The sequence below is a fragment of the Candoia aspera genome, chromosome 13 (assembly GCF_035149785.1).
Source record: "Candoia aspera isolate rCanAsp1 chromosome 13, rCanAsp1.hap2, whole genome shotgun sequence".
Classification (NCBI taxonomy): Eukaryota; Metazoa; Chordata; class Lepidosauria; order Squamata; family Boidae; genus Candoia; species Candoia aspera.
The window spans coordinates 9,455,072-9,576,967 of record NC_086165.1 but is presented as its reverse complement, the minus strand read 5'-3'; the positions used below and the strand labels follow the sequence as shown (position 1 = coordinate 9,576,967).

Here is a 121,896-nt window from a genome sequence, read left to right as displayed (position 1 = left end):
AACCAACTTATGTCAGTTCTGGCTGCAGTCGTTAAAAGAATCACCCAGTCATAAACCACGATGGGTGACTTGCTGCTGGCTTCCCCACTGACTTTGCTTGTTAGAAGCTGTCAGCAGAGGTCACAAATGGCCATCACATGATTGCAGGACACCTTGCAGCTGCAATGTTGGAATTGTGAGCCAGCTGCCAAACACCTGAACTGCGATCATGTGACTGTGGGGATGCCGTGACAGCTGCAGCTACAAAGGCCTGTCACAAGCCCCCCCGTTCAATGCCATTGTAACTTCGAACAGTCGTGGAACGAATGGATGTCAAGCGAAGACCATCTGTAATTGCCTGATTTTGCATGCTTGTTTAAACTGCAGCTTGTTTTTAAATAAGCGATTCATTATAATTCGACTGGAAGACCATGATTGTGAACAAGGGCCTCGGGGGTTGATTTTAAGTAGTCTCTGAAAGTTAGTTGTCTTTGGCAGGTTCCCCTCACTGCAGCAGCACTCAGCACAACCTGTAGTGATCTATGCTCTTTTCATTGCAGTAATGTCTTTAAATCCATCTCTTCCTTATAAGAAGAAAAAAACTCAGAATTTTTCTATCAAAGTTTATTTACATTTTTAAAAGGTGTACAAAAATATATGAAAGAGCTCTTTATTTCTGCCCAGTTGATCCAAAGCCATCTGAACCACGTTCTGTTTCATCCAAAACCTAAAAAATAGAAGTAATTAGCTTTTCTAAAAATTATTTCCTTATAATTTTTGGAAGCATGCAGAAATTACAAGAAACTGCCTGTTCAAGAGCAAGACAGTCCTTCCCTTTTTCCTAGGGCTGAGAGAAAACAACCGGCCCTGCTGCCTTAACCACTACATCAAACTGATTTGTGCGTATGTATATAAGCTTTTATTAACTGAAGAGAAAAAAAAATAATAGAGTTATGAAGGAAAAGAAAACAAAAGGGCATAGAGCTGCTCTGTGAGTGAGATAGGCGGTGACTAAATTTGAAATATAAATAAGTGAATACAGGTAGTCCTCACCAACCGCAGTTGGGACTGGCAACTCTGCCGCTAAGCGACACAGTCATAAAAGGTAACATCAAGTAACCGTGCCTAACTTATGTCAGTTCTGGCTGTGGTAGTTAAGTGAATCATCTGTGGTTGTTAACCACAACATCACATGACCGTGACTTGCTGCCGGCTCCCCGGTTGATTTTGCTTATTGGAACCCGGCTGTGAAATTGCAAATGGTGATCACATGACTGTGGGATGCTGTGACCGGTGTGAATGCGTGCCGCTTGCCAAGCGCCTGAATCTTGATCACATGACTGTGGGGACATTGCAACGGCCACAAGCTCAAGGTCTAGTCATACCCCTCATTTCTCAGTGCCACGTAACTTTGAACGGTCACTGAACAAGCAGCCAGTAAACAAGGACTACCTCTATATTCACACGCAAACATATATTTTAATCCATTCAATCATGTCTGATTCTCAGAGACTGCCTGGACCTGAAGTCCCTGCAGTTTTCTTGGCAAGGTTTTTTGGAAGTGGTTTGCCATTGCCTCCTTCCTAGGGCTGAGAGAGAGGGACTGGCCCAAGGTCACCCAACTGGTTTTGTTCCTAAAGGCAGGACTAGAACTCAGTCTCCCAGTTTCTAGCCTGGTGCCTTAACTACTCCAAGCCGGCTTTTATTCATATACAAACATTCTAAACATGTTAGTAAATGAGCTCTGGTTCATTATAATCATCCATAACTAATCTATATTCAAAAGTAATTTATGTTTGTAATAACTCAACTCTACTGCATAGCAGACCACTGAGTAGGTGGGGCCAAATGTTTACTCTTCCAATGTTGAATAAGTCTTTTAGCTATTCTGAAGTCTGCTTGAAAATTCACATGTGAATTTTCCAGCTAATATCCTCATCACATTCACTAGTTTTCAACTGCAAATTCAGAAAACATAGCTCAATTCTCCTTCAGGCCTGGAACCAAATTGAGATTCCAGAGTAAATGTGTACCAAATAGATTTTTCCCTTATCCTTAATAAAAATAGGAATGAAAAGGATTTACTTAACAGTAAGATACCTGGGTTAGCAGTGACCTTGGGCCAGTCTCTCTCTCTCAGCCCAACTCACCTCACAGGGTTGTTGTGGGGAAAATAGGAGGAGGAAGGAGTATTAGGTATGTTCGCCGCCTTGAGTTATTTATAAAAATAATAAAGGCAGGATAGAAAACAAACAATTCTTTCCCAACGTTTCCAATTTCTTACCTTGACTTCTTCAAGAACCGGATAGTAGACACGCTCACAGATTAGTTGAGCAATCCTGTCACCTTTTTTAACTTCAAAACCAAAATAACAGGGAATTTAAAAACTTCTAATATTGTTAGAGACCACAATATCAATACATTATTGTTATTTTTTTTCTAAGGAAAATTCCAGTGATTAAGGAAAGAATACGCAATGAAAAGAAGCCCAACAGAAAGAAATGGCTTGTTTCCCCTTTTGCGGATTAGATCACTGATGATAAAGTCCAAATGGATATATATTATTTATGCCAGGGTTCCCCAAAGTGGCAAATATCGATCCCCAAGGGTCAATGGGACTCTCCGTTGTTGTTATTCATAGTATTATTAAAGTAGTATTTATTAAATTATTTTCATATAATAAACATTTGGGGGTCAATGAACTATCTGAAACTTCATGAAGGGGTAATAAGCTGAAGAATTTGGGGACCCCTGACTTATGCTGTATTTGCAAGGCAGTATACATGCTTCTATCAGAGGAGATTAAAAAATAACACATCTTTTGGAAATTAGGTAGTTAATTTTTTTGTAAATGCTTTCTAACTTACCTTTATAACATCTTACATTTGATTTATGACTATTTATCAAATGGACTAATCAGTTTGTACTCTTTCTGAGGTTCATATAAGTGAGAATGAGTATCAAAGCTAAAGCTTTCTCCTTTTCCTTATGTGCTGGTTTCAGTGTTTCATGCTTGGCTTAAGTCAGTGGTTTCCAGTACTTCAAAAGTAAGGAATTCTGGTTTAATTTCAGTTAAACTAAGCAGGATGAGCCAGGCTGTCTGCACCATGTCTATTTAGACCTTGGGGGCACTATTTCTGTTGGCCAAGGCTTGGCTACATCTTCATTTCTTTTTTTTCAATTCCTCCTACCGTCTCCTAACAGTGAAAGAGATGAGAAACGCTCAATACTCAATCTCCAAAGATTATTTTTGCTGACCATAAAGTATGGTAGCAAGTGTGCCCCATGACCTTTTCTCTGTCTGATTTATCAAAATGGAAGAGAATGGAAATGTGATGGCAAGTCCCAAGTTAGTCCCCATCTCCCGTTTTCCCATCCCCTGTTCCACAAACATCCCGTAGGTAGATGAAGAATGATGATGAGCCACAGGAAGAAGCAGCAGCTGCCAGTAGACTGGTGAAGGGAAGGCTGTTCACATCTGTCCTGAAACTCCCTCAATAGCTCTGCCAAAACTAGTCAGTACCTCATGCTTTATTAATAATCTTCCTCTTAACAACTTTTACATATATACTCTAACTAAAAAAGCAGGAAGTTTAAAGAAAGTATCAGTCTAATACTTAAATGTCCAATTTAATTTTTTTACCTTTAAATGGCTCCTTTCCAAAGTTAAACAATACAACACCAATGTTTCCTCTGTAGTCCTCATCAATTACCCCAGCTGTTAAAAAAAATGCAACAGTGTAGATGTTTAATTGTACATTAAAGATTCTACCCTCAGTTTGAAAACTAAAAATATTTATATGAGAAACTGTTACTGGGCAAACATAGGCACTCATTTGTCTGGAAGAGGGAGGTAGAACAATGCAGTCAGTTGGGGGAATGGAGACTCCTAACCATTAACAAAAAGCAAAGGCCACCACCCGATCAATCAGCTTAGTTATGCTGTTGAGCCTCAGAAGCAACCAGAATGTGGTCCACTGCTCAAAAGATTATTTCACGTCATCTGCACAGGAAGCCTGTGCAGCATTCATAAATCTAGAGGAACAGAATCACAGCCAAGACCCACAAAAGAAACCAGTTGTGATTGTTAAGCGAGGACTACCTGTATATGATATCTCTAAAAGAGGTATCAAATATGTTGCAGATATATATTGCAAATATGCTTTAAATTCACCACAGCAATGGGTTTCTATGGTATGTTACATCTAAACATATTAATTCAGTAGCAGGGTTTACTCTCCAGTTGTACTTAATTTCAATTAAAATCAATGAGGCAGGAGGCATGACTTAAAATCTACTTCATTTAGTAGAAGCTTAGTCTTATTAGCTTAAGAGCTCTGTAACAAATGAATCTATGTGAGGATTCCTTAAAAATAAAAAGTCTGAAAATGTTTGTTTCCAAACATTGCTTAATTGAAATAAATATAAGCTGCGGATAAATGTATCTAGCCAACCGCTAACATACAGTTCTGCAGAGTTTAGTTCATGGTCAATTGCTTTAACAGATGTGCTTTAATTAACTTACTCTTATTTTAAATTATAGGATGCGCAAAGAACATATGTTCCATCAGTTAGCCTCACTAAAATGACAGGGAGCTTGTTTATGTAATATAAAAAACTCACATTTCATCTTTCAATACTTCTACTCCCAGAATGTAAGAGTACAATACTGCCATCTTATTAAATATGCAAATTAATGTAAATAAGTAAAAGCATATTTTATAACTTTTTGATTCATTTCACTAAGAATTTTTTTCTAAATTAAGAACGATGAAATATGAATTGTAGCATCTAAATGTATATATTGAGGTAATTGTATATATAAGCAAATTACTTACCACCAACATCAATGAAATGATTTACAGCTAATCCAGACCGAGGAGCTTAAAAGAAAAAAAAAAAAAAAGATGCTTTCAGAAATGATGTTATACAGTAAGTTGCACCTTGCAATAATAATTTGTAAAGCTCCACCCACTAACACTCACTAGCAAAATGGCTAAATTTATTAAAGCACCCAGTTTCATAATTACAACAGAATTATTATATCGGTGTTACCAATAGAAATTATATTGCAACAACAGTGATAGGCTTCACCTACATAAACTGAAGACTGACAGCTAAGCTACACAAATTGCACAATTCAAATTGCACAAATTCATTTATTAATGTAAATGTAAGATGAAGCTTTGAAACACTGCTACAAATTCATTGTGGTAAATGATAATAGTTATTTGAATGGACTCTCCAGAAAAAGTGTACTTATGTATTTCTGTAGAAATATACTATGTTTCCAAGAAATAACACAAATGGAGTTTAAATGACTTAAGACTTACTGTCTAGGTTTCATGAACAAAGCTTTAGTAAACAACCTACAAGATTACAATTTTTCTGTTTCCCAACTTACCTACTCGACCATAGCAACCAGTAGGAAGGGCAATCTGAATATCCGTTTTCACTACCGCCTTCCCTAAAGCAGGGATCTCACATTCATATGCACTACAAAAGCAAGCATTTTTTAAAAAACGAACAGCTAAGAAGAAGAAAAACCAGTAAATTCAAGTTCCCTAACAAACTCCCTGGGAAACTGCATGCAAAAAATCCCTTCTTTTTATACACTATTACCTCCTATCAATCTGATCAGTTCTCAATAAACAAAAACATTTTTATTTATTTATTTATCATATTTTTATCACTGCCCATCTCCCCCACTCAGAGGATAAAACATAATATGTACACTAGATATTGAGAAGTGAGCTGTATGGTATACAGGTAGACCTCGCTTAGCCACTGCCCTGTTTAGCGACCATTTGAAGTTATGACGGTGCTGAAAAACTTTAGGGCCAGTCCTCGCATTTACGGCCATCGCAGTGTCCCTGCCGCCATGTGATTGACATTCAGGTGCTTTGCAACAGGCAGGCATTGACAACTGTTGCACTGTTGCAGACTGTTGCATTGACGACTGTTGCAGCAGGCAGGCCATCATTTATTTATTTATATAGCGTGTCTATAGAGCCTATGCACATGATGCAGTCATGCCATGGGGTTGTAACTCCCGATGCACGTGTATGAGCCATACCATTTGCACGATGCCCTGACACCCATTTATTTATTTCATTCCACCTGCACACCCATGTGGTCATCGTTCCCCCCCCTCCACAATTTTCCCGCCCTCGGTGGCTTGCAATTCTCACCTTTAGGCAAATAATGACGGTAACCGGGGGCCCCCATCCCACCGAAATGTAACCCGTTTTGGTCTGAACCCTCGTGCTGTGGCTCGCAAAGCCCAGCCGGGGGCTTCCCACGGTGCTTCTCGCGGCTCATCCAGCCGACCACCGTTAAGGCCCGATTTAGCACGTCTGGCCGAACCAAAGCGAGCCGGCCACGGAACGGCTCTTGGCCTCTTCTCTCCCCTTCCCTTTCTTTCCTACCTGTATAAATCGTAGCCCGCCGCGCGGGAAGATCCTTTAGAAGGCACATAGGCGTTTTCGGTCAGCTTGACGAAGCGCAGACTCTGGCAGGGCTGGTCGGCGCCGGGAATCCTCAGCCTGGCGGGAGAGGAGGCTTCAGGGATTACTGTGGAGGTCGGCATGGCGATCCCGCGAAGAAAGGAGGCCAATTCTGAGGAGAAAGGAACAGCGACAGCTCGGAAGCCCGCGCTTTCTTTAAAGAAACCCGCGCGCCGGACCAACAGCCAATGGGCGCGCGGCAGGGGCGGGGCTTGCCCGGCCCGTCAGAGATAAGAAAAGTGAAGTTCCAACTGAAGTTGCTCAGCGCCTCGCCCGAATCAGGAATTCCGGGTTCGCTTGGAGGGAAAAAAAGAAAGGAAAGAGCCAACCCACTGGGATTTTAACCTCGGATTTAGGCAGCCCGGGAGGTCTTTTCTTCCTTTTCCACGAAACGGTAGACCTAAATACCCGTTTTCATGCTCGCCTTGGTTCGTGTGTGAGTCGGAGCGGATGGGCACTCTCGGCCCTCCTGAGAAAGACTGATTGTTTGGCTGCTAAGCTCAGTGATCCTAAAAATGGCGGCTGCTTGTTTTGCGGGAGGCAAAACCGTACGAACGGTGCTACCCAGCTGAGCCACTGATTCCTCATCGCTATCACCTTGTAGAGCGAACCCAACGCTCTTCCCCACCAGGCCCGGGATGGCGTTCTAGTAAACCCGGAAACAAATTCGCTGGACGAGTCTGAAAAGTAGTCTATGACTGCTGCGCCTCTCACTCTTTGCTCTCCCCCCCCCGCCCCACTTTCCAGAGCCTCCTATACTTTCCCCCAAAGGATCCCGGACAGCTTCTCCCCTCCGTATTGAAATGGTTTTGCCCACTCGGTCTTGGCAAGGCCGAGAGGGCCTCGCAGCTCCTTCTGGAAGAGTCCAACCTCCGCGACGGAGGGGGGGACTAAAACCTTGTCCTTACTGTCTCTGAGCAGGTGCTTGAGGGAGCGCAGGATAGCCATGGCGCCCGAAGGCCCGTTTCGGCCCCGTACGGTCCGTCGTTTAGCCTCCGCGACGGCAAGCAGCGCCTGGGAAGGGAAAAAGCGTCGCGCTCTCTGGTCGCCCGGTTGGACTGGGAGGAGGCTAAGATGGCAGCCTTGGCGCCCCCCCCCCCTCTCTCGGCCCGTGGCGGGAAGGGGCCTCGTCCCCGCCCCGCGTTCACACGCCGCCCTGACCCGGGTCAGGAGAAGACGGGAAGGGTGCATCCACACGGCACGCCTAACCAGGGTCGGCTTCAGAGACCTCGGGGCGGGGAGGTGCCAACGGCCAGGCTGGGTTAGACCGCTGCAGCTGAACGGCCTGGCTTGGCTTTCCGGGGGTGACTTTGTCTTGTGGGAATCCGGAACGGGCTCACTTAGGAAACGGGTTATGTCGGGGCGCGCAGCTGCTCAGGCGGGATTCCCTGCGTGGGGTTAATTAGCCTAATTGGCTTCAGTTCCACGAATGGAGAACTAGGAACAACCACCCAGATTTGTGCCCAGAGTCCTTGGGAATTATTATGTATTTATCAAATTTCTATAGCCGCTCACCTTGGAATGATTATTTCTGTCTGTCTATCTGTCTATCTATCTAATTTATGTAGCTGCCCATCTTGGGATTGATTGATTGATTGATAGGTTTATCAAATTTATATAACTGCCCATCTTGGGAATTATTATTTTTAGTTGTTAAGTTTATATAGCTGCCCATCTTGGGATTGATTGATTGATAGGTTTACCAAATTTATATAACTGCCCATCTTGGGAATTATTAGTTATCAAGTTTATATAGCAGCACATATTGGGATTTATTTATTTATCAAATTTATATAGTCACCCATCTCACAAATGTGACTCTGGGCAGCGTACAATAAAACAAATGGTTAAAAACAGTTAAATGTGAATATAATCCATGGGAGAATGGACCAACATCCCTACACACAATGTAACCATCTTCCGGGCTCTCTATTTCCATGGGATCCCCAAACCTGCTGGAAAAACCTGCTGGAAATCTTTTAAAAGATTTCTGGAAGGCCAATAGGGTCGGTTGATCTCCTCCTCCTCCTGTTCAGAGGTTGCCAGATGAGTATGAGTCTGTTCCAAGTTTGGAGAAGTCTCATCTTTACAAAAACGGAAGTCAGCCTGCCCAAGCAAAAGAAGGCAGGGCCCCGTGACCAAGGCATCATTTGAATTTACACTGTTTAAAAATGCAAATAGCTCACTTGGAAGAGGCTTCCTTTATCTTGAGCCTTGGCTGGTTTAAGAAGGCCTTGGCTGGTTTAAGAAGCTGATCAGGGCTTGCACAGGTTGGGGCTCATCCGGAAAGGCTGTGGGTGTAGGCGAGGGTGGGGAGTCCAACCAACCTAAAGGCATTTCGCGGGAAAAGGCAGGGGGCTTCCATGTCAGGCTGGGAAAATTGCAAGGCTGTGCCCTTGTAAGTCACCTGGAGTAAGTTCAGCTGAAGGAGAGCCCCCGAAAACGGCTCAGGCTAAATGGCGTTCCTGATCATGATAGCCCTTGAGCTGGCTCAGCTTCTGGGGGTCCTGTAAATAAGGCCCCTGAAAAGCACACTGTTGGCAACTTGAACGGTACTCTTGGCATTACAAGGATGTATTGGCCGAGCTATCCTGTATGAATTGGTGTCTGCCTTTTTTGAAGACTGAGCTAGCAGTATGCAGAAACAAACCACGTATTCATGCCAGCAAGCTATTAATTCCTATTTTTACATCTTGTGAAAGGCCATTTCAGTTTCATAATGTTGAATTATGACTGTTGCACGGTAATCCTTGGAACTGTGGTTCCACTGGGTTGAGGAAGGTTCATTCAAAAAACACTGCTTTCCCACGCCCTCTCATTTTATAGTCTGATGTCTGTTCTCAAGTCTCTCTCTCCCTATTGCCCCCAAAACTAGTTAAATGTCTTGATAATTTTGCTTTTTGTATACTTACACCAACAATCCCAGTATATTATGTTGAGCTTTTTTCCCAAGAAATAATAAACAGGTTTATATCTGTTCATCCCATTCTTGTCTAATTTTACAAAGACAATAGTTTCCAGTATCAAGAATGCTTCTACAAAGCAGATATTATTTGGTGATACTGTATCAGTAAAACAAATCAAATCTTGTCTGGTAAAATGTGTTTAATCAGTAAAATGTGAATAAAACTATCACTGTAGATGAAATAAGTAATTAAGACGATTGTGATATTATCAAATGTTGTTGTTATGAATGGTCACAATACCACCTGAATTATGACAAACCACATATTTTTGCATTTTATGACATTTGCTCACATTCTTTATTCCTTTTTTCACCTCTGTCCACCAGCTTATGATGCATTGGGTAATACAAATTCTAGCGTGTCAAAATCTGTGACAAATTGCATGTGTTAGTTTTTCAAATGTTCAGTGCAGCCTGTGTTGCAACAAACTTAATAAAGATGCCCCCTTGAAATTTTTTCACAACATGGAAACAATAAAAATCAGTAAATCAGAACATGCCGTAGGGATACATTTTTATTTATTAATATATTAAATTAATATACAAGTTAAAGTATTTTGTCCAGTCAGAATGGATTGAAACTTACTAAAAAGCATCTCCCAAGTTATGCCAAGGCACTGTGCTAGTGTACTTCAATTTATAATTCTAAAGAAATCAATGTTATGAAATCTTAAAAAAAATTAAGTTAGTACATATAGTTTTGCTTTCAAAGTTGTCTAAAGTGATTGAATATGATTTCAGCTTATCCTGAGGTGATAATTTGAAATTACAAGTTACACATTGTAAATCACATTTTGCTCCCCAGCTACACTGTCATGAATAGAAAAAAGATTATAACTACATTTAGTTATAGAACACAAACGTTATTGAAGTTATGTAGGCAGGTGTAGCATTAAATGCAAAATTATACATTTGGGATTCTTTTGGAGAGAACGGAAGAGAAATAGAATTCTATGTTATTCTGGACCACAGTAGTCAAACCTAATGTGTTTATAATAGGAGTGGAGGATAATATATATTCTGATATCACGGAGTTTTTCTTTTTTGTGATGAAAGCTAGAATTTTAAAGTGAGACATTAAATGTTGACATATGGAATGCAGTTGGTCATTTTTTTCCCCCCAGGTATTCTCTTCCATTTTACCCTGCCCTGCCCATCCTAGTTTTCCATTTCATCTTCCTATAAAGTGGACTGTTAGAGTCATTTGCATACATGATTTGTTTTTCACTCTGAGATGCTAATAGCAAAGTAACCTGTTAAGAGTCCATTTGTTACGTTAAGTCCACTGCTATGTGCAAAATGCATATAATGGACTCCAGGGGGAGCTTGCTATGAGTAAAATGTTAGTACATTTTTGTGGTTGCCTCGAATGAGCAAAACTGGAGGTAGGTTCTTGGAGAGAATTTCTAGCCAAGCCAGATAGAGGTAATCAGATATAATTCCTTTTCTTGCCACTGGTAGGCTCCTGTTGAATTGAATAGGATGAAAGTATTAGTAACGTTCCTCGCTAGTACATTAATATTCTCCCAGACTAGGGTTATCAGATGGAAGCAAAGAGATACAGAAAACTGGTTGTAGTCAACTGTACCTGAACCTGCAATCTTGCCCAAAAGCCCCGGCAGAGACCCCAAATGAAAAATATATAACTTACAGAACAATTAGATTAGCAGCTCGAGAGTGTTCCTGTAGGAGTTCATTCAAATGGACCTGACGGTAACTCTGTTTAAAATCAAAAGCTGATTACATTAGAAAAATAGTAAATTTTTCTACCATGCTTCAAGTTACATTTAAATATATTCCAGGCATTCTTCTTTTGTGAATAACCTTGAAATAAGATCATGCTGTATTACTCTGTCTTTAGATAAATCTGTTGACTGAAATGTGACTTTTGTAAACTGCGAAGTACTTAATACAAATTGGAGACAAACTCAGTCTGATTTGTTGGGTAATTATTTTGTGTTGTTATTAAATCAATATGAATCCATATTTTACCCCTTTAATGAAATACTGATGGCTATAGAATATAGTAACTATGCACATAAATTTATTGAAAGAAATTAAGAGTTGGAAGGAATTATAAATGTACAATTAGTCTTGCATTCAGATCAATGATCCTGCTGAATCCTACTCTGATCCTACTCTGATCAGATCCTACTCTGGCAAGTTTTCCAGACAGTGCTACCCTTAATATTTATAGAATATTCTTAATAAAGTCAGTGTGTGATATATACCGGTCCTACTCAGCTAGCATATATCCCAAATTAACATTCACTGTTGTAGTTCGAGCAGTGCAAGGAACAGTTTTGGTGTCTTAATTTTTGCAAAAGCTTTGATGTTGGATGACAGAAATGGTTGCAGAATTTGGTATTGGATTATGTATCCCTTGTATTAGATGTTGTCCCCACCCACCTCATGAAGACTGAGGCCCGGTTTTGTATAGTGGTGAATGGGCTGGCCTAGAAACCAGGAGGCTGTGTGTTCTAGTCCTGCTTAGGCATGAAAGCCAGCTGGGTGACTGGGCCAGTCACTTTCTCTTGGCCCAACTCCCCTCACAGGGTGGTGGTGGTGGTGGTGGTTGTAGGGAAAAGAGAAGGAAGGAGTATTAGGTATGTTTGTCGTCTTGAGTTATATGTATATCTTTAAAAAATTAAAAAGGGATAAAAATATAATAATAATAATAATTGCTTGGAAAATTGTGTGCTGTTTGTTTCAAAATTTGCTTCTGCCATTGGGAGCTTTCTGTGAGTGTTTTGCTGAGGATGCTCTGAGTGGATGAGAGTTGAGTTTTGTTTTGCTTTGTTTCCCCTTTTTCGTTGAGCCCTTAATGCTGTTTCCTACATTGTTCTGGAGACTCCCCCAAGTATGTGGTACAGATAGTCCTCATTTAACAGCCAGTTGAAGTTATGACGATGCTGAATGAATGGTAGTTACAGCCCGTTCTCAAAGTTACAGCGGTTGCAGCGCCCCCGTGGTCACATGATCAAAATTTGGGTGCTTGGCAGCCTGCCCACATTTATGGCTGTAGCATATATGCTTCAACTCCCCCCGCCCGCCTATCTCCCCCCATCGCTGCCTTTTTGGTCGCCCTGTGCCCCTGTCACCTGCACTCCTCTGCCCCCTCCACCACCAGCCGACCTTCTCTGTCTTCGTCCTCCTGCTGCTGACAAGGCGGCCCAGCCTGGCCCTTTGCGAGGCAGCTGCTGGCTATGCACAGCGTTCCCAATGCAAGGCCTTCTGGAGGCCTCAGGAAGTCCTCACACAGCCAGCAGCTACCTTGCAAAGGGCCAGGCTGGGCCACCTCGTCAGCAGTGAGAGGAAGAAGACAGAGAAGGTCAACTGGGGGCGGTGGGAGCAACCGAGTTCAGGGTGGTGGGGGTACAAGGCGGAGTGTAAGGCGGCCAAAACGGCAGAGATGAAGGGGAGATAGGTAGGTGGGGGGAAGTGAAGTGGAGGTGAGCGCAGCAGAGCAGGAGAAGCATGAGGTCCTCTTTTAACAAGGGTGTGGTCCTGGCCTAACAACTGCAACCAGAACTACCAAAACTGCCATTGCTAAGCAATCCTGACCTAACAACTGCATTGCTTAGTGATGGAAATTCCTGTCCCAATTAAGGCTGTTAAGCAAGGACTACCTGTACAGATTTTGGAAAGCATAGGCTACAGGGCAATTAAATAAACATTGCCTTCTCCTCTAGGGCAGTGTTTCTCAACCATGGCAGCTTGAAGATGGGTGGATTGCAATTCCCAGCATGCTGGCTGGGGAATTCTGGGAGTTGAAATCCACCCATCTTCAAGCTGCCATGGTTGAGAAACGCTGCTCTAAGGTTTGAAGTAAAGTCTCTGCCAAATCAAAAGCCTTCCCCAGATGACTTTTTTCTATTCATAAAATAAATAATCTTGATCTAAGCCATTGTTTCAAAATGATTATGAGTAAAATTTGGGTAGAAAAAGCAGCTGATATAGGCCATGGATATTATGGGGTTTTTTTTCCCCTGGCGGTAATCTATATGCCCTGCTTTCTCTTTCAAATAGCTTCTTCATAGTGTCAAAGGTAACTAAAGGTATGGCTTGTTACCTTCTCCTTGAATGCTTCCAGTTCTGCATCAGTGATTTTCCATGGTGCCTCTCTCTTTAATTTCTCAGCAGTTGTTAAATCTTTGCAGCTTTCATGAAGGCGGTATGGTTCAATCATCTCTTCAAAGAATTTCCAGCTGGAACCGAAATTATAAAGAGGCTTCACAGCAGGACTCTAACTCTTCACTTTACAGATATTCTAAGATCGGACAGGCTCTTGGCTGTAGGAACTATAGCTGAATTCAGTCAAAATCTTTTAAGCTCCATTTATCAGGTTTTAAGCTTGGGTATAGCCATTGCAGTATAGAAACAGTTTGTCAAGTTAGGTCTGTGTTTGTCTCTGCTGTCAATTTATATTTCATATTATATTTATAAAGTAATATATAATAGTTCATTTCACAACATGGCAAAGTATATCCATAATTGTGTACATAAGAAACAAGACTGTTTTTGAAAAAGTCTGCTTGTGTTATAACGCTGGCTTTATTTATCACTGTAGTTGATTATAAGATTAAAACTGAGCTGGAAGTAAATCCCATTGAACATAGAAGAAATTATTTCATATAAAAACAAAGGTGCTACACTATGTTGTCTTTTCCTTGTTGCCACAGACTAACATTGTTATCCCTGTGGAAATTAGTTCCAGTAAATATGACGTTGAAATAAATTGGCTTTATCTAGACGCCTAATTCTGAGTTCTTAGAGACTTTCTAAATAATGGCATTTCAAAGACTTGAACGTAGCACTGTGGATTGTGAACTTGCATTCCACCCTGGTTTCTGGTCAAATTACTTGGGGCTTAATAGCATATCTAACTCCCGCAAAGACCAGGTAGCTCTCAGCAGCATAATTAGGCTGGGTTCAAATTGCATACTTACCCCTGCATTTGGGATAATAAAATACAATTCCAGTGTTCTTTTAATGTTCTTTCACCAAAGTATATTATAACCTCCATAGCCATATGACTAACCACAATTCAAGACAGAATAAAGTATGTTTCAATTCATCAGAATGACCACAAATAACAATTGTGGTTAGAGTTAGTTATGTTGTGTGTGTGTGCAAATGAAATAATATAAATTATAGTTATCTTGTTAGTAATCATGTTACCCTTTAAAAAAAAGTGGATGTCCAAGGCTGCCTGATATTCCCTGCTTCAGGAGTGGCAAACTATTTCAATAATACTTCAAAAATCCATTTTTCTTTGGCAGTTTGCTACCTTCTCTGCAGTAGCAGAATGAATACCCATGATGCAGCTTGATTCCTTTTCCTAAATGGAAGAAATAAGACTGACCAGCAGCAAGAACCAGCTTTGCTTATTCAGGTTTTAGATGTTCTGTTTTTAAAAATTGTACCGCTACTTGGAAAATTGCTGAAATAAAATTTGAAATATTTTCCATTTCAATCGCTGATTTCAAATGCTTACCTCTCTTTATTGGGTTTCATGTTGATGTCACCAATTATATTAATGTCAGCAAATTTGATTCTGAATTTACTTAAAAGTGAAGCCATCCTGAAAAATTAAAAAAGGGCAGCTGTTTTAATTTCAAAATTCAGAAAGTTGAATTTACTCAGAAGTAAATCCTGTTAAACTTGTGAGACTTAAAGTAAGCATGCGTGGAATGCAATACTTTGATAGGTAAACCTTTGCACTGAATTGCAAAGTGCAATTTATACTGAAGTAGGTAAGTGTGCTAAGATGGCAGTTTGATATATAAAATGCAATTCTTTCAAGACCAGTTCTATCTGTCTACATAAAAAGAATCCAGAATCCCTTTTAGCAAGGCATTGAGATGAAACCGTGGACAAAGATGCATGAAACAGTGAAAGCTTCTAAGAAATTGCTGCAACAAAATAAACTACCAAAGTTTTTCTTCTACTGCCCAATATATTGTTATATAGTGCTTTAGATAATTCAAGTAGCTTCAGATACATCATTTTCTTCTTTTTCTCCTATGTGCAAATAATTTCTGGAAACAGTAAAAATAGATTCACTGGGTAAGGGTATGGATATTCTTACATTAACTTTTCTTCTTCAAGACGAGTAACTTTTCCACCAGTAAAGATCCTTAATTTGCAATCCTTCCACTTTTTCCGGAGTGTCAGAATGTATGGAATTAGGAGTATTAGCCCTGGGGGAAGAAATTAGATCAAATTATATGTTCACACAAATGAAGCAAGTCAGAACATTGTATAATTAAGAGAGAAAATATTTTTTCATTGATATTGAAAATGGTCATCGACTTAATTTTTTTAATTACATTTTTTGTTAATTGTTTTGCAAATTTTACATTGGATTATAGCATTGGTCCCAGTTCCTGGTCTGTGTAATGGTCTTTTGCAGGGCTTACCTCCATCATCAAACAGCCACCACACGTCGATGGTGCCCTTCCCTTGCTTCTTTTTAAACTGAACGCTAGCGTCAAGCAGCCGTTGATTGAATTCCCCAACGTGTATTGAAGAGATTGTGCTAATGCTGCAATCTGAAACAGGAGAGACATGCTCGGAGCTCTTCTGCATCATAACTGAAAGTGCTCCATGTACACAATTCAAAAATCATGTTTTGATAGTAGGATGCACACATTTAAGCAGAGGACATTGGAAGGATTGGGGTGAGCCTGGTATAATTTTGTAGTATCTTGTGAATATCTGTTTTTGGGTTACAAGAGTGGTGGTATCAAGCCTGGCTTTGTACAAAGATTTGGATAATAACCTGCCACAATTGTGACTGTGACAGGTTAAAAAAATATCTAAATAAATACAAAACATCTTTTGCCCCTGTCACTAGGTACAGTAAGTTACTAATCTCCGGTAGCTGTTAGTGTAGTGACAAAATTATATATATATATTTTTTACTCTAGGAAGACCTGTGACATTTTCTTTCTCATGTTAATGCACAGCAAAGTTTTGACTGAATTTTGGTAGCAAACAGACTAAAGGTTAGAGTATTAAAAAGTTAATAGATGAAATGGGTAAATAATTCCTAATGAGTGTGTAGTGAGGGGCACCACAGCAAATATGTTGATTCAGCCTGATGGAAAAAAATACAAAAGCTTAGAATATTGTTATTTTTTTTAGAGGAATGTGAATGATAATCACACTTAAAAAATGTGTTATTAGTAATTGAAATCCATCTGGTTAATGTAATTTAGGTTTTTTTAAAGCTTTGCTTTGGCAATTATTAGTGTTAGGTTTACTGTATGTGTGATTTTTACACTGACAAAGCTATTGTGCGCAGTTCAAGGAAGACTCTGCCAACTTGCATGTAGCTGTTCCAGTGCTTTGATGCAATTCCCGGAGCTGCCTCCTTATTTGCCCCTGAAATCTGGCCACAAAGTTTATAACAGTCTTGGTAGCCAACTGCTTTGAAAAGGTCAGGGTATAAAATTTTAATAAATGAAATGTATAAATCACAATTTGGATGTATTCATATGCATCCATATGTGCATGCAGCTGGTTCAGAATGGTTTACCTTCAGTGTTAAGCTAAGCATGAATTGGGCAACGGTGGAAACGTATTTATGATTGTATGCTTTTCTAGGCATGTAGCATATTGAACAATGTACATCCTACCCCTTCTTTTGTTGTTGTTGTTCCTTGTCTAATTTCTTGTTTTGACTCTCCTTTCTTCTGACTGCACCTCCTTTTAAAGTATGAGTTTGGGTAGGCCACACAGGACTGAAAGCCACCCTCAGCCTAAAAGGGGGTAGTCTAATTCTGGTGCAAATATATAAAATATGCATTAAAAAATCACTTATTTATTCAGATAAAAGTTGATGTCACTGAACTAGTTCAGGTTATGTCATCTGTTCTCTTTTTTCCCCTTATTCACTCTTAAATATACTAGTAGGAATGAGCTGCAATCTTGAACTAAGAAGAAATGAAGTTGGTATCTAAATGAACTCCCAAGGATTTGTGCTCTTTAATTCAGTAGTGCTTCCTAGTTTCTAAATTTCAATCTAGATCAAGCTGCTTGGTGCCTGGTGGCCATCTATAAAAAGTTTGTGTCTGTATTTTAGTTTCTCTCATTTAGGTATACGCTACAGTAGCTTTCCCAGTAAATTTTAATTATTGTTACTTCTCTTTTGATATGAACATACTATTGCAGTATTTAATGTTTGTCTTTTTGTTGACCCTTAATAAAAGAAATGTAACTTGGTTGTAATTTTGGTGGGTGATGTTTTACTTAGTCTACTTTTTAATATCACATGCTTTACTTTGGCTTCTGTTCCACCATGCAGACAGAAATTTTTATAAAGTAATTTTACCTGACAAATTACAGGAGAAAGAAAAATGGGTTTTCAGTAGAAATAGGAGATCCTTCTGCCATAGAAACTGTTCTGAGCCTCATTAAATACTCATTTAAAGTACCATAATACCCTGAGATGTGTGTAGAAGAAAAGGGGACTAAAACTGGTTCAGTTCCTATAATATGCTCCTGCTTGGTTAAGCTGCTACTTAGGACATGAAAAACTACTTTCAAATAAAGGTACACCATTATTTGGCATTGTGACCATCAAACGGTATTAGAATGTGGTTAGGATGGAATCTGGTAGGTCCACCACAGCTTTAATTGCTTTAGACATTTTTATTTTGGTTAGGTAAATACTAAAAGCAAACTTCCAGGTTTTACAACATCACTCAAAAGATGATGAAAATCAATCATCAAAAGAGAGGAATCAATGAACATGTTGTACTACATTACAAATCACACCGCATTCAGTAATTCATCACCTCTGATACTCTGTTTTGACTTGGATTTATCTCTTGGTTTGGGTGCTAGCTCTTGGAAAAAAGGGGAGGAGGAAGTAGTAGATCTCCCGTAAAAGGTTCTGTGCCCAAAGACTGCTCCAAAATTGGAGGAACTGTTGAGAGCCATACCTGCTACCATGGCTGATGTACAGAACATTAGCAAGAAAGACTTTGGCCTTCCAAGGTTCTTCAGTTAGCAATGGGCCAGAAGATTCAGCCAGCAAATAGATCAAGGTCTTCTGCACTATGGTAGGATCTATAGCATTTCTTTCTTGATTATAGCAATCATGTCCCAGTTTGCTTCTCTATAAAAATACCAGCATTTGCAAATGTTATTAGCATAAAACTATATTTTCTTTTTTGCTGAATTATTTCCTCCTCTTTGGTGATCCATGACAGTTTGGGTTGCCATAAATCTGCTTTTAAGCTGCTACCAGAATGTTGCTTTTGTTACAATAGACTAACATGACTTTGTCTGAATGGCAGTGTTCTATTTTCAAAGTGGCCCTCAGGGAGGAAAAAAATACTTATGGGCAGTTCTTATGCACATACTGCTTTTAACCTCAGGTTATACCTTTTCTGGGCATCGTCTTTGTAAAGTTGAGTTTGGTGGCTCTTGTAAAGAATCCACGGATACCATACTTTTGTTCTTCAAATTCGCTATCTTTAAGAGTTGCCTCTAGGGCTTGCCTCTCCTGCTCCAGCTTCTTCAGTTCCTCTGTTAACCAAAATAAAGACTGGTGATATAAGTATTTAGGAATTGTCAAAGAAAAACATGGATAGGAGTCAATTATTGTTCTATCTCTGAACCTGAGGTAAATGTGAGCCTTTCTTTCCAATTGTTAATGATTGCCTTGTGTCAGATACCCTTGAATGAAGACAGTGCTGCTTTTTCAGCATTTTTTGTACTGTACTGAATTTCTGCCTCAGGATGTCCATAAATGCATATTTACGCTGAGAACATTGGGCACAAACGTTAGATTTCTGCGTTTTGTTTCATGGCATTTTGAAAACATTCTAGCAGAAAGATCAATTGTGGGGAAACTCGGGAAAAAACAGCAGGTGGCAGCAGAGGGTTGTAATTTTTTATGATCAAGTATTAATTTTAAGCAAAAACAAAATCATAAATACAGACCTAATGGCCTGGTCTTTACATGCCATTAAGAATAGACTTGAGTTTGCCTAATTATACTTCGCCTGAACATCTGGATTCACCTTTGACAATAAATGATGGTTCATTTTTTGGTAATAAACTCCAACTGGAAACTTTAGTTTGAAAATAGTTTACGAATTCTGCTGTCCTTTAGCTAAGGTTTGACATATCTGAAGTAGAAATCATGGCTTATTTTTAGTTCGTTTGATAAACCTCAAAAACATCTATCTAAACATTTTAAGAGCCTTGTGTGGTGCAGAATGGTAGGCGGCAGTATTGCAACCGAAACTCTCCCCATGACCTGAGTTCAATCCCAGCGGAAGCTGGATTCTCTCTCAGGTAGCCGGCTCAGGTGGACTCAGCCCTCCATCCTTCCGAGGTCGGTCAAATGAGTACCCAGCTTGCTGGGGAAGGTGACGACTGGGAAAGGCAATGGCAAACCACCCCACTAGAGTCTGCCAAGAAAACATCGCGAAAGTGGCGTCCCCCCAAAGGGTCAGACATGACTTGGTGCTTTGCACAGGGGACCTTTCACCACTTTCACCAACCATTTTAAAGCAAGAACAGTATAGAAAAATGGCCTATTCCATAGGCTAAATAGCACTTTGGTGTTTTTTCCCCCATTTAGTTCTTCCTCCTAATGGTATTTTTTTCAACCCAGCTCTGCACAAAGGATGAGGTAGAGATGCAGATCTGACTGTCAAATAACAATGTATTGCACAGAAGATACAAGGTTATTCCTTGGCCAGGAAACACCAGCTACCATGGTTTGTCATCTCTCAGTTAAGTGGTACAATTTGCTTTATCTGGGGGTGCTCTTGAAGGTGACTTAGAAGCTATAGTTCAACGTTTTTCAAACCTGGCAACTTTAAGATATGTGGGCTTCAACTCCCAGGTTTCCCCAGCCAGCATGCTATACTGCTACCCTGTAGTTGGCACAGAATGCCACTCTGCTAACAGGTGGAAGCTCATACAGAAGAATGCCACCTGTATTGTGTGACCTCCTTGGTTGTAACCCCTTGCTCTCTGGCCCAGCTTTCCCTTAGCTAGCCAGGATGGCCCCTTCGCTGTTATCCTTCGAGAATAAGCAGTGAAGATTAGGTTTTTCTTCAAATCCCTTGTGGAGGAGAACAGGATGTAAGGTGCCCGTTGTTTGGCTGCTGGACTGGCCAACATGAGAGTGTGTAACTGTTTTATTACTGCACTTTTTCGTATGTTTTTATCCTTTTTGACTTTAAGCCACCTAGAATATGTGGAGTAGGCCACATATAAATATATGTATAAATAAAATAAATGCTAGGGAAAAAAGAGGCAACTCATACTTCCAATTCACATATCCTACAAAAAAACCCTTAACTGCCTGGGGAATTGGGACCCGGTAGTATATATATATTTGTGTAAATAAATAAATCCCCACAAACATATTTAGAGAAAATTTGTAATTTGGCCTTCCAGCTGAACAGCACAGCTATATTTATACCTTTATATTTTAATAATTCCCTCCCCCTTTCATATTTATATTTAAATTTGGTCCTTGGTTTCTTTTATCACTAGCATAGGGGAACCCCCACCCCACCCCCTGTATTTTTCAAATGCAGTATTCCAAATCTCAAGGAAGAAATTTGTACTCATGTGTTTAGAAATCAGTAGAATTATTATGGGAATGTTTTTGTTTCCAGAAAGCATGCCCTTAGTATAGGAATTGTCTGAAATTTTCTTAAGTCTTGACATACCTTGAACCTGGAGAACTTGCGATATATCAAACCCTTGGCTTATTCGAACAATGATCACACCAAATTCAAAGTCGAATGCATCACTGGAACAAAGTTTACATTAAAAAAAGTCTTCAAATAATATTGGAGTAGTGAGTGTTACTCATCTTGCAATAGCAACAGTTACTGTAATACCCATTGTACATGAGAAGTGAAAATAATTGGATTTCTATAATGAGTTCATCTGGAGACTTTTCTCCCATTGAACAAGACTGCATCTCTTGAATCATTTACAATGCATTTGTTATGCTTTGTCACTTTTCGTTTCCTGACTCCTGCCCAGTTGCAACTTTCCAACTTGCCACATATTCACCTCTGACCAGGCTTTATTTAAATACTGTATCTAGAAAGAGATCTGAGCAGCCTAATGCAGAGTTCCACAATTTTGCATCTATGTGAACGTTGATCCCAAGTATAGTAGCAGCTGATTTCATATGAAGAATGGTGCGGCTCAAAGTTAGCTTCCCTAACTGGTTATTTCATCCAAATATGGAAAGGTCTACATTTGTTTCTATATCTTTTCTGTACCTTCCTCCCAAATCACTAGTTGGATGATTCTGAGCTGAAAAAATGGAATTCTTAAGCAGTCTCTCCCATTCTGCCATTTTTCAGTTTAGAATTACAGTAATCTATTCAGGCTGCTTTGAATTAAAAAAAATATGGAAGAATTCCAGAATTCATATAACATGCAATCTAGACCATAGAGAAAGCACAAAGTTGACTTTGAGATACTCAATTGTTGTGTACGTTGACATTTCCAGGCGGCTCATGCGTATCTCATCCTTTGTGTTTTTGATCACATGGGGCGACTTGGATATGCCAAGGGGATATTCAGGCTATAAATAAGAATTAGTCTGAAACTAACTTAGTAGTGATGCATTATTCCAAAGAATAATCGTTGAGATAGCCAATTTTTTTGTTATTGAAAATCCCTACTTCTTGTCCAGCAACAGTTCTCAGAGCTTCTTGATTTTGAGCCATGAGAGTTAAGTAAATTTTAAACTGAATCAAACTTATAATATGGCAATAAAAACAGAGTAGGTATATACTATGGCTGTGTCTGCTTCAAAAATGTTTGCAAAGACATGCTTTGGGCCTGCAAGGAAGTCTGAAAAAAAAAACCTGGCTTCTTTCATGACTAGCAGCAAGGTGCTGTGTTTACAGGACATCTGAAATACTTCTAAATAATTGTCAAGGTGTGCACATCTCTAGAATGTACTGTAGTCTTCTCTTGCATATAAGCATTTTCGTTGTTTTTTTTCATGTAGACAAAAAGCAATAACAGCCATTTTCCTCTTCCCTCTGAATCTTGCCATGTCTGGATCTTAAACTGCAAAGTTCAAAAATATTTTGGTAAATCAGCCCTTTTTTTAAAAAAAACAAGAAGCTGTTTAGAGATCCTTCTAGTTCTAGCAACATAACACACTTCCAGATTCAACTTACTGTATGGCACCTGCATAATTTTCAACTTGTATTGCAGTGGCATGTCTCCAGTCTTTTTTAAATCCAAGCACCAAAGTATTAGGTCTCATTCTTCCCAAACCAGAGGCCTGCCAGTATAAAACATGGTGTTTAAAGCAATGCATGTGCAAGGTTTATCCAAAATGAGGAGTGATGGCAAAAGATAATGGGAGTAATGTTCTGGAGGGATTTACGATTAAATTCTATTTGGTGAGTGTCCTTCATGCTTGTACCCAAGCAGCACATATAAAGATTAGCTCTAAATCATCTCAGCTATAAAATGATTTTTAAATTGCAGAAATGTAATTTACTAAAGTAGCATCCATTTGCATTTCTTTAGATGCAAAAATCAAAGTCTGGAAACTAAAGATCAACAGAATTTTCAGGCTACTGCTTGTGTGATTGTTTTTAACACAATCATGCCAGGATTGCAGATCCCTTTATATGAAGCAAAGATGATGTTCCTTTAAAGAGTTACAACATTTAGTAAGTGCTATATAACACCTTTTATAGGACAGCTACTTCATTCAATCTAAGACTGCTTTCACTTGCATGCTTATTTGAGAGTAAACCTTCCTGAATACAGTTGGAATTGTTTTTCTTAGGGCAAAGACACCCTCCACTTCAGTACTTTAGATTTTCCCTTCCCTTGCAAATCTTGAGTGCCTCTTCTAGAAGCCCTCCAAAAATTATTGATGAATTCTTTTTAAATATATGGAAGGACCCCCAAAGAGTGGACCTATTCCTTCAAAGGTAGTACTTTGTCATCAAAAGATAACACTGGTATAGATAGACCAAATAGTACCTTCATTTTGCTTGGGTTCAACTTCAACCTGTTTTGTCCCATCCAGATTCTAACAACTCCAGGGACTAGGATGAGATATTACAGGCATCTCCACTGTGGCCTGGCATAGCAATGTAAAGCTGGGTCTAATCAATATATTGATTATACCATACCCCAAACCACTGCATGACCTCTCAGTGGTTTCATATGGATGGTAAAGAGTAGTGGAAAGAGGACTGGCCTCTGTGGTATCTCACTACACATGCCCACTGAAGAAAGAGTGGAACTTCTGACATTGTTCTGTGAAACAATGTCTCCCATCCTGAATTCCTGAAGGCAGCTCAGAAGTATACCATGGTCAATGGCATCAAAGGCTGCTGACAGGTCCAAAAGGATGAGAAGGGGAACATCTACCCACATCACTCCCATCCCTAACGCAACAAAGGTTATCCGCTAGAGCAGCTAGCTGTCACCCATGCCTGAACCCTGAGTAAACAGGATCCAAATAAGCAGTGGTAGTTGTTCAAAAACCACTGGGTTTAGGAAAGACCTCTTTAAGAGATAGCACACAACAGTCTCTTTAAAGTGGTAGCCAACATCCCCTTCCATAATGAGCCACTGACACCTGCCCAGATCTGAAGGTTCCAAGAGGGGCAAGCATCAAGCCTGCAGATGGGAGAAGACATTCTAGAGAGCACCATATCCAGTTCATCAGAATTCACCTCCATGAACCCTGCCCATAAAGAGTCAAGGCTCAGGAGAACCTAGTGACTTAATTGGCGAAATGCTGTTCCAGTGTGATACGTGAAAGGACCACAGTAGATACCACACATCCCAGATCATCTCAAACATAATGCTTCTCAGTGGGATCAGTTTAAACATTCAGCTGCTGATCATCAGGTTAATTTAGACAACTTCAGAAAAATCAAGTGAAATGCATGCAGCATGTGTGAATGCCATGTTTGTGCTTAAACAGCTGTGCTTTTAAGTATTGGTAGTGGACTTTGGAAGTTCTAAACTTTGGTGATGTTTAAGTTGATGTAATCAACTTAAAATCTAAACAAATGGAATTATATGAAGGCATGAATAAGTAGACCAAGCCTTTTTCTAAGTTGTTAAGTCTAGGAATTCTAGATTTTTCTGCACAGAGAAGCCTATCGGCCAACATCATGTTATATCCTAGTAGAAAACATTTGAAAATAATTTTGTATTCTGCCAGTATAGTATTTGGGTTGTACAGAATTGGTAATGGTGTCTGTTGCTGTTGATGTTCATTTGACTTTTAAGCTATATCTTGAAATTATTTTTCAATTGCTTTTTTTGTTGTTTTGCAAATTAATTTGAGTGCTTTCTGATTGGAAAGGCAGCCTGGCCATTTTTAAAAATGAAAAATGAAAATACTGAGGACTTTGGTTTCAGAAGCATTAGTGCGCTCATTATATCTGATGGTGTAGCAGTCAAATTAATACGCTGATCATAAACTCATTGTTTAGTCCTGTTAATTTCACAGCAATTAGAACATCTGGTTGCCTGTATAATAATGAGCTTCTTTTCCCCTGTGTAATCCATGTGAAGTATTAGAAGATGAAGTGTTAATTCCACTATATAAAATATGTTTTGTGATCTAATATAAAATATTGATAGTTATTACATAAGTGCAGGCAATTGCATGAGCAGTCTGACACATTTTAAGTGCCTCTCAAGTATCTCAATTTAATACATGGCCTTGCTCATTGAATATAGCAATGTTTTTCGGCCTTTGCAGCTTGAAGAGGTGTGGACTTTATCTCCCAGAATTCCCCAGCCAGCATGCTGGTTGGGGAATTCTGGGAGTTGAAGTCCACACCTCTTCAAGCCGCCAAGTTGAAAAACACTGGAATATGGAATTAATTCCTTTTTTCCCCCCACAGTTCCATTGCCTCAAAGCAGAGTTATTCCTGAAGTAACCTATAACACGAAGAGCAGTGCCCCCACTTTTCCATGATACCTTCCAGATGTAAACTTTAATGAATAAACCAAAATTCTTCGGTGCCGGAGGCTGCTTTGAAGCAATAGTTCAAGCAGCTTACCTGGAGAAGACTTTTGACTCCATCTCTAAAGTTGTCTGCTGCCACTGCAGCATAGAAGGCTTTCCTTTTATTCTTCGTCAGCCAGGCCTGCTTTGTTGCCATGCCGCTGTTCATCTCTGTAACGCACAGCTTGCGTGGGCCCTGTGTGACATGACCATACATTAGAGAGAAGCTCTGCATTATGCCCTGCACAATAGCATGATTTTGAGGGAGTTGCTGAATCAACTCAGTGAGGGACTGGAACGTGTGTCAAGGAAAAATAGATTCCCACAAAAGATTTTGCAGAGATTCAATCTTTTGAAAAGAGGCTTGCTGGTAAAAAAAACCCATTCATTTTCTGTTCAGGAAGGGGACGTCTGCTAAAGCCACTTAAGTTTCGTGATAACTAGCAGGGACCATTTTGAAAATGCAGCTTGGAAGAGTTTTAATTAACGGTTAAGTCATGAAGGATTAACAGAGCAGCTCAATGATAATTGGACTCCAAGTATTCACAATAATTTTTAAAAATTCACATGGGCACCTGTGTGCTAAAGCCTCCTCAGACTGGGGATTTTGGCATGGTGTTCTGCATAAAGTAATGCAGCAGCCGGTGGGGACCAAAGAAAGGACATTCTCAGGAATTACATCTAAATTGTGGAGTTTTTTTTTTCTCTGGAGGCTTCTGGAGTTTGCTATTCTCTTCAATGGTACTGGTGGTACAAATTTCACCTGATGCCATGTGCTATCTATTTTTTTTTTCTGCTTTCTGCTTGGTAATTGTTTTGTTTCAGATTAGATTAGTTTTGTAATTTCTTGAAGGGTTTTACTCTCGTTAGCTGCCCTGAATGTTTTGTCAACCCCAGAAGTGAAGAGGATATATTTTATATAAACAAACATATGCATATGGATTCCAATTTTGACACAGAACAGTTTATGAGTCTGTTGACCACATAAAGGCAAGGCTTTCTAGTCTAGCTATGTAGAATATGGATTTGAACCAATTATGCAAAGGTTTCTTGTAGTCACTTTTGATTAAACTTGCGTTTCTGTCTTAAAAGGACTAAGATCTCCTGAAAATAATGTGCTTATTCAGGACTGGATCGCTAAAGCTTCATATCAGCATGACTTTGCTTTTGGGGGACATCTAAGAAAAGATGGATGTCTTGGAAAAAAGCATCAGTTGAAGCCTTTGGACCCTTCTGCAGAGGATCCTAATGCTAAGCTTTTGGCTGCTAGTACTGATCTTAAATTTGGGATATGGAATAAGGGCACCCAAGCTGAAAAATTGCAGATTTGATGTTTGTATATTGCATGCATCATATAGTTTGACTTCATTTTTTTCAAGGCATAGGATAGACAACACTCTCTACAGGAATTTTAAATAATTTTTCCCAATCGCTACCAAATTTTAGATTCGTGCATCATCTGAATATAAACTAAACAAAGGACTAGTAGATATAAGTAAGAAGTATTTAGAATCTTAATGGGAGTCACACTGATACTCCTATTTTATCATTCTCTTATTTTCCCAGTTAAATAGCTCGCAATATTTCATGATGTCAATTTTTATTAGTCAATAAAACTAAATGTGGCTAAAGTTTCTGGAGAAGGAAATGAAAATACCTATACCAACACAGCATGCTTATATAAAATATTTGCAGAAATATAAATCTAGAAACAAGTAAATAAATAAAAAAAAGGAAACTATTCTGTCTGAAGCTTTTGTAGACATGAATAAAATACCTGCTGGAATAAGCAGTAAAACTTAGCATTATAGATTAATGGGGCAAAGAAATCTTCATTGGATTGTGATGTTTTTATTATTTGGAACAGACGCTTGCAAAAAAAAAAGTTTATTTTATATATGAAAAAGCTAATATTGCAATTTGAGTCTTTTTGGGGGGAACTGCTGTCTGATTATTGATTAAAGCGCTGGACTAATAGCTAGGAGAGCCAGGTTCTCATCCACCCTCAGCTTCAAAACTCACTGCGTGATTTTGTGCCAATCACCCTCTCCCAGTCCAACTGACCCCACAAGGTTGTTGTTGTAGGGAAAATAGGAGGAAGCAGTGCTATGTACATCACTTGAGCTCCTAAATGAAAGATGGGATAGACATCTAATAGACAAACATGTAGTGCTCTCTCCTTCAAAACAAATGCTATATATTTTTCTGTAGAGCTAACTAACAAAACTGATGCAATTCATATAGTGAAGATCTGTCTGTGACCTAGCTTTCTGTGCATAAAACCTGCAGTTGCCAGTTGCTTTAACAAGAGAGCCATTTTGTGAAGCAAGCTTGGAATGTATTGGCCGAACTTACCATGTATACTTCACAGCAGATGCAAAGACCGCTGTTCTTTGTGAATGAATGAGCAATGTCTAACAAAGCTGGCCTTGTCATAGGTCCTCCTGTTAAAACTACGCACTGAGGCCTGCAAAGATGGAAGGAGCTGCATTACATTTGATGATGTGTTTACATCTGATAATCGCTGAATCACGTCCTTGGAGAACTTACCGGAAGTTTTTTACGTGATCATCCACCGTAGTTAATTCCAGTGCACTGTCAACGGCACTAACATAGTAAAATGCCTGTGCCGATGATCCCCAGTTTACCTCTGTTGTATAAGCAAAAGAAATCCACATCACTTTTAGTTTCTATATTTAACAAGCCATTTTACAGGTACCGTATGTTTGATCCATCGTAACAAGAAGTAGTGTTTAGTTTTTATATGTGGAAAGCTATGTGTGAGTTGTGATCTTATGCCCAGCTGGTGGAACTAAGCCTTACTGAATTTTTAATCTACTCTGCCAGTATATGCAGGTCCCTTCAAAGTGGTCACCAAGTTTTGCCTGCTGGCTGTCGGTAGCATTTCCTGCCTTCTTGTCAAGAAAGAGACATTGCCGAGATTCCAGGAATGCTACTTTATTATTGCAAGGTATAAAAACAGAATCTTGTAAGCCTATCGGAGTTTCCCTCTGCCCCATCTTCTATCAAAGCTACAGAATCAAGGCAGGGTTATATTGAGTTTCTTTCTCATGCTTTCCAGCTTCTCAGGAAGCTGGGGTGGCATTTCTCCTCAACGGTTCCTTCATTCCTTCTTCAAGGTCATCTCTATCTTTCTTTACACCTTTCCTGCTTGAGTCAGCCAATATGTCCCCACCTGCCCAATGGGGGAGCGCTACAAAAAATAGCAAGCCAGTGTCCCATGCTTTCCTCGTTCTTTCCTTGTGGTTTTTTGTTGTATACTGAGGAAAACTTAATCAGCCACTGCATCGAGGAAGTACCAAAGCCTTCTCCTGGGGCAGTTGTGAGGGGCTGGGGGATAGGAGATAGGGCAAGAGGAAATACCAAAAGCTGGGAGGAAGAGAGGGGTGAGTTTCCATCAGCGGGAAATCACCTACCCTGGATCTTTAGAGGAAATGCAGCAGTCCTGTCTCACTGGCATTTCCTCTGGAGCAGGAGTCAAGACAAGGACAGAAGCTTATAGCCATCAGGAGCTGACCCCTATGTCTGCATGGGGGAAACCCAAGGAATGGCACCAATTTCAGAACAGCACCGTCCCCCCACGTGGCCTTAATTTAAAGACTTAAAGCTTGTGGAACAGCTTTCTTCTGAGAGGTTCTTTAATTTTCTAACCAGCCCTGCCAGATAAAAGTTCACTTTGGTTTAAATCATCCATTTTCTTTTGGTTCTATGCAACAAGAGATATTAAAGTGAGTTTCTAGACATGTTGTTATCTCAGTGTCTTCAACATTCCGTCGGTCCTGGAAGTTCATGAGATCATTTGTGAGGGTTTGGGTTATTTACGTCACTTACAGGCTTATTTGCTTCTGCCCAATTTAGAGAATTTTCCAAGACTGAAGAATTCACTGTCTTATTTTTTAAAAAAAAGCCCTGCTTGGCTTCTGAACTGTGATCCGACCTGCGGCCAAATTTCACTATTAAGGAGAATGACAACTTTTCAAAAGCGAACTGTGATACCTATTTATTTGTTTCCGACGTGAGCCTAACACTGCATTAATGTTTTCCACCTTCTTCTCAGAATCCCATAGCTTATAATGTAGTGTTTTAGAGGGAAACGGAGGCCCGTCGAATAAAGAAAAGGCAGAGAAAGCAAACATGTTTTAAATACTGTTTCCTTTGGATAAGGTGATCAACAGAAAGTGAACATGAGGGTGTAGCTTCTAGACTTCTAGATCAAAAAAACCCAGAAGACAAGGTTTTAGTTAATTTCAGTGCTCTGTGAAGAAGGGTTATGCTGCTCTACTCATAAAAACCTCATTAGCAGCAATACGTTGGCAGTCTAGAAAGACACGGTTTTACAAAAGCTACCTTTGGAGATATCTCCAGAGATTTTTTTTCCCCCCTTCCTAACAGGAGAGAGAGAGAGCATGCCAGATTAAAGTGGCAGCAGCCATCTGACAGATAGGATTAGTTATCAGAGATGTGAATACGCGGTGTTCTTAGGGGAAACAAGTATGTTCGTGTTTGAAATCTTTTCCACAGAGCTGCATTAAAAAGCGCCCTGGGGAAGAGGAGAGGAGCAAAGAAGGGAAGGATTGAAATCAGAATGTTCCTTTTTTATCATTCCTCTGAGAACATCCCCTGGTAACTAAATTAGACATGACAGTGAAAGGTTGATGCATTTCAGTATGGACCTATGCAAAGCATACATACAGTAAAAGCAAAAAGAGCAGCAAATACTGTACAAATTACCCTACAGCTTCGGTTCGTTTTTTGCCCGCCAAAAAGTTTTTTCCTGCCAGCAAATTTCGCATACCAAATGATTACCTCCCCTCATTTTGGCTGTGTCAAACTTTTTCACTGCCAGCTGGGCTAGGGTGAGGGTCAGAGAGTTACTGCTGCAAATGTATGTACCCATGCTGTAGTCACAGCAAGGATATCGCACCAACCGATTATGTGCAGGGCAGGCAAACACTTTTGGGACGTGAGGTTTTAACGAATAGCAGGCAAAAAAGGAACAAAGGCTGACCCTGGTGTTAGAAATCATTTCTGATACAAAGAAATCTGCACCAGATGCCCTCCTGAAGCTTTCCCCCCCAGAACAATCCATCGTTTTCTCAGCCTCACCTGGCTTCTTGTAGGTCACATAAATATAGAGAAAGAGCTCAATGGCGTAAGTGATGAGAGCTGCCCACCAGTTGATGACGAACATGACGCCACAGCAAAGCACGGCTCCAAAGAGGGACACCCACATGTTGTAATACCTAAAGGCAGGTCTCCAGCCTAGGACAGTCAGAATGAGTGGGTCAATTCCTCATCAGCCAGAGGGAGAGGACTGATTGATTGGTTGATTGACTGATTGATTAAATGTGTAGGCCACCCATTTAATATACATGACTCTGGGCAGCTCACAATTAGAACAGAATAAAACCAACCTGAATTGTTGAACCTCATGGCGTAGGCCCAGGTTACCTGAGGAACCGTCTTGTCCCAATTACATTGACCTGTCCCACCTGATCTGGCAGGAAGGGCATGCTGCGGATCCTGTCGGTTAAAGGATTCAACTGGCGGGGACAAGGAGGAGAGCCTTTTCTGCCGTTGCCCCCACCCTGTGGAACACCTTGCCCCCCAAGGTGAGGTTGGCCCCCACTCTTCTGGCCTTCAGGAAGAGTGTCAAAACCTGGCTCTGCCAACTAGCCTGGGGGTCCAAGAGTGGTAGGCAGCCCTGGGGGTGGTTGGTGGCTTAAGATGCTCTCTCTGCCTTTCCCTCTTTTATCTTCTATTTTTAGTACTTCCTCTATTTTTATAATGGTTTTATAGCTTTTATTTGTAAGCCACCCAGAGCCACTTTTATAGTGAGATGGGCGGCATATAAATTTAATAATAAATTAATTAATTAAAATCAATCAAAATGACATCAAAATAGCATCCGGTTAAACTCATAAATACGCAGACTAACCATGACACGGGCTTATCCATGCCATCAGAGCCCCAGGCTGGGCAAGTCTAATTTCTGAGTGGATGATGTTCTAGAAGGCAGATGTTATGGCAGAAAAGGCTCTCCTCCAGGGTCTGGAGAGATGACATTCTCACAGACGGGACTCAGCACGCCTCTCCTGCCAGATCGAACCAGACAGGTAGAAACCACTGGATTGCAACTACCTGTCAGATTTATTATTTATTATTCATTGAACTGTATAGTATTCCACCTTGGTGCAAAATTAGGGTCTCCATGTACATTGCTTGATCACTGCTAAATTCATCCTTAGAAATTGGTACTAAATAGAATGCCAGGAGGCTTAATTGGGTGACTGAATTCTAATAGTATGGGGGGGGGTGACTCTTTCTCTGAGTAGGAGGCACAGGCTAAGAATCCCCAGCATCCTGAGGATGTGGGCAGGCAGCTTATCACTTTTATGTTGGTAGACGTTATTGGGGGATTTTGACTCCCTGTCCGACAGAAGATTTTGCAGGAGCCTTTAGGGTGATGCCAAAAGATTCCATCCTTGTTACACTCAGTAATAATGAAATGAAATGTACAGCTGTGGGGTATAGTGAGTAGAGGAGCTGAAGTGGAAAGCAGATAAATGAATAGAACAAAGGTCTATTGGCAGCACTGGTCTCTGATCACTCAGCTGAAAAGCGGCATATTGCTGAATTGTCAAAAGTTCATGTAAAAAAGGTCTTCTTTCAGCATACAGATTTACTACCTCTTCAGGGAACCCATATTCAACGAATAAATACCCCTAGCCATGGCAGACCCACAGCTATGCATCACCCTGTTGAATCAGCATTACTGCCAATGTGGGAATTGGGGTTGCCAGGCAGAACAAGGTTTTAACGGTGATTTTCATTTTTATTTTTGTGTACATGATTTTGTTTTGAGCCTCTTTGGATTTGGTAAAGTTACTAAATAATAAAAGGAGAGGATTTTCAAGCAGTCGGCAGCTGGCACGACATGACTGTTTGGATTTATTTCACTTGTTAGGATCCAGCTTGTCCTTCCCCAATATATATTTGCTGCCCTCAGTCATTTCCCTGCATCTAATAAAACACAGCTGTGGCCCAATAAACCACATGCCACAATATAACAGGTAACCCTCAAAGGAGTAAAACACAGTTTTTCTTCAGCATGTTATGCAATTTTTGGACAGAAGACGTGTTGCATTTTTTCCCCACAAAGAAGTGATGATTAATTGGATATTTAATAGAAAAGATGTTTTTATTAACCATAATAATACAAGAAATCCAAAAGCATTCCCTGGGATGCCTGCCTTTGGACCAGAGTTGTCCACAGGGTATGGTCAAAAATGTAAAGATAGCAGCCATGAGGGTGTGATCAAAGCTCCGCCTGTTTTATACGTGGGTTGCCAAACAGGTGGAGCTTCCATCGTGCCATTGCTGCCGCCATCTTAACTTTTTTGACCACACTCTGTAGAACCAAGTTCACCCTGAAGGGGTTCTATAATTTATTTTGTAGATTGGCTGAAGCAAGTAATGCAAACAACAACCCTATGCTATAATATTAACCTTAAATATGAGGACCGTCAGCCTGGAGATCCAGCATTATATGCATCTCCCGGTGCCCCTTTTTGTGGCTCCCTTCTAGCTACATTTCCTGAAAATTCCTGAAAACAGTTGCCTGCTATTTTGGTGAAAATTGTTACGGAAGCCCTAAAATAGGCATATTGTCATAAAAAACATAAATGCCTCAGCCCTGTTCCACCCACATGAGCAATGTGGCCATGCCTACTTTGCAGCTTTCAGGTTCCCCAAATGTTAAAGGTAGACCTTGACCCCATTCCTGCTTAAGCATCTTCTCTCCCGGAAAAAGTCTAAAAAACCAAGCTACCAGATACACTGTAGATGCAAGTGAAAATAGTCAGTGAAAAACTAACCTGGAGATTTTGCATATGATGCGTGGAAACAAGAGAAATTGATGAGTGCGTATGAAGCCAGGAAGAAGTTGGAGATGATAGGAGCGATGGTATTCAGCTCAGCTGTAAGAAAATGTGATAGAATATATGTAAGTTGCCCGCCTGTTTGAAGAGAATTGGTTTTGGATGTACATGTCTATAGTATTTGACTGCTAGGTGAATCTACAGGTGTATGATATGAGTGCATTGTACTGCTGGACACATCCAGGTCTGTAGCTCATCTTTCTACTAGCTAGCAATACTAGAGGAAACAGCTGAATAGGGTAAAAAGGAAATGGGCTACTATTTTAAAAGTATACATCCATGCATACATATCTATCATGCTATATTCCCTTTTGGGTATGAACCCAGAAAAGGAGTAAGGAAATCTAAGATATTAACATCTTGAAATTAGAACAAGAAAAGGAAATATAGTTAAAACTAGCTTACACCAGCACCATTCACTATATCCTCCATGCTTTTATATCCTTGCAAAGCATCTTTACCCCCATCATGCCCATAAAGGTATTCATGTTGAAAATCCAGAAATGGTTTTATATTGGAAGTCTAAGATTGGTAATGAAAATAAATCACAGCTCTATTCACTTTCCACTTATTGTCTTTGGAAGGTGTCTTGGGGGATGAAATTATTAGAGTAATGGTATACAGGTCCTACAAGCTTACTGATTTTACAGTCTTTGTCACAGCTTTGTCCAAAAAATTCTGGGACTCCTAAGTGCCACTGGGCCTCCTTTCAAAAACCCTGTAGAAGATAACGATTTAGACATGATCAGATCATGATTAGAGGGGGGGGGAAGCAAGAGTGTTTTAGAGAGAGGGTGGCTAAGTTTGAAAAAAGAAAAAATATGTCCCTCTACCAAGTAAAGGCTGGCTATGCATTATTGGATATATTTACTGATGTGTATTAAGATCAAATAATGTTTGGCATTATCTGGAAATATTTTTAATGTGCATATGAGTATACATATATTCTTACTTACATCTCAAGATAACATAGGAAGGCTGTTTGACAATAACACCTAATGTACTACATCACAGGAACATATTTGTTACTGCTGTGAGGAATGTATTCTTACAGGCTTGTTTCTGCAATTTTTATATTTAAGATGATGTATTTTGTGCTAAGGGCTGTTTTGTTACTGTTATGTTTGGGCTTGTTTATGATTTCAAAGCCAGATATAAATAAATTGACCTGATTGAATTTGGACAGAAATACTGAATGAGGATGTAATTGTTTAAGTCTTCCATGTTTTAAAAAAACAAAACAGAAATTATCAAGGATTTCTTTTGCTTTCTCTCTCTCTCTTTAGAATGGAATAGATACAGTGTGCACCCAAACCAAAAAGTCTGTATTGTAAAATGACAAAGCTTTGTGTATTCAAAATAGGAAATCACAAAGGAATTTTAAACAGTGTAAGATGAAATAAAGTATGATCAAATGGGAACATTTGTAGCAGAAATCTCCCAGGGATCAGTGCTGTGAACCTATTATGAAAGCAGGTAGAATTCACTGTGCTAATGGTTTGGAACAGCAGGCCTTTGATTTATGCAGACATTTGAAAAAAGCAGACTTTATGCTACATTGAAAGGCACTGAAGAAAATGCCTTGAAGGGCAATTGCTTGATTTCTTAAAGGATTGGGCGAGGTGTATATAGACTACGGAGGTATCTGTAGCAGTGGAGTGACAGGCATCAAACAAAACCATTGGAAGAGCAAAGCTTCCATTGGTTCACCCATTCTCATACATTGTGGAGATCAGTGGTAACTGTGTTAAGCTTAAACTATGGCTTATAAACCATAATGGCTTGAGTGACACAGTGCAAGGCAAAAACATTAACACATAATGGTTTAGCCTGATACACAAACTCAGTCATTTAGTGGATGGCATCTTTCCCTTCCCTTCCCTTCCCTTCCCTTCCATCATGGGGTTTTTGTCATTACTGTAGAAGATATATCATCTAATTTTTGTTCATCAGAATTTAGATGGGAACTTTTATGATGGAATTCCATTGGAATTATTGTTTCCTCGTTCACCTAGTCCAAATGGATTCACTGGTAACTTTGTTAGGCTACTATACATCTTCCTCATTGCAAACACCAACCCAGTAGTATTTGAGTTGTACCCACCAATCAGAATAAAGGCCATGGCAATGATGAAAGTCAGAATGTATCCTCTGATTGGTTCGTTATTTTTCCCATATCCTTTGGCAAAGAAGTGGAGTGCTCGATAGATGTTATCCTTGCAGAGAGCCTGTCAAAAGAGCAGAGCTTGGTTAAGAAATCTAATTCTTGTTTTTCTGGCCTCTTGTTTATTGCCAGAAGAACAACACATCCTTCACAGTAAGTGATGTATCATTAAAGTCTTGGTTTTTACATCATTATGAATGGGCAGTTGCTTAGCCCAGTCTCCTTCCATATTAATCTGGTAACATTGGGAGCGCAGTGACCTTTTGAGAGGATGAAAGATGTAATAACTCTATCGGCACCCTTGTGTGGTACCCTGGGTTGTTTAAGTAACCTTGTGATCAGTGCTCACCCATGTGCTTTCCCATTAAGGACATCCCATTAGGACACAACCATAAGTCGTATTTCTGTAGTACTGGCATTATGTTAAGAGTGTGGGCGCGGGGACCATCTATTCACAGAACAGAGAAGAAGAAAGCCCTTTTGTGTTGTTAAGGGATGCAAGACATTCTGACAAGCCTTTTCTAAACCTCTCAGATCTGTATCTTGCAAAGTGTGTTAACATAATCTATGGGACCTGCACCTTTGTACTTGAGACACACACACCAGCTGATTAGCTGATCAGCATAAGCACGAGCTAATAAATTACACAGTTACTGTACAGGAAAACATACAAAATATGTTTTGCCTGTGAACGTACCTGGAAAACCTTGGGTGCACTCACAAGTGAAGCTAATGCTGAAGAAAGCGTGGCAGAAAATATCCCAGCGGTGATTAAGGGCCCAAACCCTGAGACCATGCTCATAACCTTTGGGAAGGAAAAATATTAATAAAAGAAAGCCTATGAGCCAGGCTATTAACAGAATCTGCAAATCCCTCAATTGTTAAATGTATCACAATATGCATTGTTCTTCAGCTCCTCTTGATTATCTTTTAAGTCATCCATTAACAACTTGTCAGTGAGACTGTTCAGCACGGCAAATTATGGAGAAAACTGTTCTTTAATTGAATCTTGTTTTGTTCCTTTTGAAGCCAAAGGCATAATTTTTATTTCTTCTGCAAATGAGGCCGTGGAGAAGAGACTCATATTAGGAACAAGATGCCATAAAAAGCAAGCTACGTACATATTAAGAAGTGAGCAATCTTTGTATCAGCCAAAGAGAATTTGGAAGTGTGACAATTTCCAATCTGGGCATGTATATAAATAGGTGGCATTGTAGCATCAATGTAATAAATCAACAGCTTCACTGAACTGGTATCTGGGAGAGTTACTGGAGAACCCAGATAGTGAAGACAATGCTTTTGTGAGACATTTCGTTGGTGGAGATGTAAATAATAGATACAGTGTGTGTTTCTAGTAAGGCAACGGGCTAGAAACCAGGGGGCTGAGAGTTCTAGTCCCTCCTTAGGCCTGAAAGCCGGCTGGGTGACCTTGGGCCAGCCCCTCTCTCTCAGCCCAACCCACCTCACAGGGTTGTTGTTGTGGGGAAAACAGAAGGAGGAAGGAGTATTAGGTATGTTCGCCACCTTGAGTTATTTATAAAAATAAAAATAATAATAAGGGCAAGTTAGAAAAAATAAATAAATAAAAAATAAAAAAAGAGAGTAAACTTCCAAGTTCACACAACTTTTCCTGGTGTGGTTTGGGTAAATATTTTCTATCACTTAGTATTTAATTTGGCGGGGCACTTTGCAATTAATTGCTCATTTCAGTTTACACAGATACCCACTTACCCCAACTCCTACCCCCACTTGCTAGATTGTCAGTGGAAGTATTGAAAAGCCAACCAGTACACACAGCTGCATACTTATGTGTATATTAGTTCATGCTATTAGGTACAATATATGGTATAACACACACAGAGTTATACAAATTGGATAATTAGCATGCTTTTGAACCTGGAAATTATTCATCAGCCCATAATCACATGTCTGGATTTTACAGCTGGAGAAATCATAGCCTAGGGCACAAGCAGATGATCCATTGCAATTCATTCCAGATACAACTGTATCATTGACATTCCCTGTAGCATCGCGTACGACACAAGCAGCTGTGGAAATAACAGGGTATTATTATTTCTCTTCCTTGTGACAACATGATAATATCACTGGGCTACTTATATTTCAGGATGCTTATGTTGTATGCACATTTCTGCCTGTTATCCTGAGGCGGTGTAGGTTGCAAATAATGTGACCGTTTGTTAAAATTGTGTGATGTTTCTATTGGGTTTATTGTCCAGTTTAGCAAACCAGAACATACACAAAATGTGCAGATGAAAAATGCTTAACCTACAGCGCCTTACTTAACATTAAAGGAAGATTGCAGAGATGTTGGTGGGGACCAATCATACCTTAAAGAACGACAAATCGTTGTTGATACAGTAGAGCAGGGCCCCCAAACACTTCAGCTCATTGACTCCTTCATGAAGTTTCAGATTGTTCATCAACCCCCAAACATTTATTATATGAAAATACGTTCACAAATACTACTTTAATAGTACTACAATTAACCACCACAACAATATTAACAACCCCTTGGATAGCCCCATCGACTCTTGAGAATCAATGTTGACCACTTTGGAGAATCCTGCAGTAGAGGAACTGTGTCTCTGGAGGGCCAAACGTCACCAAGACTGCCAAGCAATAGGGGTGTTTTTTGTTTCATTGTTTTGATTATTGGCAGAAAATCAGATAAATCAGGGATGCCTAATAGACCTTTTTAAAAAACCCAATTGCTTAAAATGGAGGGAGGATAGTCGGAAAAGTCCCAGTGCTCCCTTCCAGCAGTATGACTGCATCAATGCCACACTCTGCTCCCAGAGTTCTCAGCCGCCAAAACAGAGAAAGAAAGGAAGAGAGAAGGAGAAAGAGAGAGAACACATCCTGTGCTTGCACAAAGATTGCCTGTGCCTGTTGTAGCTTGCTATTCCTTTTCAGCAGTAAACCTTAGAGACCATTTGATGAGCTACATGGATCTGTAGGCTTAGAAGGGAAGTGGGATCCCAGAGACACCCTCCAGTCCATAGGTAGTGTAAAGCATTTGGATCAACCAAGTCAGGAAGACGTTTCAAGAGGCCAACCCTCTGTCCTTGTCCGATAGGCAGAGCAGCACCTCTACTGGGCACGCTTTTAAGTTCCAACTCATGTTCCTAACTGCCAGTAGGCTCTTCCCTTGAGACGGAAAAGATTTATTTTGTGACTGGAATCCCACGGCGCCTCATATCCTTTTCTGGCCTTGGAAGAAACTGGCTTGTCTTATAATAGGAAAAAAAAAAAGTCTAATTTCAAATACAGTAATAGATGAGGTGCTGAGAAGAGCATTTTTCTCTTGTCTTATGCCAGCTTGGACAACACAGGGGTTATTACCCTAATGGGAGCAGCGTAGCAGCAAGAGGCAATTGGAAAAGGAGCAGGTATTTACAACTCTGGGACAGAATTTTTTCTTTTAAGTGGGCTAACCACTGATTTTCCCCTTGTCTCAGTCACAGCTGAATCCTCTCTACATAGGGTAAAATAGTGATGGTCGTTTCAGTCTGCGTATTTACTTAGCAACATCTGTTCTACGAGGTTGCAGATCCACAGGAACGAAAAATAACGAGGTTGATGTGAGCAACATCTTTATATTCTCGCTCTGAACTTGAATGTAAATGTGCTTATTACTTACCTGCGCAGATTGCAACTCCTAAGTAAGCAACAGTTGTGATCAGAATGGCCAGCATTGTTCCTTTAGGTATAGCTTCTTGTGGATCCTGGAGTGTTACAGTAAAAAGATTACAGTGAAATATAGAAAGAAATATTGCAAGTTATACGTTTGCATTTTATAGTTTATAGAAAGGGTTAGGTAAAGGTAAAGGTTTCCCTTGACATTAAGTCCAGTTGTGTCCGACTCTAGGGGGCGGTGCTCATCTCCGTTTCAAAGCCGAAGAGCCGGCGTTTGTCTGTAGACACTTCCCTGGTCATGTGGCCGGCATGACTACACGGAATGCCGTTACCTGCCCACCGAAGCGGTACCTATTAATCTCACATTTGCATGTTTTCGAACTGCTAGGTTGCAGGAGCTGGGACTAGCAGCGGGAGCTCACCCTGTCACACAGATTTGAACCGCCGACCTTCCGATCGGCAAGCTCAGCGGCTCAGCGGTTTAACCCGCAGTGCCACAGCGTCCCTCATAGAAAGGGTTAGAAAAGGATTAATTTACAAGAAAGTCAACAATCTTTAAATGAAGGCTCTTGTACTCATGATAATAGAGCAATATGTCTGAAACTGTGTTGACTTTTGGATACTTCTGTATAATCCTGCAGGTTGTCTTTTATGAAAAAATGAAAATGGGCCTGGTTCACTGCACTGAAGGGAGTTCCATGGAAATTGCAGAATCCAAGCAATTAACTTTTTTCATAACTGATGTAAATGAAGGGTAAAAGGTATTTGTTTTTCTATTCACTGATAGTAAGTAAGCTTTGCCTTTACAAATTAGTAGTGTTTGCCAAATGTCATGTACATTCGACTTACGACCACAATTGGGACTGGAAATCCATCATTAAGCAAGGCAGTCTTTAAGTGAGTCACGTCTGATTTTATGACCTTTTTTGCCACAGTCATTAAGCAAATATGGCTTTGGGGACTCTGGTTCTGCACCTCTAGTATAGAAGTTGGACTCCAACTCCCGTCATCTTTTACGATTATAATAATGGAATTGGGACTTGGCGTTCAACAATGTCTGGATGTCCGCAGATTTCCTACCTCTATAATCAAGTACAGAATGTAGAAGAGCAAGATATGAATGTAAAAGAATAAATTATGTGAAAAGGTGAAACTACATCCAGAAGAATTTCTCTGGTGACAACTAACGATAATGCACTTCACAAGGTCTTGCAAAAAGGTGTTTTCAAATTAATAGCAAATGCTCTCCTTGCAGTTAGGATTCTTTGAATCTTGCTCTTTGTTTCAATGTTAAAAATATTTTTAATATTCAGCAAATATTCCATGTGTTTCAATGGTATATTTAATAAATATAGTAATAGCAACTATGCTACTGTTCCAAAAAGACATTACATTATCTAAAGCTGTGCTGTGTATTTTGACAGTCTTGTGGTTTTATGGATATCTATTCGGCATATACACACCTCTAAGTCTCCAGAGATGTTGGCTCCAGCAAGAATACCAGTGGCTGCAGGGAAAAAAATGGCAAACACAGAGAAAAAACCTTCGTCACCTCTGAATTCTGGTCCAAAGTTTTCTGCAAATATGGATGCTGCAACCAAACACAAAAGAAGTAAGGAACTATGCAAACTTTTCAGGTTGTTCCAGAGATCTTGAGCATTGTCACTGATTTTATATTTCTTTCCCTCTCTCCTACAGACCCCTTCAGCACAGTCCATTCTAGAGAACACCCTGGGAGGAGCACAACTCAGAATGCTTAATGGAACATCATGAGCTGTTTGCCATGAAAGGTTCCTGTCCAGTCGCCATGTGTAAAGTTGTTCTGCAAAGGTATATGGAAGGTACGTAGTAGTTGCTTCTATGCAGATAGAGCTGATGTGTAGATTGATTCTTGGACTATGATGTAAGTAAGTACGCGGGTTTGAACAAAAGGGGCATTATCCAGAAAATGCCAGAGTTCAGTTCATCACAAGCTGAGGACAGGCTGAAAAATGTGCATTGGGAGGAAGCTGAAAGGGACAAGAGCAAATTACCAATCTAGGGACAGGAAGACTCTGAAGGTAGGAATGTGACTCAGGTCACGCATTTGTGATTATTACTGTTGTTGTTTTGGTTGTTGTTTTTTTAACTGTCCAGAGTCACACTGTTCAAGTTGGGTGGCCTTATAAGTAAAATGAATGAATGATTGGATGAATGGATGAATAAATAAATAAATAGTTATTATGTGTTAAGTTTAATTTGGAGTTTTCAGAGCATCTCGGGGTTGCCACTTGCCATGAGTGGTGGCCAGGCTCATAATACCAATTTACTCGCCTGTAAACTGTTGAGTTTCCTGCCTACCACTGTTTCTTGCTGGCTGTGCTGTTCCCTACTGCCCCAGCTTATCTTTACCTTTTTGTCCGTGATTCAGATACAGAGATGATTGGAATGAGATTTCCTTGCAATAAGCTCAAGGCCCATTGGTTTCATTTGCACTGCTGTGCCTACTTTGGGGTAGGATTTACCACTTGTTATTTTATGCCAGTGATGCAGCACATTGTACAAGGTCATCAAGGTGTCATCATTCAACACAGAAATTATAAAGAGATCCAATAGAGGCAGCACTGTGATGTTTCAGGTCTGTTGCTTGGGTTTAAATCTTTGAATGGTGCCATTATTTGTGACTAGAGCTGTGGTTGATAGGCAAACTGGGCATCATGGAATTCATGCACTGAGTATTGCATGCTGGTTTTTTTTTGTTATATTGCAGTATGCCTCAACCCAATGCTCTCTCTCTCTCTCTCTCTTTAAAATAGTTCTTTAATGCTACATGATTGCTTGCTTTTCTTATTGCTATTTACAGTATGTCTCCCCTGCAACTTGCCACGTTGTATTATTGTGACTCTTGTTTACTGTGACAGATTTTCACATCTGAAGCCCTGTAGCACTGGAAGCACTTGCCTTGATAATTGAAAAAACCTCTCGCCCTCTTTTCTGCATTGCTAGGGATAACAGTTCCGATGAAAAAATTTATGATAGCAATGAGAAGTATAATTAGAAGAATCACTTGGGCCTGTAAAGAAAAAGAAAGAACATTTTTGTAGTAGATTTACTTGGGATAATTCTTTTACCTGCAGCCTGTGTATCTGGGTAAAAAATTAAGTGAGAATAAGTTCTCAATTCCCACAACAATCCACCACAAGCCAGACTGGCTTCTTATTTGTCTTCTCTGAACACTTATGCTTTAAAAAAATTACCTTTGCTTCCCATTCCATACCAGCCACAGAAATGCCCAAAAGAATTGCAACTGTAATGGCACCAATTATCCTGATGTCATTGGTTGCATCAACCATTATTGCATTACTGCTCTGGAAAAAAAAAATAAACAGTGAGAAAATAATTGTTAAGAATATACTTTCGGTAACATACAGTAGTTCTAGCAGCCTCATAAAATAAAATGGAATTAGTATAGAGGGATTCTTCACATTTCATGGGTAATGAGCCTTGAATTTTACATTTTTATCCTGCATGGACCTCTGCCGTCAAGGTTATTGGCTATCTAATTAGTACCCTAATTCCCTTTAGTAATTTTGAAACTTTTACAGTAGTTTAAGAAACATTTCCTTGATCTGGTAATAAGAAAGCAAAACTGTACGAATTAGAATAAACGGTACGGTTAAGGAGTTCCAATTCATGAACGTGGCTGCCCCTTAACTCTTTTATTAGATTCGTGGTCATTACAGTAGAAAAAGACACAAGCCAAGTTTCCCCAGGCTTAGCTGTTATGCAAATAATGATGCTTACCTTAAGGAGCTCCACAACGGTTTCGGCAAAGCCGACCACATACATGGCCACCGCCACAGCATTGGCAAAGGCAAAGATGAGACCAATGGAGCCTCCAAACTCAGGTCCTAAACTTCGTGAGATGAGGTAATAAGCGCCACCTATCACCACAGTAAAGAGTTGCTTCAGCATATGGACAAAACTGCATGTGGCATTATGTTTTTCCTAATATGTGGTCCAAGGATAATGCAAGGTTGTTTGCCCTGATGTGGAGAATGCAGATCTAATACTATATGCTGAATGTGACTAGGATATCATCTGCTATGATGTTACAAAGGATTCTCTTGGATTATAAGACGCATTGTGGCTTCCCCTAAAAACATGCTGATCTGCATAACTTAAATTCAAGCAAGTGGAATGTCTGTATACAACACTACTGCTTTGCTACTGCTAATATAATACCTTAAGCCTCTGAGAACATTTCTGGGTACCCCTTGATTATAAAACTCAGACAAGAGATACTAGAGACAGTCCTGGGTGGCAGCCTCCTCAATATGGACCATTCTTCTCTAAGGAAATGTATCTGTATCTGTTGCCAACATTGTTTTCTTCATTGCCAAGTTTAGGCTCTGTCTTGTTCTCCCAAGCCCTTTTAAGTTTTTGTTATTTTAATTTTAACATGTACTCTATAAAATATATTGGATTGCAAAATAAGAGCTTCAAATGAATAGGAACATATGTCAAAACATAGGAAAAGCTTTCTCCATTTGTCTTTTCTAGGTGGTTCTATGGAATTTCTGTACATAAATTGTTCACAATAATCTCTTTATATTCAATAGAATTACAACCCATGGTTATGGAAGCACAAAGAGATGATGTAAAAACCAATTCTCTCTGAGTCTGCAGTGGAACAATCTGCTAGTGTAAATCTTTGCATTCCAATTTGAAACATGCCATGTTAGATCTTTTGGATTTCATGAAGTACATTGTTGAAAAACATCTAAAGAAATAGTAGCCATTGATGATTTAAATGCTCGAGTATCTCCTTTAAGCTGGTGCCCTCTAATTCATGCTGGTTGGAAATAATGAGAATTATAGGAGGGCAGCAGATAGGAAAGTAACTTAAGCCTCTTCCTGTACAAACAGGAATGTCTCTGAATTTATTTTATTTCTAAACTCTTGTAGAATCAAGAATATTATTCAGCTATTTCATCTAAGCCTGCTTTTCTGTAATGGAAAGTAATTTCAGAATTACTTTAAATAGCTGTGAAAAAACCCTTACAGATTCAGCTCATCTAAACATTTGGAAAGTATTGACTATTATTTTTCTTTTACCTGGGTGATCCTGCCTTCCAATTTGCCAAGCTCCTTCTTATATCAGAATTGACTCTTTATGACTCAGATCACTTCCTATTACATTTTAGTTCTGTACTCATTTACAGTAGTTTGTCTGGAAGGAACCACATTTTCTATTGTGGAAAAGGAAATTGACTTACCTCCTCTTACCACTCCATTTGTACATATGGCAGACATGGAAATACCTGTTAAAGTGGTAACTACCACACTCAGGCAAATAACTACGACTCCAAGACCTGAAAAAGTCCCAAAAAAGATCTTTGATCCAAGTACCTTGGTCATATCATTTGCTTTAAAATCCTTTAACAGGAAGCTGGTATCTTCTGATAAGAAGTCATCACTCATGGAAAGGGGTTGACTGGAACCGACAATAGCTGACACACACTCGTTATTCATCACAGTTAAAGAAATACCTGTAAAGTATTGTGGATGCTGCTTCCAGAGCTGATTGCTTGTGTTCTTGGGGATTGTGTATAAATAAATGTTAAGAAAGTAAAAGAATGGATTAATACATTTTAGTGATCTTTATTAAGTGTTAGTGGGAAAGGAATAGCATTCATCATGTCCGGTCCATTCAAGGAAACACAACCTGCAATGTTTTGAGTCTGATTATTTTTTTTAAAGAAAGATAGACAGAAAAGTAAATCTGGGGGAAAAAATGGATTCCATTCTTCCATCAGTCGTAGACCTTCATGAACTGAACTGGGATTTATGTTTGTGAATCAATTAATTATAGAATGTTAATTGTGCCAAGGGTATGACTCACCTTCTGCTTCTTGGGATTGCCGTGACCTAGGCTGCTTATTATAGTGAAGAATCTTTGACTTACAAGACAGTAAATGGGGAACTAATTCTGTAGATAGCAAGCACTGTGGAAAAGGGAAACACCCTAAAGCTTTTTTACCTCCGCGGACAAAACCATTAGTTGCTATTGCAGAAGTTGATAAGCCAGTAATGGAAGTAACCATGGTAGCAAGTAGGATTATGATAACTCCAAGACCTGTCAGCAATGAAAAGATGAAAAATGTAATTGACGGTCTGCAACTTTTCAAAACTGTTCTCTCAGGTAGCAGTTTAAATTAGAAGGAATCCACTTTTCACTGACAAACATCTTCATCCCTGCAGCTGTAGAAATCCTTTCTTGTCTTGTTTTATCTATGTAATAAAAATGTTAAATAAGCTACTGGGATGGGGATTAAGGCCCTTGATGCTCTGTAGAGCACTGGGACGCTGTGATTAAATTACTAAATTGTAATAGAAATGCGCATCTGTGTAAGCCAAGTTATTTATGTATGTACTATATATTCATCAAGGTAACCCCGTGAGTTCACTCATTTATTTCTCTCTTTCCATCAGTTCTGACCAGGATGGCCAATGGTTACAGATAAAAATAACTGGAGCAATGTCTGGAGGGCCATAGATTCTCCATCCCTGAACCCTGATCATTCAAGTTTTCAGTGGACTTATTTCTTGCTGAAGTTACTTAGCAATATGTTAGGACAAATTGCCAAACTTCCAAGAATCCTAAATATCCTTGAAGTAACAGTAATTTTTCCATAGTGAAATACTGTTTTCCCAAACAGGGCAGATAATTTAAAAGAAGCACAACCATCTATAACACTAAATGAATTTATTTGGACAATACTCTTTGTATGTCGTGGGGAAAAATATTGTGCCTTCCCGTGAATCAAACAGGAATGTTAGTTTCACCTCCAAACGTTCATGAATATCCATGTATGTGTATAATATATGAATAAGGCAATCATATAAAGACCAAATTAAATCAACAAACACATTTAGGGAAATAACCATGCACTTCAGTAAAACATACTCAGAAGTTACACGCATCCTAATATATTTATATGGACTGAAGGAGAGACAGCAAAAAACTATTTTGCCTCCTTTTCCCTGCCCCACGTCCCCCCCAGAGGGAAAATGAAGGCAAGACTGTATTTTGAAATTTGATGACTGGTGAATCATAATTTTACAATGAAAAGTGAGAAATTGAGCCATTGTAACTGCTCTTTTTATAGACTAATGCTGAGCTCTGATTAAAGTTTAGATTAAAAATCCAGTTGCAAGGTCATTAAATAACATTTAAATGAATGCCTCTTGCCCCTAGGTATTTTCATACCTTAGAACAAAGTAATGCTCCTTGATGATGGTAATAAGTTACTAAACTTCCATTAAAAAAAACAAAACCAAACCCAAAACCTAATTTTGCATGACACCCCAGAGCAAAGTCTTGGCAATGTTAAGATGCAGAATTGCATGGCAAGGCACATACTTATATGGATTTCCAGCAGCAAGGCCTCATTTGGTACGCATCATAAAATCCATAAGCACCCTATTGTCAGGCACATTGCCAAATGCAAACATATAAGGTTGTGTTGATGGGCAAAACTTCCCACCTCTCATCTGCTTATTTCAGCATGTCCTGCCTGTTCCTTGTTCTCTAAAGTGGATGATCCTTTAAAGTTTCCATGACTAGTGACACAGAAAATTTCCAAGGAATTCTAAGAAAAATCTAGAAAATCCCTGTACAATTAAGAAAATTCTGTATGCAAGAGAAATTAGATGGTGTTTTGATGAAATTCTTTTCATTTTAGGAGAAAACCTATCTCATTTAGGCTAGTTTTTATAGTACAAACCCATCTCAATTGGATACTTTGAATGTACTTTCTGTGCTTTTGAGCTGACCATTTTTGTTTTTAAGTCTGGAAGAGTATGGATCACTGACAAGATTCTTCTTTTAACTTTGAAAACCAGAAAGTATTAATGACAGAAAACAGGCCAGCATGCACAGAGTTCCTCATACATTTTTTATGATAGAAGGCTAGTGGAAACATCCTTTAAATTACAGGAATTGTCACTTAAACATACAGACATACAATTCTGCAACCCTAGATTTTCTGCCCAGTCCATTAAAAATAATTATATACATATTTCGATTACATACTTTTTGCTAATATTTTACAAATTCTTTTGTAGAACTTGGCATACCATAAACTGGACAATATAGTAACCTTGATCCTCATGGCAGCTGTTATTCTTGACTATGACACGTAGGAAGGAAAGGTGAATAGCAACAGTCATTGGGATAATTATGTAAAGAAAAGGGTAACTTGTCTCTGGTCTGAGTCAATTACTATTTTCAGATCAAAAGTTTAGAAAATAAGTCTACAGTAGTTTGCTCTTCAGTTATCTATTGTTTAAATGACTTAGGAGAGATTACTTCCCTTGAAACATAATTTAGCTGTCTCAACCAAGGGTTCTAATCAAGGGTTTAGAACAAGGGGAACAAACATTTATAGTTATACTGGTATACATGCCTTGGAGACTTGGATATAAATGCCATCCTTAGAAAGGAAATGATATTTAAGATGGTTTGTTGGTTTTCTTTTTAACATAAATGCAATAATGTGGAATGACATTATTAAAGAGAATAAAGAAATTGATTTAATACAATATATTTTCTAGGATTCTCCAGTGGCCACCACTGGCTTGTTTAAGGCTTAGTGTGTCATGTGTCTGCAACATCTGCCTTCTATAACCAGAGAAAGAAATATAAAATAACCCATGAATAGTTTGGAGTTCTTCTAATGGTCAGCAGTGGGACAGATGGCATGAGAAGCCTTAAAGAAGGTACTGTTGGCCATTGAAGATGCAAGCAGGGAGGGTGGTACAATCAGACACATTCAAGACTAACCATAAATTAAGCTTACCATCTCATCTGCATATGGTCAGATGAGAAAGCAGGGTTTATTTTTCTAGTATTAACCAATTTGCTTTTTGGAATACGGAATAAATTCAAAGAGGCTTTTTCTATCTCTCCCTATAATGGATCCCTTACATATAAATCAATATGCAAAAATAAATGTATAGGGGATACATTATAGTATATAGTAGCTATTCTCCACTTCAGTTAGGGATACTTAAATCCTTTTGAAACTAGGTTCAATGAAACATACATACATTCCTATGTATGTATATATATGCTAATATAAGCTAGCGTAGCTTTACATTCTTATAATGTTTTACAAATTCTAGCATTACTTATGTCCTTTTATAGTTATCTGTCCTAGTTATTTATAGTACTTAGATTATTCATGGTAAAATTAATTGTAATTCAATAGGATTCTTTTGCTTTTTAATACCTGCACTCTGTAATTTTACCTTAATCATTTCATCTTTACCTTATTTTTTATGCTATCAGTATGACTTTTTTATTTGTATTTCTATTTTAGCTTAATTGTTATGTTACTGTTGTATGCTGGTCTATGACCAAAATAAAATTGATTGATTGATTGATTGACAAATATGCAAGATTTTGGTAATGCAAAGTTGTAACTCCACATAACAAACTGACCTCTCTATTGTGGAGTGCTGCAGCCTTGGAGGGGGGAAATTAGATAACAACTGTGGTGTACAATGTTATCCTAGAGGAGGTCATTGGATCCGACGATCATTGGATCATTGGATCATTGGATGAAGCCCTAGAAAATTCCAAGAATGCTTTCATATACAGTATATCTAATAAATGAAATGTCTAGGAACCATGGAAATATTCAGGATGCCAATTCACACTTCAGTTTAAAGTAACTGATGTTTCTCTTGGCTATAATAAAAACTTATACCGTACTTTTTAAAAGACATACCAATTCCAGCTTGACCAATAATCCAGGAAAGACGAATAAATAGCATGACACCCCAGATGTTCAACATGCACCTCACCTAAATATGAAACAAAAATGAGTGTATCAACATATAACTGCAGAATGCAACAGGTTTAAAATGAGTAAAAATAGTCCTGTGAAAAAAGAGCAAATGTGTTAAAAATATATTGAAAACTTAAAAGGCCATAATAGCCTGAAATAAAAGGAACCCAAACTATATAAAATAGTATCTAAAAAAAAGAGTTGCTCTGATAGGACTGTAATTACCTGGTTAAAGTAGGAATTTTGATTTAAAAATTAAAATGTTGATGTTTGAGTGTTTTTAAAGAATAAGAATAGGAACTGAGATGATAAGAACTCAGTCATAGGAAAGGATTACTTCAAATCAGCCTCATTCATATTCATTGCATGGGATGAAACCATGCAAATCTTATAACAAGAAATCCCAACAGAAGTATCTACCTGCTTTTCTGCAATATGAAATTACTCGAGTTATGCTCCCAACTTTTAAAATTTTTAAAGCAGATGTTGTGGACTTGTGCAGTCACGAGATAAATGCTGCTTACCAGCACACCCTTCACCCATCCAAATTTCACGAATCCTTTCGTTCCTTCTTCCTTGCGGAATTCAGCTTCTTCTGCGTTGCCATCTGCTTTAGTGAATTTGTCGATTGAACCAGAAGTCACTGTGATATTCTAATCAGACATTTTAAAACAAAATAGCTTGCATTACTGCATTTCATAACAAAGGAACAGGGTTGTGTATAGGTGGGGATTCCATAGGAGCAGAGCAACCCGCAGAATTTATCAATCGCAAATTATTTCTGTTCATTTCTTTAAAAAACTACTTTTAAGTACATCAGGTTTAAAGAGATGGGCGGTGTCAGTCCATATGTCAAACAGATTGCATTGCGTACATCTCTTTGCCCCTTCCTATAATTAGTACAAGCAAAATAAAGGGAAAATAAAAAGGGTATTGTGTAATTTAAACAAGTTGTAGAAATAAAATGCAGAATGCATCCTAGCAAATGTTGTTAGGGTTTTTCATACTACATTATTATAAAAGGCTTTTATTCAGGGGCATCCACAGGAAAAGTGTAAAAACGTCACGATGGCAGCTACAATCGTGCGATCAAAGCCCCACCACCTTTTTACATGTCATGCTCATGCAGTCACCATCCTGATTTCTTTGATATTTTCTTGCAGACATCCCCATGGATACATTTTTTCATATGCACGATGTAATTATTTATTTGTCAAACTTATAGTAGTCCTCAACTTATGACCAAAATAGGGACTGGAAAAATTGCCGTTAAGTGGTGCAGTCGTTAACTGAGGCATCATGTGACTGCACCCGATTTTATGACATTTTCTGTGGTAGTTGTTAAGTGAATCATGCAGTCATTAAGTGAATCATGTGGTTCCCACTGAATTTGCTTGTTGGAAGCCAGCTGGCAAGGTCGCAAATGGTGATCACGTGACCCCAGGACACTGCAACCATTGTAATTACATGCTGGTTGCCAAGTGCCCAAAGTCATTTTGCAGTCACATGATCAAAATTTGTAAGTCATTTTTTTTCAGCGCCATTGTAACTTTGAATGGTCGCTGAACAAATGGTCATAAGTCAAGGACTACTTGTATATGGCTGCCCATCTTACCCAAAGTGACTCTGGGTGGTGTACAATAAACCAGGAATTAAAACAGTTTGTAAACCCCTTAAAACAGTAAACGTTGATAAAACAAGACCATGAGAGGGAAGATATTTGCATCGACTATAACCAGCATGCAGGCTCCCTATTGCCAGGAGATGCCGAGACTTGCTGAAAACAGCTATGTTTTGAGAGCTTTATAGAAGGCCATAAGGGTTGGGACTAACCTCACCTCAGGAGGGATGATGTTCCAGAGGGTGGGTGCAATGGCAGAAAAGCCTTATTATTTCTATATATCTATATTTACTGTATATTCTATATATCTATATTTACTGTATATCTATATCTATATCTATATTTAGTAAAGGTAAAGGTTTCCCTTGACATTAAGTCCAGTCATTTCTGACTCCAGGGAGCGGTGCTCATCTCCGTTTCGAAGCCGAAGAGCCGGCATTTGTCCGTAGACACTTCCATGGTCATGTGGCCGGCATGACTAAACGGAACACCGTTACCTGCCTGCCGAAGCGGTACCTATTAATCTACTCACATTTGCAAGTTTTCGAACTGCTAGGTTGTCAGGAGCTGGGACTAGCAATGGGAGCTCACCCCGTCATGCGGATTCGAACCACTGACCTTCCAATTGGCAAGCTCAACAGCTCAGTGGTTTAACCCGCAGCACCACCGCGTCCCTTTTTATAACTATATCTATATCTATATCTATATCTATATCTATATCTATATCTATATCTATATATCTATATATCTATATATCTATATCATCTATATATCTACCCAATATCTATCTATCTATCTATCTATCTATCTATCTATCTATCTATCTATCTATCTATCTATCTATCTATCTCATCTATCTATCTCATCTATATATATTATATAAAATGTATATAGTCAGCAGGCACATTCTAAAAACTTCTCACTAATGTCCTGCTAAACTGATATAACTCTAGCTTCCTGCACACATAAAGTTTCAGTTGTATGCACGTCCATTTGGCAACATTGAATAATGAGTTACTTCTGAGTAAACATGATTTCATCGAGCTAAATCTAAATGCTCTTTGGTTTGTGGCTGAATTTATGGGTGTTATCAATAACTGACTAAGACATCACGAGGATAAGCACAAGGGTGGGGCATCAGGTGCAGCAAATGTTTGGAGAAAAATCGTTCTCAGAAGGTTCATGGCCCATAAGTTTACTTGTGCAGGTTGTAATCATCCCAGAAGAAGAAATCATTAGGCCTTTGCACACTTTTAGGCCACCTAAGAGTGTTTTTTCTTCTGGCTGTTTAGGGAAGATCAAATCACGTTCTCCTTAATTTCTTTTGACATACCTTTGACAAATGCTCGTGAATATCCATCAAACTTGGTCGGCTCATTTTGACGCCTCTGGTGCTTCCAGTGTTCTGGTAATAGTCAAGTTTTGGCACAGCATCCATGGTATTATGTCCAAAAGTTTTTAGATAATAGGTGTTACTGTGGGTGTCATAGGGGTGAAAGTTTCCATCTGTTTTAGCAGCGTCCCCGTTTTGAAAGAAATGGTCATAAGTTTCCTGGTTTCCAGACCTGTAGCTGATCTGGAGTCTCTTAGTGGCATCTCTGGCAAAAGAAGTCTCTTCATAATGTTGTGGATCAGGATCTCCCTGAGACTGAATTGTGTTCTCATGGTTTTCATTAATGACATTAACCTGAAATCTATTCAAATTTGGGTCCAAAAATACATTTGGAGAATTATTCATAGACATAGTTGTGGGCAGAAGGTCTTTATTCACTATCGCTGATCCTGTGTTTTCAGATTTTCAGCAGTCAACGGTTATGGTGCCTAGATGATCCTTCGCATCTCACTTAGCAACCACTTCTACAGTTCTTATGCTGTATTCTGAAAGTACTTTAAGCTGTGCACTCTGCCTTCAAATACAGGAAAAAATTTTTTTAAAAAAGAGCTAATTTCTCTCTAAACATTAAGCTAAATTATAATGGATAACAATAATGGTTAAATGACTATGAAAAATATCAGCTGTTGACTGTTTAAAACCAAGAACTCATTTTGTACTTCTTTCACATTTTGTTCCTGTTTTATAGTCATGGTGAAATAAACAGTGCAGATGGTTGGCCCTTGAAGTACATGAAATGGAAGTTTAGATCCCATTACAGATCACCATTAGTCAACACATAGATATGCCCTAACAGGTAACATTCTGGTGCTTTAAAATTAGTTGATTAGCAGATTGAAATAGGAGGGGAACAACGTTAGGTGTGTTCGCCGCCTTGAGTTATTTATAAAAAAATAATAAAGGCGGGATAGAATAAATAAATAAATAAATAAATAAATAAATAAATAAATAATTTTAAGAGTACTATGATCTTCAAAACATTTTCTTTAGCTCATTTATTTAAATATAGTTACTTGGATTGAGAAGACAGGGTGAACTATTGCCCAAGATTAATTTAGAGATTTATTAGTGCTGGGTTTAGTTCATTCATGTTTGAGCAATTTTAATTTGGGGGGGGGGGTCAGTTTATTTCTTAAAATCCCAAAATAATTTCCAAAATACCATAATGAAAAAAGTGACATAGCCTAAAGCCTTCATTTCCAACCCAAATATTGCCTTCCCCTACTTTTTCTCCTAAGGAATTTGTTGTTTTGCCTTGGAAACTAACTAGAACAAATAGTGTGAGGAGAAAAGGTATTTTGCAGTGTAAGAAGGAATGTAGATGTAGATTCAAAACAGAGAAGAAGAGAAGTGGTAATTGGGAAGAAGTTAATAAATTTTTCAGTGCTTGTTTGTCTAAATTACTTCCTTCTATTTTCTGTCTTGGTTTAGTGACAAGGGATTAGTACACACCAGCCTCTCACACTGTGCTAATTTCTTCAATCAAATGTACCCATGCTGTGCATTCACTGTGAGCGGTCTGTACCTACCAAGGATCCAGCCCATGTAAATTTCCTGCCTGCTTTTATTAAAATTGGTAGTTGTGAAACTGGTTAGGGATGGAAGAATAGCTGAGATTTCCAGCTTCTTGTGATTTGGGTGTTTCTAAATAGTGCAGTAAATGGTTATGAATGAATCCAGAAGGAAGTCCAAGGCTTTTGGGAAACAGTTTGAAAAAAGTAATTCATTTTTTTAACTGAATATAAAATAGAAAGATTGTCCGTCCATCCATCCATCTATCCAAACTATTAGTTACTTGAAAGTCAAGTACAAGTAATAATCTTGATTTTTTCCCCCAATGAAAAGTATTCTTGACAAGTTAAACGTGTCTGGCTGGGTTAAATTTAAACTATTTGGCTATACTTCATCCTTTTTTCAAACTTGCCATTGATCAGCCAAGTTCAAAAGAATAGCAATATGCAAGAGTCCACATAGGAAATATTTGCAATTATAATTATTCCATCATATTGTTGGGGCAATGTTGGCTCTATTGCTGTCATCCCATTTTTCATTTCTTAAACAAACTTTATTATTAAACAAACTTAAATGGCCAACCATCCATAAGAAGGAATTTAACATTACATTGGGTAGTCAAACTGGAAGTATCTGCAAAAAAAATTTCATGTTTTCATAAGCCAGATTTGACTTCCATATTGTGTCTGAACCTCAAGTGCAAATTTAAGGGTGATACAAATTGTGCTTTATCAACAGTATATGTTTCAGTGAAGTCATTTTCTCAACCTCTTGATTGGTATAGGTTATACTTGACTTCTATATTCCCTGTGCCTTAACATCCAAATGTGTAACAAGTATAACGTACATTATCTTTCAGAATAAATTTGTACAAATTTCTTTTTGCAAAACAGAATTTTAAAATATGTAAATCAATCACTTGTGGTTTATAAAAAGGACTGTGAAAAAGATAAGGGGCCTACTTTTCATCTCAGGAACTTCTGTTGCTTACTGCTATACCTCAGTTGAAAAGCATTAATACTGTTACGGAAATCTGATTATGCAACAGACTCTAAGTATAAAAGAAAAAAACCTGCTCTTGAGGTTAAGGCTTCCATTTGATGGGAACTAAATAAACTTTTCCAAATAATTTGAAATGTGTATCTCCACTGCATTTCATATTTAGACCAGACTGTTGAAGTTATGTTCATGAATTAGGCTAGTTAATTACACAACCACTTTTCAGTTGTTAAAATATCCTGTAAAGAAGTAAACACCATTAAACATCATCATAGCTCTCTGCCCACAGAGAATTTTCAAAGGAGAATTGGGGCAGAACTGCCTCTTCTTTATGTGTCATTACACTTGAAGCTTCTTCTATGGTCCTTCAGCGATGAGCATCCTAGTTTTGTTAATAAACCTCTTCCATCAGATCTTCAAGATCTTCAAACTGGACAGCCAGTCTGGCCTAGTGGTTAAGGTGCTGGGCTAGAAACCAGGAGACTGTGAGTTCTAGTCCCGCCTTAGGCATGAAAGCCGGCTGGGTGACCTTGGCCAGTCTCTCTCTCTCAGCCCAACTCACAGGGTTGTTGTTGTGGGGAAAATATGAGGAGGAAGGAGTTTAAGGTATGTTCGCCGCCTTGAGTTATCTATAAAAATAATAAAGGCGGGATAGAAAATAAAAATAAAATAAATTATACTTACTATTCAATTGCTGGGATTTTTTTAAAGAGAAAACATTGTCTGGCTCTCTCCATAAAAAGCTTATTTGTTATGGATGAACTGTTTTCAAAATATGGAACAGATTTTCAAACATAGATTAGGAACAACTTGTAATCCTAGCTGGAAATTAAACGAATACATAAAAACCTTACCTCTTAACAAATTATTGGGAGAAAGTGTGTTTTCAGGAGCCTGTTTGCTTCAGTTGTTTGTCTTGAAGTATATTCAAACTAAGTATAAAGGAAGCTACCGTATCCAAGGTAGTTTTAGCTGCCACTGGTACTCTGTTAAATGAAACAGTACCTTGCTTCTTATTCTGGAGTGGAATTTAAGTGTCCTTCACTGTGGACATATTCTAGTGGCTAGTTCCTTCCTTCTGTATAAATCACCAAGGAAATCAGCCAATCCTGGAATTCAGAAGACAACCCTTGGTAATTCCTAGCAAGGTCTGTTCAGAGGAACATTTCAGTTTGTTAAATATTAGCTTGTAATGAGCTCATTAATACTTGAATGGTAGGAGTCAAATCTGGCATTGGTCTCTTATTGAAAGTCAGTGGATCTAGTAAAAGTAATTTAGGTACTCATCAAAATCTTAACCTCTACTGCTTTAAGTTTATAAATGACAGACGAACCAGCAACAGTATATTCCCAAGCAGTCATGTGCTACTGAAATAACTTTTATGCAGCAGGGTGAAAAAGTCCTTAAATATTCATGCCAATACATTTGATTTTTATTTTTATCCTTGAAGCAGAAAAAGGTCATTTGTTCAACATTATTCTCCAGGCTCAATTCAGCAATGTGTTGTTGTGAGTCAAAAAACTTTTTCCTCAGTAAATCTATGAATTTGTTTTGCGGATACTTCCAAATTGCCAGACACCATTTAAATCATGTAATATAAAATGTTAAAAACATTGAAAAGGAGATGACAGTAATTAAAAAGCAGCAGAACCAAATTTATTTTTTGTTGTTAGCGGAATTAGCCCAAGTCTGTGGCCATCGTGATAATGTTGGAGATTTATAAGCTCTTTTTATATTTGTGCAAACATACGGTCAAATCTAGAGTCAGTGATTGGAAAGAGAATTACAATGCAAGTCTATGCAAGTCTACTCATAAGTAAACTACAGTTAGTTCAGTGGCTTTACTTAGCAGGTGCACAAAGGTTTCTAACTTTCTTATTCTTGTATTAGATCTGGAAAATAGGTAGTGAAGAAGGATTTCCTTTTGCTCCACGTACAGGTTATTGTCACATTTGATGTTACTTAATTGTCCTCTGACAACTCGATGTAAAAGAATGTTGTTTTGCATTATAATGTGTGAACTGACCTATAATTGTGGAGGTGGGAGAGAGGATTGATGGTAATGGCAAATCCACACAAAATCGTGTTTATTCAATTATTTACAAAAAAGCGTGTCTCCTCCTCCTTAAATTCTAGGTGGTTTACAACATTTGTAAAATAATGGACAAACCATATTCAAGGAAGTTGCTTGCAAAATGCATTTATTACTAAAAATTCCATTCAGAAATGTAAGTATTTGTAGGAATGGGCACAAAAATAGATACACATTTTGTGTGTGCTGTTAACTGTACTGTGCTGCATTGGATCCATATTTCTGACAGCATCTGACCCTATTTTTGGTATGACATGTTCTTCTTAGCTTTTCTTTTGAATTCCAGTACAATTTGAGTGGCATTTCATTTAGCTGACAGGATCACAATCCCCTTAGTTGTCATCTGTCTAGATTATAAAGCAAATGGCACAATATTAAATAACAGACAGAAGGAATGATCTCCCTGGGCTGATTGGCGTTATCTCAGTGGTTCTCAGAGCACACTTTAATGAAAGTAACAATGTTAAAATGAAACGTTGGTTCCAACAATTCTTAAAACGGAATAGAAGGTCTGCCATATATTGACTCTTCCGCTCCTCCTCCTCTATAAGCAAAGAGGTGACCTTGAAGTAGAATGTGTTACTGTCTCTCTGTGCCTGCTTAGAACTTTCCATAAATATTTCAGTGTGACAAATTAAATCTAGTTTCTTTTTACAAGTAATGATGTCTCCCATTTAGTTCTATCAATTTCTAGGGTTAGTTACACAGTGAAGGGCGGTGCATGCACACGTGGAGCCTGCCAGATGCCGTTTCCAAAGTAGCCTGAACCTGGAAAAAATTGTTCCTGTCTTAATGATTCCAGAAGAGATACATATACTGTATATTGTATGCTTCTGTGTGTTCCATAGGATTTCTTTGAAAGGATTTGTGTGCTCCTGTTGTGTGTGTATAAGCAAAGAGTATACAATCTTTTTCAGGCTGAGGGTTACAATGGGCCTTTGATTTGGGTGATGGGTTGTATTCCACAAAGTAAGGCCAGGAAGAAGTGGGAAGGGCTAACAAGTTAAACTTAAACTTAAACCAAATTAATTCCAGTTAATATGACAATTTGCCATGTATAATCCCCCTTTCTGTTGCCCTACAGGTAAGAGTTCAACAGCGAATTCTGGAGGGCTTCCAAAGGGTGAATCCAAGGTTTTGAGGAGCCATACCTCTCAACTAAGCAGAACCTGGCAATTAACTGTTGGACCTTTCAGTGCTGCTGTGTTTTTTCCCCTTTGTTGACAAGTGGTTGCTTATTCTTTAGTTTAACCTTAAGGAACCACAGCACTGGCATTATAAATTCTTGTAGCATTTATAAAAATTAAGTACTGGCTAGTGGGGTAGGGAAGGGAGGAATATGGATTTCAGATGATTTGACTGGCCTTTTGAAAATATTTCTGAAAGGTTCTTGTTTTCTTATTCTGTCTTACCATCTCCCACATCCTTTTTCTTGCTTGGATCCCTATAGTGATTGTCTTTCTGTCCAGAGGTGGAAAAAGGGAACTGAAATGACTTCATATGCACTTGAAAGGCTGGAGAACTTGCATTGCTTCTAATCTTAATAAAGGGTCAGTGAAATGGAGGACTAAAGTTGACCACATATCAGGAGCCTAAATCTTTACTAAGCTCCATGGATTTGCACAAAATACCCATGCAATAATCTATAGGTGTGATGGCAATTGCTATAAATCTCACAATAGTAAGGGAGACTGAAAACAGGTGGTTTGTGTGCTTTCTTGGATTTATATTGAAACTGACCTTGGGCTGGACAGTCCTTTAAATAGAGGATGGTTTCAAATATGTAAACTCGCCAGGGTCCCTGGCCAATTGACTATCATTCCACAGATAGTCAGGGCTGCATTTGCTAACAGTCTCACCACACAACTGTAATGTGATGCTTCATTTTTATTTTCAAGAATATCTCTGGGCCCAAAAGAACAGTGGGTGGCTGAAATCAGTGCTCTATTGGGAACATGCACCCACTTGTCCAGAAAAATAAGTAAGCTGGAGGTGTTAGAGAAACCTTTCTGGTGGCTAGAGAAATGGCAGGAAACTTCCATGCCATTTTCTTCAACTAAATGGGAAGCTTGATTTTAACCAATAAGGCATAATAGAATCAGTCGTGAGACCTGAGTTCTGTCCCGTGAGCTCCAAGCTTGGAAGTGCCTGATGGCTGAAGAAGCTGCTCCATGCTGGAATTAAAGCATTATGTTTTTCTATTCATAGTGAATTTGTGAACTATTTCTCTCCATCACTTCTTTGTTTTTATCTTCTCAATGTAATGCTCCCACAACATCTCACAACCAAAAGATGCATCTAATGATGTAAATTGTTTCATGAGTCTGCCACAAAGCTTTATTTAACCAAAAAAATGCTGCCACCATAGCATGGGTGTCAATTACAAAGGCCTCCTGTTTCGAGTTCCACCCCTTCAGGAAAAAAGTCAGGATTAAGGCAGGATACTCTTTGAGGATTTTGCTTCATGCAAGAGCATATTCAAATGTCCCTTTATCAAGCCCTTCAACCTCATCCTCCCATGTAGAAGAGGGCATACTGCTATAGGGGTCCAGTAAGATTTTGAAGCATCGGATGATCAAAAGTCCCAGAAAGACACACAAGATCCCTACAAAGGCAAAACCGGTTTTTTGCTCCAGAGTCAAGGGTAAACTGGACACCTCGTTGACGCTCATGCTCACTGACACGTTGTTGCAGTAGTTACTGCTCATCTCTGGGCTTCACATTCTGCTGCTTCAGGATTTGCACTTCACCTGTACAGAAAACCAAGAGAACAGAGACAGTTTTGGACCTGAGGAAGGGATCTCAAATGTCATCTAGTGTAGCCCCCTCTGGAACGCAAAGATAGTGGGGATAGGCAACATTTGGGGGGACTGGAGACACAGTCCAGGTTAGATTTGTGAGTGTGACATAGATGGGTTCACAAAATGGCTGCTATGGTGGCTGGGATCAGACCCAGCAATGTCTCCAGGATGCCTTCTTGTCCCTTGTGAGTTCTTTGTGCGGCCCAAAGGCATTCTGGTAATTAAATATGAAACTAGAGACTGGTGCTTTATTTTTCAGTATACCAGCTTCCACTTTTTTAAAAAAAATTGAAATAATTTTTAACAAGTCAGATGGGGCAGGAAGTCTGGTACACACCAAGGAAAGTGTCTGAGGACATATTAGTGCTTCCAAGCACCATTTTGCCTTTCTCTGTGTTGCAGCATCTCTACAATTTCCACCCACATTTTCAAATCCTGCACTCCATCATGTCTGAAGGAAGCTGACATATTAATTTTATCCTCCCCCAGGCAGCCTTGCCAAACTGGCGCCTCCCAGATATATTGGATTCTGTTCCTAGTGTGGCAACTGAGGCTCTATCTTGCCTATTCACTTTCCTATATCATAGTTGCATATAAATGCTAATACAGAAAGTATGGCATAACTTATGATTAATCTATGACAGCCCTAGTGATGGAATTTGGCACTTAAGCACTTGCTGGGACCTGCCTTCAGAGTAAATTTTATCTATTGGTGGCAGCTTATTATGAGCTGCCTTCATCTCTACAACAATTTCACTCCTGTAATAATTTTGCCAATCTAAACCCTCTACTGGATCTTCCTCAAGAAGATTCTAGGTTTGCTCTGTATTCCTGCTTTCTGCTGTTCCCTGTAGTCCTGCTTTATTTTTCATTTCATCCCAAACTAGGCTGAATCCTGCCGATTCATATCAAAAAATCCTCCTCCTCCTCCTCTTCTTAAAAATTCTTTCTTTAAGAATTGAAAGGAATTTTGTGTTTGTTTTTAGCTGATGAGCCAGGATTCACAGTTAAATGCAATTATCAAGGCAACTCTAAATGTTGAAACAATAAATGCTACCTGATGCATTCATGTAAGGCACAATTCCAGAGTTTCCTGAAGTTTGAACAGCTGTAGAGACATAAAAAAGAAACTGTGAGGCTTCTGGGTTATGATAACATTATGTCAGTACTGAGCTGGATATAAAAAAATTCAATGTACAAAATAAGACCATATATATATATATATATATATATATATATATATATGAACAAACAAACAAACATGACGCATACTGTCTCTTTCAACCAACTGTTTATGACTTTGGTATTATATTCAACCCATATATCTGGTGTTTTTTGTTTGTTTGTTTGTTTTGAAACTATACTTCTAACCAGTCTGGCATATATGTTCATCTAAACACTGTAGTTGACATGTTTTTCTGACTTTCTTCCTTCTGCCCTTCAAGTACTGTAGCTTCAAACCCACTGTGGCTAGGCTTATATGACCCGGAGGGATTCAGCAATTTGTCAATCCTGCGATGGCAGAATATGCTTGGCAGATTTCCAGGTGCCATCTGCTGTATATTTTTCACAGCCAGTCTGCCGATGGGCCTTATCAGAACCCCCATACCTGTTGCCTGCCTTGGCTGGTTCAGAACTTTGCTTTCCAGCCATACTCCTTTCTCTCAAGATTATTTAATTGGAATAATCCAGTCCAAAAATCAAGATACTGTTTCCACATGCCTCTGAAAAATCATAAGCAAGCATAAAAATAATGATCTGGGTTCCCTCTGTCCCTTGGTCAGCCAGGTTATGGTCATCTGTGTTAAAATTTGTCCTGAGATGTTAGAATAAGAGGTTTAAAGAAACTATACCGTACTGAATGTTTCTTAGAGTGGACGCTGCTGTTTTCCACATGGCCCAAGGTCAGGGGTGGTGTGTGTTGGTAACAGAAACACACAGAGAACACTAGCTTTGTCAGAGAACTTTTAGAAGCTCTTTATCACTCTTGTCCAGAGGTTATTACTCTTGTTCAGATTTTAAGCTGCTGCTCCACTGTCAACTCTCGCAGATTACCACTTAACAATCAGATTTCCTTCACCAAAAATGTGTATCTAGTCATGGACTCTCCCCTATAATAAACTAATCCTGCAACTGGTTTTTCTAAAAGGAGTATTTAAAAGATACGGAAATATTTCATCCTGACTCGTCTCATGTTTCATCGTTATTTGAGTTTGGAAGAGTGGTTTAGAAATGAAATTATGTGACTGTGAAGGTCAAAAGCAGCCATTGTACTTCTTGCTCCAGTTCGTTTGTGTATTATGGCATGATTTTAAAAAAAAAACTATGAACATTTTGAGAGGACAAAACATGCACACACTTTTTTTTTTTAAATGGAAGCAGTGAACAGATGAAAATTGCAGTTCAACCATGAGGTCATGGATTACGGTTCTTCGGTCTTACTATTAACCCATGACATGTAATCACAACATGTAATACAGCTTCCTAGCCAGGTTTTGTAAAGATTTCAGTTGTTCACCAGTTAAATGCTTTAAGCACATGAGGAAGATATGCTGTATGGATTATTCTATGGTTTATTCTAGCCCTGATTCATAAATTTATGGAATTGAATGGGATAGTGAACAGATTAGTCCTATTAATTTTTAAAAGGTGATTATTATTATTGTTGTTGTTGTTGTTGTTGTTATATTTTTATCCTGGCTTTTGTTTTTAATCTGCCTGCCTGTCTGTCTATCTCAAGGTGATGATCATACTTAATACTCTTGCCTCCTATTTTCCCCACCACAACAACCCTGTGAGGTGGGTGGGCTGAGAGAGAGTGACTGGCCCGAAGTCACCCAGCTGGCTTTCATACGTAAGGCAGGACTAGAAATCACAGTCTCCTTAAATTTAAATGTAAATATACAGGATGTGTTCCTGTGCTGTGCTACTGAAATGCACAGTCACATCTTCAAGGCCCAAAGGCTAGGCATGGTTATTTGGACACAAACCCCACTAAATACATTGGGAATTACTGCTGAGGAAACATGCACAAGACTGTAAAGCTTGAGCATGGACACAGTGCAATTGCACTAAATCAGGCAGTTACGATTCTTGACCACAGTTGTGAGCAAGACATTCCCTGGTGAGCAAACCATATATTCCCAATAATAGACAACTGTGCTTTGAGTGTTGGGGAAATGAAATGTTTGCCACAACCCAGGTGCTAAAGTAGGAATGATGCTTTGCTTTCCAGCAAGAAATGAGTAACAATTCTCTACCTATTGCAAGGAATAATGGAATGGTCCCAAGAATCAGCAGTGCTTCTCTGGAGGAGATGTAAGATCCAACACTGACTGATTTCTCTGTTGTGTTTCTGTTGTTAGGCTGTACAGGGTGCTGTGAATAGCCACTGCGAATATTTGGCCTTCAAAGAAACCCACTAAATTGTAGCTTGGTTCCGCCCTTGTATTGTGCTGTATGTTCCAAGCAACAGAAGTCTCTTTTGAGGCAATTCCTGGTGACAACATGGAGACATCTATGCAGCTTTCATGACGCCATTACCAAAATGGTTTGGCACTGCCATCTTTTGGGATGTTCTTCAACTTCTCAGTCTAGCCTACAGTCTAAAATTCCTTGGAGGTCTCCCTTCCAAGCACTAATCTAGCCTGATCTGGCTTAGCTTCTGAGCCAAGACAAGGTCAGCCTGATGTGTTCACAGACCATAGAAAACCTTATTTTGCCTAGCCGTAGAGTACATTTGCCTCTTATTGACAGGTAGCAATTCCCGAACTTTTATTTAATGAATTATTTTGCCTAGTATTCTTGGGGATGGTTATGCCCTAAAACCACATTACTGTACTGAACCTGAACTTCAGCACACATAGGGTGTTTATTGATATACTGGTGATTATAATATCCCAGCAGTGTGCAAGGCAGGAAAAAACAAACCAATTGTTGATTCCCACCTGAATCAATACTCTCTAGGGATATGACTCTTTCATAAATGCTGCAGTTGTCACCGCACCGACATGGGGAAGCCTCACGGAAGCCACTAGGATTTATTTCAAGTAACCCTGGTGAGGAGATGGGTGGTTAAATCTCTCCGGATCAGCGTGGCCCCAGCATCCAGCATTTTAAACTGCATACATTTTGGTGCACTACAAAGAACGCAGGATCTGCTCATTGTGATCCAATCGTCTCCCCTCCCTTTTCCAGCCCTGCTGTTAGATCTTACCTGGTCATAACCAGACAGAGGCAGTAAACATGACAAGAACCACGATTCTGGCATAGCTGCCTAGAAAAATCAACACAACCCAGCAATGCAAGGTCAGTCCACCCTGTTGCGTGGAGCGGGTCTCTGATCAACGGCCCCAAGCTGACCATCGCCCTTCCCCGTCCTCGCCGATCTGGCCCTCCCTCCCTCCCTACAAGCCCCCCAGCCCACTCACCCCCGTTCCAGCCAGACATCCTGAGCGCGCAACCCCCGCTCCTCCTCGCCCCCGCGCTAACGACCTGCCGAAGTTTCACGGTCCCAAAGAGGATCCGGTCGCAAACCGCCAGCGAGCCCGGCTCTCCGCTCAGCCCCGCCCAGCCGCGAGACCATCTTCGGGGTTCAGCTCCGCCGCGGCATCCCCTCTCCCGAGGGGCTGGGCTCCCCCGGCTCTGGGCGTGCCTCCAGCCGCGTTAGCTGCGCGGCTTCGGGGTGGGATCTCCCGCTCTCCGTCAATGGCAGTCCCCGAGCGACGTTCCGCAGGTCGCGGTTTGGGGGAGCGGGCTGGCGGGAGAGGGGGGCGAGGTTAAGGGAAGGGAAGGAGGCGGCCCGGTTGTCATGCAGCCAAGCCCCCTTTGCAAATTACTCAGGTTAACCTGAAGGCGCGTGGAAACTCCCTGCCGAGGGCTACGTGCGAGGCATCCCCAAATCTTCTGCAGCGGAGGCGGCTGGCCTGGCCGGATCGTTCCTCGGCTGCCTTTTCCTCCTTGCAAAGCTTGTTGTTCTGAAATCGACGCCAGCCCGACCCCAGGGGGAGACGGCTTCCTGCCCGCTTCCCTCGGGGCACCTCAGAGGGAAACGGAGCTTCCCTTCTTGCTTGGGGTTTTTTTTTTTTTAATTCTGCCTTTTGAACCGGCGAGGTGGGCTCCTACTTTCAGTTTGGCTGCCAAGCCAGCCAAGAAGGCACGGGAGGGGCTTTGGCAGAGCGCCACCCGGGCCTGGCGCAAGAACGCGGGGTTAGGGGTAGTTGGATGGATTTGGGGCTCCCCCCCACCCCAGTCGTGGGAAGGGCCGGGAATCTGGGTTCCGACGCATGACTTGATATCGAAGCTTCATCCCCCTTTAGGTTGGATTCTGACGTCCCAGTCCTTGATGTAGTTTAGCTGTGTTATACTGAACCCGGGCAGAGGTGCCCGCAGCGGGTGCCCAAGGTGCTGGATCAAATCCCACCCTTTCATTGGATGTTGTTTTCCTGCTTCAATTCTTTCCCTTGCAGATGTGCTTCCTTCCAGGAATTTGGGGAGAATAATGGTTGAGTTTCCAGCTTCAGTGCCTGCAGCAGAAACAACGTTCCTGTAATATGCATGAATATCGTCTTATTTTTACGTTGCAATATCCAGTGAATCAGTGTGGGCAGCTAAACAAAGAGCAAGTTAGACTTCATTAAGTCAGTCTATCTATTAACTGGAATAACCCCCAGGTTGGGCTTGAAACCACCATCTACTTTCCACAGTGGCACAGTAGCTAAACCACCTCTCAGGGAGTCACTTGGGCTGATGCTAATGTGCTGGGTGAAATTACAGATCCAGACTTCATACTTAACCTCCTGTTCATTCTGCACCAGCCATTTGCTGTGGCTGAGTGCTCGAACTGGAAAGGGTGATAAAAACGGAAATTTCCAATCCTTGTAGACATTTCCATTAACTTGCTATTTGTGGTACGAGAAACAAAACCATTATCAATATATGTTGAAGGAGGAGGAGCGAAGGGCAGCCTCTCCAGAGTTCTCTTATCAGATCCAGAAGTCGAGTGAGAGTGGGGAATCTAGATAAGGTTAGGCTCGGTTCACTATGATTTCTGTGAAATTCTGCCGGGGTTTTATTTATTCAATACAGGTAGTTTTTTTAGCGACTGCCTGTTTAGCAACTGTTTGCAGTTATGACGGCGATGAAAAAATAACCTTATGACCAGCCTTCGCATTTACGACGTTTGCAGGTCTGTAAAGCAAAGGAAAACTGAAGGAAGATCATAAGCAGAGTTGTGGTTTCACTTAGTGACTACTTAGCTTAATGACCAAGCTGCAGGTCCCAATTGTGGTCGCTAAACGAGGACTACTAGTATTCAGGATCTTCCCTGCCCTGCTGCCCTGGTTCTCTGGGTTTTCAATGCCCCTAATCCTGAGCCTTGGGAAAGATGGGAGCTGTGTTGTTAGTTCACAGTTCTCTATGTTTTGGGGTTGCAAAGGTTTCATGACCATACTAGGTAAAATCAAGGCAGGAGATGTATTAACTACTATTGCCATGAAATATTTGCAACCCAGACACCAAACTCAGAGAATGTACGACTTACCAGCCTCGAATTAGGAGAGTTGCATGGTAACTCATTTGGAGAGCCTCATGTTGGAAGAAGGATGTATTGGGATTTTCTGAACAATAAAAATCTTGATTTCTTTCTTTTTTATAAAATGACACTGATCTTTCTGAAATTAAGAAATCTGGCAAAATAGTGCAGTTTCTTGTTGCTTAGCTGCTGATAGCTTTATCTATCTATATCTATCTATCTATCTATCTATCTATCTATCTATCTATCTATCTATCTATCTATCATCTATCCGAGTGGCATCAAATTAATCCTGGTCCACTTGTCAGCATAATGTGTACCTCTGTGGTCCCTGCTTGATGAGGAATCTTTGTAATGTTCTTTGATTCTTAGAAAATAACTCCTCAATATAGGGAGGAAAATTTCTGACTCAGTCGTTTCTCCTAAATAGACAATGGTATAAACGGAAAGTTTTCAGAAAAAACACAGTTGGCATATTGAAATGCAAGGGTCACAAGTGACTCATACTGAATTATAGATCCACGGTGTACAAACAAACAGCTTTTTTTTTATAATGCACCCCTGACCTAAGTGTGGTCCAACCACAATAAAGATTAACAAATAAAAAATAAACAACCATTAAAATATGTAAGAGCAATGAAATCAATGTATACCACTATATGTTTACAATTACAATAAAAATAACATTACCAGTTTAAAGTTATGGTTGCTCCAGATTATAAGTAGTGTTGGCATAGTTGTAGTCCTGGCATTGGCAAATGTCGAAGAGTAGTGCTAACCCTACAGTTTATCTAAATAATGTCAGAGAACTTGCCTATTTTTTCTGATGGATTTGATGAAAAAATCCTTCCTTCCTTCATCATTCACTCTGTTGCGTTTGTGGGATGTTATAAGACGTCCAGATAAAGCAATTCAGATAAAGCAGCATTTCTCAACCTTGGTGGGTCTTAGGATGTGTGGACCTCTTAAGCTGTCTGGGGAATTCTGGGAGTTGAAGTCCACAGATCTTAGGGTCAAGCCAAGGTTGAAAAACACTGAGATAGAGTGATGGTTCCCCCTCCCATCATTTTATTCATCATTTTTATTTCTGGGCTATTTGGAACCCTTAAGGAAAAAAAGCTGAAATCTCCACATATGAGAGAGTGATGCGCAGAGGATTGCACTCAGTTGACCTGGATTGGAAAGGTGTGATCCACACCCTAATCATCTCTCGACTGGGTAAATGTAAGCTGAGCTTCACATCTGTCCATTACATGGACGCTCTTACTGGCAGTCATACAGGAGTAGAGCCATTTTGGTGTAGTGGTTAAAGGTGCTGTATTAGAAGCTGGGTGACCAAGCCTTGGATGACCAAGCCTTCCCCCAGTTGGATGACTTTGGGCCAGTTGTTTTCTCTAACTTTTAGGAAGAAGCCATTTCCAAAAACATTGCCAAGAAAACTGCAGAGACTTGTTCCTGTAATCAACAGGAGTAAGGATTGACTTGCTGGACCATAACAACCACCACCACCAATATGGATATTGTTTGCCATTGCTTTCTTTTGGCATGCTTTTCCAACTTTCAAGTGTAGCTCATGGCTCAGGGATCTCCCACATCCAAGCAGAAACAAGTCCATCCTTGCTTAGCTTTTTTGACATTAACTAAGGTTGGCTGGGAGCTATCCTTTGCAGTGAATTCAGGTATGTTGGCCACCTGGAGGCAGGATGTGACTGGTTTCATCCTTATTTGTAATTACCAGATATAAACGGCCAGATCTTACTCCATGGGGTTCAAACCCTCAAAAATAGGGACACCCCGCCCCCGCAACAGGATGGGAGGAAGTTTTGTTAAACATCATCCATGGGAGCATGATAAAATTCAACATCTGTATCTCTCTCTCCCTGAGAACTATGGGAAAGGTGGACTGTATATGCCATTCTGAGAGAACCATTGTGGTGAGCAAACTCAACTGTTACTGCAATGCACTCCAGGGTTTTTCAAACCTGGCAACTTTAAGGTGTGTGGACTTCAGCAGGCTGGGATTCTGGGAGTTGAAGTCCACACTTCTTAAAGTTGCCAAGTTTGAAAAACTCTGCTCTAGGTGGAGCATTCCTTGAAGCTGGTCCATAATCAGAATCTAGTGCAGAATGCAGCTGTCTGTTCAACTGGTCAACTATGCTAGTACTCCTGGAAAAATTGCACTTGTGTGATAGTTACCAGGCAACAAATTCTGACCATGGACTGGGATGCCCTAAATAGACTAGGACTCAAATACTCGAAAGATTGCCTACCCCAGTACCACCCAACCTGTAAATTGAGATCAGATGGGGAAGCCCTACTTGTGGTCCTAACAATGTGTTGAACTCATACCAGGGTGGACAGGAGCAGGGCCTTCTCAGTCACAGCCCCTTACTTAAGAAACACCCTTCAGAGGATAAGAAAATTGGTCCCTTCCAGTAATAACCATTAAAAGACCCATGAGCTCAGCCAGGCCTGTGGAAAATTACAACTACATCAGGTGCCAACTGATTTGAGCTATTGCTATTGTGTTTTAATTTTTTTTAATGCATTAGTGACTTTAAGCAGAGTTGGTGTTATTGTGGCGATTTTTATTTAGGACTCTGGGCGTCTTCTATGGCTAGATTTAGTAATATGTTAAATGATGGAGCTAGTCCTCTATTAACATTTTATGGATATACTTTTAGTCTCTACAGATGTCACTCATTTATTCATTTCTTCTATTTTATTAGCACTGCTGTATTTTTGGTTGTACTTTATCACATCTTCTGGTTGTTAAACTTACGAAGTTTTGTTTTGTTTTATTTTATTATTTTTATTTTAAAAAAAAGACTCTGGGAGGAGGAAGCCAAGGAAATTAGCCCACCCAGACTCACTTTGCGTGAGATGAGTGGCCGTATAAATTTGATAAATAAATAAAATAATGACAGTCCTCAGGAAGCCTCAGCAGGGGACCTAACAATTTCTTCCCTGCCTCACAGGGTTGTTGCGCGGACGGAAAAGTGGCGGGGAGTCAAGCGGCTGATGCAACCGATACCGCCAGGCGCACCGCACGCGCGCATCTTCGAGCGGGGAGGGGGAAGAGGTGAGGGCGAAGAGTCCTTGTCGCCATAGCAACGGGAGCGGCCCTTTTCGGGCTCAGGCAGTCGGGCTCCTCTTTCCCGTTCCCGCGATGTTTCAGTTCTCGCGAGAGCACTGCGCAGCCGCTGCGGAGCGAGCGGGCGGCTGAGGGGCTGGAGGAGGAGCAGGTCTTCGCACCCCGCTTCCCCCTTTCAAATACGGCTGAGGAAATGGCGGAGGACGATAAGTACGAGGCCGCGCCGTCCGCGCCGCCGCCGCTGGGAGAGGCCGAGGAGGCAGCGGCCGCCGTCAACGACCACGACCGGCAGCAGGAGGAAGAAACGGGCGGAGCGGCCCTGGCCGAGAGCGGCGGCGACGGCGCCGGGAGCACGAACGGGGTGAAAATGTACGCGCGCGCCCGCGTAGGTGCGGGGAGGGGAGGTTCACGCCTGCGCGCGCGCCCCGCGTGTCTTGGCCGGGAAGGGGGCGTGGCGTCGGAGCCGAACCCGCTACTTGAGGACGGGGATGCGGCGGGCCGCGCAGGCCGCGGGAGCGGAGGTCTGCCTTTCGCCTCCGCCCCGGAGGAGGCTGAGGGCGCGCTCCTTTCCTCTTCTTCCCCCTTCGCCGTATGGGGGTCCTGGCTGGGTACCGTGGGCGAAGGGAGGCAGGCGGGTCGGCTGCTCGGGAGCTCTCCGCGCCGTAGAAGAAAGGGCGTTCGTGGTTAGGAAGGCTCTTGAGGGGTTCGCGGGCAGAAGGTGGCTGCTCTAAGCGGAGGAAGGAGGGACTGCCCGGATTCTGACGTGGGGGCGTGTTACGGGGCAGCCCTTCGCACGCTAGGAAGGGGAGTCAAGCTCACTGAGCAGAAGGGGGCTTGATCCCGAGTCGGTAAACGGGCAGCAGAACAAAGAGTCTCTTCCCTGACATCTTAAAGCAGGTTTTTTGTTTTTTTTGGAGCAGTTCTTGGCGACCGCAGCGCCCCCCCCCCCCCGCCACCCCATTCTGATCCTGCCATTGGTTGCAGGTTCAAGTGGATTGTAAATGGCACGGAAGAAATGCATGCTCTGTGGTTGTCACTGTACAGCCCTGGATGTGTCCTATCAAAGAAGCATCATGATCATCCTTGATAGCAGCAGTTGAGCCAGCCTGCTAGAGCTATGCTTTGTTGGCTGATCAGTCTTGAATAAAGATGCCTAGAAGGTTGCAAATACTAAAGCAAAATATTTATTTACCTGTTTTTTCAGCCTGGTGCAGGACAGGTTTTATTTTGGCAGAAGCTTTAACCTCCTGTAATTGTTTTTCAGCCTTATTCTGGATGGATTCCACTGGTAACGTGCAAAACCTTCCTGAGCCATCCTGCCCTTAGAAGGGTCTGAAGGAACTTGTGCATCCAATTGGTGCAGCATTGTTATAATTAAGTAGCATGTGGATGTCTGTGTACTTTTGACCTTCCTGTCCCTTAATAATCAGGAATAGTAAAGGGTTTTGTCTTCCCTTCCCACTTCTGCAATTTCAACTTCGTTTTGTGTAACCAAACTGATCAGCAGTACATTCAAAGCGAACAAGTGGCATTTTATTCACAAATAATTAGGTTGCATTCAGTATTATAAGATGGAGGTAGTCTGAATTGCAAGAAATTGGTTGTGATAGCTGTATCAAACTTCTGATACAATTATAGTACATAATTGCATACTAGATGTTGTGGAGAAGGATTTGTATCTTCAGGTGCTTCTTGGAAGCTTCTGGCTGGCCAGCTGCTGTCTAAAATGCAACTCTGGGCCATAGGACCATATGTATGATACAGTAGGAGTCATATTATGCTAATTAGTCTTTAGTCTGGTCTACATTTGCTGCTGTAAAAGAATGTTCAATCTGCTGAAAAGCAAAGTGGTTATCTAGCTATCTGCATTGTTCATTGGAGAATCTGCTTCTTTTCTTAATAATAATAACTTTGACCCTCAGCTTGCTCTTAGAGTGATCGCTTCATAGAAGAGAACTTAGCTTTCTTTGCTGTGCAAACAGCTCCATTGGTCTTTTCGAAGAAATAAGGATGCTTCAAAGCATGGCAGCCTCTGATATTTAGACAAGTACTTTGGTTTTGCTTCATGTGTTTTTATATATTCAGGATATATTTGGATGTTTGAAAATCACAAATGACTGAGATAAGGAAACTAATAATTATGGGTCAAACACAATTTCTAGGTTCTAAACGATTTGTAATTTGTTCAGTAATTCCTGTATGTTTTATGAAAACCTGAAACTCCATTGGCTCCAGTTGAATTCAGAAAGATTTTCAATTATATTTTGCCCCCAAATTTCCTTTGGTGTAGGATTCAGCATCCTTGCAAAGAATAAATAAAACAAATGCTACATTATAAATGTGCAGTTGAATTGGTTTCACACACTTTTCTAGAAGAACTGACGGAAACATCGATGGCCAACTTTGGAAGGCCTTTGCAATGCTTTTGAGGATCTTTCCAAGCAGGCATTCTTGGAAGCTGCTGTTTGCACGAACAGCAAATAGGTAACCTCCTTCCATTCATGCTGCAGTGCCAGTCTGGATTCAACACTATGGCAGCTCTTCACAAAAACACAATACAGTGCAGATGCAAACACATTTGATAGAATTTCAGGTACCCAGCCTTAAAAGGCACTGTATTCCATATGAAAAAAGGAAGATTGCACCTGCTGGCCCTGTCCCAGCATCCTCATCTACATCTATCATTTAAGCCTTTGCTGTGTTGAGTGAAAAGATCCAAAGAGGACTTACGTGACTGCTTGATGCAATATAACCAGAACTCTGTAGGATCAGATACCTTGATATAGCAGGGTCTCCCAGTTCTGAGAATTTTGCTCGTGCTTAGATGGTTTTTTTGGTTAAAAGCTAGCATAATCATATATTTCAAAACAAAACTTTTGTTGTTTCCAAATGCAGGGAGAATGATGAAGCAGGAAAAGATGAGACACTACCAGTGAAAGCAAAGTATATTTCAAAACCAAAGGCGATTCCATCTCTTGGACACAGGAATAGATTTCATCCATACATGAAGGAAAAGAGTGCGGGCATTGGGGAAAAGAAGAGTGTTAATCGTAACAGAGTATTCATTAGCAACATCCCATATGACATGAAGTGGCAGTCCATTAAAGATCTCATGAGGGAGAAAGGTAACTTGCTCCTTGCCGCCTTCTTCACAAAAAAAAGGGAGAATCATAAATATCTGGAGTGCTATAAATCATACAAATTTGGTTTGTCCTTTCCAACTTCTGCTTCATATGTCTATTTCCCCCTTTTCTTTCACTGGAGACATTTGCATTGCAGGACAGTCTGGTAAATGAATGAAGTATCCAGTCTCCTGTACTAGTATGACAACAGACAGTGTAGTGAATATGCATGTTCTCATGAACCTTTAAAGGGAGTGTGTTATGTCTAGCTATAGTTCTGAATATAAGCACTACTTAGTGTGTTCCTAAGTATGAAAGACAAAGGATACCTCTCAAAAGATTTTTCAGTATTTTTCCTTGGTGGAATCTGGCTGTGGAATTATTTCTGTCTGCCTTGTCACTTCTGCCATGACTTGTCTGTCTGGAGCTCTCTATCAAGTGTGTGACTACTGTTGTAGTTTGACAGAACTATTTGAATTTCTCAAACTTCTTGCCACGGGCAGGTCTGGGACAGGTGAAATCCCAACTCATGAACTGTCAAAAGCTAGTTTTGTATTAATTTGGGAAAATATGATTGCTTCAAAATCATGCAAAGAATATTTGGTTTCTAGGTATTTTAATCAAAACAAACCTTTAATTGTGCTAGGTGTATCTGTTGTAAGGTGACGTGACTATATGATTGGTTTTATGCAATGAAACTTTATTTTAGAAAGTGTGTGGCTTGCTGTGAAATTTTTTGACTCTTGTAAATTGGTTATTCTATTGAAGGCAACCTCTTTACTATTTGAAGCTATTCAGGGAGAAAGTCACCTTAAAACAGTTGTTGTTAGCAGGATGACAAATGTCACTGAAAAGTGTTTATTGTTGATGTTCTAATTGATAGGTGAAGGGACTATTTGTATATCTGAACTTGTTCACCAACCATATCATACTGGCCAAAATATGATCTATAGTATGAATTAGGTTAAACATAGTTGTTTTTCTAGCTTTTGAGAATGTGGCTGTTGCATATTCCTGAAAATTAGCTAAATTATATAGCCCTTGACAGGAGGTATGTTGGTCTGGTTTTGATTGTTGGTGAATAATAGGTGTTTCTCTGTAGAGTTGTGCACAGGGACACAGCAAAGAAAGACACTGGTGTTTAAATGCATTGTCTCTTGGTATTTTCCCTTTGTATGTCTTATGTAGTTGGTGAGGTTACATACGTGGAGCTGTTTAAGGATGCAGAAGGAAAATCAAGGGTAAGTGCCGTGGGCAAACATCTGCTAGAGGTTTAAAGTTCCTCAGCAGTTTTACTTTTGTATAATACTTGTACCAGTAACTGGAAAGTAAGTTTCATTTTTTAATATTGATATTACAGACAGAGGTTTCTGTATCAGATACAGTTTGTCAACTTTTATTTAAATTAGTGTAGCTGGATGCAAGGGAAAAGCCCTTTTAATATGTATTTTAAATAAATGGCATTTACCTAATTAATTTAAAACAGCAGCTCACTTTAGGATTTCTGTTGTGTTCAGATGTGTTTAAGTTGAGGACTGGAAAAAAAAATGATAAATTAAGTGTAGCATTCTAACTAGAGGCTGAGTATAAACTTTGATGAGCCTAAAGAGTGCAGGACTACTTTGGATTATTGAACTTGTCTAGGTTTTTAAAAAATGGAATGGAAGAAGTTGGCTGTTAGGTAGGAGATACCTGCAACAAGGGAGACAATTTCGTGCCAAGAATGTTTAAATCTGCTTTGTGTCTTTCTTCTTAAAAGGGTCAAACGTTCAAACTATAATAAGTCTGAGCCTGCTCTGTGAACATGAGAAATGCAGGTTTGACTCAATTGTAATCAGTAAAAACCTGTTTGGTGTTTGATTTTTTTTCCCTTAAGATTTTTATTTATGCAATTTTCATTTGACCCTTGGGAATTTTTATTAAAAAAAATAAATTAAAAGTTGGTTAAAGAGTATCTTATTAAAATCAAGTGTTCCTTTTTAGATAAGGCAAGAACACCAACAATTGTTAATAACTGCCATCAGGTTATGGAAAATTTGGATATTGTTCCTCAAGATAATAGTCCAGGGATATTATTGGATATCCTCAGCTTTTTCACTGATAAAGCTGTCTGTGTGCCATTTCCACATTCTGCATATAATTTGGCTCAAGGGAAACCTAGTGGAAAGAATCTGAAATAAAACAAATGGAATGACCACCTTCTTTGCCTTTCAAATTAATTAAAACTTTTTGAGTAAAAGGTGGTAGGAGAAATTCTAGTTAAAACTGGTCTTCCCACTCCAAAACTTCTGTTCTTTATTCAGACTATCTATTCTTCAGTTTGTCTAAAATCTTAAAAGTACCTCAGTATAACAATTATATTTACTGATTAATTTTTCATTTATTTTTGTTCTTCTCCCACATTGACAAACCTTCACATGGATATAGGGTTGTGGGTAAGTATGTTTGTTTATGTTTTTTCATAATACTTACAATATTTGGGAAAAAAAACTTTAAAAAATAAATAAATCAACATTTAATTCTTTTTAATCCAGTGTGGTTGAATTCAAAGATGAAGAATTTGTAAAGAAAGCACTGGAGACTATGAATAAATATGATCTTAATGGAAGACCACTTAACATAAAAGAGGTATGTTTGTATTTTTACTGCAGAATACTGAGAACATAGTGGTTTCTTTTAAAAAAAAAGAACTAGAGTTACAGATATTTTACAAAATAATAACCATTCTATACTTCTGTACTTGCAAACAAGCAATCCATATCAAAAAGTACAAATTCTCTTTTAAAATTGTGAGTATATGTAATATCTGTTCTCATTTCACCACTGTAGAAATGGTAATGCAATATGTTCCAGCCTCATTAAGATTTTATAAGAAAATTCTCAGGCCCTTGAATAATGAAACTTACAAGTAAGAGTGCTTTGTCAAGCCCCACTGATTTTCTGTAAGACCTGAAATATATCTACTTACTTACAAGTTTTAAATCTAGAGCTGGGTGAATGATGACTTTTAACACTATATAACCATTTTGTATCTGTCTATCTTCTGACTGCCTGGTTGTGTGAGCCAAAAAGTGGGTGGAAATGAATATGGTGTCAGCATTTCCAGTGTAGAGAGTAGTGTAGTGAAGAGCCAGTTTGGTCTAGTGGTTAAGGCAATGGGCTAGAAACTAAGAGTTTGTGAGTTCTAGTCCTGCCTCAGGCACAAAAGCCAGCAGGTGACCTTGGGCCAGTCCCTCTCTCTCAGCCCAAGAGCCAATCAGGCGTGGTAGGAGAGTTCTAGTCCCGCCTTAGGCATGAAAGCCAGCAGGGTGACCTTGGGCCAGTCCCTCTTTCTCAGCCCAACCCACCTCGCAGGGTGGTTGTTGTGGGGAAAATAGGAGGAAGAAGGATTATTAGGTATGTTAGACGCCTTGAGTTATTTATAAAAATAATAAAGGCGGGATAAAAATTAAATAATAATAAGTATGTAACCTGCCTTTATGGAATATTATGTATGTCTTCTACAGATGATATTAACAGATAATGCTAAGATCATTGAACTCGGTATTTGGAAGAAAGATGTTAGGCTGGCATATCTACTTTGGGTAGTTTTGGGGCTAGGTAACACAATAAGAAGTGGCAATGCACGCTGTTTCTTTCAAGGCCACTTATAGAAGTAAGGTAGCTAGCTCTCTATAGACATGAAGTATTTGTTCCTTCTACCCCTGCTAAGGATGCTAACTGCTTTTTGGGGTTTCTGTGGAATTTAAAATTGTCTTAATATTACTACTGATTTGGGATCAATTGATGCATATTCTCTTCGTTAAATATTTTGCAGGATCTGGATGGTGAACATGCCCGTAGGGCACTGCAGCGTGGGAGTGGACCATTTACAGGAGGACATGGTCCAGATATAGCACCTGGCTTGATGAATTTGCCACCTTCTATACTTAATAACCCAAACATTCCTCCTGAGATTATCAGCAATCTACAGGCTGGCAGGCTTGGATCCACCATTTTTGTTGCCAATGTAAGTACAGAAAAGCAGTAGAGATTCCTGGGCAATTGTTACAGTGTAACTTCATCATTAAATGAGAATTCTCATAGGTGAGAGGAGCAATGCTGATTTTCATGGGATGTTAAGCATTGATAGATGTCATTTGAGGTTGGTTCTGTATGTCTAACATTCTCCAAGGTCTAGGATTTATTTATTATTTTTTAAAAGGTTTTTCAGCTCAATGTTTTTGTAATCTACTTTCAAGTTTCATGAGCTGCTCATGTGTACATTGTAATAAATGGAAAATGAATAATCATGTTTTAATACTTTTCGTTAATTGCCTTTTTAATAATTTTAATTAGGAAATGTGGGGTATTGCTTCTTTTATAGGACCTATGTTCATCAACATGTTGAAAAATGAAATAACAGGTGTAATTACTTTGAGAGCATGAACAGAATTAATAACCATTCTCCTCAAGAGAGGCAAAATTATGTTCATTTATCATATGGAAGCTTTGTGTTTTTAAGCTTGACTTTAAAGTTGGCTGGAAGAAATTAAAGGAGGTGTTCAGCATTGCTGGAACTGTAAAACGTGCGGATATTAAAGAAGACAAAGACGGCAAAAGTCGGGGAATGGGAACAGTGACTTTCGAGCAGCCAATTGAAGCTGTTCAGGCAATATGTATCCTGACAAGTGAATCTGTTCGAAGAACTACGTTGTCAAATGTAGTCTGTATAAGCATGTTAAAAAGATTGTTTCCACTATATTAGACTTCAGGGAGTGCCTGATTGTATATAAATCCTGCAAGCAATTTATCTGTTTGCAGTATGTTTGACAGAGTGCATGCTTTTATACAGTAGTTGAAGTTACAGTACTGATCCTAAATTTTGGAGGGTATTTATTAGTGGTGGCAGCTATTTTGGGATTGTAGTACTCTGCAGAGGCTTAGAAACATAATGCGCTTCTCCTCTAGAATTGCAGAGTTGAGAACCTGTGACACTCCAGCATCCCTCATTGTTGGCCGTGCTCTCTGAAGCTGCTAGGGGTCATGGTTCAATGCCATCTTGCAGTTCCAAGCTCCTGCACTATTGGAATGGATCACTCTTTTAGAGGGGGATTCCAATACTGGATCTGAGCATATAATTAGATTTCCAGTTTTTTCAGAATTGGTACCCCCTGAATTAATGTCTGATAGGTCTTTCCAAGTGAGCCTCGTGTGGTGCAGAGTGGTAGGTGGTAGTAATTGCAACTGAAACTCTCCTCATGACCAGAGTTCAATCCCAGCGGAAGCTGGATTCTTGGGTAGCCGGCTCAGGTCGACTCAGCCTCCCATCCTTCCGAGGTCAGTAAAATGAGCACCCAGCTTGCTGGGGAAGGTGAGGACTGGGGAAGGCAATGGCAAATCACCCCACTATAGTCTGCCAAGAAAAAGTTGTGAAAGCGGCATCCCCCCAAAGGGTCAGACATGACTCTGTGCTTGCACAGGGGACCTTTCACCTTTCACATGTCTTTTTCCAAGCCGGGGAGATTGAGGGTAGGCTCTGGCTTGGGAAAAACTTAGTCCTCTGAGGGAAAAAGGGGGCCAGGGTATTAATTCCTCACAGCAACTACTTTGCTAATCCATCTGTAGAAGCTGTTTATCAGTGATTTCATTAAACCTTTGCTATGCTATGGTGGTAGCAATTGCTAACTTCCTGAAAAACTAACAGAATAGTTGGCAAACCTAGGTAGATGATGTGGAAAATAGATACAATTTGTGATGTTCACAAACCATTGTTTCAACTTGTCACTGCTTTATGTAAGAATATTGGTCTGGTATTACAGCTCTTAAACTATTGTTGATGAAGACATAATCAGTGACATAGTTGGCAAACAAATTGCTTTGTCTGTTTTGATAATTAGTTTTCAGATAGCTATTTTCAGTTAGAAGGAAGTGTTCACAGTGAGTAGGGATGCAACATTACTTGCATTATGAAATGTAGGAAAGCTGATAATGACATTCAGAAATCCCAACCTTTCCTCACTCCCCCATAGCTTTTTAAAAACAAGAGGTATAATCCAAATGCTGGGGTTGAAATTCAGTCCTTTCCTGCAGTCGAATAAATTGCACAAGTACTGCACTGCCTGATTTGAATTAATATATTAAAAAGGTGGCTTTATTTAATCACATGGTATGCTTATAAATATAGGGACATGATGGCGCTGCGGATTAAACTGCTGAGCTTGCCGATCGGAAGGTCGGTGGTTCGAATCCGCGTGACGGGGTGAGCTCCCATTGCTAGTCCCAGCTCCTGCCAAACTAGCAGTTCAAAAACATGCAAATGTGAGTCGATTAATAGGTACCGCTTCAGTGGGCAGGTAACGGCGTTCCGTTTAGTCATGCCAGCCACATGACCACGGAGGAAGTGTCTATGGACAAACGCCGGCTCTTCGGCTTTGAAATGGAGATGACCACCGCCCCCTAGAGTCGGACACGACTGGACTTAATGTCAAGGGAAACCTTTACCTTTACCTATGCTTATAAATATATAAGCATTGACCAACTCATCAGCAAGCAGTCACCATCTTAAAAAGGCATTAATCTGCTCTTGCGCCGTTGATCAGAATTCTCAATGTTTACATGCAGTTCATTGCTTTCTACTACCTGTAATTTGCATATGCACCTGTGTAGATTGAATTGTTGAATTAGATCAGAGGTGGACAACCTGAAGGTGGAGCCTCCAAAAGCCTTAACTGTGCCCCGCAGAGAACTACTGAAACATAAGTTTAAATGTGATAAAAGGGACAATGATTAAATGCATGATTTGAGAGTCTCGTTAACTGTATTTACTGTATTTAATTTTAATTTTTTATATATGTTAATGAAATCAAATTAGTTTTTTCCCCTTGCTCTGCCCACCGCTTTGGAATGTAGCTCCTATGGTGCAGATTGATACTACTTAACTGATACTATTGACTGGGTGATTGCTTGAGCGTTACGTGGGGTATGTATGAGAGAAAGATGGTTTTCAGTCGAACATCTCACACTTGCCAAAGCAAGGATCCTTGACTCTGTGCTCAGCAATGTTCAATGGACAGTTCCTCTTTGACAGACCCATGCATGTGAAAATGGTGAGTTGTGCCTTTCTACTTTCTCCATGGGGACTCCAACTGTGACATCACTCTTAAAACCTTTGTTTGTTTTTAGGATGACAAATCAATTCCTCACGATGATTTCCGTGCAGCAGATAGCAAAACACCACAGTTACCCCGTGAGTGTGACCCTTTTTTTTTTTTTGCTATTTATTAATATGGCTATCAAAAGACTTTTCAGAAAGTGCTTCTGTCTTCAACTCTGTATGGCTACAGCACCATTCTGGAGCAAGCATAGCCCTTAAAATTTATGGAGAGATTTTTGCTTTTGAAGGTGGACTTGGAGGGATCGGAATGGGACTCGGCCCTGGTGGACAGCCAATAAGCGCAACCCAGCTGAGCATGGGTAGTGGAATGGGAAGCGTGGCTCCGGGAGGTTAGTCCACTTTCTCTTCTTGATCTTGAGACAGGGGAAACTGTCTGGACTTTTATAGATGGTTCTAAATGTAGCCTGACATGTGTTAGGTCTCTTAACTTAGAGCCAAGGTAAAGGAAAAAAAAGTAGATGCTGGAACTTTTTATGGTACTCTTTCCCCCTAAAATAGCCTTCCCAGTTCTATTCTTTTTTTGCACATCCAGCTTTTAAAATATCAGTCTAGTTTAACAAGCTACCTTATTGCTGCTCTATTTGAATGTAGATGTATTTGAATAGGGGGAGGGGGAGAAGGAAGGAAGGAGTGGGTATATATCAGTAATTTATTTGCTGTATTATAGAGTCCTGTAGAACTATGCTAAATAAAGAAAAAACCTGTGGTTCTGCTCTGATTCCTTTTATATATTTTAAGGAATGGGAGTGGATGGACCAGGCTTTGGAGGAATGAATAGAATGAGTGGAGGTAAGTATGTTCACCTGTTACTTTATTTCTATGCAAATTTTATGGCATTCATAAAAAGCTCTTCACTTACGGTTCAGGTGTTGGTGGATTTGGTGGCATGAAAGGAATGGCAAATATGGGAGGATTTGGCGGAGTCAGCCGACTGGGAGGTAGGTAAATGTTTATTCATCGAAGTACAAAATGTCAAGCTATCTGGCAATATTGTTAAAAATAAAATCTTTCTAGGCATGGGAAGCGTAGATGATTTCAGAGGGAACATCGGCAGTGGAATGAGCGGTGGCATCGGAACGGGCATGGCTGCCGGTATGGGAGGTAAGTCGAGCTTTATTTTACACGTGGCAATCAGGCTAGCCCATTTGTCAAAGTAAGTTTTTTAAAAATGGGCTATTATGGCTTAAGAGGTTATAATAAATGATATAGAAGTGGACTGCCTTCTGTTTAATTAGAAAAAAAATCTTCTGTGAAAAGTAGGGTTCAGCGATCCTCTTACGGTGCTGCCCGATGTTTTGAGAGGCTTCTCATTCACAATTCGATTTTCATTCCCCAAATTACCACTTCTGAAGAGTGATTGGTACTATCGACATCTTAATAACGATTCATACACAGCCCAGGTATCAAAGAAGATCCGTATGCTGTGTTTTCCTTGCAGAAATGTTCCGTGGTGGAATGGGAGGAACTCTCGATAGAGACTTTGGTCGAAGTGACATGGCTTTGAACCGTGGCTTTGGAGACTCCTTTGGAAGAATGGGTATGGCCCTGGGCAAACCCCCCCAGAATCTAATGCCCAGCATGGAGCAAGCAAGTCATTTTCACAAATGAGCATTATGCCACTTCATACTCAATGTCTTTCTTTTAGCTCTCTCCTCAATGTGGTCTGCTGACAAAAATATTGTGCCTTCATTCCAGAGAGTGACATGATGCAGGTCTTTGTTTGTACTATATTTTTGAGGCAATAAAATTAAGGCAGAAACCTGACTCTTAGGAGGTGCTTTTGCTGCTTAACAGCATTGCTGACTATTTAACTCAATTTATAAGCCAGAATAATTGTAACGAATCTTCTCTTGTAGTACTTTCTTAATTTTTAAAAATGTAGATGTATTTGAGTAGTACATTCAGAAGAAGTATATGGATGATTTAAAACAAACAAACAGAAGTTTGGAAGAACTCCCTAGATTTAAGTGAAATGGATTTACGTAACTTCATTTTTTTCTGTCCTCATTTAGGTGGTGCAATGGTTGGTGGTTTTGCAGGAGGCATGGGAGCTTCTAATATGGGCCCAGTAGGATCTGGAATGAGTAGGTTGATCTGTTCCAACAAAGAATAAATCCAGGTTGTAGAAAGGCTTCTTAGCACTTAAGGTGGATCTAGGAACATATCAGCTGTTGCTCCCCCCTGCCAAAAAAAAATCAAGATTTCCTAGAGTGTGTGGCTCAGTTATACTTGGTGTTTATTAAAATCTATGATGTATATATCTTGTGTCTTTTAACATTCAGAGGATTTTAGAAAAAAAGCTTTCTGTGAATAAGTTTTAGAGTCACGTACTTCTAGCGCAACTACAGAAATAATTGATTTGAGTAAAATGGAAGGAACAGTTTAGTTGTATGACATTTTAGATGCCTCTAACTTGCACAGGGGGGTTGAATTTGTAAAAGGAAGATTCATTGAGTTGTCATGCATGGCTGTTGGATAAATGAAATGGCTGTGCATTAACGCTTTGTGCTGCAAGTGTGATTGTATGCCTTCACCCATCCTGGAAATACGCTAGTTCTTGTTCCTTGAGGGCTTTATGTATTGACAGTTCCATGCTCATGAGAACCATTATGCTTATTTTGGGAAAATTAGGTTTCTGATTAATACTTTTTCATAATAAGGACAAAGGAAGCTGGCTTTATATTTAGCCTGATGTTAGAGATTGAATCTGAGACCTTTACCATGTGAAGGGTGTGCAGTTTCACTAAGGTACAGTCCTTCCCTGCCTTGAGCAAATAGCAGGCCCACAGGCCTGGCTTACAGAGAAGTCTAAATCATAGTATGCCTGCTTAGCACGCTGTGCGAACCCATGATGTCTGACCCCAATTGCAGAATAATTAGAATATTTGGAAGGCTGCTATAACAGAACTAATAATATCACGTGGAGTGAGCCTCTTTTTGAAATTAGTAGATTACTGCATGATTTAATGAGTTTACAATAAAGCAGTGGCTTTCACTAGCCGCAGGGCATTGACAACTGTTGCCCGCACAAATTACCCTTAATTATGTGCTAGCAGAAACAGCCTCAAAATAGATTGGGTTGAAATTCAGCCTTGTAGTGTTGGCAGCTTCCAGTTCACTGGACCACCCGCTGATGCAGCCATAAATCACTAAAGGTAACTGGAAGTACAATTCATTAATTGGTACAATGTACAAGAAGAACTACTTAGCTTCCTCTGCATTTTCCTTTGCATAAAACAATCTTACTTACATATGAAGTGAAATTTCACTTGATTTTTTTCTGGGATCCCTAAAACTTTCTCTCTCTCTCTCTCTCTCTGCAGGTAGTGGAATAAGTGGGATGAACAGCATGACTGGTGGAATGGGGATGGGGATGGGAATGGATCGGATGAGTACCAGTTTTGATCGGATGGGACCAACCATGGGAACTGGCCTGGACAGAAATATTGATATGGATCGAGGATTTGTGCCTGGCCCAATGGGAAGTGGTGTGAGAGACAGAGTAGGCACCAAAGGCAACCAAATATTTGTTAGAAATGTAAGCATATGAATTAAAACAATTAGTAGCATAATTCTCTTGCTTTTTCTCCTTAAGGTTACTTTATGCTTATCTTCATTTCAGCTTCCTTTTGATTTGACCTGGCAGAAGCTTAAGGAAAAATTCAGCCAGTGTGGTAAGTATTAGGCACAAATAAGGCTGCCTCTCAGAATTAACCAGCCACAACAGATGTGTGTATCAGTGGCTTTCCAGCCTGTTCCTCTCTTCTCTTCTGTGGAATCCCTTTATGTCTGCCTTAATCTACAGCATGTTGCGGAAGATGTGGGCACATGCGCAGGCATCCTGGGATGTTGTGTCCCCTTGCAGTGCATGGTTGAGAAGAGCTGCCCCTTCAGAGAAACTTGAGTTCATTTCTGACATTCCCATTGAGGAACAGACTGGGCAGATGCAGCACAAGCTCATTCATTCAGCCATAAATTGTGTGTCAGATGGATTCTGGACTACCATTGTGATTTCATAGGGTAGTACAGTGCCCTAAATTATGGTTCATTGATCTAGATGTGATTGCCCAAACTGAGGTTTTCAAACCATGATTCAGACTTTGAGTTTAGTTAAATTGCAATAATCCATAGTACTTGAAATACTGATAACTGTGGTTCGTGGGTAATGCTAATCTGGAATATGGTTTGTTTTTGCTTAGTGTGATTGGCAAATTATGCTGTTATGGCTTATTCATGAATAGTTAAAACACTCTTAGCTTGGTGGTGTCTGTAAACACAGCTGTTGGATGACATGGAAAAACCTAATATTTGATAAGTAAGATCTTCCTTTTAGCTACGTCTGAATATTGCAACAATTTAGCTCTTGACATTCTTATGAAATACAGACATCTGGTGGTGAAGTTCTTTTTGTGGTATTGCTTTTTTTACATTCTGTTCAACAAATAAGTTTATATTTATTTAGCTTTAAACTGAATTCAGTTCAAAACAAAAATCTGTTTTTATTGAATTTTAAAGGGGGTATGGTCTCTCTCTCAATCTTTCCTGAAAAGGTCAGGTTTTTTGTATGGTTCGAGAAATTTGTACAAAGAGAACAGTGATTTTGCAGTTTCTGCCAGAAGACTTAAGATGTAATTTCTTCACTTTCATTCCTGCTGCCTTGAATAAGTTGTAACCCATAGCTAAAACTTGTCTTGGTACATATAAACATGAATAGCTTTAAATGTGTTAGTCTGATGTTTAGTAACGTTTTACTAGAAAAATACGTTCCTGTGTTGTCCGTTCTAAAAACTCAAAAAGCAAGACTTTTAACGTATCTGTTCTTCTTATAGTGATATTTATATATAGTTTTAGGCATCAGGCTTTCTGTTTTTCTCTCAGTGTGAATGGGGGCTCCTAGATCAACTAGAAGTGCAGCAAAAGGGCCTGTCTCACACTGATCTTGTTCTGTTCTTAAGCACTGCCTATGTATTGACTCTTAGTATCCTAACGTATGTAACGTTACTCAAGCATTTAGCTCAGCAAAGCCATAGGTTTCATTATTTGGAGGTGCCCTGGCGACTGTCTGTTTGTTTGTTTGTTTATTTAATTTGTCCCTGCCCATCTCCTCCCATTGGAGGACTGTTCAATGTTCAGTTGAAAACATTAAAGAGCTACAAAGGGAACTAAAATATTTCCGTTCCATTTTACTTCTGGGGTCAGGAGAGAATTTTTAAAAATCCAGGGGTCCAAAAAGATCTACCTATTATTAATTAGATGATAACTAGCTGAAGAAAAAAGACTTGCTTTGAAGATGATACTCTGAGCAGGGAACGTGGGGGAGTGAATCAGAAGGGAGGGGCTAAAGAAGGTGGCATGTGGCTGGGATGAAAGGCAAAGCAGGCAGGCAGCTGGACTACAGTAGGACTTGAGGTGATGTAGAAAGCATTGGCGCACCCTTCAGTGTGGCTACACTGTCGCGTGCGATGGCAGAAAAGAAGCTGCTAGATAATTTAATCTCGTCTGCATGGTTTGCTTTGATAGCCCTAGCTTTTCCAGTGTGGGTAAACCTGATTTTTTTAAAATGATTGATGTTGATTATGGGATTTCTGCTTCTACCTGCACATGGTTGGCTAAACTGAACTTCAACTTTTCAGGTCATGTAATGTTTGCAGAGATAAAAATGGAGAATGGAAAATCGAAAGGCTGTGGAACAGTCAGATTTGACTCACCGGAATCAGCAGAAAAGGCCTGTAGAATAATGAACGGCATAAAAATCAGTGGCAGAGAAATTGATGTACGTCTGGATCGCATTGCATAATTTATAAGTACATGTTGAGGAACATTCCTTTAGACAGTTTACTGTAGCTCCTCCCTCTCTCCCCTTTCCCAGTAAGTCATTTTAGTAACACCGTATGCTTTACTTGAGTTGAAGAAACAATACTTTTAAAACACCCCCTCAGCCTTTAACAGTATAGTGTTTAATATACTGTGTGAATTTGTTAATTCTTACTACATTTTGATTTTTAAGAGACCTTTCCTGACTTGTTCAGTGGCCTGAACTGCCTCACCTTCTCTTGTAGTTGGAAGCTGTGGCTGTTTAATGCCTCTTTAAAATCATGCTAAGTGTTTCTAGTCATTCAGTTTAAATGAATGGTTCTACCGTTTTTAATAAAACAAGCCATTTTCTCTGTTTAATAAAAGTCTGTATAGTGGAATTTGTTTTTTTGTCAGCTTTGCCTGTCTTGCAGTTGTAAAGCCCGCGGTTTTCCATTTCTCTTCCCATCCGTTTGTTTTACAAGCTTTTGTAGTTGATGTTGCTCTTAGTAATTCCTGATAGCGTTCAGCATTACCATGATTTTGTTTAGTGTCATAATGTGGATTTTTCTCTAAAATACGTTTTACAGCCCATGGAGATTTTGGATTTTTTATTTCTTGACTAAATGAAGAGATTGACCCTTTCATTCCTTATACCCCCCCCCCACACACCCTTTCATTATGGTATCTTTTACAAAACCAAAAGCCAAACCAACTAGTTGCCACAGTTCTTTATAGGATTGTTCCCTATGATTCCAAGTTCATACAGAATTGATAATATGGCAAAGGCTAAGTACATCAGAAGGCAAACAGCTCCTAGTTTTTTGTCTAATTTCCAACCATTCAGATGAACAGCCAGGAAAATAAAAGCAATGGAACAAATGAGAGAAATGGCAGTATAAGTCAGTCCACTGCTGTTCACTAGCACAGGACCTGATGGGTCAACAAAGGCGGTTTTTATAAACCAAGGTAACCCCAAACACAACAAATCAAATACGTTGGATCCTACAATGTTCGACATTGCCATATCTCCTCGCCCTGTAAGACAAAACACATTAAACGTGTCAACCTTAAGAAATTTACTGTAGTATTTTATGCTTAAAAGACACCTACTATACCTTGTCCATAAGACCATAATGTGCTCTTAACAAGTTTGAAAAAGCCTTCAGATCAATGTTAAAAATGACGCTGCTGGGCTTATCCAAAATAGAGTGAAATTAGTATTTTGTCTCTTAACAGGGACCACTCACTTCCCAAGTAGAACAGGAGGCAGTGGCCTCCTCCCAGTAACCTTTAGGTAAAATAATTGGAAGGAATACTTGCAATTCTGAATGTAGTTAGCTTATTTAGTGAATTTAACCACAGCATATGTTGTGTCTACATGCCGAAAACTGGAAAAGATGCCCCATTTCATCATGTGGCTGCTGACTTTGCAGTGGTATCAGCTTGACAGACACAAAGGGCTTACCTCTGTTAGCCACAAGGACACTGGCAATTGTATCTGGGATGCTCGTTCCAGCTGCTAGTAGTGTAAGGCCCATTATAGTTTCGGGAATGTGCAGGGTTTCCCCTGTAACCGGAAAAATCAAAAGCAAATGTCTCATTTCCTCAAGAATGAATTAAAGAGGCAAGTTGCAGTCTTTATTTTTAGTTTAAGAACACTGTTAGTGCATATATACAGGCCTACACATGAAACAAATATATTTTGTAACTTGTAGCCTATATTTGAGCATGAATATGCAGGGGTTCCCTGAGGCCTGAAACATATTTCAAGGGTCCCTCCAGGGTCAAAAGGTTGAGAAAGGCTGAACTAAGCTGTAATTTTATTCAGAAAACAGGCAACCCCTCAACTGCATGAGCTGAACAGAGGAAGCTTTTTAGCTTTGAAAAACTTGGTCACTGAATACTGTGAAAGGCTCTGTAACCTTTTCTTCAAATACCAGCGAAGCCTGCTATTCTTGACAACCAGCACCCTTCTTTGGAGTAGCTACAACCAGCCTAATCCCTTCAGTTACTTTGTCATCTTTATCACATGGGCTGTTTGAAATCATGAGGCACTAACCTCTCTCAATAATCTACTCTTGGAGAGAAAAAAAACAAAAAACCCTTGCATTCCCATAGAGGGAGGGGTGTAGAGTCTGCTGACAATCGTTGCTCTAAAAACTAAATTCAGATGAAAAGGTAGGCATTTAGTTTGTAGAAAGTGGTGAAATGCAGTCTTTACTACTGTAAAATGTATTTTAATGTGAGTTACAAGTTTTTACTTGTTTCCTATGCCTAAAACTGAATAGAGCCGACAGTAGCTCACTTCTTAAAGGCAAAATCTAAATTTATTACCCATCCCTTGTTTCCTATTTATTTTACTTGCATAGTGATAGATAAGAAACAATCTAAAGGTGGTTTTGAAGTCATCTGTGGATAGGCTCCTTGTAGGTCCAGAGCTGCAGGCAAGTGTGGGGTCTTTGGGCCAAGGACCGTAGCCCAGTGGCGCATGGCATCTGATGTGCAGAGGGCCTCTAGTTCCTTCTCTTGAAGATTCAGGGGAAAGCATTGAATGGAGGGGTATGGAAGAGTCTGGCACGATGCTGTCAGTGTAGCAAATACTGGGCTGAAGGAACACAGAGTTCATGCACCATTCTAAGTCACTTTTTTTTTATTTGTGTAAACCCAGCCATTGTGGTTTATTCAGTAACCCAGTTAAAACATGCCCCATTCTGATACTTGCCTGTTTCTTGTTTACTTGCTTTAAACATTCCCCATTCAGATTAGCTCTTTTAACGGGACATACCATTTGTCAGTGTCTGAGGGTAGCAGGTTTTGTTTTCCTTTTACATAATCCTATCACAATGGTTTTATGTTAAGCAGGAGTCTGTTCCTGCAGTAGTTTGCATTAGATGCTCAAATAAAACCTTTCAGACTTTGACGATGCAGGTCACCTTCCCCAGGAACTAAGGGGAGCTACCAGATTCAAAATGGTCATATATTTTGAAACATGCAGACTGGCTTGGCACAACACCCAAGTGATTCCTTGTTAAGAAACATACCCTTGGGTGCTCTAGACATGGGCCCAACCCTCAAACAGTATTATGTGAATATCGGGCATCAACTCTTAACCTCTACTCTGCACTCTTAAGTGGGATCTCTGTGGAAGCATCACTGAAAACAAGTTCTGTGTTTTAATATGCTTTTGCTGTGTTGGATGTAGAAGGCAGGCTAATACAATTAGGTTGTAAACCTACCCACTATGGTTACCATCCATACCAGAATGTACGTAAAAGCAGAAATCCACACTGCTGACATGAAAAAGGAAAACATGAACCATTTTTTCCAAAACGGTTTTCTGCAGTCGGGAATCGTCAAATAAAGAACAGCAATGATGGGAAGGGCGAGCACCCACAGAACTCTCTTCAGATCTGCTTCAGGCACGGTAAACACACTTGGAAGATCTGTCAGATGACAAGAACCGTTTAAGAAATGAGATCCTGATGCTTTTTAAAAAAATGCAGTTTTCCTGATAATAAATGCAGCTATTTTAGTTCTTTACAGAGTTATCTCTCTTACAAATTCATAGGGCTTCATTATTCCAGTAAATTTTTCTCTATACAAAAATCTGAAAATTTGCAGTGATTCCTGCTGTCTTACAGTAAAGTTAAGGCATCTTAGAAATTAAACAACAATGCAACTACAAGCAAAAAGTAGGTATTTGTCTATGGCTTGCCCCACAGGTATCTCAAGAGCCAGTGTGTGAACGGGGGAAAATGTACACTTCACCACCACCTTTCTCTTTCTGCAAACTAATCACAGCATAGTCTTGACACACTTGTTACCAGTTGTTTAGGCACCTTTGGGTCTAAAATTTATTTCAGGCATTTGAAAAATACGAAAATGAATAAAAGAGATACTACATGCCTCCTAATTTGGGGGTTAGGATTCAAAGATATGTATATTAGCAGCTCTTGCAACACCGTCTAGAAGGGCTCTTGGTAAAAATACCTTCGGGAATTGTATCAGGTCCGTGTAAGCTTGCTGAAAGTTGAGTGTAGTCAGACTCATAAAAAACGTCGCTGTCTGCCCTTGATTGTCGCCGAACAAGTGGTCCAGTCTCCTCCCTCCATCCAGACAGCGGCTGGGCTTCAGCCTCTTCCACAGTCGCCAAAAAACAGGTGCAGCAAGGACTAAACTTGTTCATGAAATATTGGTTGATTTTAATGTCAAAGCAGAGTACTAAAATATAGACTCCGTATATTAACAGGAGTGAAGCACATTCGTACCTAAGACAAAGTAAAAACTTCGTATCAGTGCCCATTAAGGTTCACGGTGGGTGGTCGTTTTTTTTGAGACACTGCATTGTGTATCTTTCTACAGAACAATTGATTTTGAAAGTCAGTGTGCAGAATGATGCTTTCCATCAGAGATGAGAGCAGGGTTTATACACCGTATTAAAGAAAGAGAGCAATTGGTTTGGGGCTTAGGTCGTATGAACCCATCCATTTTGGTTTGATGTGTATGCAGACAGTCGCAGCTTATCCAGCAACAACGCTTGACAAGACTGTCGTATGAAGCAAGTCAATGTATCTTGCTCAGCACTGCCCATTGCACTCAGCAGATGTTCTTGAGTTCAGAACGCATGTATTTTCCAGATGCTCCCACAGATTGTATTGGGACTTCTTCATGCCAAGGCACATGCTTAATGATAGAACACTATATTCTGTGCCTGCCTTTATAATAGCTCCAACTGTTTCTGATCGCAGGCTTTGTGCAGGAGGACCAAAGAGATGTGAATGACCAGAAGAAGTCAAAGCATATCAAGTTCTATCTAGTCTGCATCAAAACTGGCCAGATGTCACTATAACATTTGCTCTGTGTTCTCACTACATCCGCAAGGTCCCCCGGCACGAACCAGATGCAGGAGATACACAGAGTGCACCTGTGGTTGGAGAATTATTCTTTGTTGCAATTAGCTCCTCCCACACAAAAACCATTCAGGATGACTCAGGCCCTCGATCTGCCACTGCAGTCAGCTGTGGAGGAGTGGGATGAAAGATTGAGGGCTCTGTATCATCTTCTGCTAAAATACCTATCTGAATAAGGAGGTGGCAACCTCTGCATAGCATTGTGATTTCAGAACATTGCCTACTTGGGAGCTAGCTGTCCATTCTGATCTAGAGATCATACTGTACTCCACATGCTGGACTACTAGTTCAATGCAAAGAATTATGGCACATCAGAGCACTTTTCTTTTGTCCCAAAGGAACATAGGTGGCCAAATAATGCTTGAAAAGTATTTCCTTGCAGAGATTTAGAAATTTTCCTCTATCTTGTTTCCAAGTCGGAGCTAGAAGTGACAGATGACTAAATAGGCAATTTTATTAAGTGAGATTAATGGACATGTATGGAATATGCAATTTGCTACAATCCTCCCTTCTAGAGCAACACTTTCAAAACATGACTGAAAAGAACTGGGACCAAGGATGGGTGAAAACGATGGGGACGGGGGCTGGATTCACAACTTCATGGTTGGTTTAAACATGCCTTTGTGAGTAAACTACAATTCACTAAGCTTACACAACAGACTAAGTTACACATATGATTATAAAACACAGCGGTGGGGTCACCCAAAGTATGAAATCATGACCAAAGTATTGAACCCTGCTATATTTTACAATAGCATGCCAAAGCTTCATGGTGTTGTATACCTACAGCCCTGATAGATAAGGTTTTTAGGAGTGATGGAAATACATTTCTCACCCACTTTTTCTTCCAAACTATTATCCATCTCATGCACAATCACACTTGCCCTTTTAAATATAAAAATGGTACCCTTTTGCTTCCCTTTCTGGTTTCCTGGTTGTTTTATTTGCCTACTTTGGCTCTCTTCCAGCTATACAGTTTCCTTCTTGAAAAGCCTATAATTGTTGCCAGCTGAATGAGTGCCCGATCACAAGAACTTAAACATGTCTTTCCACTCAAGTTGTTCATTTTCAAAAGGGGCTTTAGTTTCTTCCTGCCTAGAGGCCATTACAATGAAACTTCTTATATGTGTCAAACTAAAGATGGTATTAAAGGAACAATCTCTTCATTCTACAGTATGTGCATTATTTATTTTGTTAGATTTATATTCCACTTTTCCTTTAACAGCTCTACGTGGCTTATGTGGGATTCTTCCTTCTGTTCATCCTCATATTAGTAACCCTGTGAGATTATGTTAGGCTGAGAGAAGACTGGTCCAAAATAAATCATTGAGTTTCCATGGTTCAGGGCAGGACTCAAACCTGGGTCTCCTTGGTCCTAGTCCAACTGCTAATCCATGACACCACACAGACATTCTCTGTAATTCCAAGAATGCAGTCCCAAAATTTTTGCATGCTATTCTTGCTACAGATTATGTGCAAAACCTTGGCCTTTCCACCAGTTAAAACCACTGCCTTTTTAACTGATTAAATCCTCAAAACTTTAGGAAAAGTAAAACATCTTTCATTAATTTTTTTTACTGAAGATTTTAATTACAGTAATAAAAACTAATACAAACTAAACTCAGAGAGAGAAAGGAAAGTAAAAAGAGAGTAAAAAGTGCAAAGAAAGAAAAAATGAAGAAGAAAGAAAAGAATAAGGAAAAAGTGAAATAAAAAAGATAAGTAATATATAAACAAGTGACTTCCAATTTTCATCACAAGTATAAACAAGTTTGGTAGCTCTTCACCCCCTATAAGGTTACACTCAGATATCTCTTCTTCCCATAACCCATCCCTTATCTACAAGCAAATCCATAAGACATCAACTTTTCAATCAAGGAATATAAAATTGGTTTATTTGATCAAGGTTTAAATAAAACATTTTTAAGAAAAGTGACTTTTTGATGCTGGGGCTAGATTCACAATTGATTTAATTCATGGTTTCTTGAATAAGTCACTGTTCATGCAACATACTACACCATAAGGAATGTTTTCAAACCACAATGTTCACATGTTAAGTCAGAATCAGATCCAATATGTTGTGGCTTAGTATCAGGGCTGCAACTAGGGTCTGTGTCACCTGGGGCAAACATGGATTCTGCGCCCATTTTGGTGCCCCCCCAGGGCGGCGCCTGGGGCACATGACCTGCTCCCCCCGCCCCCGCAGTTGCAGCCCTGCTTAGTATGATGTGACTACCAGGCTAGTGAAGGAGGGCGCACCAGTCTTTATATTATAAGAGACAAATATTGATCATTTCTAGTCACCTCCCCTCCCTGGTGCAAAAGTATACTCTGCCTTACAAATCTCCAACACAGCTTACAAGAATAAGACTTCAATAAAATCCTTAAATATTTCCCATAATATCATATCAGAACCCCTCAAAATATTTTCAAGTGTGCCTTTAAGTGTAAGTAACTGATTAACCCACTTCTTAAACCAACCATGCACCCTAAAGATGATGTGGAAGAGCAAAAGGATGGTGACAAGTTGTCTAAACTATCTACAGTGCATATACTAGCAGTTTCTGCTTTCTGTGCTGTTTTATCTGAATAAAATAAAGGGAGGGGAGACAGTACTTTCATGGAACACTTACCAATAAACTTGGTTGTCAACAATCATGGCAAGAACTGCCCCGGCACTAATAATGTACGCCAAGCAATCTCTGAACAACGGCCAGCAAGACAGATTTGAAACCTGGAGAATACAATTCAGGCAGTAAGACATTTGGATTTCGTGAGCCTTTTCAAGTGTTCCTAACAAATGGATGCTTCAAGAACATAAGAGCTGCCCTGCTGGATTGGACTCCGGGCCCATCTAGTCCAGCAGTCTGTTCTTCCAGGCGTCAATCAAGTACAAAAGGAAGCCCACTAGTCACTCAGCAGATGGCCTTCAGAGGCAGTCCCACTGCCATTATGACTAATAGCCATTGACCCCCAGGACTTCCATCAACCACGCTTTGGTTGGCGTGTTCCAAATTTCATCTGAAAAATGCCCTGAAAATGTCAATATACCCAGAAAGCAGCTTCATTCTACTTAGCCTAACATATTTCTATCTGCCGTAAAACCACTGGAGGCAATGTGGATTAGGACTTATATTCTCTAGCCATCAACTTCCTGAAAGTACCCAGATCTCAGTAACTCCTGTGCTAAACTTTTTTTGCTACCCCCAGTTGATTACATCCCACCTGGCTAGTATACTGAATTGGCCCCAAGTTAATTTGCCTTTGCAGGGAGTGGAAGGTTCAACAGAATCATAAAAGAGAGCATGTACCATGCTAGATAAGATCCCACAAGCCGCACAGATGCCAAGAAGGTTGTAGATGGCAGAGCCAAGGATGGTGCTGATCCCGATATCTCCCTTTGTGACAAAAACACCTAAAAATGAAGCATCGCTTGTTAGAACTCACTTTTGCTCTTGCAAAGACTGAACACAATCCTGTGTGGTGTTGAAAGTGTGACTTACCAAGAAAGGCGGTGACTAATTCAGGAGCAGAACTACCAGCTGCCATGAACGTTGCTCCCGCAACGTCCTGAGAGAGGCCAAGACCTAGAGGAAGGATCAATGGGGACAGGAGAAAAGACACATGCAGTTATAGGGAGGGGTATAAATCTAGGCATAACATTTTCATTGCTCTATTTATTTTTATTACTTCAACGTATAGCCCATCCATTTCCAGTGACTCCAAGCAACTTACAAGACATCGATATAATAGGACTAAAAACGGAGCCATGAATGATAATTATAATTCAGTCAGCCTAAGGGCCCTTCACTGGAGGGAGGGGAAACCATAGTCAATAAACTATGGTTGAAAAACCATGGTTTGGCTCAGAGTAGACTCAGTCATGTAAAGCAACAGGAGGGGAGATGGGCAGGGGTGTTGGTGGAATGTGTGTGGTGTGTGTGTGTGTGTGTCAAAAAAGCCAAGGTGGCAAAGTGCAGTCAAAGCACTTCCTCTTTTCCTGCACAGGTGTCATCTTGGCTTTTTTGACCTCTTGCTGCAGATGCCATTGGCGATGAGTTTCAAACATCAAGCAGCAGAGTAGTTTTATAGTATGTAATTATCTTGATTATAGATCCAGGTCCTGCTTTGAGGTCCACCTGCAGTAAAGAATTCATACTCGTTTATTGGGGGACTCTAATTAGTGGTCTTCAGCAAAGGATCGTTACCTTGTTTGATAGTTTGAACATTCTTTAGTGTTTCCCTTTTTTGGTATGGGGATATAAGAAGACCTGTATAGGAAGGATAACAATATCAGGGATAGCTTTGACGGTGTGGTCAGGGAGCTAGACCCAGACATCCTGAAGAGTGAGGTTGAATTAATTAGTGGTCTTCAGCAAAGGATTGTTACCTTGTCGTGGTGCTGGAGCTTGAGCACCTCAATGATGCCATGAGCTAAACTGTGAAGGGCCACCCAAGACGGGAAGGTCATGACAGAGAGGTCAGACTAAATGCGATCCCTGGGGAAGGTAATGGCAACCCACCCCAGTATTCTTGCTGTGAAAACTAAATGGATCAGTACAACCATCCAGGCCAAAATGGGTATGATCAAAAACAAAGATGGCAAGGACCTAACAAGAAGAAGAGATCAAGAAAAGGTGGCAAGAATATACAGAAGACCTGTATAGGAAGGATAACAATATCGGGGATAGCTTTGACGGTGTGGTCAGGGAGCTAGACCCAGACATCCTGAAGAGTGAGGTTGAAGGGGCCTTAAGAAGCATTGCTAATAACAAGGCAGCAGGAGACGACGGCATCCCAGCTGAACTGTTCAAAATCTTGCAAGATGATGCTGTCAAGGTAATGCATGCTATATGCCAGCAAATTTGGAAAACACAAGGATGGCCATCAGACTGGAAAAAATCAACTTATATCCCCATACCAAAAAAGGGAAACACTAAAGAATGTTCAAACTATCAAACAGTGGCACTCATTTCACATGCCAGTAAGGTAATGCTCAAGATCCTGCAAGGTAGACTTCAGCAATTCATGGAGCGAGAATTGCCTGATGTATAAGCTGGGTTTAGAAAAGGCAGAGGAACTAGGGACCAAATTGCCAATATCCGCTGGATAATGGAAAAAGCCAGGGAGTTTCAGAAAAACATCTATTTCTGTTTTATTGACTATTCTAAAGCCTTTGACTGTGTGGACCATAACAAATTGTGGCAAGTTCTTAGCAGTATGGGGATCCCAAGTCATCTTGTATGCCTCCTGAAGAATCTGTATAACGACCAAGTAGCAACAGTAAGAACAGACCACAGAACAATGGACTGGTTTAAGATTGGGAAAGGAGTACGGCAGAGCTGTATACTCTCACCCTACCTATTCAACTTGTACGCAGAACACATCATGCGACATGCTGGGCTTGAGGAATCCAAGGCTGGAGTTAAAATTGCTGGAAGAAACATTAACAATCTCAAATATGCAGATGATACCACTTTGATGGCTGAAAGCGAAGAGGAACTGAGGAGCCTTATGATGAAGGTGAAAGAAGAAAGTGCAAAAGCTGGCTTGCAGCTAAACCTCAAAAAAACCAAGATTATGGCAACCAGCTTGATTGATAACTGGCAAATAGAGGGAGAAAATGTAGAAGCAGTGAAAGACTTTGTATTTCTAGGTGTGAAGATTACTGCGGATGCTGACTGCAGTCAGGAAATCAGAAGACGCTTAATCCTTGGGAGAAGAGCAATGACAAATCTCGATAAAATAGTTAAGAGCAGAGACATCACACTGACAACAACGGTCCGCATAGTTCAAGCAATGGTGTTCCCCGTAGTAACATATGGCTGCGAGAGCTGGACCATAAGGAAGGCTGAGAGAAGGAAGATTGATGCTTTGGAACTGTGGTGTTGGAGGAAACTTCTGAGAGTGCCTTGGACTGCAAGAAGATCAAACCAGTCCATCCTCCAGGAAATAAAGCCAGACTGCTCACTTGAGGGAATGATATTAAAGGCAAAACTGAAATACTTTGGCCACATAATGAGAAGACAGGACATCCTGAAGAAGATGCTGATGCTGGGGAGAGTGGAAGGCAAAAGGAAGAGGGGCCGACCAAGGGCAAGGTGGATGGATGATATTCTAGAGGTGACAGACTCGTCCCTGGGGGAGCTGGGGGTGTTGACGACCGACAGGAAGCTCTGGCGTGGGCTGGTCCATGAAGTCACGAAGAGTCGGAAGCGACTAAATGAATAAACAACAATTAGTGGTAGGGCACACATTTAGCATAGAAGGCCTCTGATGCCAACCCTGGACTTTGCGGCTGAAAGGGTCAGGTCATGGGTGGGAAAGATCATGGCTTGTGCTTTCAGAGAGCTGCTGCTGAAAACCAGAGAAGATGTGCAATCCGATCTAGTCTCACACAGCTTTCTGTCCTGTAATATTCATACAACAGAAAAGGAGTGAAAGTATCCCTCTCATTCAAGTGGCCAAGTTTATACATTGCAGGAAACCATAATAGCACTTCTTTGGGTTTGGCTCAGTGTGTTGTGTGAATTTGCTCACTGTGATCTGCAAACATATGGATTAATATGTTGCATAGATCCAGCTCAGTCTTCAATAAGTTGCGGTTAAACCAACTATGGTTTAGAGCAGTGTTTTTCAACCTTGGGAGCTTTTAAGATGGCTGGCTGGGGAATTCTGGAAGTTGAAGTCCATACACCTTAAAATTGTTGAGGTTGAGAAACACTGGTTAGAGTAAAGTAATGGCAACTTACCCTAGAAATCCATTGGGTAGTGAAGAAAAGCAGACTGGAATTTTAATTCTTCGAGTCAACCACATTTTAGCCTAGCAGGTTGTGAGAACTGGCTCCATGTGGTTAATGTATCAGCCATTGTGTATGTGAACCCAGTCAGTTGGGGGGACTCAGTTAACCATGGTTGAAGCATGGTTTTTATATTGTTCTTTTATATAGTTTTTGTAAGTGTGGTAAGCTGCCCAGAGTCATGTATTTGAAATGGGCGGCCATATAAATTGAAATAACAAAGAAAGAAAGGAGTTAGCCATGGCTTAGCACATTATTTGGGTGCTGCCAATATGCTCTTAGAAATTTAACTTTCTCCAGAACACATTTCATAGCAGCTTTCCCAAATCCTTTTTATCTGCAGAGGCGATAAATACACTTCCAGCACTTTGACTCCACAAAGGACGCCATTTGTTCAGTTCCGATTGAGCGCAAGAGATAATCTTTGAATTCTCTGCTAGCCAGAATGCTCCGTGCTCCGGATCCTTTCTCCCACAATAAGCCACAAAACGCTGCATAACTTTTTCTGAACTGCCGTTGCATTGTGAACAGAATTATCTTGAACAGCAATTTGGTTTTGCGAAGGAGACAAGGCAGCCTATGGTTGACAGCCCCTGCAGACCCACCGGGGACTTACTGTGACTGATCATCTCCAAGGCTGGGAGGAAGTAATCATCGCAGACAATGGACACCGCCAGGAACATGTAAAAAATGATGATGAAATAGATCACAACGCCTCCTTCTTCTCGTTCTTGCGGAGTAAAAAACCCTTCTGGGAATTCCGAGGACGGGGAGAGAATACATTGGCTTTTGTTTTCTGCAAAGCAAGGGTTAGGAAGTCCTAATTTCACAAAGAGCACACCTCGGCTGCTCTAATAGATTTACTTTGAAAAACTGGTGGGACATGCAGAGGTGACAAGGATGGTCTCCCTCTCGTCTGGCAGGAAGAGCAAAGACTTAGCTCAAAAAAACGAAGCACATTGGCCCACCCTAGAAATATTTCTCCTTACTGAAGGAGTCTCAACTAATTCCGGCAGGAGAAGTAGAACCCTGGGCCAAAGCAAGTCAACAGCGACGAGGAGGGGATTGCAAATGAAACAGCAGGATCCCTCTATATATGCAGCAGCAGGATTGTATGACAAAAAAGCCCACTCTGTACCGTGTGATTTGAAGCTGCTGGGTGGCTTCTCTATGTATCGTGTGACCCCAGGCAGTTCATTTGGGGATTAGTGTGGTGTGTGAATTCAGGCAATTAGGTTAATTAGGTAATTGCAGTTCCTTTAAGAATGGGTTTGTGGAAGGGTTCTTAAGCTGCAGGCTGTAACACCCCAGGAGACAATAGCCCGAAGTGAGGTTGGCGTTTCAGATCCTTCTGCCAAGCCCAGCTGTTTTATCATTTATTTATCATTTATTTTTATTTGGGAAGCACACACATTCACACACATTTAGAAGCTCGGTACTGCAAAGGCTGAGGTTTCAGGGCCAGATGCAGCCAAGGTCTCATCTGGCAGGACCTCACGTCCCTTTGCTCTTTGCTTTGGAGGCAGTGAAGGGAAAGAGAGGGAGGTGGACCGACTCGGGGCGTCTCCCATTGCTGATCTCACACTTCCTTTTGCAATCGCTTATGGCACTCACTCGCCTCCTAAATTAGGGCAGCCAGATCTGCATTGCAAACCACCCGACCACCAGGAGATGCCAGCAAGGAGCCATAAAAATGTTGGCACTTTCCTGCCATCTAGAGGACAGCTTGATTCTTGCAGTGGAACGGTATGTGGGAATGACCTCGGCAGACAGGAGGAAGAGCCACAGACCAGGCAATAGTCAGATAAGAGGCAGGAGCCTGCAGAAGGAATGGGGTGTGGCAAAAGGGACCCCCAGAAGGGACCCTCCCGAGTTTCTTGGACTGTAAAGGGGCGGGGGGAGATATGTACTTTCAGACTTTCAAGATTCTGTTAATGTAACCTTACAATAAAGTTAAAGCTAGTACTTCTGGGTGTGCTTCTTGTCTGGACTACCTCACCAGGCTGACAAGCAGCTTTCTCCAAAATGTCTTCTGCTCTTGGGAGGAAAGGATGCCCAGACCTCTCCCACCACTACGCCTATCATCCCCGGAAGGGTGGGTCCTTTCCCTAGTCATTTCCCACCCATTAGCAGAAAGTGTGGAGCAGCCTAAAAACCCTCCGTGGCACCCCCAAACAAGACTGAACTTCTCCAGGTAGAGCCTCTTCTGCAGAAACCAAGCACCTGTATCTCAAGAGGATCTCCGACCTGGGAATGATCCCAAAGGGGGCACCAGGCCGTCCAAAACACACTCTGGAATGAAAGCTCTGAGAGCAGCAATCCTGATTCAGTATAACCTTTTATGCCTTAAAGCATACTCATGATCAGTGCTACTAGTTGCGGTCCACGTCCCGTTAATTTAAACCATAATCCATGCATCATCATCACCACCACCACCACAATTAATCTCGGGTACCTGCGTGGACATTCCTGAGAGCAACTTTGCTGCACTGAGTACAACTTGTTCCCAAGGAGACGAGTCCAGAAGACTCGCGCTCCGGGAACAGCCCCGCTCCCATCTTCCATAAGGACCCCGTTTCCCAGGAAAGTGCGCGCAGGACACGGAGGGAAAGGGGAACTCGCCCGGCTTTACCTGGATCCTCGCGGAGGCGCTGAGCGCTCGCGCCCGACGCAGGAAGCCCCCCGGAAAGGCCTCCGGTGCCCCAGAGCAGCCCCAGCCCCAGCGCGACCACGCAGGGCGCCCGGCGGCTTCTCGGCCGATGCTCGGCTGGCTGCATCTTGCAACGCTGGAGCGGCACACTGGGCCGGGCGGGCGGGCGGAGACGGGCTTGGGGGCTGCTGGAGCATCATGTGAGTCCGCTGGGAAGGCCTGGTCGGGCCTGCGGCCTGAGAGGGAGGGAGGCAGGGAGGGAGGCTTAAAGTCGAGGAAAGAAATGACTTTGGGAAGCGGCGTGGGATCAGCCGGCCGCAGTTCTCCTCGCCTGGGCTGGACGGCAGAGGAGTTTGGCGCAGGGAGCCGCGCCGCCAAACTCTGCAAGCTTTCGGGTTCTTCAGAGCCCTTCGCCGGGGAAGAGGAAAAATTCGGAAGCTGGAGGAGATTCAACTAGTGCTGTGTCCTTTTAGGGGCTGGCTTAAAGAGCTTTTATACGGGGAACGTTGGAATTCGTGCACCGTTGACCGCGGGTGGCATCGTTGTTGGCTTTATTTATTTATTTTTTTCTGCTCAGTCTTCAGCTCTGGCGATGTTTTAGTGTTTGGCGACCCTGTCGTTTGCCTTATCTGAACGCAGGCTTGGAAGGAACTTTTGGAGTGAAGGTCGTTTAGAGGATTCGGAACCGAGTTGAAAAAGGAAGATACGCTCATGGCACAGGGCCTGTAACTCAGCGGTGATTGGGTTGGCTAAACAGGGAAGGCAGGAATGTGGCAGGTCAAAAAAGTCAATATGGTGGCACCCCTGAAAATGGGAAAGGGATTGGGATGGCCTCCACCTCCCCAAACTCAATTTTTCCTACTTTGTTGGGGGGAGGGGGCAGGAAAGTGTCTCATGCAATCCAAGGAAAAAAAATTGGCAGCATGCAAACAGCAGAACCCTTTAGCTGCTTCCTGGATGTCTTGTTCAGATGCCCCTTTTCAACACTGCAGCAATGCATGTAATTAAGGATTAAATGCTAATACACTCGCCTGTCTCAGGACACAGACTTTATCTGTCTAGGAATAATGACTGGCTCTTGAAAGGCGAAATGCCGAGTTATGGTTCTATTGAATTAGTTGGCTTGCTAGCTTTCATAAATATTTGCAAGTCAATTATGCACACTTGTATTTTGATATTGTAAGTAATGGTCTATTAAGGTCTGGCTTATCATTTGCATGGTGATAGTTGGGCATATTAGTCGCACCGAATAAGAAGGTGGGTGGGAGAATCACCATTTGCTGCTTTAATTCTAACTCCCGTAGATAAAGTCAGTAATTGGTAGGCTGACCGTATGTCCAGTTTTGAATGGGGCAGTCCCGTTTTTTTTAACATTTCCAGACTGTCCTGTCATTTTAATATAAATGTCCATTTTGTCCCATTTTCTTGAAAACCTTACTTAAAAATTTGAAAGTTCCTGCGAATCTGTCAGAATGCAGTCTGACTTTGAGTGGAAGGAGGGGGAGCTCAGCAGAAATGGCAGGAAAAAAGCCGCAGAGCTCAACCTGGCGGGAAACCTAAAAAGAAAAAAACAGGATCAGCTGATAAGCGGTGATCAAAGGGTGAGCCAGTGGCTCCTGCCTTGAAACAGTGGGAAGAAAAGAACGTAAAAGCACAGCCAGGGGAGGAATGGCTTGTCGGGGACAACCGTTCCCTAGACTCTCCAGCCCAGCCTTGCCTCTCGCAAACAGAGGAATCCAAAGTGTCCCAGCCCGAGAAAACCAGAGAAGTTCCTGCCTGCTGATTCAGCCCGTCGCCCAGCCCTGCCCCGTTTTGCCATCCCAATGTCCTGTTTTTAACCCCGTCCTGTTTTGCCATCCCAATGTCCCGTTCTTGTCTCAAGGAAATATGGTTAGCCTAGTAATTGGGTGCTATGTTTGCAGGTCAGATGGGGAGACCATGCTTCCCCCCTCCTCCCAATCCTCCAGGCCAGATCTCTCCATGCAGGAAGAAATGGAGTGGTTTTGTCATCACCTCTCCCCACTGATTATCTGGCATTTCAGCTGCTAAAGCAGGGACTGGACATTTTAAACATATATTCCTGACATTAACCACCCCTAACTTTACATCCTCTGTGCTTTAGGAGTATGACTTTCACTGTTCTCAAATATCATTGCCCAAAACGTCTGGAGGACACCAGAGAAGGCCAGCTATCCCTGATTTGTTTAGGGGTCCAGGAGCAAAGAGGTGGCCAGTGTAGATGACGTAAGACCCAAGTTAGATGCACCTTGAAGATCTTCCCAGTAAGGAAGCAAATCTCGCTGTTCTGTCCCATCTTCAGCCTCCAAACAGCCTTCAAGAGGAGTCCAAAGAAAAGTGCCTTGCAGTAGTCCTCCCAGGACTTTCCTTAACCTCTGAGAGGAGAAAAAAAAATCACATTTGGTCTGCCAGCCTCTATTGGCAAAAGGCTGTTGTTGCCAGTCTTGTACACTTTTGTGTGCTGGCTCATGTACCTTAATTTTGGGAGCTTCCCCAAGAACATCCCAACTGGTTGCTATATGCTACAAGGTCACTTTTTGGGGTGGTAGCCTCCTGTCTGCCTTCTGTTGGCCAGGCTCCAAATTCACACCACAGCCCAGAAGGTTTTGATTCAAATGAGCTGCAAATCAGTTTCGCTTGTTTCCCTTTAACATTGCTGTATCCAAGTTTGTCCATAATACCAGCCTTGCCGTGTGAGCACAGCTTCTCAACTTTAGTTGAGCAATCGCTTTAGCCATGCACGCTGCAACATCAACCCTAAATGCTGGGGGACAAAAGCAGTAATGGTAATCTAGTGAAAACCATGGGACGAGCACAGAGCTCTACTGATCTGGACTTTGCTGAGCAATATCCTCCAGTCCACAGAATAGTGAAGAGAGTGGCCATGGAGGGAAAATGGGTGCCTCCCCTTCCTCCAAAGTCCTTGTCATTGTAGGACTCCACAAATTCATGCACCAGCTGCAACCACTCCCATCTACCTTCTGTTTACTGAATGTCCAATTTCTGCTGATTCTTTCTTGTTCCCACAAGCCTGCGGGATCTGCCGATACAAGGACTTTCACCCCATAGCCCATCTCACCTCCCATCACTTTCTCTCCCACCACCGTCTCCCACCTCATCCGGTCTTCCCCCCACCATCCCCTTGTATCCCATCCTGGCCTCCCCAACCGCCATCTCCTGGCCCAACATACAGTATCCTCTCCTATACCTGTGACTCCCAACAAGTGGCATGTGACTCTGAAGTCAGGTAGCCTTGGAGTTAACTGAATCTGGCTCTAACATTGAAGTGGTTGTGGGGGACAATGACCAATGAGTGGAGGGGAGGGAGGGAGGTGGGTTGATCCTGATTTAAGGCTGCATTTGATTAATGATGACTTAATGGGAAAAAGCAAACCATGGATTGCCATGTAGCAAGCAAACCTCTCTATCCTGGTTCATGCTTCAGACTAAGCTAACTGTTGGCATATGTGCAACGAACTATGTGTTTGTGTCACATGTGAATCCCAGTGCAAAATTGTAGCAAGCTGCAGTTTGCACCTAGCTGTTTGCCATTGATTCTGCAAATCATGATTAAGCAGTGAGAAGTCCCAGAATTCTCACCAGGCACTCCCTAGGAATCCTGGGAACTGAAGTCCAAAGCAAAGATTGAGGAGGCTTCTCATTCTCCTAGTGGTGGTAATATGTGAGTTCTACTTAGTTCTTGTGGAAAAATCTAGCAGTAGTTCTGGAGTTTGGTGGGAGAAATTGTCAAAGGTGTGGTGTGGGTCTTTTGTGAGTTGAGAGATGTGGTTTCTTCCAAAAGACATTAAGGTGGATCCAGTCATGGGCCTTAGGCTGGCAGGTACTATGGAAGCAAGCTAAACACTATCCATAAAGGACCTTCTTCATTTGGATCTTCTCAGAATGACTATCAAAAACAAAGCAAAATAAAAAACACACTCCCCCTTAAGTCAGGTTTTTATCTATTCCACTGTTTAAAGAATCTTAACATGTTTGTTGCTGACCCCTTTGGTATATTGTTCTTGATGGTTTTACATTTAAAATTACATGGTATTTTTGGATAAAAAAAAACTTCCATTCAAAAGTCTTTATAGATTTTACTCTTAACAAAGCAGAACATCAATTACAGGGTAGTATACAAAGACATCTAATATTATCCTGCCATTCTGTAAATATCCAAGAACACAATAACTTGTCAAAGCCAGCCCTTCCATTAGTCTCTAAATGAAACAAGATGGATGGTTCTATGCCATTTTCACATGGAGCTGGTATTTTAAACTAATTATGGATAGAGCCCCTGGGAATTAGCTTCTCATTTAAGCCATTTGCGCTTGAAATATTTGATCCAGGCAGTCTGGGTCTGCTTCTCAGGTTCTTGGCAATGCCAGGGAGTGGGGTGGGATGGGACTCAGATTTGTCATGTTTCCCCTCTGAGACAGAGTGAAGGCTTCAGGCTCGGAGGGGGAAATCTGATGATAGAAGCCAGGTTTATGGAAGCATCACAGGTCAGTTCTTTTCAGAAGGAGAGAAGGACATGGGCTGAGAATGGTTATGGATCATGTGTCAGGAACGGCGGGGTACTTGGACTTGTACCCACTTTACACCAGTTCTACACCTAGTGTAGTTGAATTCCCACTGATTTTATCCACTAGGTAGAGATGGATGACTGCCAAGTGCCCAAAAATATATTGTTTGGAAGTCCTCTGAGATAACAGAGATTCTATGAACAGTTGAGACTGTTGGAATAACCATCCTGGGATTCCACCATCATGATTCATCTTCATCACCTCCAGCTTGTTTCTAGTGAAGCTTGTCAGTCTCCAGATCTAGACTGTGATGTCATTTCTGGATGGTGCAGTGCTGAGGATCTTGTGGTGGCCAATCCTATTTTATTGCAAAGTTGTATCTTGACACTGGTGTGTAGGTTGCCTTAGCAAAAGAGAGGAAGGCTCACCAAAACCAGTGAATTCCTTTTACAAAGGGGTCTTAGAATGCGAAATTCAGACTTGGCCTTGCCCTTTTGAGCTGCTAGGTTTAAAGCTTTCATTTCCTTTTCTCTTGGAGAGGAAAAAGGACCCTGTTTCCATTTTTTTTTCCTGCAGGAATCTGTTCTCTAAAATTACTGTCAACCCTTGGAGCTGTGAGCCTATTTCTATGCAAATTAGACCACTGCTATCAGTTGGTGCCAGCTCCTTATCAATTCACAAAGGACTTTAAAAAAAGCCAAGGAAGAGTTGAATTTCTATTTCAATCATGGCCTGACCAAACTCCATTAGGAGTCAGTCATGAAGCTAAGCAGTCGATCTCCCTCCTGGCTGCATTCTTTTGACAGGTGCAAAGCAGTTGGATGGGAAAGTGGAGCGTCATCTACATTAACTAAACTAAAATGTTTCCCTTGTCATGTTTATTGCTGTCCTGGCTTGATTGTTAAAGGCAGGGATTTTGCTGTTGTTGTTGTCTTCTGCCAACAACCAGAAGAAGAGCTTTGAGATTTGATCCTAGAATTTTTAAAAGCCAGGATGAAACATTGGGAGAGAAGAAGGAGGAGGAGGAGGAGGAGAGGAAGAAGAGGAAGTGGACTTGATCACTTTCCAAGGTTGAACTCCTTGAGGAGGAATATATGGAATGCCACATGGTGGGCAGGGCTGAAGAAAGAAATGGAGCTACCCTCCATCCAGAGTCAATGGGATGGCAGTTAGACCAGATTTTCACACCATGGGCCTCCGTTCATGTAAGGGAGTAACACCAAGCAATGGGATAAGACAATTTAAATGAGAGACTCAATATAAGTTAGGGTTAGCGTCATGTGAACAGAGGTTAAACAGAACACTGGAATTGCCTATCCGTCCAAGCGCTGCTGTGAACAGCAAGTAAAGATGGGCTCCTGGAGATGAAATAGTTTTACTAGATGCTGGCAACCATGGGTGCAGCCACAAGGGGGAGCGGAAGGGCAGAAGATCTCTTTTGTTGCTTGTCCTTAAAACAAGCAAAACGAAGAACGTGTCCCTTCCTGGCATTTCCCTAAAGCGTTGAGACTACAACTCTGATATCATAGATCGACATTCTGGAAATTATGGTTCCAGCATATATATCTGGAGGGCAGCATATTGGGGAAGATTGCTTTCCTTCCCTCCTTCCCTCCTTCCCTCCTTCCTTCCTTCCCTCCCTCCCTCCCTCCCTCCCTCCCTCCCTCCCTCCTTCCTTCCTTCCTTCCTTCCTTCCTTCCTTCCTTCCTTCCTTCCTTCCTTCCTTTTCCATATCCAAGATCACAATGATCCAAAGATTGGCAAGATAACCTCACAGCAGCTTGCTATTATGCGAACCTTATGTTCAGAGGTTGGTAACCTGTTCAGGCAATTTAAGAACACTGAATTGCCCCAAGTCTTGTGAGAAGATGTTGACACCTAAGATCTCATGTGTTTGACACTATCGCAGTACTTCGATGATTATTTTTTCAAAAGTCTGCATTTTATACCTTCCACCGTAAGACTCATCAAGTACCCAGCACCTGGGAGCACTAAGTTACAAATCCTTGGGGAATACTGCCATCTGTGTCACCTTGTAGAAACTGACCAGGGTCATCCTTCATCTAAGGCAGCAGTTCTCAAACTTTTTGGCCTCAGGACCCCTTTCCATTCTTAAACATTATTGAGGACTCCAAAGAACTTTTACTTATGTGGGCTATATCTATTTACTGCATTAGAAATTTTAAAAATACATATTAATTTGCTTAAAAATAACAATAATAAACCCATCGTATAAATAATATATATATATTTTTATCAAAAACAACGATATATTCCAAAGCAAACAAAGTTAGTGAGCAAAGTGACATTGTTTTACCTTTCTGCAAACCAGTTTAATGCCTGGCTTAATAGAAGGCTGCTGAATTCTCATATCTGCTTCTGCATTCAGTCTGTTGTGATCCATTGTTCTGGATGAAGTATATGAAGAAAATTCAGAAAATTCACACACAGAGGTAGATGGAAAATGGAGCAATATTTTAACAGCCTTTTCAGGTAATAAAAGGTAGATATTCTTGTTTGATATTACACCAAAATTCAACAAGTGGTAGTTTCTTAAAAAGTTAGTTGCAGTGTGGAATCTGAAATCATACCAATGAAATTTTTGTACTGTTATGTTAAAATTGATTAGTCTATCTTGCACTTTGACTGGATCTTTTACCCATGCCTGATTGTGAAACATCATGCATTGGTGATTTGGAAAATATTAATTCACTGAGTTATGCAGATCTCCCAAATGTGGACACATATTCTTGTACAATATTAAAAAAATTACATTAATTAATATCACCACCAATTTCATCAAAAAAGTCTTTAAATATTGGGAAGCTGTCAAGCTCATGGGGGCAGATTCAAGTTTTCCAAAATTCTAATTTTTGCTTGAAATACTGCCATATTTGCGAATGAGAATGAAAAAGGCAGATAACGTCTTAGTATTATTATGAAAATAACTTTAACCTCGTGGACCCCCTGAAAGGGTCTTGGGGACCCTTCACACTTATAGACCTGCTGATCCAAAGGACCGCTTTTTCTGATCACTCCAATTTGTCAAACAAAAAGTGGCTGAATTCTTCCCCTTTTCATGTATTCCACTCAGATCGGTCTTTTGAGACCCCCTCCCCTTGAAATTAGAGGTGTGATGCTTTTATTTAGACAACGTGCTCGCGGTTAACACTTGTGTGGTTTTGTTACAGCAAGCAATATCTGAGAGCTGATGCAAAAAGCTGAAATGGGGGCTAAATTTAGCAACAGATGGAGCGCTCTGTGGGGCCTCCCTCCCTTCTTCTGGCTATGTGCCGTTCGTTGAATCTTGGCTGGCAAACAGATTTGCCACTAATATATCATGATTTAAAACCACAAAGAGAGCAGCTGCGCTTTGATTTGGTCTGTGCTTCTGCTAGGCTGTTGAGAGCCTGAAGCACCCCAGTTGTTTCTGAGTGAGGCAGGGAGCTTTGTCCCCCCCCCCCCACCGCGACTGATATTGTGTGGATCCTGCCGTGATTGGAAAGGAGACGTCCGGGGGTAATGGCTGAAGCGCAAGAGTTTGCCTAGGCATCTTCATTCTGCTAGATACACATTGCCCTGCCTTTAAGTGTAGTTGACTTTCATTCTCCAGAGACTAAGGGGCAGGGCCATTATCTTTTATTTCTAATGGAACTGAGAGTGTGTGTATATATTCCTGTGTGCATTCGCATTCATGAAAAATAGAACGGTGTGGCTTGCAGGTGGCGCTAAACTGCAGTTGTTGGCATTCCTCATCTTGGACGGGGGGTGGGGAGGAGATGATGGGAGATGTAGTTCAGCCAGCTCCAGGGGGTGGTGGGGTGGGTGGGCATAAATTCCCCAGGTCTAAACTATCCTCTCTCGGACCTCCTAGATCAGCCCTCCATGGCAGGGGTGGTGCGGTGGGGTTTCTCAGTCCTCGCTTAACAACCATTTGTTTAGTTATGGTTCGGACTTACGACAGTGCTGAAAAAACTGACTTACAACTGGTCCTCACACTTATGACCGTCACAGCACCCCACAATCATGTGATCATGGTCTGGTCACTTGGTAACTGCTTCACATTTATGACCGTTGCTATGTCCTGTGGTCACGTGATTGCCATCTTTGACCTTTCCGGCTGGCTTCTGGCAAGCAAAATCAATGGGGAAACCGCGTGTTAATGACCACGTGGTTCACTTAATGCCTGCGGTGATTTGCTTAATGACCGCTGCAAAAAATGTCATTAATTGGGTTGGATTTACTTAATGACCGCTTCTCTTAGCAACCAAAATTCTGGTCCCAATTGTGGTTGTTAAGTGAGCACTACCTGTATTTGTTTTTTAAATTGGAGAGCAGCATGGGCAATTTCAAAGAAGTGGCTTTTCTAAGAAAAGCTGACTTTTGATCCTCATAATGGGGAGCCATTTTGGCGTAGTGGTTAAGGCACTGGACTAGTAAAAGGGAGACCATGAGTTCTAATCCTCTTTTAGGCGTGGAAGTCAGCTGGGTGACTTTAAGGGTGGTGGCTTTTTCTCACCCCAACCCACCTCACAGGGTTGTGATGGTGGTGAAAATAGGAGGAGGGAGCATTACATACAACATCTCAAGTTGAACAAAATAAAGGTGGGATATAAATGTAATAAATAAACAAAATAATGGTGCGAAAATGCAAAATAAAATCAAGCATGCAATCAATGTAAAGATATTCTAGAATATAATCTGTGATGCTGTGTTAAAAAAACCATCAGTGGTCATATCAGCCCCCTGGACTTCTAGTAACTCTGGAGGAGGCCCATTATCAATTCCTTGGACAGTGAATGGCTACAGATAGTAGACAGGACAGAAATGGCTTTCCACGTGGAGACAGTTTTCCTGTGGAATGGTATCCCTCTGTGTGGCATGCCCATTTAGATACAGAGTTTAAAAAAATCTACGTGGTCTCTAAGAGTCAACAATTACTTGATGACTCATCATCATCATCATCATCTTAAAAAGAACTTCTGTGTTGGGCTTCTGAACCATAAGTCCCACAGATACCAGCCTTTTCAATGAATAGGTTTGATTTCCTAACTTTGCTTTTACATTATTGCTTTGGGATTTTCATACGTACTAAGCAGATTTCAAGGTTTTAAATCTGTAAGTCAGGAGAGAAAAATCTGGGGAAAGTACAACATAGGAAGAGGGATGCTAGGCATTTGGGGCTGAGCGTGTAGATTTTCAGACATTTGAAAACTGGTTTTGGAAGTTGGGTTCCTAAGAGGAACGTCTTTCTCTGTATCTCAGAGGTGTCCACAGGGAGGGTAGAAAAAAATCAAAGTGATGGTTGCAACACATGATCGAAGCCCCGCCCCTTTTTATGTGCTAACAGATTGACATTTTAATTTCTATGATACAATCCCTTGTATATAAAAAGCTGTCATTTTTGAAGAGATGGTTGGGAGATCGTTTTTATTTGTGCTCAGGGTGTGAACATTGTGTATTCTGAGCAATAATTCTCACCTTATTCTCCAGAGATGGGCCTGTCTTTCAGATGGGACCTGAATACCTTGTATGGTTCTGTTCAAAGGTAGGCATATGCCTAGTTATGTTTTAATCTTCACGAGTGAGCTGGCATTTGATATATAACACAAAACACAGTCTTTTTTTTTCTTTTGTGGCTGCCTTTCTTCTTCCCTTTGTTGTCCTCCATCACAGCTGCAGCTTTCAGATAAGAAAGACCAAGGGGAAACTACCTATACAAAACTACTCTTCTGATTTTCTTAGGTTAGTCAGGATTTTTTTTTAAAAACATTGTGTCATACTCATTCTTTAATTGCAGGATGTCTTTTAAGTCATTAAATAATTATTATGTTATGTCTTCTATAAAAATAAGAAGAGTATTGATGCTTTTGAACTTTAGTGTTGGAGAAGATGCCTGAGAATATCACGGATAGCCAAGAAAACAAACCAATGGATCTTCAAACAGATCAATCAAGGATGAATGACCAAAAAAATTAATATGCTTTGTTCACATTATGCAAAGACCTAGCACTCTGGAGAAGTCTACAGTGCTGGGAAGGTGAAAGAAAAGAGAAAGATGGATGGACTCAATTATAATGGGGATGGGGGCACTGTTGGAAGACATGAAGGGAATATCTATGTGATGGTTAAGAGCTGATACTGACTTGGATGGCATATAATCCATCAATCAATTCATCAAAATAAGATTTACAACGCTAAGAATAAATTAACAAGTCCTCTGGTGGGTGACTGGATCTTCCTCAAGGATAAGAAATTGTTGGGCAAGATTTGGCCCCAGCATTCATGAGAACCAACCTCAAATGTTTTTAGCCTGGATAGTGTACAATTGCACTCATCTTTGGCTTCTGGGCTTGGCAACTGGGGATTACTCAACATGACTGGATCTAGCCTAGAATACAGCAGTTGCTGTACCAGGGGCATCTGTGGGCAGGGGTAAAAAAGATGGCAACCGCAACTGCATGATCAAAGTCCTGCACATTTTTAAGGTGCCCTGCAATGCATGTAAAAACAAAAAAAAAGGGGGGGGGGCTTCAATCACACAGTTGTGGCTATCATTTTTACTTTTTTTGTCTCTTTTGTGGATGTGTATCCCATGCTAAATCATTGTTTGCTTAATTAGGATTTATTGAATAAACCCCAATTTGTTGCAGTCACCCAACATACTCTAACCACAGTTTACCGGCCACAACAATCAGCTGACACACTGTATTAGATCTTAGTGGGATGCTGAGTCATTTATTCTCTCTGCCTAAATGCATTTATTCATTTTACAACATTTTTGTCGCCTCTCCCTCAAAAGGTCTCTCAGGGCAGCTTATAAATATCTGTGTAGGACACTCCTTGACCTTAGCTTTGTAATCTAAAAAACATGATGCATAGGGAAAACAGATGAAGAGAAAGGAAAAACAAGTTTTTCTCCCATGATCAGCTAGGATAAAAACAATTGGGGGAAGATAGTTGCCTACTGTTCATTAGACTAGAAGGGTATATAAGCACCAGCAATTAATTAATTAATTGATTGATTAAGAGAAAGCAAAAGGCAGTTGATCTCTAGGCAGAGGGGATGAATTAACTCTTTGTTTCTTCTCTCCCTCTGGGATGGCTGTTATTATTTATTTATTTGTTGGATTTCTGTCCTACCAGGCAGCATATATAGTGCTCCATCCTCCTCTTTTTCTCCACAAAAACCACTCTGTGAGGTGGGTTTGGCTGATGGAGTGACTAACCGGAATTCCTCAGGGGCCTCCCATGGCTGAAGGTGGACTAGAACCTGGGTTCTCCCACTTATAGTCCAGCAGCTGCACCACTACACCACCCTGGCTCCTGTTGGGTTTTGGAACTCCATGTCTGACATACAGAAGTTCTGTCTCTGTGTCTACATCCTGGGATCTGAACCCTGACATGTACAGAAAGCATCCATTTTGAGAAAACAAGCTTACACAAATATACATTAATTCTCCCATTTACTAAATTCCTCATTACTCCTACTTATCACACCCATTATTTTTGCCTTGCTCAATTCATACTCAGATTCCTTCCTACCTTTCGAATATCCATCTAATATTCCCTTGCAATACCATGAATTTTATGACCTTAAAAAAACCCCCTGCATCTCAGTCTTTGTTTGCCTTCATCTATGACACTAAATCCTAAACCATGGTTTACAATCTACAGTAGGCCAAACCAAGCCAATTACTGATCTGAATGATACAACATTGCAAATCGGCTTGTTAACATTTCCCTTTTAAAAGCAGCTCTCCTCCCTAGCTTTGGGGAAATGATGACACTGGCCTGCTAGCTATCTTTGATCAAAGCAGGCCCATAATTCATTCTTAGGGGGCTGAGAAATTAGGCTAACCAAATTGCTCCTTCCCTGCATCATGATTGCTGTTGTCCAGAAATGTGCTGAATGGCCACAAATATGGCTTCTTCCATAACTCTGACAGCTGGTTGAATGCTCTGGTAGGTTTCGCCCAATTATTGCAAGGTTTCAATTTCCGCCTTAAACCCTGCAGATATATGTATAATCATATTATTTTAATAAACAGCCAGAGGGCTCCATAGAGCAACCAAAGAAAGTGAACCAAGGAGTAATACAAAGCTGTAAGCAAATGAAAAAATGCAAGTGCATTTTGTACAGGTGTCTGGCTATACATAACTCATACCTTGTTCTTACCAGTTGCTGTCTTATGTCTACCACAGCTACCTGAGAATTATTGATTTTGGAGTTTCTTTTGCTTCTCTGTAGCACCTCCTCCTTTGGCACTGGAAGAAAATCGGACTCCCTGGTTCAGCAGTTTATCATAATCTGAATGAATCCAGTCTTCTTCATTCCTTCTGCTGAATCCAAGTTGATGATTCGATTGAACCGGAACTGGAACAGTCTTTCCAGTGTCATTCATTTGTTATTCAGACTAGGAGTGTCAATGGGGCAGGGGAGGTAGGGCTCCAATGGCACGGTCATAGCTGCCATCTTGATGCTTTTGACTTCCACCCCTCCCCTGATTCAGATGCTTTGAAGCTCTTGCTTCAGATGCATTGCTTTTAGAACAATGTTTTCAGGAAGTAGTAATTCTTTTCTTCTTCATCTTTCTGGATGTGGAAGATACTGCTTTTCAATGAATATTTCCTGACTTCTCAAGTCTTCAACCAGTTTTGCTGGCTCCTAGAATCTCCTCCTTTTCTGTGCAAAATCCTCTTATACAGTATTCATCCCTCTCTGTTTTTCCCTCCTCTGTCATCTGTTCCCTTTACTCCGCTTATGCACTGTCAGGTCTGGAAACATTGCCATTCTATGGCTATCACATCACCAAAGTTCTTTGTTGTTTATCATTGTCAGTTTGAAGGCCAACCCCATCCCAGATTCTTCCTTTCATAATTTATAGCCGATACACGCAACAACACTGTAGGGTCTTGGATGTGACATTCAAATCAACAAGTATGGTCTGTTGTTTCACTGGGATTATTTTTTATTCTTTTTCTGGTCTGCATATTTGCTGATCAAGGGGTCAGATTTCTCTAGCATTTCAAAGTGTACCAGGGGAACATGTCAGGTGAAGTTTCAGCAGTACAATTAGCATTCTTCCAGTGGAAAAAGATACTATTGACATGAAGCTTGATTGGACAGAACTGATGATATCACTGAGGAGAGGAGGGACTTTGCTCTGTGGCATAGCTCGTGATTGGTGCAGTGGGTTCCAAGCTCAATCCATAATGTATCAGATTATAATGATCAGGTAGCTGATGATGGAGTAAACACTAAAGCAGATGGAGAAGTAGATTGAGTTCATACTTTGTGCTAAGCCATTCATTGGTTTGCTTGGTGTTGATTCAGCATGTCATCTGAACCCAGCCAGGGTGGTTTGAAACCATGATTTATGCCTGTTCATGCAAGCCCATACAGTTGTGGCTTGTTCAAAAGAACCATGGCTAAAAACACCACTAGCCTCTCTCAATCTGTACCTACCTTAACACTGAGTTCTGCGGGAGGTAATTCTTTCTCCCTAGCTGCAAGAGGCACATTATATGGAGAAGATGATCCCTGTTATTTATTTTACTGGGTTTTACTGCTTCCTCCTGCTTATTTGATGGATTATATACTTACCTGCCAAAAGATCCTCTAGATAGTGGCAGGCTATAAATACTTTAAATAAAATCAAATCTAAGTTGTAGTCTGATCTTGTAGAAAGCATCTGGCTATGTTACATGTTGCCAGGACTCCATTCTTAATATATACTTTTTCTCAACATCATAAATAATACATGTTTTGGGAAGAGAACTATAGCTCAGTGGTTGCATCCATTTTAATTGCTGCATTAGAAGTCTCCTTTTTAGGTTATGTGCTGGTTTCTGACATGAGCTGCCTTAGCAAAGAGATCAGAAATGTCAGTCGATTGAGAATGGAGCAACTAGACTGATAGTTCAAATGGTGTAAGTTATAGGGCTATATTGATGTTCAGCTTTGTTGGCATTTTCCTTATTGAAACTGTTGAATTTAGCCCTTGGGGATCGAAATGGTTTGGGACCAGGGTCAAGGTCTGCATGAATCTGGATTGAACCAGATCAGTAGCTGAACTAGGCATGTGAAGCCCTTTCTGAACTTCTAGTGTGGAAGGGACCTCAGAAGTTAACAATCTCTGTTGCTTCTGCACTCTGATATTATAGAACTGGGATTTTCTGCAATTGTGCCTCTAATACAATTAGAAAGTCTAAAGTTGGAGAAGATTCTTCTAGTCAGTTTTAATACATTTCATTCATGGTTTGGTTATACTGTATTTAAGTTATGGTTCCAAAAACTCATGACCTTGTAATGATTACCACCTGAATCCCAAAACTTTAAATGTAATTTTTAAAAACTATCTAGAAGTAAGTGTATTCTTGATTTTATGAGGAAACCTTGTGAAAGGAAGTGTGACACTGTGGCTGACCTCCGTGATCACCACTTCAAAAATAGTGTATAGAGTATAGACTCATTTCTTGGGGATCATTTGTGCTCTTCCCTGCTAGGACTTTCAAGGATGTCTTCTTTGGTCCTTTATTTCTAGGATGGTGGGGTGGTGGTGGAGACCTTGTCTAAGATGGAAGCAAACCAGCAATTCCTGGTGAGTTGTAAGGGGCTGTGTCTGTTTGATCAGCTCAGGCCAAACAAGAAATGAGGTTCAGTGCATGAATTCACTTGTATGGATTGGATTATCTTGTTAAGCCCCAAGTTTGAGGACATGCCCAAGGAAGCAAGAATCACACAGATACTACACTTGTTCTTAACCAAAAGGCCGAGGGGCTATAAAAATTTTAGTGGAAGAATTTTAGTGGAAGAATTAGGAATAAAGAACAGAATCTCCAACCCTCTTTTATTAATGAGTTCATTAAGGCATGAAAACTGGCACGAAAGAGTAAGATTCATGATCTGGTGAATTGGGATTCCTCTTAAGGTCTCAGGAAATACACCTCTATCTTTCAATGGTGGGAAACAGCAGGAGTATCTTAACAGCCTGAAGCTTTAAAGACCTTTGCAAGAACTCTTGTGATTTCTAATTCTTCCTAAATTACTAGAAAGTATCTGGGCAAATACAAGAGGAGTATCATAGATTCAAGAGCCAGTTTGGTGTAGTAGTTAAAGGCACCAGGCCAAAAGCTGGGAGACTGTGAGTTCTACCTGCCTTGGGCACAGAGCCAACTGGGTGACTTTGGGCCAGTCCCTCTCTCTCATCCCTAGGAAGAAGAAGGCAAGGGCAAACCACTTTCAAAAAAATTGCCAAGAAAACTGCAGAGACTTGTCCAGGAGTCTTGAAGGCATCTGACTGAGTTCACTGACTTGAAGGCACCATAAACAAACAAACAAGCAAACAAATCATAGGCTGATACAAGGCATTTTTCTTAATGTTTCATCCCAACCTTTCTGGTCTTGCATAGAAAGATGTGTTCATGGAGCTTCACTGGAAAGAAGGAAATTCCCACAGAAACAAACGGGTGCACTAACAGCCTGCAGACTGCATCACAGCATCCATTTGGGATGCATTTAGGTTTCTTTCCACCCACATGTTTTTCTCTCTCTTTTGCCTTCAGTGCATCTCTCCCATTTTATCTGGGCTACCCCTCCTTGCCACCCACCCTGCACCTTTTGGATTCAGAGGGACAAAGCGCCTGGATTCCCAGCCGCAGCGTACTTGTTTATCTGTAATGAAAGAACCTCTTTGATGAGGCCCTCTGGAAAAGCTGCAAAAATTGGCTTGCCGAAGATAAAAGAGGACTTCTTTCAGCTCCTTTGAAGAGGAAAAATAGTGCTATGGAAAGGCTGCAAGAAGATTTCTCTCTCACTACTCCAGCCTTAAGTACTCTTTGAAAGTACTCTTTCTTTAAAGAAAGCTTTTGATCCTGTGGTGACGTTAGCGTAAGACAGTTGACTCTGGCTAGGAATTCTGAGATGTATTGTCTCAACGCACACATCTGGAGGGTGGCAGGTTGAGGAAGGAAGGTGGGTGTTATGAACAGCAAGGAGAACTGTGGGGGTATTATGGAATAATAAGGATTTCAAAGAACAGTTCAGAGGGTTTTCTTTTTAACCTTGTGGCATAATAAATAATTGGAAAAGATAGTCAAATGCTGTGATGTATCTATACCTACAAAGATCAGAATCATGCAAGCAGTGGTGTTCCCTGTGACACTCCATGGAAGCAAAAGATGGACTTTGAAGAAGGATAGGAAGGATTTTGATGCTTTTGAACTCTGGTGTTGGAGAAGGTTCCTGAGAGTATCATGAATAGCCAAGAAAGCAAACCAATGGATCACCAAACAAATCAACCCAGAGTTCTCACTCGAGGCACAAATGACCAGGCTCAAATTATCCTACTGTGGACACATTAGGCAAAGACCTAGTTCTCTGGAGAAGGCTCTGATGCTGGGAAAGGTGGAAGGAGAGAGAAGAAGAGGATGACCAGAGCAAGGTGGATGGACTCAGTTACACTGGTGATGAGTGCACCATTGGAAGATCTGAAAGACCAGATTAGGGAAGATCGTCATGGAGAAAATCCATCTACAGTATATGGTCACTAAGGGTTGATGACAACTTGATGGCACATAATCTATCTATCTATCTATCTATCTATCTATCTATCTATCTATCTATCTATCTATCTATCTGCACACTGGAAATTGAATTGTAGGTCCTAAAGAGACTATGCCATATTCCGAAGTCCTTTCAGTGAGGCAGAAACCTTCATCCCAATGCACTTAGGCTGTGCTCTGGTATCTGCTTACTTGAGTGTGGATTTTGCTGAACACATCAGGGCTTGCTTCAGAGGAGGCACGTATAGGACTGCACTCTTAATAGTCAATATATTTGGGAAAAAATGCAGTGCAACATAGTTCTCCTTCTGAGGGTTCCTTTAGTTCATGGTCAGACTTTTACAATGTCTGGTGACCCACTCTGAAGAAAAAAACATCCATGCAAACAAATCAATGATGTGCATTTTCACTCCCAGTTTGTCCTGTTCCCCAAGGAAACCTGCTCTCCCCCCTTTCTTTAAAAGTGGCTTGCAAATTGGTGGCTGTTGTTCTAATTAAATTCTCCTTCCAACTTGTGCTCAGTGAAGCCTTTGATAGCAAGTCTGAAAGAACATCCCATAAATAAGGATGCAATTACATTGGCTTGGGAAATCGACTGACCTGCCAGGAGCAGTGAATTGACCCAGAATGGCTTGTTTTGGGGATGATACAAGTCCACCGTGGTGGTGGGGCATGGATATCAAGATAGACAAAAGAGGAACGAGAGAGATAAACCAAGCGTGCATGAGTGTATTTAAAAGAATTTACAGTGGACGGATTTATGTGGATTTAGTCACTGATTCCTGAAAAACACATTATAACAGACAGTGGTTTTAGCATCCTAGTAAGGAAAAATAAAAAGAGAAGCACTGGAAACTGAGTTATCATTTCTTACTTTGAGGAACTACTAGATCAGAATAAATAGCTACATGGGCCTCCTACTTTCTGTAGCCAACCAGAATCTTCTGGGAGATTCAGAAGTGTTTAATAAGGTATAAGAGTTTCAGTTTTTTTTAGTGTTTCCAGCAACTTCAGCAACTCATAGCCAGGTACTTATCTCCCACAGTTGATTAACTCATACAGTGGCAAGTTGTACATAGTGGTGGCAGTTTGGAGCTACATATATTAAGTTGGATGCTCCTCTGATGATCTTGAAAACAAGCTAAGACCCTTGTCATGTAGGTAGTGTGTTTCCAATGCCTAAATATTAATTTTTTATTTGGCATTGCTTTGATCTGCCATGATTTGCAATTGAATTTGTTCTTTCTAAGGCACTATTTTATTGTATTGAATACCTTCTCTGACACACAAAAGAATATTATTGCCAGTCTGACTCATATTGTTCTTTGTGCTGGTGGTGGGTCCAGGAATAGCATTATTCCATTGACTATCACTGCTCTATGAGTTTTCTGATATTTCTCCTTTTTCTGTTCTTTGTTTAAGTACTGAACTCATCCAACCATGGCCTTGGGATATCTAATACCAGCACATAAAGCAACTGTTATTTCCCCCCCTCTCTATAGATTTAGTTTCTCCCTGTCTTCGTTGTACTGACACATTTATGCAAACCTGTATCCTCCTGCTTTGCCATAGTGGTATGGCCAGTCCATGTAATGTTGTGCTTATTTAATGCATCCCTTTTCCCTCTGATTATTACCTTTTGATTACTGTATCTTCCTCTTTTATAAATCAGATTCTTTGTCCTGGTTAGACAAAACTCCTGCATCGATGGACTAAACTTGTAGCTAATCTACCAGGGCAAATCTAGTGTTTCCAAACTAAGCTGAAATTCTAGCCTTCTTTCCTAGCTTAGCTTAAGCTTTCAACATGACAGGTTTTGACATGGGAAAATTAATCATGCTTACTTTTCCTTCTTTTGCACCAAATTTAACTCTTTTACATTTATTTATTTAAAGCTGTCTTTTTTATCACCTCATTTTTCAGCCAAAAAGATTTTCAAAATTAACCACTTCTTATCCTCCAGATTATAATCTAAAATAACACTATCCATAAGGACTTGGAATGTGGAGGGAGGAGGGAAGAAACCTGATGGTAATGTTTGGTAATTACTCTTACTGCATTGGCCTATTTGTTGGTTTGCCCTCTATCCTTCTCTTTTATGATTTGTCTTCTTTTATTTTCTGTTCATGAGATCCAACTAAATAGGCTCATTTTTTTCCAGGAAACATAGTTCTTCAGTAGCCTATTAGGGGGCAGTTGGGGGACTCTCCATCAAGGGAGTACTGTACTAAGAGGATATGTGTTTCTCTTCATATGGCTTTCTCCCCTCTCCACCTCATGTCAGCACCCAATGCCTCTGGACAGCTCCAGAGCCACATTTAATGTTCCTGAGGTTTGGATGTAGTCCTGAAACTGTTTCTTGAGCAGTATTTTAAGCCTCCCCTTAAAAGCTTCCCTTTAGATCTGGACTTCTTCCTGGCCTTTCCAAAGAAAGTACACCTTAGTTGGAGACTGTACTTTGTAAGTTTCAGTGATGGCTTTCTGGTCTATTGATTCTGCAGATTGGTTTGTTTGCTAACATAGCCTAAAGTTGTCTTCACTTAGTTTTAATTTGAATATTGCTTTTCTCCCCATGGTAGGTGTGAGCGATTGTTTTTTTTTTTCACTTCCCAAATATGTCATAACACAAACAACCGAGGGGGATTTAGCCATATGTCCCTCCTCCAAACATTTCCCCAGCCCGTCCTTCTTAACTGCTGTGTTCTTTTCTGACACATTAGATTAACTTTCGTCTTTGGGCCAATCTGTCAAAGGAAAAGGGTCTGTCTCCTGTGATGACAGATTTGCCAGAGGCTGAGGTTTAGAAACAAGTTCCGTGTTGCTTCTCACCCAAAATATAATTTCTCCCTGCAGAAAGAGAGCTATCGTTCTGTCAGTGGAATGAAAATCTCCCACTCATGTTAGAAGGTTGTGATCGGGAAAGAGGCAAGATTTATTTAAAAAACAATGACACAAAAAAATTATGCCAGAAAGGAACTTCTTGGAATATTAGTTCAGTTGAATCACTCAGCATTGTAGCATCAAAATAATCTTAAGACTCCAGTTGTCTTTTTTTAGCAGACCTGTCAGAAATACTTACCTGAAAAGTCTGACTGGTCTAAAGTTGACCATTGAGCTTCATAGTTGAATGGAGATGGAAACCTAAGTTTTCTTAGCCTTAATCGGATGCTTTTATCACTCCACTAGTCTTTGAGACATAAGGAAGCAAGCACATGGTGCGCTGTTCAACATGAGAATTGTTGCTACATGTTGCAGGAACATGGACCGCTTTAGGAAAGAGGAACAGGAGAACTCCATATAGAGCAATTCTTTGCACGGATGATCATGATGAATAAAATGGGATCTCATGTTCAGCAGTGATATGCCAGTGGCTGAGGGAGTAACAACAAAAAATGTTATTATTCATAATAAGAAATAGCTGTTAGTCCAGCCTCTTAGATTTGCTAATACAACTTCTGCTGGACTAGAAATTTTTGTGATTTTATCTGTGGGGCTGGATTAAACATACAGATTAGTTTCATGCATTCCTAAGCCATAATGGAGTTTATTTGGTTTTGACTTAGTGGGCCCAACCACTGTAGTTTATAAACATGGCTTATGAGCCTATTGTCTTAATCAGGCAATTATTTCTTGTTCAACAAACATGATTCAAATAAAGTTGATTTAGCTCAGTGGGTGAGCCTGATGATACACAATAAAATAACTCCATAGGTCCCATCAAACTTTGGCAGGCCCATTTTTTAAAGGTTCCCCCTTAGCAAAAGGGGGAAAAATCAATATATTGGAAGATTGATTCTAATAATATAACCCTTTAGCATGGGCATCCATGGGTGTGTGCGTGTTAAAGGATGAAATGTACATGACAATGTCATCACACAAATGCTAAGGCTTATATATTTGCACTGGATGTTGGGATGCAAAATTCTAGTGGCTGCATTTGTGTGATGACATCGCTACAGTATGTGCATGTTCTCCTTTTGGTGTCCTTGCAGTTGGCTGCTGATGCTCCTGCCCTCTGGGAATGTTTAGAGGTAGAAGATCTAGGTATCTCATATCCTTAAGAATATGAGAGGAAAAAATATTTGTAATTTTGGAGCATAGCTTCATCATTGTTATTTCATTAGATGCCCGTTGAATGGCAAAGGAAGAGTGATACGTTAAAATGAAACTCTTGGAGCCCGCTCATGTTCTTAGCTTACCTCTCCCCATTAGCGGTCTATATTTTAGGCAGCTGTCTATTAAATAAGAGACAGCAACAGAGAAGCCAACCCTTAACACAAACATCTGACCATCATCTGTTTCTCTTGAAAGTGGAGATATGCCTTGAAATACCCTTGCTTGTCTCTTGACTCTGATCAGGACAGAAGAGGCACAGACAATGAAGCCCCCAAAACCCCTTTTGTCCACAGTATGGTTTCTCTAGAAGAGAAATCAGGAGCAACACTAAGTCAGTACTGCAGCAATCTTATTTGTGAATGCAAAAAGAGCTGAATAGGCGTGTGTGTGTTGCATGTGTATAAATAAAATATGTTTGTATGGGTATAATCAAATATATTTAGGTGGCATCTGTGTTCAGCTCTGCTTTGAAGCAGCAGTTCCTCCTCTTGAGGAGATTCGCTCAAGGCCCAAAGAACATTTCTCTCCTTTTCCTATGGCTGTTGAGAACAATGTGTGCAGATGACGAAACTGACAGAGATGCCTAAATCAAAGTGTGGAGTTCACAACATGCAAAAAATCCCCCCTTTTTTTCTGATAGAGAGAGCTGACTTCCCTTATGAGGAGCCCAGAAAGGCCTGAGAAAGGAATCCGTAATGAATTTAAGGTCACCCCAATTCAGTGGAATCTCTCAGCATCTCCTTTTGTGATTTCTCTCCCTGCGTTTGCAGCCCTTCCACTTTCTTAACTGCTCAGTTTTAAAGGATGACGCAGAACTTCAGAAAGAGACAGGAACTCTTTGGCTGGGTTCACACAACACAATCTGCTCCAAAGCTGGAGTTAGCACATCACAGTTACTCTGTTCACATTACATGCAATGGCCAAACAAATGAACTGTATTTTTATGTAGCATATGATGAGTTCTCACACTATTGTAAGCCACAAACAATCTAAGTTTGTTTTACTGTAGTTTTATGTGTTGTGTGGTCCCAGTCACGAAGCCTATGGTCAACAAGAGGAGCGGAGCTAAGAGTTTATTTGGCATTGCCAGTTACCACAGGGTCTCAGTTGCTGCAG

The 121,896-nt window shown here is 40.5% G+C and overlaps 5 protein-coding genes across 6 annotated transcripts; 1 reads left to right on the top strand and 4 right to left on the bottom strand.

Moving 5' to 3' along the window:
* Positions 1–588: 588 nt before the first annotated feature.
* Positions 589–7,546, bottom strand: DUT (deoxyuridine triphosphatase). The gene is made up of 7 exons (XM_063313889.1): positions 7,394–7,546; positions 6,408–6,597; positions 5,384–5,475; positions 4,818–4,862; positions 3,623–3,697; positions 2,264–2,334; positions 589–706 (listed from the first exon to the last, which is right to left on the bottom strand). Exons 1-7 carry the CDS (start codon positions 7,431–7,433, stop codon positions 650–652), a joined length of 570 nt encoding a protein of 189 aa, XP_063169959.1. The 5' UTR covers positions 7,434–7,546; the 3' UTR covers positions 589–649.
* Positions 7,547–10,583: 3,037 nt separating this feature from the next.
* SLC12A1 (solute carrier family 12 member 1) lies at positions 10,584–52,439 on the bottom strand. The gene is made up of 26 exons (XM_063313839.1): positions 52,029–52,439; positions 49,599–49,727; positions 49,015–49,090; positions 45,261–45,356; positions 43,022–43,161; positions 42,475–42,585; positions 42,179–42,290; positions 40,702–40,829; positions 39,243–39,327; positions 37,478–37,629; positions 36,279–36,386; positions 35,522–35,645; positions 33,355–33,456; positions 30,584–30,739; positions 28,007–28,106; positions 27,812–27,923; positions 25,512–25,652; positions 22,641–22,747; positions 21,159–21,241; positions 18,847–18,990; positions 15,873–16,004; positions 15,542–15,653; positions 14,948–15,034; positions 13,523–13,658; positions 11,102–11,169; positions 10,584–10,915 (listed from the first exon to the last, which is right to left on the bottom strand). Exons 1-26 carry the CDS (start codon positions 52,437–52,439, stop codon positions 10,780–10,782), a joined length of 3,288 nt encoding a protein of 1,095 aa, XP_063169909.1. The 3' UTR covers positions 10,584–10,779.
* Positions 52,440–59,061: 6,622 nt separating this feature from the next.
* CTXN2 (cortexin 2) lies at positions 59,062–63,771 on the bottom strand. Of its 2 annotated transcripts, none has more exons than XM_063314083.1 (3): positions 63,710–63,771; positions 60,551–60,601; positions 59,062–59,442 (listed from the first exon to the last, which is right to left on the bottom strand). In XM_063314083.1, exon 3 carries the CDS (start codon positions 59,398–59,400, stop codon positions 59,155–59,157), a length of 246 nt encoding a protein of 81 aa, XP_063170153.1. In that variant the 5' UTR covers positions 59,401–59,442; positions 60,551–60,601; positions 63,710–63,771; the 3' UTR covers positions 59,062–59,154. The 2 variants fall into 2 exon arrangements, with proteins under 2 accessions (XP_063170153.1, XP_063170154.1); XM_063314084.1 differs by lacking the exon at positions 63,710–63,771 and adding an exon at positions 61,103–61,432.
* Positions 63,772–69,178: 5,407 nt separating this feature from the next.
* On the top strand, positions 69,179–85,591 carry MYEF2 (myelin expression factor 2). Its single transcript, XM_063314509.1, has 18 exons — positions 69,179–69,488; positions 72,015–72,244; positions 73,430–73,482; positions 74,669–74,676; positions 74,776–74,869; positions 76,059–76,250; positions 76,746–76,899; positions 79,280–79,329; positions 79,406–79,469; positions 79,625–79,726; positions 80,136–80,186; positions 80,264–80,335; positions 80,412–80,498; positions 80,836–80,934; positions 81,410–81,485; positions 82,725–82,935; positions 83,020–83,071; positions 85,031–85,591. Exons 1-18 carry the CDS (start codon positions 69,313–69,315, stop codon positions 85,192–85,194), a joined length of 1,935 nt encoding a protein of 644 aa, XP_063170579.1. The 5' UTR covers positions 69,179–69,312; the 3' UTR covers positions 85,195–85,591.
* A 314-nt stretch (positions 85,592–85,905) lies between these two features.
* Positions 85,906–97,601, bottom strand: SLC24A5 (solute carrier family 24 member 5). Its single transcript, XM_063314175.1, has 8 exons — positions 97,520–97,601; positions 93,607–93,690; positions 93,415–93,518; positions 92,737–92,837; positions 89,184–89,461; positions 88,430–88,636; positions 86,659–86,760; positions 85,906–86,228 (listed from the first exon to the last, which is right to left on the bottom strand). The coding sequence occupies exons 1-8, from the start codon at positions 97,584–97,586 to the stop codon at positions 85,906–85,908; spliced, it is 1,266 nt and encodes a 421-aa protein (XP_063170245.1). The 5' UTR covers positions 97,587–97,601.
* Between the last annotated feature and the right edge of the window lie 24,295 nt (positions 97,602–121,896).

What these genes read in the sequence shown, in the direction of transcription:
- DUT (XM_063313889.1), bottom strand. Translation starts at nt 7,433, where the DNA reads ATGGCTATCCTGCGCTCCCTCAAGCACCTGCTCAGAGACA. An exon ending in TGGTTGCTATGGTCGAGTAG is followed by an intron (nt 4,863 to 5,383) that starts GTAAGTTGGGAA and finishes TTTTCTTTTAAG; the next exon opens with CTCCTCGGTCTGGATTAGCT. An exon ending in TGGAAAGGAGCCATTTAAAG is followed by an intron (nt 2,335 to 3,622) that starts GTAAAAAAATTA and finishes TTGGTTTTGAAG; the next exon opens with TTAAAAAAGGTGACAGGATT.
- SLC24A5 (XM_063314175.1), bottom strand. Translation starts at nt 97,586, where the DNA reads ATGTTCCTGGCGGTGTCCATTGTCTGCGATGATTACTTCCTCCCAGCC. An exon ending in GTGGGATCTTATCTAGCATG is followed by an intron (nt 92,838 to 93,414) that starts GTACATGCTCTC and finishes TGTATTCTCCAG; the next exon opens with GTTTCAAATCTGTCTTGCTG. An exon ending in ACCTGATACAATTCCCGAAG is followed by an intron (nt 88,637 to 89,183) that starts GTATTTTTACCA and finishes GTCATCTGACAG; the next exon opens with ATCTTCCAAGTGTGTTTACC.
- CTXN2 (XM_063314083.1), bottom strand. Translation starts at nt 59,400, where the DNA reads ATGAGCAGTAACTACTGCAACAACGTGTCAGTGAGCATGAGCGTCAAC.
- SLC12A1 (XM_063313839.1), bottom strand. Translation starts at nt 52,439, where the DNA reads ATGTCTATGAATAATTCTCCAAATGTATTTTTGGACCCAAATTTGAAT. An exon ending in TAATGGTTTTGTCCGCGGAG is followed by an intron (nt 43,162 to 45,260) that starts GTAAAAAAGCTT and finishes CTGTGGTGATAG; the next exon opens with GTGGCGCTTATTACCTCATC. An exon ending in AGGTTTTTTCAATTATCAAG is followed by an intron (nt 40,830 to 42,178) that starts GCAAGTGCTTCC and finishes GTTTGGTTGCAG; the next exon opens with CATCCATATTTGCAGAAAAC.
- MYEF2 (XM_063314509.1), top strand. Translation starts at nt 69,313, where the DNA reads ATGGCGGAGGACGATAAGTACGAGGCCGCGCCGTCCGCGCCGCCGCCG. An exon ending in TGAAGCTGTTCAGGCAATAT is followed by an intron (nt 76,900 to 79,279) that starts GTATCCTGACAA and finishes CTCTGTGCTCAG; the next exon opens with CAATGTTCAATGGACAGTTC. An exon ending in CGGAGTCAGCCGACTGGGAG is followed by an intron (nt 80,336 to 80,411) that starts GTAGGTAAATGT and finishes AAATCTTTCTAG; the next exon opens with GCATGGGAAGCGTAGATGAT.